Below are 144,179 nucleotides of genomic sequence, written 5' to 3'. Positions count from 1 at the left end.
GCGTGAACACCCTTCTGAGCAGCTCCCATGTCGTGAAGGGGGTGGCGGGAGGTCTCGGCTACCTGCTTTGGCTCCTCACTGTATCCCCAGATGCTGACCCAGTTCCTGGCACAGTGGGAGAGCTCAGGGTGAATCTGTACTGAAGGTCAGTGCAATGTCCAAGGGACGTCTCAGGGTACTGGGTGGGGGGAGAAGAATTAACCTTTATTGAACCCCCATGGAGCGCCATGCTAAGTGCTGGGCTTACAAAGCCAGATTGAGGACAGTTAGAAAATGTGCAGGGCCCAGTGCAAAATGAAAATCGATTCGGGGGACAAGACAAATGCATACTCGGTGATGATTTGATGCTGCGTGTTTGGTGAGGATGGCATGAGATGCTGTGAGAGCAAAGACTCATTTTGACCTCACGCACGTATTTCAATCTCTCTTTTTTCTTGTAGTCTAAAACATTTTTGGAAAGTACTTGTTTTTGGCTCTACTGTATCTCGTTGCAGCGTGTCGGCTTCTCTCTAGTTGCGGTGATTTGGCTTCTCAATGCAGTGGCTTCTCTTGTGGAGCGCAGGCACATTTGGGCTGCGATGGTTGTGGCCTGCCATCTCAGTTGCCCCGAGGTGTGTGGGATCTTCCTGAATCGGGATGGAACCTGTGTCTCTCGTGTTGGCAGGAGGATTCTTAACCACTGAACCACCAAGGAAGCCCTAGCCTGAAATATTTTAAAATGCCACCTGTTTGGGAATCCCCTGGCAGTCCAGTGGTTAGAACTCAGTACTTTCATTGCTGTGGCCCAGGTTGAGTCCCTGGTTGGGGAACTAAGTAAGATCTCACCAACTGCAGAGTGTGGACAAAAAAAATGTACCTGTGAACCGTCCTATTGTAATATAATTCACATACCATAAATTTGATTCACCCATTGAAGTACAATTCAACAGTCTTTGGTATATTGATAGGGATATGCAACCATCACCACAATCAATTTTAGAACATTTTCGTGACTCTAAAAAGAAACCCCATATCCATTAGCAGTCACTCCCCATTTTCCTCCATCTTTCCCAGCCCTAGGCAACCTAATCTGCTTATCTATTTTCCTGTTCTTAGGAGTAGAATTGCTGAGTTATATAGTAATTCTATGTTTCTGAATTTTTTTAAAGCAGCTTTATTGAGATGTAATTAACATGCCACAAAATTTACACTCTTAAAATGTACAAGTCAGTGGTTCTTAGTATATTCACAAAGTAGTGCCACCACTAATATCTAATTTTAGGACATTTTTATCACCTCCCCCTCCAAAATCTTATATTCCTTAGCAGTCTTTCCCCATATCCTCCTCCTCCAGACCCTGGCAACTATTCATCTGCTGTCTGACTCTATGGATTTGCCTGTTTGGGAAATTTCACATAAATGGAATCATAGAATATGTGGCTTTTGTCTCTAGTTTCTTTCACTTAGTATAATGTTTTCAAGGTGTATCCACACTGTAGCATGTGGATAATCTCCTTTTTACAGCTAAGGAAGCCAAGACTCTGGGAAGCTAAATCATTTGCTCAAGGCCATGTAAGTGACAAGCAGCAGGACAGTTAGGGTGGCCAAGCATTCCAGTTTGCCCAGGACTGTCCCTATTTTAGCCTCGATTGTCTCCTGTCTCCGGAAATCCCTTAGTCTTGAGCAAGCTAGAACAGTTGGTTGCGCTAGAAGGATTCAGCCTAGTTTGCCTGTGATACAACTGAAATGGTTCTAAGTGATAAAGACGTCTAATATCCTTCAAGTGGAGGGAGACCAGCATCTCCTAAGATAATATAGAAAACTCAGACATTATCTCAATATCACTTAAATCAATCTCTAGTCTCCTTTCACTTATTTAAGTCTCTTAAAAAAGATGTTTATTTGGCTGTGGCAGCTCTTAGTTGCATCACAGGGCTCTTCAATCTTCATTGCAGCATGTAGGGTCTTTCTAGTGTCCTGACCAGGGACAGAACCTGGGCCCCCTGCATGAGGAGCACAGAGTCCTAACCACTGGACTCCCAGGGAAGTCCTCTCTCTCCCTCTCTCTCTTTTTTTTTTTTTTGAAAAGTTTTAAGTTTCCAATTAAGTTAAAAGAAAGAATAGTTCAATAAACTTCCTAAATTCTTTACATGCATGCATGCTAAGTCACTTCAGTAGTGTTCAACTCTGTCTAACTCTATGGACTGTATGTAGCCCACCAGACTCCTATGTCCATGGGGTTCTCTAGGCAAGAATACTGGAGTGGGTTGCCACGTCCACGTCCAAGGAATCTTCCTGACTCAGGGATTGAACCTGCGTCTCTTACGTCTCCAGCATTGGTAGGACAGTTCTTTAACGCTAGTGCCACCTGGGAAGTCCAAATCGTTTACATAGATTTACCAGTTATTAACATCTTGCCACATTTGCCTCTGCACACAGAAACACACACACACACACACACCGTATTTCGTTAAAAAGTAGGATGCAGCTATTGTGACACTTTATCCTTAAATATCTCAATATGTATCTCCTAGAAAAAGAATATTCTACCAAATAACCATAGTACTCCTACTATCACACATAAAGAAATTAACATTAATTCAATAATGTACTTTAATATTCTACCTATATTCAGATTTCTCCAACGGTCTATGAAATTTCTTTTATAGTCAAATTTGCCCCTTCAATCCAGAATCTAAGCAAATTTTGCTCTGTGTGCTCAGCTACTAAGTCATGTCAGATTCTTTGCGACCCCATGGACTGTAGCCCACCAGGCTCCACTGCCCATGGGATTTCCCAGGTGAGAACAGTGGCATGGGTTGCCATGCTCTCCTCCAGAGGATATTCCTGACCCAGGAATCGAACCCACATCTCCTATGTCTCTTGCATTACAGGAGGATTCTTTACCACTGGGCCACCAGGGAGGCCCTACTCACTGCAATTGGTCATCTCCTTAGTTTCTCTTAGTCTAGAAAAGTCCCCACCTTTTGGGTTTTCCATGACATTGAATGTTTTAAAGAATCCTAGCCAGTTGTCTTGCAGGTTTTTCTGAATTCTGGATTTGCCTAATTGCTACCTTATGTTTAGATTCAGGTTAAACATTCCCAAAAGAATTCTGCATAGAGGGTATTGGGTACCTCTTGGTGCACAAGATAAGAAGGCTGTCTACTGTCTTGTCATTGGTGATGTCAAGTTTTAGCTCTTGCTTGAGATGGTGTTTGACCGATCTTTCCATGGTGAAGAGATATTTTCCTTTTGGAATTATTAATTAATGTAGAGGATGCTACTTTGAAATCATATGCTTATGATTATCTTGCTCCCCTACATTCCTTCACTCAAAGGCTTTAGCATTCATTAATGATCCTACCCTGAGCCAATACTGGCAATTGCAACTCTCATTCTATCATTTATCTACATTTATTAGCTGACATGCTTGTGAATCTCTATGGACTCACAATTTTCTTTTTACTTTTCTGTTGATGTGTTACAATCTATATCATCATTCTTTTTTTTTTTTTCAGTGCTGAAATTGTCCAAAACTTGGCAACTGGGAGCTTTTAAAAAACAAAATTTGAGAGATCTTTATAATAACCTAATGTATAGGTCACAAAATCTGATAGCTTTAGGGGCCATGAAACTTTAAAATGTTTAGAATATGCTCATATATTTTTAACTACTTTTGGGATAGTTTGTTAACATAAAATATTTGCTACTTAACTAGTTCAAAAAGGATCTGTCAACAGTACCTTTGATTTTCTTAGAAGCTGTATTGTAGAACATTTTCTTTGAATTTGATGTTGATGTATTATAATAGGACTTCCTAAGAAAACCAATGAATTTTGATATTTACACATTATTTGGGTTTGTAGCAAGATTTTGAATGTCCTTAGCCCAACTCTTTAAAGCGGCACAGGAAGAGTTGGAGAATTGATATGTCTACATTGGATGCCAGAAATTTCATTTCCTGAGCAATTAGAAGCAACCTCTAAATAGCCCCAAATAGATAGGATTGGGTTGGGTTGCAAGAAATAGAAAACCAGGTAATAATGGCTTTGCCTCTCAGGGAATTATTGTTTTCCCCCTATGTAATAAGAAACCCAAAGGTGGTAAGTTATGAGCTAGTGAAACTGGGGCTTCCCTGGTGGTCCAGTGTTTAGGACCCTGAGCTTCCATTGCAGGGAAACTAAGATCCCAAACACTCCTCAGTGAAGCCAAAACAACAGCAACAAATGGCCAGTGCTAGCTGCTCAGTGATATCATTAAACCTTCCTTTTTCTTTACACTCCACCATTCTGTCTCTTGCTTTTGCCCCCATGGTTTTGAAATGCTGCGGAACTGCTAAGGTATTGTGTCTATGTTCTGGGTTAGGAAGAAAAGAGAAGGGATATGAGGTCAGACTGAATCAGTGCCTGTTAGGAAATATTCTTTGAAGCCCCCAGCAGGCACTTGGGTTTATATCTTGTCGGTCAGAATTGGGACATATGGCCCCCTTACCAGCAAGGGAGTCTATGGTAGGAGAAAGAGGCTATAAAAGCTTCAGTAACCAATACACGGGCTTCCCAAGTGGCGCTAGTGGTAAAGTGCCCTCCTGCCAGTGCAGGAGATGTGGGTTTGATCCCCGGGTCGGGAAGATCTCCTGGAGAAGGGCATGGCAACCCATTACAATATTCTTGCCTGGAGAATCCCATGAACAAAGAAGTCAGACAGGCTACAGTACATAGGGTCACAAAGAGTTGGACACAACCGAAGTGACTCAGTACGCACACACACACAACAAATACCCAGTATCTACAGCCATACAAATAGCTAGGCATCTTTAGTTGACAGTTCATAAACATGAAAGAGTCAGACACGACTGAGTGACTAATCACTTTCAAACATACATCGGAAGAAATTAACATGGACATAATGCCTCCTATTCATAAAGCAAAAAAATTTTGAGCATCTTCTATTTACTAGTATCTCATTGAGAATAAAAGGATGAAAGTGATATATTGCTTCATTTGTCCTCTTTAGAACACATTTATGAAAGTTCCAAGTAGTAAAGCCTAGGACTCAGGAAACAAACAGGTGTGTTCAGTTTTATGTTGTCTCTTTACAACAGATTCAAATGCCAACAAACAACCATTTAATCACTTTATTGAGATAACTGCCTCAGTCAATGGTTTCCTGTATAAATAGTTCTCTTTGTGAAAAAATTTTCCTACATTAAATTCATATGCAGACAGCCTTGCCAAACTAACTTCAGTAGCTAGAATTATTTCCAATGTTTATAGGAACTCGTTTATGTTTACTGGGCTTCCCTGATAGCTCAGTTGGTAAAGAATCGGCCTGCAACGCAGTTCGACTCCTGGGTTGGGAAGATCCGCTGGAGAGGGGAAAGGCTACCCACTCCAGCATTCTGGGCTGGAGAATTCCATGGACTCTATCGTCCATGGGGTCGCAAAGAGTTGGACACGACTGGGCGACTTTGGCGGCTCAGACGCTAAAGAGTCTGCCTGCAGTGTGGGAGACCTGGGTTTGATCCCTGGGCCGGGAAGATCCCCTGGAGAAAGAAATGGCAACCTACTCCAGTACTCTTGCCTGGAAAATTCCATGGACGGAGAAGCCTGGTAGGTTACAGTCCATGGGATCGCAAAGGGTCGGACACACCTGAGCAACTTCACTTTGCTTGTGTTTACAGAATAGTTATGATCGTTTGTATTCTGCTAAATGATAATAGAGAGCTATGTGGAGCATCTCACAAAAATATCTTTAAAATCATATTGATAATACCCTAAACCCTGGTCTTAAAAAGTAAAGCATAAGCAAGTCAGACTCCTTAAAGAAAACTGTTAGGATTTCCTTGATGGTCCAGTGGTTAAGACTTTGCCCTGTAATGCAGGGGGCACAGGTTTGATCCCTGATCAGGAAGCTAAGATGCCACATGGTGCAACTGAAAGATTTTAAGAAAGAGAAAAGAAAGAAAACTGTTGCCTTAGGCTACAAGTTCTCAGATACTCTAGATCAAGGATTGGCAAACTATGGACTATGGGCCAACTGCTGCCTGTTGTCAATAAAGTTTCTGTTGTTTTTTTAAGAACAACCACACCCATTTGTTTATATACAGTCTAAGGCTGCTTTGTGACTGTAACTGGCAGAGTTGAATAATTTTGTGGGAGACCATACAGCCCTCAAAGTCTAAAATATTTATTCTCTAGCCCCTCACAGAAACAGTTTTATCATTACTTAGCACATATTAAGTGCTCAACAAATGCTTCCTGGTTTATTGAACGAATACATTCAAGACTTTTCAGCTGGATCTGAAAAATTAACAGATGAACAAAGTCTAAAAACAAAGCATTTTATACTTCCCCAATTTATCTGGTATTTGCTTGTTTGCTATTGTTGACAAAAGACCACATGCCTTGACAGCATCATGTTAGTGCTTTGAGGTTCCAGAATGCAAATTTCTCTGGGTCCAGCTTTTCTCACCAACATGTTTTATTTGGCCCACACAATGCTGCTGTTTGTTTTCAAAGCAGCATTAGCTGCCAACATTTAAAATAAGGGGACTTCACACAATAATTCAAATTTCCAGCTTCTCTTTAAAATTGGAAAGATCAGGCATTACAGGTACACGTTTTGGTTAGGCCATAACCACTTGTGGCTGAGTGGATTCCCTTCTCGGATGGGGTAAGTGCCCTCCAGTTACCACAGTCCCCACTGTTCCTTATAGCCTGACCCCCAGGCTGGCATCATCCAGGTGCTTCATCTTCCTAGCCCTTCTGCAACATTTGCATCTAGGATCCTTACTGCTGAGGAATATCATTTGCTACAAAGTTCCCTGAATTACAACACTAGCTATACATTTACTTCATTGTCCTGGCTTGAAAACAGACTGGTGCATCTGAAGACAAAACAGAAGAGAACAGCAATGCTCTCAAGACCATTACCTTCGTTCCAGCTAGAAGGCAGCTTCATTCTCCCACTCCCCCTTTCCTTTTTCAAACCAGCCTGAAGACTCAACCTGCTTTCCCTTCAGCTCTTGGGCCCCATCCACCCCCTCCATCCCCTGGAGCTGTTTACCTCAAACCCTGGAGGGCAGTCTCCCCAGTTCCCTGCTTCCTCTCTGCCCTGGAAAACAAACACTGTGGCCCTTTTTTGTTTTTAGAGTTTTACTGCTAATCGCTACAGGGAAACACAGGAAATAACAACAAGGAGGAAATTACAAAGCTTAAAAAGCCCTCACAGTTCTTACAGTCAGTTCTTGATTCCCTGAATGAGGTGGCACCTGGCAGTACTCTATTTTTATTCTCTCTTCTTACACTCTCATAGATGAAGGATTGTAAGGGCCTAAAGACTACAGCAAACAAATGGTTTACTTTCCTGATGCTTGAAGGCGGGAGGAGAAGGGGATGACAGAGGATGAGATGGTTGGGTGGCATCACCGACTCAATGGACATGAGTCTGAGTAAGCTCTGGGAGTTGGTGATGGACAGGGAGGCCAGACATGCTGCAGTCCATGGGGTCACAAAGAGTCGGACTCGACTGAGTGACTGAACTGAACTGAACTGAAACAAATGGTGCTGAGGTATCACCTTGATAGCAGCTGAACCGTTAGGTGGCAGCACAGGGCATGTCTTTCCAGTCTTCCCACAACAGGCTGGCAGATGCGAGGCACCCAGTTGTAGGATGGGGCAACTTAGCACCATATCAGGGCAAGCCTTTGGGCTGAGATCAGGCAGCGGTTAAGAGCCAGGAGGCGCCCAGTCACGCTCTGCTCTCAAAAAGCCAGGTGTGGAATTCTTGTCTCCTTCTGTGCCTTCCCCTGACATGTTGATTAGAATTACACACTTTACGGAATGGTAAGATTCTTCCCGGCTTCCCAGGTGGTGCTAGTGGTAGAGGACCTGCCTGCCAATGCAGGAGACATAAGAGATGCAGAGATGCAGGTTCGATCCCTGTGTCGGGAAGATCCCCTGGAGAAGGAAATGGCAACCCACTCCAGGATTCCTGCCTGGAGAATCCCATGGACAGAGAAGCCTGGCAGGCAACAGTCCACGGGGCCGCAAAGAGTCGGACACTGAAGCAGCTTAGCAGCAGCAGCAAGAATCTTCCAGACCAACAGCTTGATTTTATGACAAGTAAATCGAGGTCTCAAGAGAGTTGACTTGTCCTAGCTGTCTTTGCAGTTTCAGTGGTGTCAGCTTATCCTTCTGATCTGTCCCTCTGGTTAAAAAGCATTTATTGAGTTCTGCTTAGAAATAAAGACTGATTTTCCTCATTTCAAAGGTGAAATGAAAAGGGGCATTTTGCCTGTAACAGAGCAAGACTTTATATAGGAAACAGAGACTTACTGGATACAGGTAAACACAAGTGAGCTTTGTTTCTGCTTCTGCTGACCTAAGCCATCAGGGAGAAAAGTGAGGGCCCCTATCCCAGAAGGGGAGTTGCAGTTCTCAGCACTCTGGGCGGGCAGGCATGTGCTCCCTTCCATGGGACCAGATAGCGTCACTGTGACTCTTATCAAGAGTGGCCTAGGGAGACTTTTCTGCCAGTTCAGTGGTTAACACTTCACCTTCCAACGCAGGGGGTGTGTATTCGACTCCTGATGGGGTAAGCTAAGATCCCACATGCCAAAAAACCAAAACATAAAACAGAAACAGTGTTGTAACAAATTTAATAAGGACATTAAAACATGATCCACATTAAAAAAAAAAAAGTGGCCTAGGGACTTCCCTGGTGGTCCAGTGGCTAAGATGCCACACTCCCAGTGAAGGGGGCCCAGGTTCAGTCCGTGGTCAGGGAACTAGATCCCGCAAGCCACAACTAAGAGTTTGCATCCGGCAACCGAAGAGCCGGTATGCTGCAATAAGACCTAGTGCAGCCAGACTTACTAAGTAAATATTTTTTTAAAAAGGGATTTTGCTTAAATGAAAAAAAGAGTGGCCTACATGGCAGGGCTGGGCCATGTACACCCAACGCTCGCCAATGCTCTCAAATTACTTCATTAAAACTACCCATATTCCTAGAGTTTAAACACAAATCCAAACTGCACTGTAATAAAAGCATGTCCTCAGGCTCTAATTGGTTTAGAGAAAAGCTTAGTGATCAAAGGATAAGGCCTTATTGGGAGGTAACTTTTGCTTGAAGGGGTCAGGCCTCAGTAAAGGAATTTTCCCAAAACTACACCTAATAGAAAGTTGAACTTGTTTATTTTGAAACATCTTACTGAGTGTTATAGGGCTTTGCCACTCAAAGTGTGGTCTTCCAACCAGAGGCAACACCTGGAAAAATGGTTGAAAATAGAGACTATCAGGTCCAATCCATTCCTGCTGAATTAGCATCTCCATTTTAGCAAGATCCCCTGTTGATTCCCATGAGTGTTCAGGGGTGAAAAGGGCAGCTTTAGAGCACTCTAGAAGAAAGACCAAAACCACTAACACCTCTTTCTACCCTAATAGTCCCTACCTCAAGGAGATTATAGATGGGTGTAAGAGCTCAAACCACACATACAAAAAATGTAATGAAAATGACCATTTACGAATGTGTTATTAACACCATATGGGCTGCCCTGAGACCCACAGGGCACATATTGAGAGGGTGCAAGACAATGATTGTCTTCCCAGGTGGTTCAGTGGTGGATAATCCGCCTGCAATGTACAGAACTCAGGTTCGATCCCTGGGTCAGGAGGATCTTCTAGAGAAGGAAACAGCAACCCACTCCAGTATTCTTGACTGGGAAATCTCATGGACAGAGGAGGTTGGTGGGCTACAGTCCATGGAGTCACAGAGTTGGACACAACTTAGAGACTAAACAACCAAAAGAATGATTACAGGTGAGAGCGGTCACCCTGGGCAGTCTTCCCCAGAGTGGTGTAATTTTGTTAAGTATGTATGATTGGAGAGGAAAAGGACAGGGAAAGACCTTCTAGAGGAGAGGGCAGGGGCAAATTGTAAATTCTAGGCAGTGGCCTCCAGATACTTCATTATCTTATGCAGGTCTCCTGACTCTCCCTGGGTCCTTCCAGCCCGTCACATGTCGCTGCGGATGCACACACAGTTAATCTTATCTCATGTTACAAATTTTGGCTTAATTAACAGTTTTCATGGGAATTCTTCAAGGGTTCTCACCAACAGGCAAACATTTTTTCCTTCAGATTCAAAAAGGCAACAGGTCCTCACCCCTTTCTAGGATAGTTGGCTGTGATTTCTAACTCTACTTTTATAATCGGGTAAAAGGAAATTCCTTACATGTACACTCTCCCAAATTGCTGGAGCCTCTAACGTGGTGCAAATCTTCCCCGTAAAGCTCTTAATCAGATCTCATAAACGATTAGCCCAGTGTGTTTACAGTTTCTCGATAAAGTTAATCATCCTCGAAAGCCAGGAATTAACAGGAAAATGGGGAACTTAGTGGTTTCCCTGCCTTAACATCTAGATTTACTTTGCAAAGCAAAAGTGATGGCACCAAAGATGAAATCCAGAGTTTCAGTGTTTATTTTCCGAATAAGCTGGTGTGATTGTAACCCTCTCCTTGTCACATGCAGCGTATTCAGCAAACCAGAATTGTTCCAAGAATTAAATAACTCTTTGCGACCCCATGGAGTATACACAGTCCATGGAATTCTCCAGGCCACAATACTGGAGTGGGTAGCCTTTCCCTTCTCCAGGGGATCTTCCCAACCCAGGGATCGAATCCGAGTATCCTGCATTGGCAGGCAGATTCTTTACCACTGAGCCGCCAGGGAAGCTTATGAGGAGATCAACTTTCAATAATTCTTTAGATAATTAAATAATTCTTTAAACCCTTTAAATAATTTTTTAGAATAGTTCCACCATAAGCTCAAGAGCCCGTCGCCTTGTCTGAGCCCCGTTACAGGTCCCTGAAATCAGGATGGAGCTGAGTCTGTCGGGTGGGTGTCTGCCTCTTGGCTTCAGGGCTGCAAACTCAGGGCTGACTGTTCATCTCTGTCAGAGCCTATCAGCAAAGCGCTTGTCACCAGCTGCCCAGCACACTGGGGAAAAAATGCTTCCTATACTCACAGAGATAATTTGGGCTGATAGGAATAGCATCGGGGAAGAAAATGGCGTCACCAAATCAATACTTGAGCTTTACGAATTAATATCTTTCTTGGCTCTGGCTCTCCGTTTATATCCAGGAGGCCATTGCTCCCAGACAGAGATGCTAAATGGAACAGACGTTTCGCTCCAAACAACAGCAAATTCCCTTTCCTTAATGAGGAGTTGACTCGAGGCTTGACATATTAAAGAAAATTCACTTAGACCATCCAATAGCTGTGAATTTTATCATGTTCCTTGAGGCACACTACTAGGAAATAATGTGAATAAGCTGGGAAAATAGGGAGCTGTACGCTTGGCATGAATGCTGGTCACAGAATGAATCTTTCTACAGCCACGTTCATAGCAACACTACTCACCACAGCGAAAACACGGGAGAAACCCAAATGTTCACTGATGGATAAATGGGAAACAAAATACAACATATACACAGAATGGAATATTACTTAGCCTTAAAAAGGGAGGGGACTCTTTTTTATATAATTTTTTAAAATTCATTTATTTGGGTGCATCAGATCTTAGTTGCAGAGACCTTAGTTGCAGAGATCTTAGACAGCAAGCAGCTCTCTAGTTGCAGATTTAAGTTGCCCCATGGGCATGTGGGACCTTAGTTCCCTGACCAGGGATCAAACCTACAACCACTGTATTGGAAGCTGATTCTTGGCCAGGGAAGTTCCCCAAATGAAGGAGATTCTGATACAAACTACAGCATGGATGAACCTTGATGACATTATGCTAAGCAGAAAAAGCCAATCACAAAAGCAAAATATTGGATTTCACTCATAGGAATCTAATTTCCTGGCCTCAGCACTTACCTAAGCCTTGGTTCATCTCTAGGCTCAATTCTAGACAGATGTTTCTAACAGTCCATGGGACTTGCCCACCTGAAGGTCATGTGTGTATCTTGAAGGTAGTATGTCTTATCTTTCCTTTCAAACCTGTTCTTCTATTACCTATTGTAGTTAATGGAACCCTCATTTCCCTGGTGGCCCTGGCAATGGGAGTTATTGTTTAGTGGATACAGAGTTTCAGTTTGGAAAGATGAAAATGTTCTAGAGATAGATGGGTGTGATGGTTGTACAACAATGTAAGTGGACTTATTGCTACTGAATTGTACACTTAAAAATAGTTAAAATGGTAAATGTATATTATGTATATTTTGTCCCAATGGCACAAAAACAATGAACCTTTCACCCATCAGCCAGAGAGCAAGCCCTCCATCTCAAGGGATCTCAACCTCACTGGCTCTAAGGAGATTTCTTGGAAATGTTTAGTAAAGTACAAACAGTTTAACCCCTGACTGAGTTTACTTTTGGACATAAATCAGACTCATAGGGGCTGATAAATGTATTACATATCAATTAGCCATGCAAAAAAACTTAAGATTGCAACATGGTAACAGGATTTACCAGTTAAGCAGTTTTCCTATCTTTAAATCGGGGCTTTTCAAACTTGCATGTACATGGGAATCACCGGGGCATCTGGTTAATAATGCAGATTCTGACTCAGGTTTGAGGTGGAGCTTGAAATTCTATTTGTCTAACCGGCTCCCAGGAGATGTTGATTCTGCTAGGCCAGGAGTCTCATTTAAGCAACAAGAGTGTAGACCTCTCTTCAGTGAAGATTCCTGTCCACACCTTGGAGGTAACAGTCTCTCTGATAAGAATTATTTCTGGAATCCTGTCAATCTTTTGCCAACAAAGGTTCAGGCATCTCCAATTCCTTGTCCTCTAGCCCGAGCATGGACAAATCATAAATTGTGCCCTTATCCTTTAGATACAGGCCAGATCAGCCGCAATGTCCAAAAGCAGGCTTGTGGGAAGGACTGAAGGAAGAAGGACGGAAGGGCGAGAGGGAGGGAACAAGGGAGAGAGGAGGGAAGGAGGAGAGAAGAGAGGAAGGGGGTGAGGACAGAAAGAGAAGTAAGAAAAATGTCAAAAGCAAAAGACTTGCTTTGAAGTCCTCTATAAGGAAAAAAAAAAAGTCCTCTATAAGAATCCTTCGGTGGCTCTGTTGCTTTCAAGCTAAAAGTCCAGACTCCTTAGAAGGGCTTCTAGTGGCCTAATGACGTCTTTGTCCACCTCTCCCAGCTCATTCCTTACCATTGCCTCCGTGTAGTCTATGTCCAACCGTAATGAATTCTGTTCTTCCTTGCCTTTATTTCCCTGATAGCTCAGGTGGTAAAGGATTACCTGCAGTGCAGGAGACCCTGGTTCGATCCCTGGTTGGGAAGATCCCCTGGAGAAGGGAAAGGCTACCCACTCCAGTATTTTGGCCTGGAGAATTCCATGGACTGTATAGTCTATGGGGTCACAAAGAGTTGGACACGACTGAGCGACTCTCACTTTCACTTGCCTTTACAGTTGATCTCCCCTTGATCTGGAACCTTACCCTCTCCTTATATCACCTAGCCCAGGTGTTATCTCTTCTGGAGAGATTTCTGTCACCATTTCGCCACCCTCATTTCCCACCCTCTGAGTGAGGTAGTCCTTCTCTGCTTTAATTGCATACAGTGCTATCAGAGCACTTCCCAGTATATTTGAATTGTATTCCCTTCTCTACATCCTCCTACCCCCAAGTCCACTAGACTGTGAGCTCTTTGAGGGATGGGAAGATGTCTTTTGTCCCTAACACGGTGTCTAGGGCGTACAAAGTACTCAAACAGTGTTTGTTGAAAGAATGAGCAAATGCAGAACTGTAACATTGTGTGACATTTGATGAAGACATTGCTTAGTTCCTCAAACACCATGAAGCTGCCCTCAGAATGACTTTGCTGAAGGTCAAACACATTGACACCAATTTCTGTGTTCCAGCAACTGCTACTGAACTCCCCTATTCTGATAAATTATACTTCCCCAGCTTCTTCATTTTATAGTATTAACCCTGTATCTTCTCTGCAAGACCAAATGCCAAGATATACTACACAGGGTGATAATAGAAGTTTTAATGGAATTGGGGGGGAAAGCTAGTATCTCTTTGAACATTAGTATGCTAGTTGTACTCTTTTTTTAAATTGAAATACAGTCGATTTACAATATTATATTAGTTTCAGGTGTACAACACAGTGATTCAACATTTTTATAGATTATACTCCATTTAAAGTTATTATAAAATAATGGCTTTATTTCCCTGTGCTGTACAATATATCCTTGTTGTTTATTTATTTTATATATAGTAGTTTGTTAGCTGTACTCTTCTTATTGCCCATTTGACCCTAAAATAAGCCTTCAAAATTACAGTGACTTCAAACTTGAGGTCTCCGGGCAGCTAGTTATTACTAGCAATTTCCAAACTGGTGTATCTTTGTATGTTTCTGTAGATTTTTACTTAGATACTGCTTGCTTTATGCAAAGTACTATGCTAGGGGTTTGAGGGACTATCAAGCTACTAATGTCAAAAACTTTGCCAGTCAGTGGTCTGATCTATGCCATCTAATACCATAGCCTCAGCACCTATCTAAACCTTAATCCATCTCTAGGCTAAACTCTGGACAGATATTTCCAACAGCGCATGGGGCTTGCCCATCTGAATGTCGTGTGGGCATCTTAAAGACAGTATGTCATTTGTCTTCCCAACCTGTTCTTCTTTTACCTACTGCACTTAATGGAACTCTCATTTCCTCAGCTCTCCTGGCTCCTGACTCAACTTCTTAAGTCATCCTTAACGTCTTCCTTCCCCACATCATCTCCCATCAGTCAATTATCAGGTCTTGTTGGTTGCATCAATCTCTCCCTTCTTCCCTGAACCCATTCTGTTTCCTTTGTTTCAGCTATCAAGACCTTGTCACTTCTCACCTCCCTGTTATTTACCTCCTGTTGATTTAGGTGTTGAAATACCTCCCTGTTTTCTTTGCCTCCAAACCCTCCCCATAATAACTCTTCCTTCAGACTGCTGACAGAACGTCTCTTTAAAGCCCAAACCTAATATTGTCCTTCTTTTACGTAAAGCCCTTCAACAAATTCCTTTTATCTGTAAAAGTAAAGTCCAATGCCTACAGCAAGATCTATGTATGACACTCTTGTGACTTATCTCTTACCCTCCCCTTCTGACACTCTGCCTACATACTTCAAGATCTGTCCATACCAAACTATTTACCATTTCCTCACATACCATGCTGGCTCCTTCCTTAACGGACATTCCAGATAACGTGCAATTTCAGCCTAGAAAACTCCTGTTATCTTCAAGATCAAATGTCACCTCCTTTCTAAAGACCTCACCTCCAAGCACTCAGTACATGATTCTGTTACGGCACCTTTCATGTTATCATTATTCTTTTTATATGCCTCTGCCCTGAGCTCCCAGAAGGTAGGGACCGTGTCTCACTCTGCTTTGTATCCTGGTCTTCGACACTGTACTTGATGCGTAACAAGCCTTCTGTAAATCTTCAGTGAGAGACTGACCAAAGAATTGAATGAATAAATAATTGACTGTGACAGATTCAGAATAAGAACGATAAGAAAAGTGCAAATAAACTGTTGCTGTTTAGTGTTCAAAGGACTGAGTCACATTCATTTGGGAGACCAAAAAAGACTTTCATTGATTACAATCTTTCAACATAACTCTATAATTTGTTTCTATCTTAAACCAAGATTCACTTAAATCTGGCCATGGCCCCCTCTGTCTCCAACATCTGACCCCAAATGAAATTAATTTTACTGTGATCTGTCTCTGGTATAAAAGTAGGTCTTTAATTCATTTTATGCAGCACATAGTAATCTGGTTTCTTATAATAATTTACCTATGTACAAATGGAGATTACTTCTTTTTTCCCAAAAAAAAAGATTGAAGTGGCAGCCTTGGTTATGTGTTCTTACTGTGGCTTCTTGTATAGAAAGTACCCATTAAATACTTGTTGAATGAAGAGGTGAAGGATTGCTCAGGGCTGCTGGTACTCTTGAGTTACTTGGCAAGTACTGTGACCTCTTGAGAAGTAGCTGGGTACTTAGTAATCTTCCTACCCTGCATGTCTGATGGCATTTCTGTCTGTTTTCAGCTCATTTGGGTTACACATTCTTTTATACAGATCTTTTGAACCTTGCACATTGACAAATGTGCTTCCCAGGTGGCGGTAATGGTAAAGACCAAGTCTGCTGGTGCAGAAGACATGAGACTCGGGTTCGATCCCTGGGTCAGGAAGATCCCCTGGAGGAGGGTATGGCAACCCACTCTAGTTTTCTTGCCTGGAGAATCCCATGGACCGAGGAGCCTGGCGGGCTACAGTCCATGGGGTTGCAAAGAGTCGGACACGACTTTAGTGACTTCGCACGCACGCACAGGCACATTAACAAACAACGCTGAAGGCCTGTGTATCTTCAGGGCTCATGTCTCCTGGGGTGCTAGTCTGCCCTAGGGTGGCTAATGTTTAACCCCTAACTGCTGGCCGGATGTCCATAAATCAGAAAGAATAGCAAACACAGGCGAACTCAGCTTAGGTTTATTTAGCGACAGGCGCTCTGCGGCTCTCACCTTGGTCCTCTCAAGCACCTTAGCCTCCTTTCCAGAAAGAAAGAAGGGATCACAGGGCAGAAGAACCCGACGGAAGGGGCAGCTCCTGAGGGGCCAGACCAAGAAGCACAGTCTACTAACCTCCCGCTGTGCAAAGGAGCCCTGCCCAGAACTGGAAATCCAGATCTCCGATTCCGAGGCTTCTGCTCCACTGGCCAGGTGAAAATGGGATATCTGTTTCCTGTGAGCTGAAGTGTTCCCTCGGAGCAGAATTACTTTATTAATGGCCTTTCCCTTCTATCATGGACAGTTATTGGTTGCTGCCTCTCCTCTCTTCCTAAGAGGCCCGTCCCCCCAATTTTTCTTTCTTTTTCAGTTTTCTTTTTATCTTTACACCCACAGCTGGAGGGAGGGAGGGCACAAAGCCTAAAGCTCTCCCTAGGGCTGTTCCCTCCCACACTGCCTCCAGGAAGGGCCTGGGCCCATCCCATCTGTAGGTGGGCCCTCCCACCCCTCCAGAGGCCCAAGGGGCTCCTGAGACCTTGCCTCCGGGAACCCCCAAAGCCACACTCACAAGACTGTGGGGGGTGCTCTGCTCCCAGCTGCCTGGACACCCACTATGCCCCACACCCCACAGTTCTTCACCCTGGGTGCCCAGCTGCACTGAGGGTCCCTGAATTTCAGTGAGTTTAAGCCCATTGGTACATAAATGCATCCATTACACTGAGCCCCAGTCATTGTTTTAGGAATGGCCTGCTCCCCAGTTGGCACTAGTGGTAAAGAACCCGCCAGCCAATGCAGGAGATATAAGAGACCAGGGTTTGATCCCTGGGTTGGGGTTGGGAAGATCTCCTGGAGGAGGGCATAGCAACCCACTCCACTACTCTTGCCTGGAGAATCCCATGGACAGAGGAGCCTGGTGGGCTACAGTCTACAGGGTCATAAAGAGTCTGACACAACTGAAATGACTTAGCATGCATGCACATGACCTAGAAAGGTCTCATCAGAGTGGACCTCCAGAGTGTGTAGGGAAGTTGGAAACTTGGACTCTTCTTAGCCCAAATGGTAAATGGTATGTCTTATTTCCACTGCAGCCATTGTGGAAGCTGCCAGGAGAGAGGAAGGGTGGACCGTGTGGCCACAAATGAATGGATCCCTCCCAGGGAAAGCAGAACCAAGCAATGGAACCTGTTGTTTGAGTCCTGGATCAAATTGTGCCTGCCTCCCCAGTGAGCCAATAAATTTCCTTTATTGCTTAAGCTTTTCTGAGGTTGTTTTGTTTTTTTTTTTTTAACAAGGAACTGACACAAGAACAGTTTTATTGAAATCACTGAACACTTGTGCAGTACTCAATATTAGGATTTTGAGATGTTTTAGACAAAATCTGTTTCCCTTTAAACAGATGAAGAAACCGGATCCTAATTGGTGGAAGTTAATGCTTGTATCACACAGCTAATGGGAGGTAGAATCCTAAAATTTGCTTCCAACTTCCACCTGTACCTGACCATGCCAGCTAAAGTGTTTATTTTTGTGTTGCCTAAGTTTAAGGACCATATAATCTGGATTAACTTTACAACAATAATTTAAAAGATAGAGAAGGATCCCATATTACAGAAAATTTTAAATCGACTATTTTACCATTTATACAATGAAGAAAACTGACAACAGGACAGGCCAGTGGTCAGCCAACACACAACACAATGTGTTAACAAACAGCCGAGAGATTGATGGGTGTCACTTATTTCCTTCCATATTACATCTTGCCTTTTTTGGAGGGAGGAAGGAATAAAAAGGCAGATTCATTCAAACCAGCCCTATTAAATATACCAATTAAGTTTATACTTTCTTTTCTGAAATTAATATTTGAGTGGAACATGTATTAATTATTCACATAACACTAGTTTTCTACTGCAGTTTAAGAATCCAGTAGATGATGCTAAGGTTTAGGCAAATCCTAGAAGTCATTGCACTGAATGGTAACTACTCAATTATGAACTGGAAAATAATACTGGGTAATTATTTCAAAGTATAAACTACAGATATAATATTAAAAAAACATAGATAGTAGAAAACTTTTCTAACTTAAAAGTATAAATGGTTAAGTCAACAGTACCTACTTACAAATTTCACAAAATCAGAATAAACACTCAACTTTTAGGAGGGGACATTTCAGTCCTGCCTTTACCACTTAATAGGAGAAAGATCTTATATAGGTGGGTCCTTTCGTTCAAGGGTGATTTCAAAACCAACTTACAATGTTAATATTATATCTTGGATCCCTGCTAAGAAGACTCTTCAAGGATCTTTCATACTAACTTGAAGTTGAGGAACATACAATTTGAGAAACTAAATGATACAGCCCCTCCCACACACCCAGGTAACCTACAGAGCCTGGATCTGAACTTTAGTTCCTAGAGATCTCTCATCTCTTATCCTGAGATACTCAACCTGGGCTCTACAACAGGACACAACTTGTGTTCCAGGGGGCACCACCTGGCTGATACTAATACCTAGGCGTGCACAGGATTGAGTCAAAAAAGCACTTCAATTCAATTCATTCAAGGAAAGAAGAAAACTAACATGCTTAGTTTACATAGGTTTAACCTACTCTGGTCACCCAGTAAACCTTGAATTGGTTCCCACTATTGGTAAATAGAATACTTTTGTATTTGGTACAGAAACCAAAAAATTTAGGTAAAATCAAGCCTTTACCCTGACAGTTCAAGCTATGTTTATTTGTGTGTAAAGTGCCAGTTTTATATACAAATCATAAGTAAATTTTAAAATCTGCTCAGAAGCAGTGAGTCTGATGTCTTCCTACAGTCTTGTGGCAGTTACTCTTTAATCTTTCCGGATCAAACTTGCTGGAGTCCCTACACTTGGAGGCCAAGAAAGCGGCTGTTAAGAGCCAAAGCAAGTCCTGTTCAGCTAGCCTGCTTGCAAAACCCAAACACGGACAAGATCTTTCAAGAACCTGAGTAGCTTTTGACTACTTTCCATCTAGGTGACCCCACTAGCATTAACAGGATTGATTTTGAGGTAGCTACACAGTGCTAAAGATGCCATTAGTGAACATGATGGACAATTCATGGTGTAGCTCGTTGATATGGTTCAAGTAGCTGATTTTTTTCTTTTTTGATGAGAAGGAAAAAAAAAAATCAGCAAGGTAAGAGCACATCTTCAGGTCACTTAGAAGTTGGCATCCAACGTAAAGGAATTCTCTGTCGGACTTGACATCACTCCCATCCTCTGATACTCGCCTACTCTCTTCTCAAAGAAATTAGTCTTCCCCTCCAGTGAAATATTTTCCATAAAGTCAAATGGATTTTCTACTCTGAAAACCTTGCTAAAGCCCAGCTCCAGCATAAGTCTATCTGCCACGAACTCGATGTACTGCTTCATCAAAGTGCAATTCATCCCAATGAGCTTCACAGGCAGGGCCTCTGTGAGGAACTCCTGTTCTATCCTAACTGCATTGACGATTATTTCTTTTACTCTCTGTTCCGAAGGTTTGTGCAACAGGTGTTTGAACATAAGGCAGGCAAAGTCACAGTGCAAACCCTCATCTCTGCTAATAAGTTCATTGGAAAACGTGAGGGCAGGCATCAGTCCTCGTTTCTTGAGCCAGAATATTGACGCAAAAGAACTGGAAAAGAAGATGCCTTCCACTGCGGCAAAGGCTACCACACGTTCTCCATATGTAGCTTCTTTGTCCCCAATCCAGCGCAAGGCCCAATCTGCCTTCTTCTTCACACAAGGCATCGTCTCAATGGCGTTGAAGAGAAATTCCCTTTCTTTGGAATCTTTAATGTAAGTGTCAATAAGGAGACTATACATTTCAGAATGTATGTTTTCCATGGCAATTTGGAAGCCATAGAAACAACAGGCTTCGGTAATCTGAACTTCTTGGCTAAACCGCTCCACCAAATTTTCATTTACTATGCCATCACTTGCTGCAAAGAAAGCCAGCACATGGGAAATAAAATATCTCTCCTCAGGCTTCAGGGCTTCCCAGTGCTGAATGTCCTTGGAAAGGTCCACCTCCTCAGCTGTCCAAAAGGAAGCCTCAGCTTTCTTATACATCTGCCAAATATCATGGTATTCGATAGGAAAGATGACAAAGCGGCGGGGATTTTCTCTCAGAAGTGGTTCGTCCTCCACACTGGGGGCAGATAGCTTAGGGTTCGGCTCTGAGGGCTCCTGGAAGATCCTCCTCGCGGTCTTGCTGGCCAGCACGCGGGTCCCGCTGAAGGAAGGGGGAGTGTTCTCCTTGTCCGCTAGGCTGAGCCCCTTCAGTGGCGAGAGCTGCTGCTGCTGCGGGTCAGCGATGGTGGCGAGCGGGACGCGGACGGAGAGCATGGTGACGAGAAGGCCAGTGCGGTGGGGTTGCGCGCCAGTCCCGAGAGCCCTCTGAGGTTGTTTTATTTCACTTGGAACATTAAATTTTCTGATACACGCTAGCTAGATTATAAATTGTGTGACAACAGATGGTCCATGTTGATCGCCCTTGGCACATAGTAGGCATTCTATGAACAAGTTCTGAATGGATCCATTTCAACTCCAAGGAACACCTGTAAACTCTCCTTTACTCATTTGACAGCTAAGGAATTCAGGATGTGGATCTAAATGCCAGGATCTCACCCCAACACAAAGCTTTTTCTAACCACCAGGAGGTCTCCAGTCAATGTTGAGGTCTTTGAGAAGGCTCCCAAGAGGCAGTCATCCCCTTTTCTCTGCAAATTTTAAACTAAGTCAGAGATAAGACAGCAGTAAGCTAGATAAGAAAGAAAGAAAACTGAGCGCCGTAGAATTGATGCCTTTGAACTGTGGTGTTGGAGAAGACTCTTGAGAGTCCCTTGGACTGCAAGGAGATCCAACCAGTCCATCCTAAAGGAAATCAGTCCTGAATGTTCATTGGAAGGACTGATGTTGAAGCTGAAACTCTTATACTTTGGCCACCTGATGTGAAGAACTGACTCATTTGAAAAGACCCTGATACTGGGAAAGATTGAGGGCAGGAGGAGAAGGGGACGACAGAGGATGAGATGGTATGATGGCATCACAGACTCAATGGACATGAGTTTGGGTGAAGTCTGGGAGTTGGTGATGGACAGGGAGGCCTGGCGTGCTGCAGTCCATGGGGTCACAAAGAGTCGGACACTACTGAGCTACTGAACTGAACTGAACTGAATTGAAGCTAGACAAGGACCAACAATGCCCTTTATCACTAGTACAGCTGATATTCAGAGAAAAGTGTTAGTCGCTCAGTCCCGTCCTACTCTTTGCAACCCCATGGACTGTAGCCCACCAGGCTCCTCCGTCCATGGAATTCTCCAGGCAAGAATACTGGAGTGGGCTGCCATTCCCTTCTCTAAGGGATCTTCCTGACCCAGGGATTGAACTCAGATCTCCTGCATCACAGGCAGATTCTTTGCTGTCTGAGCCACCAGGGAAGACTTATATTGTCAGGCCAGTGAGCATCGGAAAAGCAAGAGGGTTCCAGAAAAACATCTACTTCTGCTATATTGACTGTGCCAAAGCCTTTGACTGTGTGAATCACAACAAACTGTGGAAAATTCTTTAAGAGATGGGAATACCAGATCACCTGACCTGCCTCTTGAGAAATGTGTATGCAGGAAGAAGCAACAGTTAGAACCAGACATGTAACAACAGACTGGTTCCAAATTGGGAAAGGAGTACGTCAAGGCTGTATATTGTCACCCTGCTTATTTAACTTATATGCAGAGTACATCATGAGAAATGCTGGGCTGGATGAAGCACAAGCTGGAATCAAGATTGCCGGGAAAAATATCAATAAGCTCAGATAAGCAGATGACACCGCCCTTATGGCAGAAAGCGAAGAAGAACTAAAGAGCCTCTTGATGAAAGTGAAAGAAGAGAGTGAAAAAGTTGGCTTAAAGCTCAACATTCAGAAAACTAAGATCATGGCATCTGGTCCCATCACTTCATGGCAAATAGATGGGAAAACAATGGAAACAGTGAGAGACTATCCTTTTGGGCTCCAAAATCACTGCAGATAGTGATTGCGGCCATGAAATTAAAAGACGCTTACTCCTTGGAAGAAAAGTTATGACCAACCTAGATGGCACATTAAAAAGCAGAGACATTACTTTGCTAACAAAGGCCCATCTAGTCAAAGCTATGGTTTTTCCAGTAGTCATGTGTGGATGTGAGAGTTGGACTTTATAGTCCAACTGAGCTGAGCATAGAAAGCTGAGCACTTGAAGAATTGATGCTTTTGAACTGCGGTGTTGTAGAAGACTCTTGAGAGTCCCTTGGACTGCAAGGAGATCCAACCAGTCCATCCTAAAGGAGATCAGTCCTGAATATTCATTGGAAGGACTGATGTTGAAGCTGAAACTCCTATCCTTTGGCCACCTGATGTGAAGAACTGACTCATTTGAAAAGACCCTGATGCTGGGAAAGATTGAAGGTGGGAGGAGAAGGGGATGACAGAGGATGAGATGGTTGGATGGCATCACCGACTGAATGGACATGAGTCTGAGTGAACTCTGGGAGTTGGTGATGGTCAGGGAGGCCTGGCATGCTGCAGTCCATGGGGTTGCAGAGTCAGATACGACTAAGCGGCTAAACTTAACTGAACTGAATGAGCATGAGCTACCCAGTACTCAAACTCAGAATCTGAGAATCTGGCCACTTAGCAATGGACAGGTGGGCCAGAACAGGCCTCCCCTTCCCACCATGCAGGAGCAGTGTGAACTCTCAAGAGGAAAGGAAGACTTTCCTGGGAAAGGCAACAGTCCTATTAAACCACTATTCCTTTCCAGGTAAGCAAGAGAGAGTGAGTGTTGTGTTAATTAGGCTTCTTTCACCGGGAAGCAAACAGCAAGAGGGGAAAGACGATGTCCCCCCACCCCCAGCACACATCAAGTGTGATTTGATAAGGTCAGTTGATTCTGCTTTGTTTTCAATCAAAATGGGTTCTTTTTCAAAGTGATGGAATTCGTTTGCTGTTTAAAACATCCTTCTGCATGGGAGTGACACACACCACCGTAACATCAGGCCCCCAAAGGAGTTGGAGATCTTCATTAAAAATCATGCAAAGTTCAGAGGAAGAACCAAGAATTGATGATTAAAGGACGCAGTTGAGGGCACTCGACGGCAATCCTCCTCATGCCCGCACACCATGCCCCTCAAAGGTGTTGCAAGAACCCTGAAATCACACGCTTCCCACGCCGACTGTCAGTTTCTTTCTCACTGAGCTCAGAGCCACACGGTGCCTATTAGTCACCGGAGAGCAGAGCCAAGGTTTAACTCCTTGGAGGTGTAGGGGAAACGGCGCTTCAAACTGGATTCCAGGAAATCTAGGGAAGTATTAGACAGGAAGTCTGGTACAGTGTTCCCAATTTGCCCAACGTCAAGGCTGGAGCTGGAAGCGTTTTTTGAAACAATTAGTCAGTTTAGCAATGTGACTGTCTGCACATGGTTTTCATTTTATTCACCAGGGCACTCTTTCCAGATCCAGGTTTTTTGGGGGGTTTTTTGTGTTTGTTTCTTTACAGTAAACATTTACCATTCACGCTTCAGGAGGCTTTCCCCAGAAAACCATTGTTTATAATTTTGAAGTTTGGTAGACAAATTACCACATCAACTGGACAATAATAATTCCCCACATTAGCTAATCATACATGTCAAATTCATCAGGCTTCACTAAAAGCTGTGGGGTTGGCTCTTTAATGTGACCCATCACAGTGAGGACCAGAATGCCCTGAACCCAGCGTGGATGTCCTCTGGTCTGGCTGCTAAGACAAAGCTTTGATCTCATCCTGAGAGGCTCCAGGGCAGACTTCTTGCTGGAGGTCAGGAAATAGGCTTCACTGGCCAGTCCTGGGAGAGAACCCAAGCTGACAGTGGAAACCCAGATTGAAACAATATGTTCCCAACCTCTCTCCTCAAATGCAAAGCTCTTTTCTCATCTATTGTCTGCCCCTATTTTTACCATGAAAAGCTCTCCAATGTCGTTTTAGCTATCAATAATTGGCAGTGAGTTTTTGCAATTAACAGCTGCTGAGAATCAATTTCAAGGAGCTGCACAGAAAAACCATTGCCAAAAAAGCACATTTGGGGATTACTCAGCTGCTTACCTGTTCCTCAGTCCTTTTCTTACCCCACACATCATCTCCAGGAAGAACCTGAAACTTGAGCCATGTGCCTAAAGGCCCAGTTCTGAGTATGTGGTAGATATTTGAGAAATTCTCTGATCAATGTGTACCTGGAGGAAAGGAATGGACAGTTCCACAAGGAGGTGCTTTGTAATTCATAACAAAGAGCTGACTCATAACTCCTGTCTAATTTCAGATGAAAGACCCCAGGAAAAGATTTGCGTAAATAAGTTGGCCTCAAAGAAAGCCACTGAAGTTTATTTGTTCCTTCAAAGCAAAGCAATAGAGAATTGCCAACTGTGATGGGCACATCTCAAGCTTTGCTGGTTTATCTCACTCATCAATAATACCAACGAGGGTCTTCTGGGAAGCCGAACTCCCCACCCACCACACCCAAGCCAGCTGGAGACATAACTCAAAGCCTTGGTGAGTTTCTCAGCTTCGGAGGGAGCCAACCCTCTAAATGATACTTTCCAATGCTGAAGACCGCGGGGCTGCCAATCACTTGAGAACTAGGAGGCATATATATTTTTAGAGACCTTCCGTCATCTGGGCAGCCTCAAGTGGATTTTGTTTTTTTTCTCTCTCTCCTCAGTTCCTTACCTGGTGGGCTTGGGGCAAGAAACCCTCCAACGGCAGCAACCTGGGAGGACGTGCTTGCTAAGGCAAGAGAGGGAGCCCCGAGGTGCACAAGCTCCCGAACCCTCAGCCATTCAAAGACTCTCCCACCTGACTCCACCTCAAGCTTCTTTAAATCAGCCTTCGGCCCAGGAGTTATCCTGGGGCCTGGTATTTACAGCCGAGCCCCAGATAACAGAACCATGGAGATGCCACCCGGGTTTCTATACTGACCCAGTGGTCAAGGATCAGCCCCTGGGCCCAAGGACAACCTGTATTGTTTCCTCACTGCAAACGCCAGAATGCCTTCGCCTCCAGGACGTCGACCCTATTGTGGGAAAAAAAACAGCCGCCGTTGCTATTTACACCCTGAACTGCAAGCTGGGTAAAAATAGCTCTAGCAACTTGGTCCAGCTTTAAACCCCACTGCAGAAAGACATTATTTTTGGAAGAGAAGATTTTCCTCCCCACCCACAGATCTGAAAGCGGTCACCTCCCCGGAGGAGAAGAGGACAGACAAGCCCACGCAAAGGTGAAACGTACCCCCTTCTCCACCCCTCCTGCTGGGGACAGCGAGAGCCAGATTAGAAATTCTCTTCCTCCCCTAGCAGCCAAGTCAGGCCCCGGCACAGACCTGCGGGTGACCTAGTTCAAAGTACAGTGGGAATTAATTAACTTTGACTACAGTGAGAGGAGGCGGCTGTCTGAACCTGGGTGCTGACACCATCTTGCTGACTCTTAGGGCTGGTAGGCTACTTGCTTGCCTTTCCAAAAAAGGAAGAAAACAGAATTGACTGACAGAGTCTATAAGGCTTCCCCAGTGGCTCCGTGGGAAAGAATCTTCTTGTCAATGCAGGAGACATGGGTTTGATCCCTGAGCCAGGAAGATCCCCCATGCCAAGGAGCAACAAAGCGTGCACCACAACGACTGAACCTGTGCTCTAAAGCCCGGGAGTGACAACTACTGCGCCCGCATGCTGCAGCTTCTGAAGCCCGCGTGCCCTAAAGCCCATGCTCTGGAACAAGAAAAACCGCCGTAAAGAGAAACCTATGCACTGCAACTTGAGAAACCAGTGCAGCAACAAAAACCCAGCACAGCCAAAAATAAATAAAATTTAAAAAAAAAAGAGAGAGTACATAAAACCTCAAAACAATAGCTCAGATGATCTACTGCTTGAGAGCTTGAAAATTATCAGGCTTGGTCTGGTCCCACCTCTGTATTTGGGGCCCCTGACAGCTGGAGGCTGAAACTCTTCCCTCATGTATTTGCAAGAGCTTAGTGCCTGGTGTTTGGGATCCTGGAATTTCCTTCAGGTTCAGGAAGTAGTCTATATGACAATCAGTGGAAGGAAAGTCACTTCTCTCTTTTCTGTGAAAAGGTATTTGGTAGATGCACGTAAGTGTGTAGATTATGACACCTTTGTAACTCTCAAGAGATATCCATATATGGATAGTTTCTAGGATACGTGAAAAACAGCAGAGAAAAACACCAGATCCATGATGTCATTCAATTGTCCCATCATTTGAAAGTACCCAGAGCTGAGCTCAATAAGTGCTTAATAAATATTTTTAGGAAGGAAGGGAAAGAAATCTTCCACATCCTATCTCCATCTGAACCTCCTTCTTCAGAGATCCAGGAACCAAAACAAATCTTCTACTTTGAAACATGCCTAGGCATGCCTAGCCAACTAAAAGCAAGGTGACAAGATTATAACACATCAGTCCCCCACTTCTCAGCACCTCCCAGCAACACACATACAGACCTCTACCACCTTGACCTCAGTGTCAGTACTGGGGTAGCTATAGGGGTAGGGGGATGGCTGGATCAAGGTAGAAGAAGCTGAAAGGATGGGGGTATGCTTTGGGCACAGAGGCAGGAAGCCTGGCTCTCCCCCTGGCCTCAGACAGACCCAAGTTTTAGTACTATCTTTTTCACCCACTGTGTGATCAAGTCACTTACCTTTCTGAATCTCACTTTCCCCTCTGAGAAGAGGGGTGATAATACCCCCTGTGGGGGTTGGTGCAGACCAAATGTGGCAGCATACGCAGAACATGTGCGCGTTTGGTGCCTGGTTCAGAGTGAGAGATACGCCAAACCAGCATCCATGGCATGCCATGGCTAGATTGGTTTTTTGGTTTTTGTTTTTTTTGGCTGTGCCATGCGGCATGCAGGAGTTCTAGTTACCTGAGCAAGGATGGAACCCGTGTTCCCTGCTATGGAAGCTTAGAATCTGGACCGCCGGGGAAGTGCCCATGGCCAGATTTTGGAATGTATCCTGTTTTCAGCATCAGGAGGTTTGACTAAATGTCAAAAATCTTAACTCCCTGAAAAAGGCATTCCATCGACAGAAGTTTCCAAAAACTTTCTTCCTCATTATTAGGCCCTTTTTGCACCATGCCCTTCATTCTCTCCTTGCACCTTTCTTTAACACCCACTTCCCCAAGCCTTATCAAGCAGCCAGAAATAGAATCTCCCTACTCTGACGTCTCTGCCAGTGGGAAGGGCTGGCCAGCCAAGTGGCTGGGTCAGCACCGGCTTGTCAGTTGAGGAAGACCACAGAAATATAGCCCCAGCACCTTTCCAAGTGGTGCTGACTGATGCCGTAGCTATTTAAGCTATGCGTTCTCAGGGCTCCAAGGCTCTCCAAGGACCTGGGAAAGATGGCTGGATATCCTTTTGATCGGGACCGCTTCGGGTTTCTATTTCCAAAGTTGAAAAAGCCAGATAGTGCTGACTGCGGCCCAGGAATGAAAAGAGCTCAGGCCTCTCTCTCGCTCTCTCTGACCTGTGTCCGGGGACTGAGGGCCAAGGTGGCCAGGCTCTCCCCTCCAGTCTAAGTCTGCTCCCTCCTTAGTCAGCTGTCCTTGCTCCCTATTAATAGCCAGAGCTTTGGCTGGCTCCTCTGGCAGTCTGATTACAGTTTAATAAGACATCTCGAATAAGAAAGCAGCAGACTTCCTGGAGCGGGGCTGCTGAGGGCTGGGAGGGTTCAGGTTCCCTCCCAGAAGGTAGAGGCGAGGTGTTGCCTTTTACAGAAGGACAGAGGCCCAGGTGACCGAGGCACTGGTCCCAGAGACAAGACACTGCTTTGGGGTTTCTGTCTTGCTGGACTGCCCCTGGTTTAGGGCAGGAGACAATAATCCAGGCTACCTTGCATTTTATTGAAGTCTTTATTCTCGCAGATATTCCTGGGCAGGACTGAAAAAGTGTGGCTCTTATTCATTGATGCAGTAGCTCTATGCATGTAACTCTACTGCAGTGATGCAGTACTCTATGAAGAGTAGGTGGAAAGCTAACTTTGGACCAAGTTAGCATTGTGGTTTGGTTTAGTCGCTCAGTCGTGTCTGACTATTGCAACCCCAACTGAAGCCCACCAGGCTTCTCTGTTCATGGGATTTCCCAGGCAAAAATACTGGAACGGAGTGCCATTTCCTTCTCTAGGAGACCTTTCTTACCCAGGGATCAAACCTGGGTCTCCCAAATCCAAAGGTGGATTCTTTACCGACTGAGCCAGCAGGGAAGCTAAGTTAGCATTAGTCCCTACCAAGTCCTCTTTTCTCTGACACTACAGAAGCAAGGTAGCATACTTGGAGAGGTTCGGGTTATCTGTATGGGACAGGGTGCTGAGAACAGATTGAATCCCAGCAAAAAAATATTTTCAGGCCCCGCTCCTCCCCCTCCTCTGTCTCTCCACAGTAAATGCAGACATGCTTAACAATCTTTAGTGTTAGATTCATGCTGATAAGTAATGTATTTGGGTTACCGTGTAATTTATTCCAGCATTCTTGTTCTTCCTGGGCCCTGGAGGGGAAGAACACACAAATTTAAGAGCAAGGCAACCTGAGTTCACATTCTGACTCAGTCCCTCAGCTGAGGGGCTCAGCATCTTTACTCTATTTTTCTGAGCCTACATATTCTCATTTATATAAAAAAAATAATAATCTATCCTGAAATGGTTTTATACAAATGAAATGAGAAAACTTTGGAAAATTGGCCTAGTGCCTGGAATATAGTAGGTAGTCAATAAACAGTCTTAATTTTCTTTTCTTCTTTATTTATATTTTTAATAGTTTCATTTCCATTTTATTTTTTAATTTTTTTTTTTTTTTTTTTTTTTTGACCGTATCAAGTCTCAGTTGCTGCAGCAGGATCTTCAGCTGGGGCATGTGTGACCTAGTTCCCCAACTAGGGATTGAACCTGGGTTCCCTGCGTTGGTATCTTATCCAGTGGTCTAACTTTTCTTTTCAGAAAATAAAAAGGAAGGGAAATGTGAGGGCAAAACAAGCTTATCCAAGTCCCTCAAACCAATGGGGAAAATGACCAGCCTTAAGACCATCTCCGCTATAAAATCTCATAAGAACAAGTAAAACTTTTTTCCCTTCTCTAGATTCATACCATTCAGAAGTCCCAAAGAGAGGCCCAATCTGGACTGTGATGCATCTTGCTGAGGCCATAGTGAGGAGTCTCCCAGCTCCATTCATCACCCCTCAGGACATTTATCGGAGATCTCACAGCTGATAAAGGAAGGATGACATCAGGAAGAATGGGTTGACTGTACCCTTAGCTACATTTTAAGGCCCCCTTAGAAGAACCAGGTCAACCTGACCTCATGGGTGAACCCTGCTATTGGCAAGGCCAAAGGAGAAACAAAACATCACGCTTGCCCTGGTTTTCAACCTGCTGAGAAATAATCTGATCCTCAAACACCTGCTTATGAGATGGCAAATAATGGTCTCCTTAACCCAGGACCAGCTGACTTCCCTCGGCAACTACTTCAAGTTCTGGGAGAGTGAGAGGCTTTGTTCCTGCTGCAGCTTGCTTCCTTCCCGCTTGCCAACAGCCGGCATATATCTGATGGGAGCCAGCCAGAGCTCCTGGCAGCACAAAGTGAGGCAAGCCCCAGCATGACCTGCCCCCCAACTGGGTGCTGAGTGGGGGCTGGTGTGGGGAGGAGAAGTGGGAGACTTTCATTTTCATCAAAGAGCCCAGGATTCCCTGCACCTCAGTAGGCAGAGGGCAGGACTTCCCAGACACCTCTTGGGGAGCAGTCTTTATTTCTCCTTTGGACCTATGCTTGGTATGAACCCTAATATGATTTTATCTATACACTGATGTTGAGGGGATGAGCACACTGTAATCTATTTACATGCCACCGATACCATCCCGTTTGAGAATCAACCACCCATACATCATTCACACCTTTGGTCATGCAACAGATACTTATGGACATTACCTTCCCACCAGCCCTGTTCTGGCTTCTGAACACACATGGTAAATTAAACAATGATGGTCTCTGCCCTAGCGGGTGAACCAGACTCAGGATGTGAAAATTAACAAGCACATCATTCAAGTCGTAAGACATGCTGGTAAGAGACGTGCTCAGCTGCAGTGATAGAGAAGGATGTGCTATGCTCAGTCGCTTCAGTCGTGTCCAACTCTTTGAGACCCCATGGACTGTGGCCCGCTAGGCTCCTCTGTCCTTGGGGATTCTCTAGGCAAGGATACTGAGTGGGTTGTCATGCCCTCCTCCAGGGGATCTTCCCAACCCAGGAATCGAACCCATATCTCTGGTGTCTCCTGCATTGTAGGCAGTTTCTTTACCCACTTAGCCACCTGGGAAGCCCATTAGCACACTGAGACCCCCTAAACCTTATTCCTATTAGCTCATGGTATCAGAATGTGGAGAAGCAAACCTACAGATCTCTCTCCTGACTACCTTCATAAGGCATGTAACCGGTCTGTTATCAACTGCACACATCCCTCCTGAATGCATGGTTTCTCCAGCCCTGCAGAGCCCCTTAAACTGCTGCCGTAAGGACATACGCAGTAAGCAAGGGCACCAGGATAAAGACAAATGCTAATTAAATAGCATCGGAGCAACATGTCACATACTCCCATCAAGTATAGGATATCAAGTGAAGGACAGAACCAGGAGAAATCACGTCCTAGAGCAGGACTGGTGGGCACTGTGAGGGGGCTGTGCAGTGGAGAATGGTGTGTGGAGATAACAGAGAGAGATAGAGAGGGAATGTCCTGGCAGCCCAGTGGTTAGGACCCCAAGCTTTCACTGCCAAGAGCCCAGGTTCAGTCTCTGGTCAGGGAACTAAGATCCTTGTAGGATCCATTAAAAACAAAAACCGAAAGCCAAGAAGCAAAAGAGAGAGAAGAGAGAAAGAGAGCTGGTAGGGGTGAGGGGTGACTGATTCATGACCTTAGATGAGAAGGTCAGGGGCGGCCACTCTGGGGAAGTTAAGAACTTGATGGGATTTCATTGGAAATTGACTAGGAAGGTCACACCCACCCACCACCCACCCCCGCCTCAGTGTTCAGCCAAGTTCCCTTCTCTCTGAGTGAAACACTCTAAGCGGAGCAAAAGGGGACCTCAGCCAGGGATTCAGTGAAGACCACCCTGGGAGAAGGAAGGGGGCTCCCAGACTCCCCTTCCCAATCTCCTGCCGTGGGCACGTCTACACCTCTTCCCTCTCCTGAATCCCAACCCCAGCATCCGTCTGTCCTCTGTCCAGGGCCTTTCTGATGCCACTGGTCTCCCTCTCCTCTTGTTTCTGTCACCCAGCAGGGTCTCATCACGGGGAGGACCCATCACAGGCTCTCTGTCATTGACAGCGCCTGCCCTCGAAGCTCCAGAAGCCAAATAGCTCTGACCTGCAATAGATAAAAACTCGTCATTCCCGCTAGGCCAGCAAGCTCATTACAGTCTTCTTGCTCTAACTCTTTATCTCAGGGTTGTTTTCCTAAATTAGCATCAGCTAGGTTGACATCAGTGCCATCTACCACCTGCATTAAGGAGTTGGCCCTCTAGAATGCTGGGGAACCAGCCCAGACATCAGAGCCAGACAGACATGTGTCTGAACCCCAGCTCCCCCACTTTAACCAGCTCTCTGACCTTGGGCAATTATGCTCTCTGGGCTTCGGGTTCTTTATATGCAAGACGAGGAGGAGGGAAATGCTTACTCTGCAGAGTGGGTGTAAGAATGAGCCAAGACGGAGGCAAGGTGGATTGAATGTAGCAGGTACACTGCAAATGGGAGCCTTTGTTATTTCATGACTTCAGCTAAAAAATAACCTCAGTAAAGTCTGGCAGTGCCTCTTTGAGGAAGGTGACTGATTGCTCTCTTAAGAGTGGCGGCCAGGTCTCCGTTTCACCAACCATTCGGCCACAGCAGGTCTTTAATCTGAGTATTACTAAAAACCAGGTGAAAAGAGGACACTTCAGGACACAGTAAAAGGCACGGATCCCAGAATCTTGGATTGGAAGGAATTCTGAGGAAATTCTAATCCAAGTTCTTGCTACCAGGCAGGACTGAATTTCAATTTCAGACAGATGGAAGTCTTTTCCAGTACATAGTTGAGGAGGCATTACCCCGCCGCCCTAGCTGTACTGCTCTTGTGATCACACAGACTTTATTATCTTTAATTCAAAAAATATTTTTGGAGCAGATACTATGGGCCGCGTCTTATTCAAGGCACATGGATATGGAGGCAAGAAGACAAAGTCCTGCCCCTCATGGAGACCAGTTATACGTAGAGATTTTAAAAAGTGGGATGGAAGGACTTCCCTGGTGGCTCAGTGGTTTAGACTCTGCTCCACTGCAGGAGACACAGACGGGTTCAAACCCTGGTCAGGGAACTAAGATCCCACATGTGTGTCCAAATATAAAATTAAATTAAAAAGGAGGGAGAGAGGGAGGGAGAGAGAGAGAAGAAAAAGTGATATCAAAAAAATAAAATAAGGTAATGGATTAGAATGATGGGGGTGGAGTGGGGTTGGAAGCGGGTAATGGGGTGGGGCCAATGCAGTTGGGGGGCCTCCTCTCTGAAGAGAAGACATCTGAGCAGAGACCTAGTGGGTGAGGAGGAGGCATGTATGGGAGGATGGGTAAGGGCTTCATGTGTTCAAGGCACAGAAAGATTTTCTGTGCAGCTGTGGTTAGTGAGACTGCAGGTGCATGAGCCAGTAAGGCTTTGAAGGTTGAATTTTATTTTAACTTTAGGGCTTTAAGCAGAGGACCTACAACATCTGATTTACACTTTGAAAAGATCCTTGTGGCTCTTCTTGGAAAATGTGCTATAAGGTGCTTGAGTGAAAGTAAGGAGACCAGTTAAAGAGCTCATTGCTGGAGTCCAAATAAGGGAAGATGGTGAAAACTGGCCTGTTTTGAAATATCTTTTGAGGACAGAGCTAACAGGACTTACCTGTGGATTAGATATGGGGACTGGGTGCAGGGGAAGGGAGCAGTAGTAAGAAAGGAATCAATGATGACCCTTTGATTTTGAACCTGATAAACTGGGAGAATAGTAGCTGTTTAATGAGATGGGATTATTTGGGAGAAATTACTAATTCCATGTCTTTCTCCTCCTCCAGACTATATACTCCATGAAGACAGGGCCCCAAACTCTTGTTCACAGCTGTGTGTTCTGTGACTGGCACAGCGTCTGGTTTGTGGAATAACTGTCACTTAAAGGCAAAAAGATGGGGAAAAATGGAAACAGTGTCGTATTTCACATTCTTGGGCTCCAAAATCAATGCAGATTTTGTGACTGCAGCCACAACATTAAAAGGCGCTCATTCCTTGGAAGAAAAACTATAATAAATCTAGACAGTGTATTAAAAAGCAGAGACATCACTTTGCTGACAAACATCTGTCTAGCCAAAGCTATGGTTTTTCCAGTAGTCATGTATAGATGTGAGAGTTGGACCATAAAGAAGGCTGAGCACTGAAGAATGGATACTTTCAAACTGTAATGCTGGAGAAGACTCTTGAGAGTCCCTTGGACTGCAAGATCAAACCAGTCAATCCTAAAGGAAATCAACCCTGAGTATTCATTGGAAGAACAGATGCTCCAATACTTTGGCCGCCTGATGTGAAGAGCCAACTCAATGGAAAAGACCCTGATGCTGGGAAAGATTGAGGGCAGGAGGAGAAGAGAGTGACAGAGGATGAGATGGTTGGATGGCATCACCGACTCAATGGACATGAGTTTGAGCAAACTCATGTGAAGGACATGGGAAGCCTGGTGTGCTGCAATTCATGGGGTTGCAAAGAATTGGACATGACTTAGTGACTGAACAACAACAAAAAACAACCACATACCAATATTGAGTATGTAGTCAGTGCCTAGAACTGTGCTCCATGCTCTATAGTCATTCTAATTTAATCCTTACAAGAGAAATGTGAGGAGATACTTGTTTGAATCCTCATTTTACAAACAAGGAGCTGGGTTCAGGGAGGTTACATGACAGCCTCAAGGTCATAGGTACTAAATGGTAAAGCTTTATAGTGGTAGGTCTGGCTCCAAACTCTAGACTCTTCACCAGTGTACCACACAGTCAAAGAGTCTGCGTGGGTAGATGGATGGGTAGGTTGGTGGATGAATGGATCCAAGGATGTATGAATGGACGGATGGGTAGAAAGCAACACCATGTGCTGGAAATCATTTGTACCAAAGTGTCCCTCTGAAAGTAAAAGAGAGTCAAACTGGAAGGATCTATTCCTACAAGCAAGAAGTTGAGGAACCAAGCATGAATTCCCACTAAAGTTATTCCCAGGAATTCAGAGGTAGAATTCATTTGGGGGGGAAGGGGCACAGAAAGTTCTAGAATGCTTTGTTAAGCTAAAAAAAAAAAATCTAGAAATTTGAAGAAGTAATCTTTTTCAGGGAGTATTTCCTAGTACTTTTTTCAATGATCTGGGATTACTTTAAGAGCATTAGAATCACATGAAATACTTTTGATACTTGAAAAATATCTTCTAAGAACAAAGGCAGAAAATCTTGCTTGCATCAGGCAGCCCAGATCCTGGAGCTACTCAGGAGTGTCACTCATTACTTACATGGCTCAACAAGTATATCAAATCTTAGTTGTGGCCCATTAGGATCAGCTTCACAGTGTTTTTCCAGTAAGTGCTCTTTTGCTTTGCTTAGTCGCTCACTTGTGTCCTATCCTTTGTGATTCCATGGGACTGTGTCCATGGGGATTCTCCAGGCAAGAATACTGGAGTGGGTTGCCATGCCCTCCTCCAGGGGATCTTCCCCACCCAGTGATCGAACCCAAGTCTCCCGCTATTGCAGGCAGATTCTTTACCATCTGACCCACCAGGGAAGCCCAAGTGCTCTATGAGATTACAAGCTTTTCAGGGAAAGTAGCCTGCACGTAGTCCACATTGACACAATGACCCTGGTCAGGAACCTGGAATCTAGCATAGATATCTCCCCTTGTCACACTAAAATTACGTAAACAGAAAATTTGTTGAGCACTTACTCCTCTTTTTTTAATTTATTTTTGGCTGAGCTGGTCTTCATTGCTTTGTGAGGGCTTTCTCTAGATACAGTGAGCGTGGGCTGCTCTCTAGGTGTGGCTCATGGGCTTCTCATTGTGATGGCCTCTCTTGCTGTGGATCACGGGCTCTAGGCTTGTAGATCTGTAGCTGTGGCCCACGGGCGTAGGTACTCTGAAGCACGTGGAATCTTCACGGACCAGGGACTGAACCCTGTCCCCTGCATTCGCAGGTGAAGTCTTAACCACTACACCGCCGGGGAAGTCCAGCACTCACTGTTCTTGACGCATGGATCTCATTTGACTTTTGCAACAATCCTTTGCTGTAAGTACTATTGTGTCCTCATGTTATGGATGAGGAGACCAAGGCGGATGGTTTAAGTACCTTGCTGGAGTCACACAGCTATGAAATGTATGGAATCAATGCAATGTGGAGCCACATGCAGTTAACCACTGCAATACCTCATGGTGAAGCAATCCTCAGTCTCAGAGATCCCACCTTCTTAATCTCCTTGTTTGTCTGTTCCTCCCTATCCCTTTGGGCACTGCCCCAGGTTAAGCATTTCATCTTTCCTCATCTTTGAAATTATCCCATCCTCCTAGATTTTCTGTTTCCATGTCTTCTTTCGTAACTGACCATGTTGGATCTGATATCTATCTTTTTTTTTTTCCCCCTTTGACTGAACCACTCACCTTTCCCACCATAGTGAAAGCTCAGAGTCCTAACCACTAGACTGCCAGAGAATTCCCTTGACACACATCTGATCATGTCACACTTCTGCTCAAAATCCTTTAATGGTTTCTTGTTGCCTGTGAGTTGAAGGCCCTTATAAGGCCTTTCAAAGACCTGGTCCCAACCTCCTTGTGCAGCCTTATCCTCCTCTCCCACTGTTTCCACTGAAGCCCCTGTTCCAGGTACACCAAACATGTGCTCTCAAATATGAATACCATGCTTCTTCCTTTTCTCCTCTGTGCAACACCCACCCCATATACACAAGCACCTCTGCATGTACACAAACACACAGACGCACACACCCTATTTATTGCCTGACTCCTCTTTATTCTTTGAGCCTACTTGCTAAGTTGCTTCAGTCATGTCCAACTCTTTGCGACCCCATGGACTGTAGCCCGCCAGGTTCCTCTGTCCATGGGATTTTCCAGGCAAGAATACTGGAGTGGGTTGCCATTTCCTTCTCCAGGAGATTTGCTTGACCAGGGATCAACCTTGAGTCTCTTATGTCTCCTTCATTGGCATTGGTAGGCAGGTCCTTTACTACTAGCATCATCTGTGCTGTGTTTAGTCACTCAGTTGTGTGACCCCATGGACTGTAGCCCACCAGGCTCCTCTGTCCATGGGGATTCTCCAGGCAAGAATACTGAGTGGGTTGCCATGCAGAGGCTCTTTCTCCCTTGCCTCCAGGGGATCTGTAAGCCCCTATTCTTTGAGACTCAGTTGCTAAAATGTCTTCTCCAGGAAGCCTTTTCTCACACTCATAGTCAGGTCTAGGTACCTCTTCCTTCTCCTTGGCATTGCACCTTCATAGGTCTGATAAAATACATCAATTTTTACTGTAACTTTCCCTTTACAAACTGTTTCTCTTTAGGATTGTAAGATTCACGAGGGCAGGAACCATAGTTATAACTAGTGTATGCTCAACATCTGTATATGCTCATACATTTTTTGTTAAATGAATAAATGAATGACTTATTGAAGTGATTTTCGAAGTAGATTTCAAAATCTGGGCAATTTTGATCTTTACATTTTCCCACTGTCAGACTTATCTACCCATGGATTTTTGCTGCAATGGAGCTCTAGTTGAGACAGGATGTAGCAGCTTTTTGTTTTGTTTTTGTTCTTTTCAAAACAATTTATTTATTTATTTATGCTGTACTGGGTCTTAGTTGTGGCACACAGGATCTACTAGTTGTGGTGTGTGAACTCTTAGTTGCAGTCTGTGGGATCTAGTTCCCTTACCAGGGATTGAACCTAGGCCTCCTGCATTGGGAACATGGAGTCTTAGCCACTGGACTACCACGGAAGTCCCCTGAGAATATAGTAGTTGTTAAGAATGAAGACTCACATCATCTATTAATATTAGCTCTACTAATTATAATTAAAACTTAGCTCTACTATCTGCTCTGTAGAAGGACATGGCAGCCCACTCCAGTGTTCTTGCCTGGAGAATTCCATGGACAGAGGAGCCTGACAGGTTACAGTCCATGGGGTCTCAAAGAGTCGGACACGACTGAGTGGCTAACACGCACACACATAAACACACTACTATCTGCTAACACTGGACCCTTAGGTAAAGTCACTCTCTCACTGAACTTCAGTTTTCTTTACTGTAAAACTGAATTAATACTAGGATCTATCATAGGGTTCATGTGAGGTCTAGTAAGGAAACAAACATGTGGCAATTCCCTGGCTGTCCAGTGGTTAGGACTCGGCGTCTCACTGCCAGGGCCTCAGGTTTGATCCCTGGTTGGGGAGCTAAAATCCCATAAGCCGTGCAGCATGGCAAAAACAAAAAGAACATGTGGAGCATGCGGTGGTTGGTGCAGAGCTAGGGCTCAATACATATGAGCTATTCTTAGGAGCTATTTTCCTGACAGCTTCTCTTGACCCCATTGTGTCACCATCACATTTTGAACCAAAAGTCTGGAGTCTGGCTCTCAAATATGAACAGTCAATGTCAGCACACTCTTCGTTTGCCAAACTATTGGGTCACCCTGGATACAGGGCCGTGGGGAATATGGATGCAGATGACGGCTGAAGACAAGAGTAGCCTTTTGCTTATAAATTACGACTTATCACCTAGAAATGAAAAGTAAGCCTTGTCAACCAGTCAGCAGATTACCCGAATTCTTCAAAATGCCGACCCTTCTGCCTGCTTGCTCTCCCTTGCATTTGGTAAAAGAGAGGTGACTGGTGCAGGCAAGTATGTCTACAAGCAGCAGTTTCTCCTTGGAGGAAAGGAAGCGGGACATAGACTGTCAGGGTAGGATGTGGGGTCCTTTGTTCTTTTCGTTGGCTGCACGGACGTGTTTGAAGCATCCCTGGGTACACAAAGCCCCCGTGTGTGTCCCAAACACAGCTGGAAGAAATGCCTTCCTTTCCAATCTCATGCATAAGAAGGGGGTGGCAGTCTCTATTTCACACCTGAGGTTTCTGGATCTTGATTCAAGCAGCCTCTTTTAGAGGTCATAATAGTCTCAGTGGAGCCTGGAAATAAATGGCCAAAAGATAAATTGCAAGATTATCCTGCAAATGTGTGTGTTGATGAAGTGAATGAGGAGTGACAAGGAAAAGTACAAGATGAGTCTTCAGAAGAATTCAAAGACTCTTTATGTCAAACTACCTTCTTAAGAACTGAAAAATAACATAACTTTGGGCCAAGGGTGAGGTATTCCTTTGAATGTGCAATCTTTTATAATAATTTTACATGTGGCTATTTTAGCAAGGCTATTGTCTCACCTGTCTCTGTGAGCGCTGACATTTCCGGTTTAAAGGAGACTAAGTTAGAAAACAGGAGTTAACAAAAAGTGGTTGGTTGTATAACCAATGCTGAGAGAAAAGTAGATTTTTCCAAATGGATTAGTCAGAAAATTTGGCCAAAGGTATGTGCCCTGTCTGAGTCCCTTGGACGGCAAGGAGATCAAACCAGTCAATCCTAAAGGTAATCAACCCTGAATATTCACTGAAAGGACTGATGCTGAAGCTCCAATACTTTGGCCACCTGATGCAAAAAGCAGACTTATTGGAAAAGACCCTGATGCTCTCAAAGATTGAGGGCAGGAGGAGGAGGCAAGAGAGGATAAGGTGGTTGGATGGCATCACCGACTCAATGGACATGAGTTTGAGCAAGCTCTGGGAGATGGTGAAGGACAGGGAAGCCTGGAGAACAGTTCATGGGGTCGCAAAGAGTCAGACACAACTTTGCCACTAACCAACAACAGCATTGTGTCCTGTATAAACGGATGACAGAAAAGAACTATACTGGAAAGGTTATGAGACCACATACCTAGGTCCCACTTCCCAACATTGCTCCTCACTTCTTTAGTTTTTCCTTCTTACCTTTATGTTTTCTTATGAAATGATACATTTTTGCTTATTATGTTGTAAAGTTACTCTTAAATTTCCTCTTGGCTTTATTTGTCAAATAGTATTTTCTGCACATTTATCCCAAAGAAAAAAATAAGTGAGCATCTACATCTATCAGAAGGACTAAACTGAAAAATAAACAAACAGACAATTCTGAGTGCTGGCAACAATGTGGAGCAACCAGAACTCTCATGAACTGCTGGTGGGAATGCAAAACAGCACAGACTCTTTGGAAAAAGTTCGATAGTTTCTTCTAAATTTAAAACATTCATTTGCCATATGATCTAGCAATTTCATATCTAAGAAACCCAAGAGAAGTGAAAGTATATACAAAATACATACCAAAACTTGTTCACAAACATTAAGAGCAGTTTCTCCAATAATAGCCAGAAACTGGAAACAAAACAAACATTTATCAACTGGTGAACATACTGTGGTATATCCATACAATGAAATACTATTAAGTAGTAAAAAGGAATGACTTACTGATCTATTCAACATTGTGGATGAACCTTTAAAGCATTATGAAAGAAAGACTTTCTATATAATATATATTATATTATATATATTTTCTATATAATATATATTATATAGGTTTTCTATATTATATAGATTTTCTAGAAAAGGAAACAGAAAAGAGATCAGTTGTTTTCAAGGGGCTAAGGATGGGAGAAGTAGGTTCATTATAGAAAAGAAGGATGTGAAGGAATGTTTGAGATGATAGAAATGAATTATATATGATTATTTTGGGGGGGGGCATACTATGTCATGTGGGATCTTAGTTCCCCAACCAGGGATCAAACCTGTGCCCCCTGCAGTGAAGTACAGAGTCTTAGCCACTGCACTGCCAGGGAAGTTCCAAGTTATTTCTGATTTGAAAAAATATTTGTATTTCTTTAGCTTTTGAGTTTCAAAATCCTAGGTCAACAAGGGTAAGAAAAGAGGAATTTACACAAGAACAAACCATGTGGGAGAAAACACCATGAATAAAAGCAAGATTTCTCCACTTCTATCCTTCACTTGAAAGGGGTTCCCTAGATCCTAAGAGATGAGGGAAGAAAGAGGATGAGCAAAGGATAAACGGGGCAAGAGATGTCTGCTCCTCCAAGACGTTGCCAGTGCTTTGTCGAGCTTACTCCCCGTGGAGACAGCCTCCTTCTTGCTATTACATGAGTGACTGCCAGCCACCTCGTTCTCCTACCACTTGTGAAACTGTTTGCCTCAGACTGGGACTTGAACCCATGTGGTGGGAACTCAAACCCAGCCAAAACCCTGCTTGGGACTTGAACCTACATGACTGAGACTCAAGCCCAGCCAAAGCCCATGATATATGCTATGGACCTAATGAAGCTCAGTTTCTTGATGTCTCATTGCAGAAAGAATACAGTGAGAGACAGAGACAGGTAAGAAGTGGATTTATCCAGATTCAGAAAGAAGCAGATTCAGATTCAGGCAGAGTGTGGGCCATCACAGAGGGCGAGTGTGGCTGTGAAATGTGGCATGGTTAGTCTTTATAGGCTGGGTAATTTCATATTTTATAGGCTGGGTAATTTCATGTGGCCATAAGCAGTGACCAAAGGACTGAAAAGGTCAGTTTTCATTCCAATCCCAAAGAAAGGCAATGCCAAAGAATGTTCAAACTACTGCACAATTGCACTTATCTCACATGCTAGCAAAGTAATGCTCAAAATTCTCCAAGCCAGGCTTCAACAGTATGTGAACTGTGAAATTCCAGATGTTCAAGCTGGATTTAGAAAAGGCAGAGCAACCAGAGATCAAATTGCCAACATCCATTGGATCATTGAAAAAGAAAAGAGTTCCAGAAAAATATCTACTTCTGCTTAATTGACTACGCCAAAGCCTTTGACTATGTGGATCACAATGAACTGTGGAAAATTCTTCAAGAGATGGGAATGCCAGACCACCTGACCTGTCTCCTGAGAAATCTGTATGTAGGCCAAGAAGCAACAGCTAGAACCAAACAAGGAACAGCAGACTGGTTCCAAATTGGGAAAGGATTATGTCAAGGTTGTATATTATCAGCCTGCTTATTTAATTTAAATGCAGAGTACATCATGAGAAATGCTGGGCTGGATGAAGCATAAGTTGGAATCAAGATTGCAGGAGAAGTATCAAAGAGTAACCTCAGATACACAGATGACACCGCCCTTATGGCAGAAAGCAAAGAAGAACTAAAGAGCCTCTTGATGAAAGTGAAAGAGGAGAGTGAAAAAGCTGGCTTAAAACTCAGCATTCAAAAAACTAAGATCATGGCATCCGGTCCCATCACTTCATGGCATATAGATGGGGAAACAATGGAAACAGAGACTTTATTTTTTGGGGCTCCAAAATCATTGCAGATGGTGACTACAGCCATGAAATTAAAAGATGCTTCCTCCTTAGAAGAAAAGCTATGACCAACCTAGATAGCATATTAAAAGGCAGAGATACTACTTTGATGACAAAGGTTTGTCTAGTCAAAGCCATGATTTTTCCAGTAGTCATGTATGGATATGAGAGTTGGACTATAAAGAAAGCTGAGAGCCGAAGCGTTCATGCTTTTGAACTGTGGTGTTGGAGAAGACTCTTGAGAGTCCCTTGGACTGCAAGGAGATCCAATCAATCCATCCTAAAGGAAGTCAGTCCTGAATATTCATTGGAAGGACTGATGCTGAAGCTGAAACTCCATTATTTTGGCCAACTGATGTGAAGAACTGACTCATTTGAAAAGACCCTGATGCTGGGAAAAATTGAAGGCAGGAGGAGAAGAGGACAACAGAGGATGAGATGTTTGGATGGCATCACTGACTTGATGGCCATGAATTTGAGCAAGTTCCAGGAGTTGGTGATGGACAGGGAAGCCTGGCATGCTGCAGTCCATGGGATTGCAAAGAATCAGTGAATGACTGAGCTGCTGAAATCCATATGCTAATGAGTGGGAGGATCATTCTAACTATTTTGGGGAAAGTGTTAAGTTGTTCAGTCATGTTTGATTCTTTGGACTGTATGTAGCCTGCCTGGCTCCTCTAGCCATGGAATTCTCCAGGTCAGAATACTGGAGTGGGTAGCTGTTCCTTCTCCAGGGGCTCTTCCCAAACCAGGAATGGAACCCAGGTCTCCCGCATTGCAGGTGGATTCTTTTGTCTGAGCCACCAGGGAAACCCATTTTGGGGAAGCGGTGGAGATTTGCAGGAACTGGGCCACTGTGTACTCCTTGGTCTTTTGATAGTGTCTTGGAACTGTTACTGGAGATGGAAATGGCAACCCATTCCAGGATTCTTGCCTGGAGAATTTCATGGACAGAGGAGCCTGGCAGGCTGCAGTCCATGTGGTTGTAAAGAATCAGACATGACTGAGTGACTTTCACTTTACTTGGAACTGTCATGGCGCCTCTGGGTGCGTCATTTAGCTTGCTGATTGGGGATCAAGGTCTAATTAAAATCGACTTGGACCCATTTGATTCTAATTGGTTTATGTTGTGTCCTTGGGCTATGTGTTTCTTTCAAAAGTTGTGCCCTGCCCCCTTCGCTCCTGTTACACTTGTACTTGGTTAGACTGCAAGAAACCATATGACAGGCTTCACTCCCACCAAGGGATGTAAAATATGCCCACTTTAGTTACCTTACCTGTCAACCTTCTCTTGGGGACTTCCCTGGCGGTCCAGTGGTCAGGATTTGACAATTCCACTTCCAAGGGCCTAGGTCCAGTCCCTGGTCAGAGAGCTAAGATCCCATAAGCCATGTGGCATGGCCAAAAATAAATGAAAAATAAACCAACTTCTCTCATTTCCCTTATTGTGTCAAATGGAATGAAGGTAAATGCTAAAGCAATCTTTCCTTTCTCCACATGCATTCAATAAATACCACATTTCCTTTTGGGTTGGGGTTGAAAGGAATGATTCTTTTGTTAACTGACCATCCCTTACATCCACACTTTTTTTTTTTTTTGGCCACGCAGCTTACGGTATCTCAGTTCCCTAACCAGGGATTGAACCCAAGCCACATCAGTGAGAGCCTGGAATCCTAACCACTAAACAACCAGGGAACTCCCCACGATTATTTGTTCATCAAACTTTCACTAGTCGGCTATAAGGAGTTCTGGGCTTCCCTGGTGGTCCAGTTGTTAAGACTCCACACTTTCAATGTAGGGGGCGTGGGTTCAATCCCTGGTCAGGAAACGAAGATCCCACATGCTGAGCAAGCCAAAGAAAAAAAAGAGAGAACCTGGGTCCCTGTCCAGGAGGAAGTCCTCTGGAAGGAGTCAGACAACAAACCTGGTAAGGACCGTAGAGGAGGCCTGAGTCAAGCGCTACAAGGACCCAGCGGGAGAAAGGCAGCAAGGGGGTCTCTGGGAAGCCTTTCTAGAACTCTCCTTTCTAGTCCAAACCAGTCATTGTTGTGGTAACGCTGACCTTTTTTTTCACTGGGCAACCCCTTCTCCCCCTTGTAACACAAGCACTCCCTAAAGAGATTGAGAAAACTCCCCCAAGGGCAGGGGAATTATCCCTAAGCCTGGCTCAAAAAGACTTACTGAAAGAATGGGTAAATTACTGTCCTTGGGTAGAATTGCCCAAATATACAGACATTAACAATTGCCAAATATACAGAAATGAAGAAAAATAAAATATGTTCAGAAAGTGCATGCAAAGGAAAAGGAAAATTATAAACCAGCCTACAAATCCTTGTCATTTGGCCATTGGTGCACATGCATTTTTCCACTTTGAATAACACACATCCATGCTCTGCCTTTACTACTATTCAAGCAACAATAACCATCACACCAGCTTTCCTGGTGGCTCAGTCAGTAAAGAATCCACCTGCATTGCAGGAGACCTGAGTTTGATCCCTGGCTCAGGAAGATCCCCTGGAGAAGGAAACAGCAACCCACTATAGTATTCTTGCCTGGAACATTCCAAGGACAGGAGCCTGGTGGGCTACATTCCAAGGGGTAGCAAAAGTCAGACATGACTTAGGGACTAAACCACCCATCCAACCAACATTTCTTTAGCTTTAGGGGTGCCAGGCACTTCAGACACATTATCTCACTTGGTCCTTACAACAATCTCCTTTTACAGATAAGTCAACTCAGCCTCAAAAGGTAACCAATACAAGGTCACACAGCTAATTAGAGCCTGGAAGCCTGCGTTTTAATCCCCAACTGCCTGGTAGTCTCATGCCCACAGGCAGAAAAGATCTTTACAGGCTTTCTAATGTTGAGTTCTTATCTCTCCTGGCTATTCTTTGGAGCTCCGCATTCAAATGGGAATATCTTCCCTTTTCTCCTTGGCTTTTTGCTTTCCTTCTTTTCACAGCTATTTGTAAGGCCTCCTCAGACAACCATTTTGCCTTTTTGCATTTTTTTTCCATGGGGATGGTCTTGATCCCTGTCTCCTGTACAAGAAAACAACAGAATGGAAAAGACTATTAGAGATACCAAGGGAACATTTCATGCAAAAATGGGCTCAATAAAGGACAGAAATGGTATGGACCTAACAGAAGCAGAAGATATTAAGAAGAGGTGGCAAGAATACACAGAAGAACTGTACAAAAAAGTTCTTCATGACCCAGATAATCACAGTGGTGTGATCACTCACCTAGAGCCAGACATCCTGGAATGTGAAGTCAAGTGGGCCTTAGAAAGCATCACTACGAACAAAGCTAGTGGATGTGATGGAATTCCAGTTGAGCTATTTCAAATCTTGAAAGATGACGCTGTGGAAGTGTTGCACTCAATATGCCAGCAAATTTGGAAAACTCAGCAGTGGCCACAGGACTGGAAAAGGTCAGCTTTCATTCCAATCCCTAAGAAAGGCAATCCCAAAGAATGCTCAAACTACCACATAATTGCGCTCATCTCACACGCTAGTAAAGTAATGCTCAAAATTCTCCAAGCCAGGCTTCAGCAATACGTGAACCGAGAACTTCCAGATGTTCAAGCTGGTTTTAGAAAAGGCAGAGCAATAAGAGATCAAGTTACCAATATCCGCTGGATCATCGAAAAAGCAAGAGAGTTTCAGAAAAACATCTATTTCTGCTTTATTGACTACTCCAAAGCCTTCAACTGTGTGGATCACAATAAACTGTGGAAAATTCTGAAGGAGATGAGAATACCAGACCACCTGACCTGCCTCTTGAGACCTGTATGCAGGTCAGGAAGCGACAGTTAGAACTGGACATGGAACAACAAACTGGTTCTAAATAGGAAAAGGAGTACGTCAAGGCTGTATATTGTCATCGTGCTTATTTAACTTATATGCAGAGTACATCATGAGAAATGCTGGGCTGGCAGAAGCACAAGCTGGAATTAAGATTGCCGGGAGAAATATCAATAACCTCAGATATGCAGATGATACCACCCTTATGGCAGAAAGTGAAGAGGAACTAAAAAGCCTCTTGATGAAAGTGAAAGAGGAGAGTGAAAAAGTTGGCTTAAAGCTCAACATTCAGAAAACTAAGATCATGGCATCTGGTCCCATCACCTCATGGGAAATAGATGGGGAGACAGTGGAAACAGTGTCAGACTTTATTTTTTGGGGCTCCAAAATCACTGCAGATGGTGACTGCAGCCATGAAATTAAAAGACGCTTACTCCTTGGAAGGAAAGTTATGACCAACCTAGATAGCATATTAAAAAGCAGACATTACTTTCTCAACAAAGGTCCGTCTGGTCAAGGCTATGGTTTTTCCAGTGGTCATGTATGGATGTGAGAGTTGGACTGTGAAGAAAGCTGAGACCGAAAAATTGATGCTTTTGAACTGTGGTGTTGGAGAAGACTCTTGAGAGTCCCTTGGACTGCAAGGAGATCCAACCAGTCCATCCTGAAGGAGATCAGTCCTGGGTGTTCATTGGAAGGACTGATGCTGAAGCTGAAACTCCAATACTTTGGCCACCTGATGGAAAGAGCTGACTCATTGGAAAAGACCCTGATGCTTGGAGGGATTGGGGGCAGGAGGAGAAGAGGACAACAGAGGATGAGATGGCTGGATGGCATCACCAACTCGATAGGCATGAGTTTGAGTAAACTCTGGGAGTTTGTGATGGACAGGGAGGCCTGACGTGCTGCGATTCGTGGGGTCGCAAAGAGTCAGAAAGGACAGAGCGACTGAACTGAACTAAACTGAAAGTTGAGTTCTGCCTGCTTTATCTGCTTTTCCAATTAAGTCTCCCTCAGGCTAAATCTAGCTCTACCCAAGGTAAGATGAAATACCTGATGTATGGGACACAACAGATCCAAACCAGTTAACACAGTGATAACTCTAACTTTTTCTTTGCAAGCCTTGGGCCTGTCCTCAAGTCACTCAGTATCTCTTTGTAGCCCGCCAGGCTCCTCTGTCCATGGAATTTTCTAAGCAAGATTACTGGAGTGGGGTGCCATTTCCTACTCCAGGGGATTTTCCCGAGATGACTCCCTAACTCCCTCTGGTAAAACAGAAACTTCCAGAGTTCCCTCCCATAGCCAGGGCCCCAGAAGGTCAGTGATGCTTCCTTTTTTCAACTTCTCTCCTTCATGTGGTTAATATTCTCTCTGGTACTATTTCTTTATAATGTCATTGAGAAATAAGAACAGAATGAAACCTGAGCCCTGGGCATGTCTCATCACCATGGAAACAACTTCAAGCCTGAATGCCTCCATGAGATGTGGGTACTGTTCGTCCAATGGATGTGGAAATAAGGCTCTGGGATCTAGACAAAGTTAAAACAAGCCCCTATTGGCCTAGTGGCAGTTTTGGTAATAAACACTATGTTCAATGTAGGACTGCATCAGAAGCCACATTATCAACCTATATCCTCCATTCCTGACACTGTGCCGGTTTGGTACAGAACATACCAGCCAAATGAACATCAGTTCAAATTATCCTTCTTTTGTGAAGGGATGTTTGAAACTCTATTAAGGTGACTCAAAGACTGTGGTAGGAGGAAAAAAAATGTAAACAGCAAAAAATTTCAAGAACATTCTGTAGATGATTTTTCACTTCTGGGAATGGAAAAACCAAAGTTTTCCCAAGAGACTCCATTATTAAAGTCATAAATAAAACATCCCTGATTCAACTGCTCGGTCGGTGGCTGTGCTCTGGAAAAGTGGCTCAAAATCAGAGGCGGGCAGTCCCGGGGAGGCTGGGGAGGTGAGCCTGTCTGAGAACATCTTGCTTCCTCCACAAGCTGACCGCACATCAGTCTTGGGTATAAGGATAATGAGCAAATTTTGCTGTATGGAAGATGACCAAACATGGGTACATTTCAAACAGGATTCTAAAATGCAAGGATGCTTTCCTAGCTGACACCCTTTCTTTTTTAAAGGTATACACTCTCCTCTCGAAGTAAAAGTGTGGTGTAGGGACTCCTAGTCTGATTGCCTAGGTGTTCTGGGTTCCAGTTCCAGTTCTGGCTGCATACCAGGCCCACAATCAAGTGTAGGTTACTTAACCTCCCTGAGTGCCAGCCTCCTTGGTAGAGATGGGGTGGAAGGATGACTGTTAAACCTTAAGTATCCTATGTGCTGGGACTTTCCAGGCAGTCCAATGGTGAAGACTTGGCCCTTGCAATGCAGGGGGCACGGGTTCAAACCCTGGTTGAGGAATGATGATCTTGAATGCTGAGATAATATCTGGGCCAAAAAAAAATAATAATAATAATAATAATCCTATCTGCTAGTGGTGCCTACCACAGTGAGTTTCAATTACTCAGCAAATAAAGGACAAGTGACACCTGCTAAGGTCTACTTGGTCTGGGCAAAGCACTGAGCACTTTCTGGCTGTTATTGATCCCTACAATAACTTATGCATGGTTTCTGGTAACCCCAATTTACAAACGATGGAAACTAGTCCTGAGAATTTCAGTGACTCCCTCAAAGTGATCAATGCGTGTCCAACTCTTGAGACCCCATGGACTGTAGCCTGCCAGGCTCCTTTGTCCATGGAATTTTCCAAGTAAGAATACTGAAGTGGGTTGCCATTTCCTTCTCCAGGGGATCTTCCCGACCCAGGGATTGAACCTAGGCCTCCAGGATTGCAGTCGAATTCTTTAACAAGTGAGCCATCGGCGAAGCTATAAGCATGCAGTTAGGCTTCAAACCCCCATCTGTCCAACTCCAAAGTAACCTTTCTACTTGACCTTGCTAATACCTCAGCTTGGGAGAAATCATTAATATGATTTTAATTCAAAATAAATATAACTCAACAATTTGGTCATAGTTTTCAAATAATTTGCTCAGGCCTTGAAAAAGTCAGCTTCTCTAGCTATCCTGTCTCTCATTAAAATGATCCCACATCACTTGGGAATGAGAAGAATCTTCATGCAACATGAACTTTTAATCTTTGGCTTGTTCAAACAGGCCCGGAGCATCGCCCCCTATGGCTCCAAAGAAATGTCATGTATTAGGACACTTTAGTCACATCCAGATGGGTAAGTTTTGGGGTTTCTATCTTTCAGTCTGAACTGAAAGTAATACTTTTTTTTTTCCCCCTCGAAAGAAATAAGAAGTTATAGTACTGAAATAAATATTCATGAAATCCTGTAAAATAAAGGTTTAACAAATTATGCTTCCTCGGTTCTATGCTCTTGGCTTCTAACAGAAAAGCCAGGGTTTCCATTTCATGAAAAAAGAATAAAATATAAGAGAACAAAATAGCATGACATTTTGGGTGTGTGCTTAGTCAGACCTGCCAGAGAGTTTCCGATTTGGTAGTTATTCCTTTTTCCTGAATGGCAGGCTGGACCAGATATGGTGTGGACTTCAGAATCAGAACAACAGTTCAGAGCTCTTCCATGTATATATTTATGCTCACTGAACCTCAGTTTTTCCCTCTGTAAAAGAGGGAAGCTTCATGGGATTGTTGTGAAATTAAACAAAAAATATACATACAGAGCAAAATACAGTAGTCCTTTTTTCCCACGCCAAATTCAAAACAGACTTGAGCAGTCTGTGATGATAACAGTTATTTTAATATCATTGACTCCTCCCTGGCGCTGGCCTAACACTTTCCATAGATTCCTTTTTTTATGAAGGGAAACCAGTATTTGAAACCAGGTGCTTTAATTCCAGTGCTTGCCCTGTGCCCTGCTCTAGGACACGAGCCATTTACTGGGTTCAGATTAAAGGATTTATGAGCAATTGCTTCTGCAGGAAACAGCTGCCTGAGGGTCGTGGTCCCTGTGGCTAGGTATTTGTCCAACGGTAGGGAAAGCCATGCATAATCCTTTGTTCTCCCTCAACACAATTAGTATCCCTGCTCTTCTCCTCCGTGGGGTTAGTTTCCTGACCAGACTAGGTACATAATAGATGCCCCCAAAGTGCTTGCTGAATAAATAAACTCAAGTTAATAAACTGATTGCTCATGGTGTAACAATTTATGGAACATTTAATGCTAACCTCTTCTCCATTCTTCTCTTAGGGAAACTAACATGTTAAAGAGATTAAGGGGGAAAAAAAACCTGTTAATGCTACACATTAATTCAGTGTTCACCAAGCACTTATTAAGGACCTCCTATTAATCAAAGGGCCAAGGATTACATATGTAATTCATTACAGAGTATTAAAGAAGCAACAAAGCTCAGTTTAGACTCAGCTATGAAATACACAATACTTTTCAGGTAGAATTGAGCTTTGTGGCTTTGTTTGCACCACTTTTCTAATTTGCATTCCTCAATCCTTATTTATTAAACAGTCATGGTGGGCAGACTGGGCAAGTGTCCCGTGAACCACGCTAAAATGAGGGCAGGAGAAGACAGAGGCTAACATGTGGGACACGGTGTAGGGAACCAACAGCATAAGGTCAGATGGGCTATAATTCCTCACCCTGTCATGAGCAAACCTTGGTTTCCTCATCTACAAAATAAGAATGATCGTCTGCCCTGCTCTCCAACGAACCCCTAGGATGATATGAGGAAACACTTCCTTGTGAACATCCTACATGAGGTCATGTAAGCAAAGAGCCCAACACAGGCTCTCACGCAAACCAGGCACTCCATGAATATCCCTACTTTCCTCTCCGTTTCTTCAGGAGGCATCCCCGGCGACTCGGCGGTAAACAGTCCTGCCAATGCGGGAGATGCAGGTTCAGATCCCTGGGTCAGGAAGATCCCCTGGAGAAGGAAATGGCAACCCACTCCAGTATTCTTGCCTGGAGAATCCCATGGACAGAGGAGCCTGGCGGGCTACAGTCTATGGGGTTGCAAAGAGTTGGACATGACTTAGCGACTAAACCACAATCCCTTCTTCCAGCCTGATCTCCTGGACAGCTGCCGTGGTTTGAGTCTGGTCCTGTCCTGCACATGTTATCTCTTCCCCCCTCAGCGGCTGCCAAAGGCAAACACAAATGAAATGGTAACAGGGTAGCCACTGAAGCAAAACAGGTCACAGGAAGGAGATAATGCATTCAAGGACAAATAAAAGTCAACTGTAGCTGGGGCCAGAATGGGTAAGTAAAAAGTCCAGGAAAATAGAGATGGTATCTCCTATTTTAACAGGGAGTAGTCTTTTAAAATATTATTACCAACGTGAAAACATACAACACATATACTTGTGTGGCTTTAATATCCTCTCTGCTGTTTAGGTTGCTTGCACAAGGCAGGAACTCTGTAAGTTGTGGATGCAACCTTCTGAAAAAATGCTTTAAAATACAGAATAAACTGATGATGTTTAGGTAAAAGTAGCCTTGTTAAAACTGTACTCATAATGACTGGCTATGCAAGGCTGTGTGTGCATATAGACAAGACTAGAGGGAAAGGTATTTGGGAAATAAAGAGCTGCAATGTTAGGATGGTTGAATTGCCTTACCCAGTCCCTAGAACTGAATGTGAAAGTGAAGTTGCTCAGTCGTGTCCGACTCTTCGATCCCATGGACTGAAGCCTGCAAGGCTCCTCAGTCCATGGGATTCTCCAGGCAAGAATACCGGAGTGGGCTGCCATTTCCTTTTCCAGGGGATCGTCCCGACCCAGGTATCAAACCCCGGTCTCCAGGGAGACACTTTTACAGTCTGAGCCACCAAGGAAGCCACCTAGAACTGAATAGATGTTTATTATTTGTTCAGTGAGTGAGAAGACTTGCTTTTCCATATATTGTAACTATGCTTATTTCCCTTTGTTAGTCAACCATTCAGAGGTAATGTTGGCTCTTTTTGACATTATTTTATTGATTCACCTGTTTTTTTTCCCCTTTGCCTAATGTAATTCTATCTCCAAAGAAAATTGGTGTAAACAGAAAATGTTGCAGAGACTAACATGGGGCTTAGTAGACAGAAATGATAAAGGTCATTCCTGCATTTCTGATCTCCAAAACCAGGAGAAGTGTTTATAGAGAAGCAGGAGACCTGATTTTTATTCATTAATCAGCCAAGTGTCCTTACAGAAAATAACCCCCTAGGGCCTCAGTTGACAGATCTGTGAATGGGCTTAGACAGACGACCTCCTTCTCACCTTTCAGTTACTTTTATGTGTTAAATGTCGAGATAAAACATGTTGGGTCAATTAAGACAGAGGAGCCCTGCAAAGAATTCATATTTGAAAACTTTATTTTCTCAAATGAGCACCAACACAGATTGGAAATATGACAGAAACAATGCACTTTTCTCTAATACTGAATCACTATGTACAAATACAGGAAATGGTGAAGACAAATCACTTGAAAATAATTTTCTTTGTTATTGAAGCAAAGTGACCTGAAAATGCCACTAAAAAAAAAAAAAAAAGATAAAAGAAAAACAAAACCCAACAAATACAATTTGTAAACACAAGCATAAATAGGCAGAGTCTGTACTGAAAGATAGTCTCTGCAGGCTGGAAAAGGGAACTGACTCTCACTTTCACCCAAATGTTATACAAAAACATACGGGCAGGTAGAATTTGATAATATGAGAACGGCTTGTTTCTTCTTGGCTTTATCTTTCACTGCTGGCTGATTTCATGACGTTATCTTAATTTTAAATATTAAATATTAATACATCTCTTTCCTTGACCTAGACCACTAGCATGTTTTCTTATTTGAGGCAGACTCATTTTTTAAAAAAATATCTAAGTTGATTGTGTTCAATATTTGATTTCCCAGCCTCTTCCTGAACCTGAGGCAATGTGACCTTAAAAAAAAAAAAAAAAAAAAGCTATTTACCTACAAAATATGTGTATTATTTTATTGACATTCTTTTCAACCCAAACCAGTTTAATGTTTAACATGATGTGGTTTCCACAACAACTGGAGCCCTGGGTCCATGATGAGTGCACCCTCACATCTCAGTGAGGAACACAGCTGTGACTCTGCTGGGTCTTCACAAACAACAGATTTCCTTTACAGTCTGGAAAAGCTGAGCACACACAGACAGAGGAGCAAACACGCAACAGCTCCGAGCTCGGGAAAACAAACTCCTCGAGGGTTGTGCTGTTGGTCCACTCAGAAACAAAACCAGCAGAGAGAAAGGGAAGAAGAATCTCATGTGCCCGAGGTGTAAACTGTAGGTATAGTGTCCCCCAAAAAACGAAAACCAGAGGCACAATTCAGTGCTTTACACACATACGCACACATATACACACATACACGCACGCACGCACACACACACAAACACTTACACAAACAATTAAAAACAAGACTCCCATCTGTTGGAAATTCTTCCAACAAGAGGAATCACTCTAAGTTGTTACTAAACTTATTTGATTCTATTTATTTTCTTTTCTGGCCAATAGTGGTGCAAGAAAATATTTCAATTCTCAACCTGGTAATGTACTGCAGAGTCAGTTCCACTGGGAAGAAATACAGAGGCATTGCTTCATTTATTGCCTCTGTCCAGACTAAAGTGATGGAGATCTTTTTTTTTTTTCCTTTCCTTTTCTTTTGCAAGAGTATATTGGTGATCACTGTTTCCCTTAAGATATACTTCAAGAAATGCAGAGGAAACTAGAGAATTTAAAAATGAAAATAAAAAGTGCTCTCAGGGGATCTGAGAAAACAGCACCAAATATATTATTTAAAAAATTAAATATTATTTACAAAAGTATATTTCACAAGCAACTGTTTCTTATATATCCTCTTAAAAATCTTTTTATAAAGGGGACACCTGTCTTTCACACACTGATCCACCAGTAAAGATTGACTCTATCCTATCTCCGTCATCCTGTTGTCCGGGGAACTGGGCAGGCCCAGCTGATGTTCCGTGGACACTGAGCTCGGCTGGGTTGGATACACATCAAATCAACCCATCAGCGGCCTGAGACTAATATCCCAGCGGGCTGGGTGTAATCCAGGGCCGCCCACGCCATATGACCTGGGGAGGCACAAGGGAGATGGAACTAGAATCTGCTGGCTGGACTTCAGCTGAAAAGGAAGGCAGCTGCTGGCTGAGGTCTAGCACGTCATGCCTTTTTCTTTTCCCCCTCTCCCTTTCCCTATTCTGGGCTCCCCACTTAAGCTTTACCATCGAACTCCAGTTCCCCAAACCCACCAGGGGTGAACGGATGAGGTCTTTGGTTATGCTCTGAGTCCATAATTTGGTGAGGAAATTAAAAAATGAACCGACTGAGGCATCTCCCTCGCTCAGCTGCGGTCTCTCCGATGCTGCCAGACACTAGTAGACAAGCCATGAATGGAGCTCAAGTCATAAGAAGCACTTTTGGTTTTTCTTAGGGAAAGCCTAATGAGTTGGTTTTTTTTTACCCTTGTCATTACGGAAAAACCAGCATTTTGTTCAGCTCTCTCACACCATGTGCCCACTGGATGTTCAATGGATCGTAATTTAAATTAAAGCAAAACAAAACACCAGAACCCGGGTCTAACTGGAGCTTGCTCTGATCCATGCAAGAGTCAGAGGCCCCATCCCCAAGGGTGAACAGTGGCACTTCGGTCTCCTCTGCCCCTTGAACATTCTAGGGCACCTCACGTCCAGTTTCTATATGACCACGCTTGATTTTTACACACCTACATGTTCCCCCCACCCTGACCCTGTCTGTTTTCTTTTCCTGGAAAGGATTATCAATAGCCAGGACATTCCCTGAGTAAAGGGGCTAATCAAAACACAGAAATGAGAGCAGGGACGCAGAGGGGAATTTATGATTTCTGGGCTGGCAAACCAGCTTAGGAATGTGGAAGCTGAAAATGATTTTTTTTTTTTTAATTGAGATCTTGGGCCTGGGAGCCAGAGGAACTGTGTCTCTGGGATTGGAAATGAAAGACTTCTGAATCTCGGTCTGCTTTTTAGTAACAGTGGAGAGAACAACTTAATCTCCCAGGGTCGCTAAAGCACCGAATGATGTGGGCCAAGAAGCTTTTGGGAACCAAATTTGGTTTTGCAGAACTCTCTTTGTCTCACAGAGGCTGCCTGCTGCTAAACGCGGGGCTACCTGGCTTCCCGTTAGCTCTTCGCCCAGCACTACCCGGGCAGGACCGTGCCCAGCTCAGGCCCTGCGTCACACCAGCAGCCCCCAGAGACACAAGAAGGCATTTCCACGACAGACTCACCCTCTCTGGGAATCTCGTTCCATTCTGAAACATCCCGGGTTGGCTGCTTTAATCTTGCTTAACAATTTTACAGGTTCTCCTTCAACTCACTCTTTTGTGACTTTTAAGGTGAATTTTCCTTTAGGATCAGCCTACTGGGAGAATGAGATGCTGAGAATTACCTAACATAACCTACACATATCTTAGCAATGATAATATTTTCAGTCTAAGCAATGAAATTATCTCAGTTAAATGAGTTTCGGTCATGCACTGCATACTGGCTAAGTTGCTGTAGAACAGACTTCACAGTGTTGATTAAATGCAACAAACTCCTCTCTCATGAGCCTCACAGGGATGCGTTCCCCCACTTCCCTAATATAATGAACTTTGGATGGGGAGGTCGGGGGTGGGGTGTAACACTGGAATTTATAACTTGCCGTCTGACATCAAATCGAAGCCCTTCCCATTGCTGGATCACATGGACAGATTTCTCTCCACACAAAAACATTCAAGTACAAAGAGAACAAGTTAGGGGCATGAGGAATCTACCGGCCAGGGTATCACTAAACTCGAAGCCTTGGGACTTCGTTTTCCGCAACTACAATGATAGAACTGGAGGAAAACACCCAAAAACTCATACGCATAAAGAACTGCTGCTTTCAGTGAAGCCAATGCATACCAAAAAAAAAAAAAAGATGCATCTAACCTGTAACAGTTCAAGCCTAAACTATTCCAGGCTCTGCCCCACCCCACCCCCACTTCCTTGCCACAGTGCTCTTCTCTTATGAAGGTTCAGAAAAAAAGGTCAGTCAGAATTGCTAACTGGTTCTACTTTTTTATTTTCTCTGGCCCAAGATCAAGGCCATTTCTGCAAGAGCTCCCCAACTGCACCCCCCACCCCCCGCTTTGTTCCCTGTAATCCTCAATCACTGATTTTTTTACTTGATTGCTGGTCAAAGCCTTTGGGATATTTGCATCTCGCGCACATTGCAAATGACAGTCCCCTCTCCTGTCACCTACAGGGGCTGAAGAGGCAGAGATCACCCAGAGGAGCAGTGAGGCATCAGAGTCGTCAAAACCTTCTGGGCTTTTCCCAAGTCATCCCCTGCTGCCAGGACACACCACCCCCCACCAGCTCGGCCCGGGAGAACCAGGCTGGCCCCCTGCCCCGCCAGTGACGATTAGGGGCCATCCTTCTTGTGCTCTCATTTGCTAACCTGGCACATTTGGTGTCAGGAACAGAAGCTTCTGATCAGAGAGAATGCAGTCATGAGGTATTTTTTTTTCCTCTTTGTCCTCTTAGACAAGTTGATTATTTCAAGCCTAAGTTCCCAGGTCTCCAGGAGCAGCACAAGTCTGTTCCTACCTGTCCCCTCCCGTCCCCTGCCCACCCGGGACCCTCACACCCCCAGGCCGGGCCACTGTGCTCCCGACCCAGCGGCCTTCGGGCAGCTCTTCAAGGGCCCTGGGGCCTTCGTCAAAGTGGGCTGCCGCCATGCGGGCAGGCGTCTGTTCCTTTTCGTTGTTTTGTTTTTTCAGCCAACACTAGAACAGAGAGAGAAGCCAGGATCAACTCACAAACAGATACAAAGCAAAGAGACAGAGAGACAGCAGTTTAGAGGCCGGTCACCAGAAAGATGGCGTCAGGGTGGGAGAATGCCCCAGATGGCAAGGCCTCTAAATGGATGGAACCAAGTGTTCAGTCACTCTCTCACGCTTGGGTAGAATGTTCGGTTGGATGGCATTCACGTGGACGCTGGGTTGGCTGGATGCTCTCCCCTCAGTCCCAGCCATTGTCCTTGATCATGTGTGCTAGCTCAATGATGTATTTGCCTTCTTTATATTTCTGGCTGCTTTCAAAGGCGTGTTCCTACAGAAACACAAAGGAAGAGAAGACATCCAATGACCAAAGATGCGCAGGTGACTTCTGGCTACAGGAGCAAAGGCAGGGCCAGTGACGGGCCTCGGGGCCTCTGAAGTCTGGCCCAGCCTCACCCAGACTCACGGAGAAGGCCCACCAGTCACGCACGCCATGTCCCCTTGGCTTAACTGCAGGACTGAGGCATCACCAGCGCTTTCTCCGTATTTGCAGTAGAATTTAAATATTTTTAAATTTAAGTATCCTAAATAGTGTCTCAGTATTTGCAGTAGAGTTCCTCTAGCATCTTTGCTCAAACATCATCATCACAGTAAGGTCTTTATTGAAAACCACAACCTCCCCTCCAGCCATCCCCTTTGCCCCGGTCTTTTCCTGCTTTACTTTTCTCCACAGCACCTAACCACATTCAAACATACAGCATAACTTGTATCTATTTTGTGCCTGTCTGTCTTGGTCATTATGTATCTACTTTGTGTTTTGTCTGCCTTGTAAAATCTTCTGGGCACTTAGCTTTTTATGTCAACCACAAATCCGTCCTATGGAGGTATCCACAGAGTTTCTGTGTCATATTTTTATTATTTTGGGGGGCTGTGCCAAGCAGCTTCTGGAATCTTAGTTCCCCGACCAGGGATTGAACCTGGGCCCTTAGCAGTGAGACCACGGAATTCTAACCCCTGGACCGCCAGGGAATGCCCACTGTGCCATTATTTTAAACCATGCTTGTTAGGCTTAGAGAAAAGACATTCGGGGAAAGGAACAAAGTGTACTGTATTGCCAAACAGGTCTCTCTTTTATTTCTTATCTTGCTATTTCCATGTCAGATGGCTTAAGTTTGTTTTTCCGTCACTGCCTTTCTCCAGGGAGCAAGGAGCTCTATGAACTGCAAGCTGAAGGACCTGCCAGCCCGTGAGCCCCACTCGGCTGCGAGGCCTCCAGAGGGCAAACCCATTACAAACCAGCTGGGAGGTGTCCATCTGAAACAGCGCCGCAGGCTCTCCCAGCTAACAAGCCCCACGGAAATAAGTCCTGCGTCGGTGTGGCATCATGATGATATTCTATTTGCAGAAACAGATACAGAAAGTCATCTTGGCGTGGCATCTAAAAACCAGTGCATGTCAGGGTCATCAGATGGTGAAGCTCGATGGGCAGAACAGTGGACAAACTCTCCCTTCTGAGCCCCCCAAATCGGGAAGGAGCTGAATCCTACTGCTGATAGGTGCTAGGCAGCAGTATGAACTGTATCTTCTCTTCTAGGGTGCAGGGGCTCTGGGCCTCAACACGAGTTCAGACTTGAGTCTCTCGTTCAGAGAGGAGTCATTCCACGTAGCAGAGAGGGGAGGGGCGCCGAGAGAAAATGCAAACACACCACACACACACACACACACACAAGAGCTGTGGGCGCAGCAGTAATTTCCCTGACACCTCCTTATTCCCCAGTTCCATCTGCCTGAGTGTGATGTGTACACAACAGAGGAATATGGTTTAGGAATAAGACCTGTTGTTCTGTGGTAAGGTGTTCAGAATGCAGGGGGAGGAAAGAAATAAAACTAGGAAAGTGACAGTGTGTCCCTATTTTAAAGAAAAAAAGAGAGAGAGGGAAAAGAAAGTCAATACGCCCACCCCTCAAGCCTCGAGACACTTGCAAAATGTCACAAGTGGACTCCAGGGGACAGAGCACTGGATCTGGAATTGACACAAACATCGCAGATTAAACCCCACTCCTACTGCTTCCCAGCATCAAAAGCATTATCTAAGCATCTGACTTCCATTAATAGTTTGCAGAATTATAAACTTTCCACTTACAAAGTTGGGATAATTGCAAGTACTTCACAGGGTCATCGTAAGGGTCAGAAGGAATAATAGAATGAAAGGTTGGAGCACTGGGCCTGGTATGTGAGAGGGGATCAGGGAATGTTTGGGGAGATGGATGTTTCTCTGTTGTCCTGTCCAGCTGTTTTATCGTCACCTGCGGCTTTCTTCCCAAGTATCATGACTGTAAGCATCCTGAGAGCAAGGACTGGATCTCACTCACTTTTGTATCCAACACAAAGGCTCTTAATAAATAAAGCTTTGTCAAAGGACTGGATTTTTTTTTTTTTTTTTTTTGGTCACTCTGTGCAGGCATGTGGGATCTTAGTTCCCCAAGCAGAGATCCAACCTGGGTCCCCTGCATTGCAGGGTGCATTCTTAACCGCTGGTCTGCCAGGGAAGTCCCCAGGACTTAATCATTTTACCCAAGGTAAGGAGACAAGCCGGCCAACTCAGGATTATTTTCTGTCTATATCCAGCACATCTTCAAGGAATAAGATAATCAAGAAGTTGGGAAACAAAGAAGGGGCAGAACGTTTCTGGATAATCAAAACCAGAACTGTGGCCCCCAGACCACAGAGGGGGCCAGTGGCCACACAGGGGTATCAGATCGGCCAAGGCCCTTTCTCCCAGATGAACCTGTGGCTGAAACTTCTCAGCATCGTGACACACGGTGCCTAGGTTTTTCCGTTCTCATTCTGAACATTCCAAGGAAGACATGAAAGACAGAATCTAAAGGCTGTGCTCCTTCCCTGGAGACTCTACCTGCTGCAGTTTTTATGATCTGAGTATTTTTAAACTTTATTTCAACGGAATCATACTTTCATGGCTGGCTTCTCTTGCTCAACATATTTTTTTTCACACAGACTCATATTTTTAGAGCAGTTTTAGACTCATCGAAAAAAGGAGCAGGAGACACAGAGACGCAGAGATTTCCCCTATGCTCCCTGCTCCCACATATGCAGAAGCTCCTCCACCAGCAAAGTCCTGCAGAGTGGTGTCTTTGCTGCCATCAACAAACCTACATGACACATCCTTATCACTCTCCAGGAGGTCCTGACTGCTCCTTGAGGCTCCTTCCCAAGCAGGTCCTACGAGCCAGCCCCACACCAACCCTCTGCGACAACATGGAATAAAGTTCTCTCCCAGAAACAGGAAGACTGACTTTTAGCATCCCCACAATGACAGAGAGGAGAGAGAAAAGCACTGTGAAAAGATCTACCGATAATAATAGCAGCAACAACAATAATAATACAAGTTGACTTTCACAGAATACACAAACCTCCTCTCACCCTGGCAAGGCTCTGCACGCTCTCCTAGCTGCCAAGGAGACATTACAACTATCTGTCGAGGGACTCCCCTGGCAGTCTAGTGGTTAAGACTGCACTTCCAGTGCAAGGAGTGTGGGTTCAATCCCTGGTCAGGGAACTAAGATTCCACATGCTGCATGGCATGGTCAAAAAATTAAAATGTTCTGGGGATATTTACTGGAGCAAAGAGCTCTGCAGTCAGAACACTACCTGCTCTCCCATTTTTCTTTGGCCACCTAATGACTAGACAATACGGGACATACTATCACCCCGCCTAGGCCTCAGTTTCCTCATCTGTAAACTAGGGATGAAAATATGGCCCACACTCTAAGGATCTGGGGAGAGTAAATAAAATAATGTCAGGAGATGTTATGTGCATTGTTATTACCACTACTCTTACTACTGGGCTTCCCCGGTGGCTCAGAGGGTAAAGCATCTGTCTGCAATGCGGAACACCCAGGTTCGATCCCTGGGTTGGGAAGATCCCCTGGAGAAGGAAATGGCAACCCACTCCAGTACTCTTGCCTGGAAAATTCCATGGACTGTGGAGCCTGGTGGGCTACAGTCCATGGGGTCGCAAAGAGTTGGACACGACTGAGCAACTTCACTTTTCACTATTACTACACTGAGAGGGTGTGTGACTGTGTGTCTGTGTGTGTCAGGAGCAGGTGAAGGAAGAGTGGACTATCAATGAGAAGAGGATGCATGTGCGCCAGGAACTGCTCTTGAAACTCAGTTTCCCATCCTCGTTGAAGACAATCCCACAAGGCCAGGGGAAGCAAGTGGGAGACTGCATTCCAGTGTTCGACTCTCAGTTCGTTTCTTTATGGCACGCTATCCACCAACCAGACCCCTCGGTACTTACATATTTCCAGCCCAGGGTGGTTTTGCAGTTTTCACAGTAAATGTCTGCGACGGCATGCAGTCCTGTTAGCAACACGCGCTCTTCCGCCGGCCCGCAGCCCACGTTAACTCTGTGCCAAGGGTGGGGAGAGAGAAAGAGGGGAGTCAGGCAAATGCCCATCAGTTGTTGAAGCTGAACTTCCAGCAAAAGATTAACTGAATATGGCTGCCCGAAGGGAAGCCAACACTAAGAGCATCACCTCTAACCGAAACTAGTAGCAACCTCCAAAAGGTAGCCACGTTAAAATACCTCCACTGAGTTGTCTGTCAGATCTGAAAGTTCTGATTCAGTGAGTCGACTCAAAACAGTCTTTATGGTTGAGACCTTGCTTGGAATTTTTCTTTCTTCAGAGCTGTTCTTAACAAGTGCTTTTAGGCTTGTGATTTAAGGGGGCAAAAGGACAACCACACTGAAGCCCACAGCCATGAGCACAGCTTCCTGAGGACGGACCATGGCTGGAGATGTCAATCATGAGAGCAGAGTCCTGTCCTCATCAGGGACCAGTGAGCCCCATCTATCAGCTACCTAAACTCCTTCAAGGAGCACCTATTATTTCAAGCTGAACATGCTAGGTTTCCATTTTCACAGTTCATCAGGCTTGCTTTCCCAGAGAAAGCTGTAAATGATGCTGAGGGCTGTGGCAGACCGTATGAGGGGACAGAGGCTCTTGGCTAACTCCACTTTACAAAGCCTCCTCCAGCCTCAGTCCTCCAGCGGATCCCGGGGTCTTCTGTTCATCCTCCTCTCTTCCTTGGAGACACGTCTCAGGTCTAGTTCTGAGACCTTCATGGTCAGGCTTCAGAAGAAGCACGCCAGCTTCTCTGCTAAGAGACTACAGCCCTCTCTGCTTACTGGAATACTGCCTACATTATTTTTAGCCCAAGATGATGCCCCCCCACCCACCAAATTCCCCAAGGATGACTGGCTAACATGTGTGGTTAAATAATGTTCCACAGGGTTGTGTGTATGTGTGCGTGTGTCAGAGAGGACAGGTTCCATTGTGTCATCATTATGGAGTGTTGCTTTTCCCCATCCCTCAAAATTTGCATCGAACAATGGATGTACCATTCAGAGACACTCACACTGAGTTAAAGAGGTATGCTCGTCCTTGACTTCCTTGGAACGACTGAAATGCAAGAAGACAAATCGATGGTTAGAGATCCATTTCACCCACCCAGGGGGGGAACCAGCCCCAAAGCACAACAATCATGACCTTGCAGGACTGACAGAGCTAAAAGGGAGCAGTGAGGCAGCTAACTGTCCAGCTGGCAGATGGCAGGGTGGGAGGAGGAGAAGGCAGAACAAACAGAGCTACGGAACCCGGGTCAGCCCACACTTGGACTGGCAAGAAGACAGCATTAATCCACACTGGCCTTTCCTGGATCCATTTGCTTTTGACCATCTGTGCTGTCCACAGCTTTCCTCGAGGCGGCCAGGGTATGGCAAGAGGCACGAATACCTCTCCCTGCCCTCTTGTACAACCCCCAGGAGACAGCAAAGAATTCCCAAGGTAAGACTGAACCACCAAACCCACACTTCTCACTGGTCTTACTTTCCTGGAGACCCTAATTGCTCTAACAGTCACTGTCTTCCTAAATGGCAGCACGGAGGACTTTCCTGGTGGCCCGGTGGTTAAGAATCCACCTTCCAATGCAGGGCACACAGGTTCAGTCCCTGGTTGGGGAACTAAGATTCCATACGCTATGCAGCCAAACCAACCAACCAACCAACCCGCACTGCAGGAGTTCTCTCTTTTTGAGGTGTAAGCAACTTGATCTCCAGGTCATAGGAATGCCCACTAAAGGGTAATCCCACTTAACTTCTAGCTTAAATAGGAGCTAGACTGCACGGAGATCAAACCAGTCATTCCTAAAGGAAATTCACTCTGAATATTCATTGGAAAGACTGATCCTGGGAAAGATTGAGGGCAGGAGAAGAGGGGGAGACAGAGGATGAGATGGTTGGACAGCATCACTGACTCAACAGACATGAGTTTAAGCAAACTCTAGGCGATAGTGAAGGACATGGAAGCCTGGCAGGCTGCAGTCCATGGGGTCACAAAGAGTTGGACACAACTTAGTAACTGAACAAAAACAACAATAGGAGCTTCTTTCTTCTGGCTGGAGGATGGCAGGGACTGGGAGAAACCAGAGCCTGAAAGCTCACCCTGCAATACTTCCTCTAACACGGGCCCTGTCCATGTTCTCTTCCTCTGGTTACACTGGAATGTCTGGCTGACATGAGCCAGCCATGTCCCACACTGCCGCCTGCATTTTTAATGTGGCTTGACAACTGTACCCTGAATTAAACATCCTCGTCTGCTCTGAAGACCACTCGGAAAGAAACAACCAAACAAAATAAGGGACTTTCCCATGACCTCTGTTATTCAGTGGCTGGAGAGATCCAGGGCTGACTGGTTAACAGATGACCAGAGGGTAGGAGAGAACCAGACAGGACACAGATCACTGCGTCCAAGACAACTGCCGTCAGAAGCAATGGACTTTAGGGATCGGGGCCCGCCAGCCACAGAGAAGGGTTAAAATCTGTCTTTGGGGCAGCTGGATGATTGGCTGTCTCCAATGTGCAAATGCGCCAGAAGCCTTGGCTCCCAGGTGCAGCTCCGAGGAGCAAGCAGGTGTTCCCCAGCTGCTGCTCAGGCAAAACCAGCTCTTTCCTTTGGGTCCTGAAGCATCTCCGGGGAACATATGAGCTCCAGGCTAGAATTGAGCATGAATACAAGTGTTACAGCCTCGAGACCTGGAACCTGGAAGTCCATGCCACGTGTTCAGATGAGACAATGTCTCAGCGAAACAGACCATACATTTGGCCAACCAGTTAGTTCAGTCTTGCAGCACACAGACACCCAAGCGCCACCAGGACAGCAAAAGTTTCACCATCTGGGCCCACCACCCCCCGCAGTCTCTTCTCTTGTTCCTCTGCCACTGTGTCTTTTGCTCTAGTCAGGCCGAACCATGTGCAATTCCTGGAACTTGCATTTCACCAACTTTGCCCACGATCTTCCCTAAGACGGGGGGGTTCCTTCACTTGACCAGTCTCAAGCCTCAGCTCAGCCTCTTCTCTTTCGTAAGGTTTTCTCTGACCTCCCCAAGAAGAGGCACCCCCTGGTACCCATGGACGGGACTCGTTTTGCTCACTGCCTGTTCCTTTTTTCTTAGCTCTCAGCATACTTGATTTCAACTGCCTGTCTAACTAACTCCCTCACTAGACTGTGAGCTCCCTGAAGACATGAACCGTGTCTTCACTGTCTCTCTGAACCCGCAACACATAGCATGAAAAATCTGGCATCATTTACAAAATATTTATCCCATGAGTCAATTGCCTCTAACTTCCTTTAAAAAAAAAAAATTGCTGCTTCTGTGCTTTAAGATGTCAATAATGAGACTGATGTTATAAAAATAGGATCTTTAAACAGTAGGATCCTTGTAATGTTTTATAATGGGATAGAGTAGCCCAAAGAGGTTCATTTACACCCAAGTACTTAATAATGTAAAGATAAAGTTACGCATTTTTCCTTTGCAAAAAACATTCCAAACTATCTTAACGAAAAGTTGCTGACAAAATACTGACTTGGCAATATTTTTTTTAAAAACACACACACTAAATCTGCCCCTTCAAAGTAAAGGCAACATTTTGACAGGGAATGGAAACGTAACACCTTTTCCAAAGAAACTTGTACTACAGAGAGAACTGGCATTTAGCAATGCTTTCATTTTATATGATCTTTGTAGTTCAAAATTGAAATGCCTGTTCAAAAAAACTAATTCAAAATGGAGGCTATTAAGCAAAAAAAAATGCAGGAGAAAATCTTTGACTTTGCATTAGAAAAGACTTCTTAGATACTACATCAGCAATACAATTTATAAAGGAAAAAAACTGCTAGATTTCATCAAAATTTTAAACTTGTGCTCTGAAAAACACTGTGAAGAAACAAATCATAGACTGGGAGAAAATATCTACATATTGCTTTTTTAACAAAGGATTTGTATCTAAAATATATAAAGAACTCTCAAAATTCAATAATAAAATAAGAAATCCAATTTTAAAATGGGCAAAAGATTTGAAGAGATTTCACCAAAGATAAGCAGATAGGACAGGCCCATGAAAAGATGCTGGACATCACTAGCCACTAGGGCAATGCAAACGAAAAACAACTGACATACCCCTATGAGAAAGGTCCAAAAAAATTTTTTTAACTGACAAAACTAAGTGCTCTCAAGGACACTGCAAAATGGCCAAGTCTGGACAAGAATTTGGCAGTTTCAATTACCCAAATGTAATGAAAACCTATGTTAATACACATAACAACATGGATGAGCTTGAAATGCTTTAGGCTAAAAAGATCAGTGGTTGCCAGAGGTTATGGGTAAGGGGTGAGTTTGACTACAAAGGAGTAACATGGAAGATGGAATTATTTTCTCATCTTGATTTTGGTGGTGCGTAAGACTATGCATGTGTCAAAACTCATTGGATTTTTTAAAAATTATTTTTATCTACAGTAAAATATACTCTTGCTAGTGAAATCCAATAGAATCTTCCCCAATCAGGATTTGAACCCAGGCCCCTAGCAGTGAAAGCGCCAAGTCCTAACCACTGAACCACCAGGGAATTCCCACAAATATTCCATTTGAATCTACCTTTCTCTGTAAAGAAGTTTTCAGCCAGGGCAATAGTTAGAATGAAGTACTGGAGGGCACTGTCTTTGGACACACCTCTGAATTACTGAGGCCTTCCCTGGTGGCTCACATGGTAAAGAATCTGCCTGCAATGCACGAGACCCGGGTTTGATTCCTGGTTTAGGAAGATGCTTGGAGAAGGGAACGGCTACCCATTCCAGTATTCTGGCCTGCAGAATTCCACGGACAGAGGAGCCTGGCGGGTCCCAGTCCATGGGGTCAGAGTCAGAAACGACTGAGCGACTAACACTTTCACTTTCTGAATTACTGAATCAGAAAGTGATAAACGAAGATTTTTTTCCCTTGAAAAGAGAGCATATTCAATCATATATACCTTCAATAAAATAAGATTAAAAAGTTATAATTGTGTTACTTTTTCTTCCATCCTTTTAAATTGCATAAATTATTAAAAATTTATAATAAATGTTTATAATGTACAAATTAGCAACCCCTGTAAACCATTTATAAATAGACACATTAGGAGTACATGCTCAAAACACTTTCCTGGTAGGGGTATGTGACTTTAAATGCTCAGAGGTGACTGTTCTTGGGGTTCTAAGGCAGGGCCTAAGAGTGGCTTTCTCTCATCAGTGTTTTATAGTTTTCTATATATATAGGTCTTTAGTTTCTTTAGGTAGACTTATTCCTAAGTATTTTATTCTTTTTGTTGCAATGGTGAATGGAATTGTTTCCTTAATTTCTTTCTGTTTTCTCATTGTTAGTGTATAGGAATGCAAGAATAAATCAATTTTAAAAGGTCGTATGAAAAGTAAAAAAAAAAAAAAAAAAAGAGTGGCTTTCTCTAGCCTGACACACATTCGAATTCCTAGAGAGTGGGGTGGGGGAGGGCACATGAAGAAGAGTCTTCCATCAGGCCCAGAGGCGCCTCCCAGGGCGACCCCGGCTCCTCCAGGCGTCTTCTCCGAGGCTGTGCTGGCAGAGGCCCACGCTCTGCGAAGGGTGCTGAACCCATCAGGTGGCGATACCTACAGTGGCACCCCACTAGTGACAGCATCGCTGAGCCTGTCTCCCCAGCTCTGCACCCGGGACCAGCTGAGTCTCTGAGGACAAGGGAGATTCTGCAAGCTTTTCCGCCATGGCTGTCACGCTGGGCCGCTGCCAAGCCAACATTTATGATGAGAAAAACATTCACGGAGAACAACAGGCATCTTGCAAATAGACACAGACAAGAATAGCCCGGCTGGGTCGCTGTATCCTGTGGGGCCCGGCCCAGCCTGGCACGACCAGGCGCGGCCCGGCGCTCCCTTGAGGGAGGGTGGTACGGAAGGTGGGGAGACAGAAAGCCAGAGCAGGGAGCAATTAGAACGGAGCAAACAGGATTTCAGACCAGGAGCGCCCAAACAGACGGGCAGACACATTTGTTTGCTATCATGACTGCCAGGCAACAAGGCAGCTCTTTTCCATGTTGTATATCAACCAAGGCTGGTATTCAGGACTCCAGGAAAGGGTTTTTTTAAGTTGTTGTTTTTTTAAAAAATTACCCCAAACTTTTCTTCTGTCCTTTAAAGGAAAGTTATAGTTTCAGCCCAGCCCTTCCAGCCAGCTCAAAGGAACGGAAAGGCTTTGAGTTTCCTGTTTGGTAGCCAAAACCACTGATTTCTGGCCCCTTTGAAAGTCTGGAAGGCAGCAATTCCTTTCAAAAGCAGGAGAACCATTGAAAAACGAATATTTGTCGGGGGAGGTGGCAACATAGCAAACATGCGGATTCCTCCTTCTCTCCAACAGGCTCAGGTATGAAGTCCTCCTCGCATAAAGAGGGCCTCTCAGTCTCCTTTCTCTGGGAAGGTCACTCATCATCAACCGAGTTCATGCCCCAGGAGGTGGCCAGGGATGAGGCAGGCAGAGGCCCACCTGATTACTCAGCTCTAACAACTGGGAGCTAGTCCTGGGGTGTCTGCACATGATAAGAGGATCTCATCTTGGGTCAGAAATTCAGGATAAAATCCTGGCTTTACAACTTCAACTTACTAGCTCTACTTGACTTTGGGAGAATTATCTACCCTCTGGGCTTCCGCATCTTTTACACCTGTGGATGGAAAACATGCCCACGTCCTAAGTTGTTGAGAACAAGAAGTAAAACAAGGTAAACCAAGTGTAGAGGGAAAAGGAGATCAGTTCTCCACCTTCCCTCTTTGGCCTTTTCAGGAGCCTGCAGAAGAGACAAGAAAAAGTTGACTCTGTCTGGTTCTTCAAAATCCGTAAAAATAGAGGGACGGCCCTGCAGCTGCCGATGACCCTTACCAGTTACAATGATACGAACCTTTTAAAGCACCATCCATAAGCACAATGTCCATCACATGGACTTTGAGATATGGGACTGCCAGAGTTGGAGCCTTGGCGTGGCCATATACTCATGATGCTACTAACTCGGTCAAGCCAATTTACTTCTCTGAGTAAACTTCCTCATCTATAAAATGTGCACAGTAAAATTGTATTCACACTCACACCAGATTTGTATAAGAAATAAATAATACTGTGTACACTTCATGGCATGATAGCTAGAACCTTACCATAAAAGTCACCATGAACATATACAATTCAGGGGCTCTTTGTATATTCACAAGGTTATGCAATCATCACCACTATCTAATTCCAGAACATCTTCACACCCCACAAGAAAATCTTGCATCATTACCAGCCACCTCCCATTTCCTTTGTCCCTGGCAACCACAAACCTACTTTCTGTCTTTACGGATTTGCTCATGGTATTATATGCTGTACTCTGTACCTTGTCAGGGAGAAGGTAACAGAGGTATTAGATAGAGACACAATAAAGGATAAGTAAAACTCCTCCCTTGGGGTGTGGGCTGAACACCCCACCTCAAGATTCTCCTGGGGAAGGTCAGGTCAGTCCTTTTTCCTTTCTCATTCCTTCCTGCATCCAAGCCTGGTGGAGTTTGCTATTCAGGGTCAAAGTATACCACAGGCTCCATTCCAAAGAGCTGAAACTCAAGCAAAATAACCTTGTCTGAATTTCACCCTTGAGGAAGCATATGGAGAAAGTGGGAAGGGTGATAATAAAGAACAATGAAAATGATGAAAACTTCCACAATTAGAACCCGAGTGCAGTTTAAAGACTCTGAGCAATTAGCTAAGAGGAAAGACAATCAAAGGGGATTTCTTCCATTTTCTTTGCAAATAAGGAGGAAGTGGACTGATACGGAAACAAGAGAGACTTGGGTTCATTATAAGGGAAGAATTTCCTGACTGTGTAGGACTTCCACACTGGGACACAGGTCACCAGGAAAGATTAGGAAAGCATAAAGCCATTTGTATGTGTTTATGGTTTACAGAAAGTTTTCACACATCTGTCTGGAGGTCTGCATGGGGTAAAAAGCCACGTGTGTGCTGCCTAGGGGCAGAAGCTTGGCTGCCTCTAAGCTCTGGGATGTTAAAGTACCACTCACCCTCCCGTTCCTGAACCAGATGAAGGGAGGGGCAGGGAAGGGACTGGCTCTAGAGGAGGAAATATCTGCAGTGTGGAGTCATGAAATTCCAAGGGCATGGGAGCATACACGATACAACTGAATGGCAAAAACTAAAGGTGGTGTGCGGCCTGGGTGCCACATTTTATTGCTGAAATGTGGAGGCTTCAGGATCTAGGTTACTTAATGATCAGACCTTCCAAATTCAGCAGATGCTGGCAGCTCCTTACAACTTGTTCTCCTCCTTTCTCTCCACAGAGAAGTCCTGGGACACTTGCATTCTCCACAAGGATACAGAGGAGGGGGTTTCTATGATCAGACAAGCCCCTATCCTCTACAGAAGAAAGCCTATATGTCTGCTGGGTGGGGGGGATGGCTTCTGAGACAGAGAGTGAACAGGTGGAATCAGGATGCAAAGGCAGCCAGAGCCATCAGGGGAGTCTCATTAAAGCTGGGCCCTTTGCAATTCAAATATAAAATTGAAACTTCTGGAGGAGGGACTTCCCTGGCAGTCCAGTGTTTAAGACTCTGCACCGCCCATTCGATCCCGGGTTGGGGAACTAAGATTCCACACGCTACACAGTGTCACCTAAAAAATAAATAAATAAAAATAAAATTTCTAAGGGGGCTTAAATAATGGAGCTCAAATTTCTCTCAAAACCATCAGGCCCTTCCACTCTTGAGTGTATATCTGAAAAATAAAACACTAATTCAAAAAGATATGTGCACACCCCTCCCTACCCGCAGTGTTCACAGCAGCATTATTTATAATTGTCAATGTACAGAAGCAACCTAAATGTCCATCAACAAATGAATGGATAAAGAAGATGTTTTATATATATATATATATATATATATGGAATACTACTCAGCCAGAAAAAATGATGAAATTTTGCCATTTGCAGAAAGATGGGTGGACTTTTATTCTAAGTGAAGTAAGTCAGACAAAGAAAGACAGATACTGTATGATCTCATTTATATGTGGAATCAAACTAGTGAATACAACAGAAGAAGCAAATTCACAGACATAGAGAACAAACCAGTGGTTACTGGTGGGGAGAGGAACACAGAGAAGGGCGGTATAGGGGAGAGGGATTTTTTTTTAAAAAAGGTTTGTTTTGAGATCATATGAAATCATGTGTGTGAAACTTTTCCAGGCCTTTAAAAACAATTTACTACACGCCCCTGAAGTTAAAAAGAAAGCAAATTAATATATCTAGAAAGAACATGATCAGTTTCTTGGATTTAGGTTTCAGTATACCCTTCAGTTCCCAAAGCCAACTGGGTGTTGGCAAACGAAAATGTCCTGACACTACAAAGGATTTCTGGAAAGTCAGTGGGCAAAACTTACAGACTCTCAAGGCAAGACTTCCCCTGCAACCAGTCCAGACAGAAACGGTTCCCTGCAAGACTGAAGCCACATGCTATGGGGGTGGGGAGTTGATTTCTAAATATCTTCTACCAAGCAATCATGATAGTGAAATTGGAGACAGTTTATAGGTGTGAAGTGAAAGTCGATCAAACGTATCTGACTTTGTTTGACCCCATACAGTTCATGGAATTCTCCAGGCCAGACTACTGGAGTGGGTAGCCATTCCCTTCTTCAGGGGATCATCCCAACCCAGGGATCGAATCTGTGTCTTCTACATTGCAGGCAGATTCTTTACCACTGAGCCACCGGGGAAGCCCAAATTGAGATGCTCATTAAAATAAACTGGAAATGGTGAGATAATAATAGTCATGGCTCATATTTATATGGTGCTTACCATATGCTATACAGGGCTTCCCTGGTGGCTCAGCCGGTAAAGAATCCGCTTGCAATGCAGGAGACCTGGGTTCGATCCCTGGGTTGGCAAGATCTCCTGGAGAAGGGGACAGCTACCCACTCCAGTGTTGTGGCCTGGAGAATTCCATGGACCATACAGTCCATGGGGTTGCAAGGAGTTGGACATGACTAAGCGACTTTCACTGGAGAAGGGAACGGCAATCCACTCCAGTATTCTTGCCTGGAGGATTCCGTGGACAGAGGGGCCTGGTAACCTACAGTCCGTGGGGTCGCAGAGAGTTGGACAGGACTGAGCAACTAAGCCAACACATTCCAGACAGGATTCAAACTGTTTTACATAAGCCAGGTAATTTAATCCTGTCAACAATCTAATGAGGGAGGTACTTTCATCCATCCTGTTTTACAGATGAGGAGAGCAAGACAAAGAAAGGTTAAGACATATGCCAACACAGGGTCAAATACCAACATATGCCAGTGACCCCAGGCAGTGTGGCTCCAAAATCTAAGGAAGAATGAAGATGGGATGACAAGGGTGCTGTCCACGTGACTTCCTAAAAGAAAGGAGCTCAACAGAACTAGACTAATACTGACATGTTTAAAGATCTTTCACATATGTTAATTGATTTACCTCCAAAACAACAGAGGAGGAATCTGAGGTCCAGAACTGTTCAAGTGACTTACCCAGTTTCCCAAAGCTTGTAAGTCAAGGTCAATACATAAACCTACAGCTTCTGACTCCAGGTCCCAAGATTTTTCTAGAATGTGTTCACTTGGAAAATCTGTCTCTTTGAAGAAGAAGGATGGATCAAGCTGTCAAAGCTGATGAAAGTCTCTTAAGCTATTCACCCTCCTCTGCTCTGATTCCATATTTACTCAGCAACTGCCTAAATTTAATTCACTTGCTCAGTGGGTTTACCTTCAAGGAAGATAACACACATCTAAAGCTTTCAGGATTATCTGTTCCACTGTAAATTAATTAGAATTCTGGTCTACCAATTAGCTTCCTGTGAGTTACGTTAGGATGAATCACTTCACCAGGGCTTGGTCACTCTTGGGAGAATGGATAAAATTTAATTTGTAAACTTAACAATGCTTAAGGCTGATTAAGGGCCACCAAGAGAATGCTCTCTGCAACCTAGCCTGAAACCAGCCCTCCCAGGTAACAACTGAATGAATGATTCTCATTTTACAACCCATGGAAAAAGAAAAGCAATGAAGCCCTTAAAAATCCACTCCCCTCTTTTTGGGTACATGGACTTCATGATGCAGAATGAGCAGAGCAGCTGAAAGAATGCTTTGGGGAGCTTTCAAAAAGAGAAATAACAAATTACAGTCCGTAGGAATCTCATGAAGTGGACTGCAGGTTAGGTATAGTGGCAAACGGCCTCCACAGTCATGGAGGATCTCCAAACAAAACAAAATATATGTATGACTTTATCCAGTTTTAGTTTCAGAGACCACTGGGCTTGGAGGCACCCCGGAGTCAACCACTCACCTGATGCATGGCCCTTGTCCACGCTTCCACCAAAGATTGAAGTGTGCTCAGTCGTGCCCGACTCTCTGCGACCCCATGGACTGTATCCCGCCAGGCTCCTCTGTCCATGGGATTTCCCAGCAAGAATACTGGAGTGGGCTGCCGTTTCCTCCTCCAGGGGACCTTCGTGACCCAGGGATTGAGACCTGCCTGCGTCTCTTCTTGTCTCCTTGCATTGACCCGCAGACTCAACCACTGCACTACCTGCGAAGCCCTATTTCCACCAAACTTCTGCCTAAATACTTTCAGGGATAGTGAAAGTATTTCACCCTGCCTCCCGAGAAAGCCCATTCTGCTGCCAGTCGCTCTGATAATCCTTCATCTTTACATCCTTTGGTGCCAAAAAATACTTGTGGTTAGAGCTTTACATCGCGGTTTCCTTCCACGGGCTCAGCTTCTTCCAGTTTAGCAGATGAACTAGATTCAAACCCCATTTCTGGCGTTTTCTCTATTGTGTGTTCTTGAAGATGCTCCCCTTTCTGGTCTCGAGTTCCTCACCTGTCAAGTGGGGTAACAGTACCCACCTCGCAGAGAGTACAGTGACTGGCATAAGCCAGGCCCTTGAAAAGTGGTAGCATCCTTCGATTGTCCTGTACGCTTTTACTCTCACAGAGTCTCTCACTGTCTTCTTAACCTGATTTTTTCATTTCATCTTAGGGGTTCCTGAACACCCCTTTCCTATCCTGGAAATGCTAATCAAAGCACAAGGACTTGCTTCACCAGTCAGGTTGTTCACACAAACTAAAGCAGGCTGAGTAATGGTCTTCCCTGCCAGGCCACAGGTCCCTTACTAGACTTTCCTCCCATGAGCGTATTAGCATCTATCTACATTTAACCTCCAAATTCATGCATCCCCAGGGACTGGGCTTAGTCAGGAGCAGAGTTAAATGAAATAGTTATGAAGGAAGAGACAATGTTATTTAAAAGGGCTTGAAGAAATCACAGCCAGCGAGCTCTCCTGAAAAAGACTCAAGGATACAAATATTAGAAAGATCTGTGCATTACGTGCTTGCCAAAGTGCAAAAGCTGGGCAGTGGAGATTCTCAGTATTCTGTCTAGAGACAGAACACGAGCGGGTCAGAACAACCAGCCGGCCCGCTCCCAGCCCCAGCCAGGCAAGGCTTCATCATCTGCCTCCAACCCCATGCCTTCCTCACGCAGAGCCCTGCCCTTCTGCACTGGGAGTTGCATCATCTGTGAAATGAGGGGGTTGACTGAGGTTTCTTACAAGGGTGAATATTCCATGAGTCCATATTCTCCAGAGAGTAGACGCCTTGCACAGTAAATGAATATTTCTGAGTCAGAACCTCTTTTCTAGTGTTCTTTCAACTTCCTGTTTATCTGGATAAAAGGTCTTTTCTGCTCATCAGCTGGTCTATCTTATCTAATTCCTCCATAAGACTCATCCTCAAGACTTAGAGACTTAAATCCCTGCCACATATTCTGGTGCTCAACCTTCTTCCCTGGCCAACAGAAAAACCTAAGGCATGCTGAAATATCAGGCGCTGGAAAATCATCTCCTGGGCAAAGAGATTTTCCCACAGTAACACAGTCTATGATATTTTAAAAATAGGAGACGTGGGGTGGGGTGAGAGCTAACTGTTCAATAATATAGATATGGCTGAGGGCTTCCCTGGTGGCTCACTGGTAAAGAAGCTGCCTGCAAAAAAAAAAAAAGAATCTGCCTGCCAATGCAGGAGACATAGGTTCGATCCCTGGTCCAGGAAGATCCCACATGCCGCAGAGCAACTAAGGCCACGTGCCACAGCTACTGAGCCTGTGCTCCAGAGCAGGTATCACAACTACTGAGCCCACGGGCCGCAGATACTGAAGCTCTTGTGCCCTACGGCCCACGATCTGCAGCAACAGAAGCCTTGGCAAATGAGAAACCAGTGCACTGTAGCTGGAGAGTAGGCTCAGCTCGCCGCAACTTGAGAAAAGCCTGTGCAGCAATGAAGACCCAGCACAGCCATAAAGAAAGAATGCTGTTCCTCCATAATTTTAAATCAACAAATACTTAATGTCCCAGACCTTGCGTAGCCCCAGAGGGTATAAATAGTCTGTCCCAAAGATGCTTAAATTCCAGCAGAGAGCTTTCCTCCAAGGTGAAGAGGACTGGAAACAGCCGCGGCACAGCCTGCCTATATGCGCACCTCTTTCCCAGGGAAGGATAATAACTCAGTGAGCAGCGGTCCCCAGATGCTCGCTAGATAATAAGAAAAACAACAATATCTTGTATCTCCCCTAGTTTGATACCACCTCAGGGCATTGTCTGAGGTATTATGCCTGTTTTATAAGACAGCTGATGGGGACTTCCCTTGTGGTTCAGGGGTAAAGAATCTGCCTACTCACGCAGGGACCATGAGCCACCCCAATGAGAAGCCTGTGCGCAGCAACGAAGACCTAGTGCAGCCATAAATAAATAATTTTTAAAAAGATAAACTGATGAGGACAGAGCCACACCCAGAAGTTAAACTCAAAAAAGCACCCCCCACGCCGGGGGCAGCTCCTTTGTTTGGAAGTGTGGGTGAGCCTTGTCTATTGTATACACATCACTACCCTGCCCACTGATCTTTCCTGTTGATGGGGGCGGAGAGAGGGTCTGGGATCCATAACAGCACTGGACAGCAACTTTGAAAGCAGAACTTGTTAGTTTTTAAACAAGGACCAGCCAGTTGGACCACTGAGTGGGTGTTTCCATGCAAATTCCAGGGCTTTCAAGTTGCTCCATGAACAGAGCCTACCCAGGACAGCAAGCCGAGTTGTTCTGCAACCAGCTCTTTGATTAGGTCTAGTGAGGGACTCAGTTAGCATCATGGAAACACAGAGCAGATTTCAGAAAGGAAAGGTCAGCTGCAAGCCCTAGCATTTGCTATCAGCCATCTGCCAAGCAGGAAGTGCTGCTCAGATCTATTTTTAATCATATTCCCTAGGCAAAGGCTCCTGGGAGAATGCACAGGCCAGGCTTATTCCAAGAGAAACATTAAATTGCTACCTTTCTGAACACATTTTTAAACCTGTCTCTGGATACTTGGGATATCATTTTAAATATATTCTGGACACCAACTTATGTACAGAGGCCCAGGTCTTGGGTTCTCTCACACTGACACCTACCTCCAAGGAGGCCATGGTTGGCCTGTATTCTCCCTTCTTGGGAAAATTCCCTGGGACTGTTCGGAGGATGGACTAATTCCACATACCATAGCAATCCCTACAACCAGGTTCCAGGTATTTGATTTGGCTGCAAATGAAGGGGGAAGGGAAGACAAAAGAGGTGGTAGTTTACGTACAGCGTCCACATCCATTTCCCAGAGCAACGAGACTGGAGAAGCTAACAGGGCAGACCTCCCGGTCCCTCTCATTTTTAAGTCCATCTATCACTTCAGAAAGCTGAACTAACACCAGTTCCTCTGGCAGGGACTCGACTGTGACTCAAGATATGGCCTGGCTACAGAAAGGAGCAAGGTTTCAGCTCGCCTCCCAGGGAACCCGGCCTGTGCCGTGGCTGGCTGGTCCGCCCAGGAGCAGGAACATTCTGTCCACTGGCTTCTTCCCCGTCTCGACCCGCAGCAGCACTCGTGTCTCAGTTCCATCCAGCCCGAGGGACGAGACGTTTCTGTGAGGCCTGGACAGGGAGTCTGGCACAGCCGTGGCAGAGGAGGTGCAAATAGGCCGGGCTTCTCCCAGCCTGCGCGCTCATGGAACACAGAGTTTCCTTGTCTCTGGACGCTTACAGACTCTCTGCCTCCGATTTCCAGCCGAAGGTAAAACCTAAGTGTATGTATGACTGTGCCTCAGCCAAGTCCAGTTCCACTTGCCAACGAAGGACGGGGGCCCCCACCCAGGGCTCACCCCATCATCAAGCCCCACAGTGGCGCTGCCGGACCCAGTGGGCCTCACAGCAAAGGGCGCAGCGGGGTCTGCCCGCTGGTTTTACCCACCTCTCCACCCCACCCCGCCCTCCTCTTAGGAGCTTATCTGTCAGTGAGCAGCCGATGGGAAAGCTAAGCTGAAAGGGCACCTTGGCTGTGGGATCTTTGCCTGAGAATGTGAAATAAGAGACTGGGTATTTGGGGCAACTTAACACCGGGAGGCGCCCGGCCAGAGGGCTGGGGAGGAAGGGACTGAATAGGCAGACAAGAGCTTCGCAGGAGATCTAACTCCCCCCGGCTGGGGGGGTGGAGAGGGGGGAGACAGCCGGGCTGGAATGCCTTCCCTCATGGCAGGGAACCCTGCCCCAGTGAGCCTCAGCAGACATGTCCTTGGGAAAAAAAAAAAAAAGGCCACTGCCCAGGGTCACTCCCCCTGACCCAGTTGGACCACAAATTAATTAGGGCTTCTGAGCCCTGCTGACTCTCGAGTTCTTCTTTCTGGTTTCAGGAGCAAAGGGAGTTAATCGGTAAACAGCTTAAGAAAGAAGAACTCTTCTTGGGCCCGGATCACCGGTGCCCCTCCTCTGCCCCTTCCCCAATGAGCCTCAGCTGTGTATGTGCCCGGAAACCCAGTAACAAGTGAAAAAGGAAATATGGGGTGTTGGGTTTGGTCCAAGTGCTAAACCCCAGGAACAGGAAGTTACCTGGAGATTTCAGAGCCAGGCAGACAGCCAGGGAGGGACCAAGAGAGAAGGCTGGGCTCTCAGTTGCTCTGCTAATTCAGAGCAAGAAACAGGCCTCGAGGTAGAGCTCTTAGGGGAGTGGGCTGCGGAATGAATGGGGGCAGGGGGCGGGGCGCGCATCACACCTGAATTCCAGCTCTGGTTCTACCACTTCCATTTCCTAGCTGAGTCCCCTTAGGTCGACTCAGTTAGCCCAAGCCTCACTTTCTTTTTTTTTTTTTGAAGCCTCACTTTCTTCACCTGAAAATGGGAACAAGAGGAGAAAAGGGAACCCCCCTACACTGTTGATGGGAATGTAAATTGGAGGAGCCACTGTGGAAAGCAGTACGGAGGCTCCTTTAAAAACTAAAAAGAGATTTGCCATATGACCCAACAATCCCAGTCCTGGGTATATATCTGGAGAAAATTCTGATCCGAAAAAATACACGCACCCCAAAGTTCATGTGCGTGCTAAGTCACTTCCGTCAACCTGACTTCCGCCAGGCTCCTCCATCCATGGGATTTCCAGGCAAGGATACTGGAGTGGGCTGCCATGCCCTCCCTCCTCCAGAGATCTTCCCAAACCCAGAGATTGAACCCAAGTCTCTTATGACTCCTGGACAGCTGGTAAAGAATCTTATGACTCCTGCACCGGCAGGCAGATTCTTTATCACTAGCACCACCTGGGAAGCCCATATTTACAATTTGAGCCAAGACATGGACTCAACCGAAGTGTCCATGCCAAATGAATGAAGAAGACGTGGTTCAATGGAATACCACTCAGTCATTAAAATATAAGGAAATCACACCTCGTACAGCAACCTGGGTGGACTTGAAGGGCACTACGCTAACTGAAGCAGGTCAGAGAAAGACAAGTGCCATGCTAATCACTTATATGTGGAATCTAAACACAGGATACAAATAAACTATTTACAAAACAGAAACAGACTCACAGACATAGAAAACAAAGGTAAGGTTACTAAAGGGTACAGTGGGTGGTGGTGAGGGAGCAGCAAGAGATAAGCTAGGAATCTGGGATTAACAGACACATACTACTTATGGATAAAATAGGTGAACAATAAGGACTTATGGTACAGCACAGAGAACTGTACTCAACATCTTACAATAACCTATCATGAGGGCTTCCCTCATTCATAGCTCAGTTGGTAAAGAATCTGCCTGCAATGCAGGAGACTCCAGTTCGATTCCTGGGTCGGGAAGATCCCCTGGAGAAGGAAATGGCAACCCACTCCAGTATCCTTGTCTGGAAAATCCCATGGACAGAGGAGCCTGGCAGACTACAGTCCATGGGATCACAAGAGTCGGACATGACTGAGTGACTAAACCACCACCACCAATAACAAGGACTTACTGTATAGCACAGGGAACTATACTCAATATCTTACAATAACCTATAATGGAGTGAAAGTGTTAGTTGCTCAGTCGTGTCCGACTCTTTATGACCCCGTGGACTGTAGCCCGCCAGGCTCCTCTGTCCATGGAATTCTCCAGGCAAGAATACTGGAGTGGGTGGCCATTTCCTTCTCCAGGGGATCTTCCTGACCCAGGGATCTAACTTGGGTCTCCCGCATTGCAGGCAGATTCTTTACTGTCTGGGCCCCCGAGGAAGCCCAAATAGAGTGCCTCCTTGAAGCTGCTGTCCTAGGAGACTTGTTTCCTCCCCCTAGTAGGGGCTTCCCAGTGACAGTCAGACCTACAGAATAGGAATCCCTGGGACCTGGAGACCAGCCATTTTATCCCACGTTATTCTGATGTACTCTCCGCCCTGGGAATCACTGCCCAAGAATCTCCATTTTCCAAAGCCAGTTTCAACTACTCTCAGGCCCTAAAAGACATGAAGGCTGTAGAAGCCACTTAATCTCCTCCTTCACTTTTCCCTGGCCTAAGCCTCAAAAGGACATACACCAAAGTTATCTACATTCTGCAACTCAGTTCTCCCTTGAACGTAATAGGAAAAAATCCATACGTGCAGGCTGCAATGGCCTGCTTATGATGACTCAGTGAGTGAGCTCAAGAAGCTAGGAATTCATAGGAGAGGGAGCATCTTACCCAGTGAACCAGATAACCCAGGTCCCAGAGTACTTTGAAAGGCCTTCATCTCAGAGTCACGGGTGCTGGGTGTTGGCCAGTAATTTATCTGGCTGCCATTTAGCTGACAGCATCACCAGGAATGGACTGGCCTGGTTATTAATTACAGCCACTGGCTTAATTATCAGCATTTATTAACTTTATACAATATCAACATTCCTCTTCACACAAAGCTCATAGGCATACAGTTTAGAGCAGTTAAGAGAGAAGCTGAGTGGAACCAAAGGCTATTATTCCCTTGCTCGGAAACTATTCATGGCTCCCCAGAGCATGCAGCATACAGAATTGTGTCTAAACTCCTTCCCTGGCCTTCTGGGCCCATGTGATCCACCCATGCTGACCTTCTGCTTCCCTCTACCTGCCCTCTCCATCTCTTACCTGCGGTCCTTTAGGCTGGATCTCCGCTACGACGTTTCTACACCTCTGCTTGGAATGGACTCCCCTTTCGAGTTCACTTAGTAAACACTCATCTTGCTCTCTGACCCTGTAAGCAGCCTAAATAATCACCTATTCAAAGCCTGAGTTTCACTTCAGCCTGTAATAGTTAACTTGTTCTTTTGCCCACTAGATCATGAGCTGCTTCAGGGCAAGAATTTTATCGTGTCCATTTCTGTATCCCCAGTGCCTCATACACTAGTACTCAGGACACGCTGAATGGTCAGAGAGGCCATGTGCCTTATCCAAGGCCACACTCAACATTCAGTGGCAAAGCCAGGCGCTAGGGCAGAGATGGCCTGACTCCATTCAGGGCTCCTAAGGTGGTGCCTATGACTCGCCACTCACAGGGCGCCACACTGTTTTCCCACGGAAGTGATGAGATTGTTTGAAACCACGGGCACTGTCTGGCTCGCTCACCGTGTAACCTTTGGTGGGAACCAGTGCACTAGATGGCTGAGGATGCAGTTTGGCCCGGGCAGAGGATTTCCCTGGCGCCAGTCAGACCATGACATTGAACAGCGTCCATCAACTCCTGTACTATCCCTACCAAATGGAGCCCCCCTGTTGATCTGGGACACCTCCTGAAATCACATTGACCCATTTTTCCAACACCGATCTCTTAATGGTCATTCCAATCATCGACTCAGGGGTCAGCAAACAATCCTCTAGGGCCAAATGGGGCCTCTCACCTGTCTTGTGAATAAAGTGCTACCAGAACATAATCAGGCTGACTCGTTTATGAATTTTCTATGACTGCAGAGTGGTAAAGAACCCGCCTGCCAATGCGGGAGATATAAGAGACATGGGTTCGATACCTGGGTTGGGAAGATCCCCTGGGGAAGAAAATGGCAAACCACTCCGGGATTCTTGCCTGGAGAATCCCATGAACAGAGGAGCCTGGTGGGTTACAGTCCAAGAGGTCGCAAAGAGTCGGACATGACTGAAGCGACTTGGCATCCACACACACAGTTGAGACCATACGGCCTACAGAGCCTTAACTATGTATTATCTGGCCTTTACAGGAAAAGTTTTGCTGACCCCTGATCTAGCTGAAGGAACAGGGAATGAAGACTCCAGACAGGCCCGCCCTGCTACCAAGGAACTGGCTGCCCCCACTCTAGAAGTCAGTGGACCAGACTGGCTTTTGCATGATGTCATTGCTTTTTTTAGCTCTGGTTCCCGGCCTGGGATCCAGGAGGAGATTTTCCCTATCAGAGACACACACACAGGGGCCTGGGGCACCCGAGCACATGACTTGGCTTGGTTTAATGGTACTCAAGCAATGCTTATTAAATAAACAGACAAACAAGGTCCAGTCTGGGCCCGAACCTCGAACAAAGGTCCACCCTCCCTCCAAGGTGACTAGTCACACAGGTGTCTGGCAGCAGCCTGGTGACCTAGATTTGTCAGACCTTATCTTATCAGCTTTCCTTCCTCCCTGCTTACCCGACACCTGCCCCCACGGCGCCCAGGGCAGCCTGGCCTGGTGTTTTTATAGAGGAGGAGAGAGACTGGGAGGACCTCTCCTTCCCCACAGATATACTTTGTTTTGTTTTTCTTTCTCCTGCAAAGGGGAGGATCAAGATATACGGAGACTTGGGGCTTAGAGGAGCTCCGGGAAGTCTGGTTTTTCTCACTTCCTCTCCCCTTGGGTTTCCTGGGTGAATCTGTCTGGGATGGAGCGCAAAGGACTCCTCGGAGCCCCGCCTGCCCGGTGGCACGTCTGGCACGTAAAGGGGAGGGACCGGCTGCAGGTGAAGCGTGCAAGGCAGCCACCACCCCAGGGCGAGAGAGGCCTGATCCTAAGAGCAGACATTCCTCCAAGGACACATGAGAACCGCAGGCCTGGGTCACTGGCCAACGCACACTACCCACAGAGCCCAGGCGGCAGTTTTACACTCGGAGCCACGCTGCAGTTGGGGGGGGGGGGGGGGGCTGGGGGGGGCGGGGGCAATCGGAGGGCGAGCGGGACACATTTGGCATCTCCTGAAAACCAGGCAAACGGGAAAGAAGACGATATGGAAATGTTGGCTTCTCAGCTGCTCCAGCCAACCCTCAGGACGGAGTTCCCCACTTGTCCTGCTACCGGCTGCTTCTTCAGATGGTGGGCTTGCTAGTAACCAAAGCATTCTGCGTGCGAGCTGGGTGGAGGCAAGGCACACGTCTACACGCCACTGTCTCCCCAATATCTAACAGGTCAGAGGAGCTCGCTGAACTCCGAACCGGCAGGGCTTAGCACAGGAGGTTTCACACTGAGACCTTTTGCTTTTGTGTGTGTGCTCGGGCGTGTCCGACTCTTTGCGACCCTGTGGACCATAGGCCCTCAGGCTCCTCTGTCCACCGATCCTTCAGGCAAGAACCCTGGAGTTGGCCTGCCATTTCCCCCGCCAGGGGATGTGCTTCTCCTCATTCATCTGTAAGAGCTGACACTACAGTGAAGGCTCTTGGTGGAACCAGTCCTAACAGGGAAGAAAAGGAATTTCCCAGGCCCTCCAAAGGTAGATCATTTCCCTTTTGACAACTGTAAACCGTCTCTTCAGAGACCCAAAGGTGTTAGGCGTGAGGGGTAGGGGAGAATCCGGGCCACCCGCACTGCCCCCTGTCCTCACTGTGGTCTGGAGGGGAGGGAGGTGACGGACGGATGAGATGTTGTTTTCTGCAGCAGCTGGCGGAGCCGTCTCCTCCTCTCTTCCTCCCCGCCTCCTCCTCCTCTGAGTCACTGTCCAGCCACCAGCAATAGGCAGGGAGGGGAGGGAACCCGGAGCTGAGGTTCTCCTTGGCAAGACAGCCCTGACCCCAGAGATAATACTCTGGGTCACCGGGTCAAATCCTCCCCTTGGTAGCTGGCTGAGTGCTTTGAAAACAAAGGTACCAGAGATGCTTTTTTTCTCGGTTTTGTTTTTGAAAGATAAGAAAAACAGCATCTCGCCCTACACCCACTGTGGAGCATCACAAGGTGAACCAAACTGATGAGCAATTCTGAGCTGCTGCTCCCACACTGAGGCCCCGAATTCTCTCCCAGCTGCCTGGGCTGCTGCGGCTATCATGGTAGTTCGAGGTCTCTGAAACTGTCTGATGTGTGGGTCACAGGCAAAATCACACCACCACGCAGACTGGAGGGGAAGGGGGCAGGGGCTGGTTTTTCTGTTTAAACTCCAGAGAGGCCTCCCAGCTACCTGCAGGTAAACCCCAAGAGCAGGATGGAAGCTGCTGCTGAGGCTGTCACCCCAGCACTGTGACACTTTCTGTTTGGTTTTTGCTTAGGCTTCCCTGGTGCCTCAGATGGCAAAGAATCTGCCTGCAATGCTGGAGACCTGGGTCCTATCTCTGGGTCTCGGAGTTTTTCCCTGGAGGAGGAATTGGCAACCCACTCCATTATTCTTGCCTGGGAAATCCCATGGACAGCAGAGCCTGGCGGGCTAGAGTCCACGGGATGGCAAAGAGTCGGACACCATGGAGCAACTAACACTTTCACTTTGCTTAGTGATGTGCACAGAAAACAACATTTACTGAGCATTTCCGATAGGCCAGGCACCATGAGAAGTACGTTATACTGATTACCTCACTTAACGTCCACAAAAAAAATCTTAGAGACATCTAAGATGAACATGATTCCCACTTTCCCAATGAGACAACCGAGAACAACCCAGGAGTTGCTTAGCTTACTATTTAGGTGAGGAGGCCAGGTTTGAACCTGTGTAGCCTGACTCAAATGTTATACTGTTAACCACTGGGTTATGTTGCCTCGCATCATCTCCTGCTGCTATCTTCTTAATAGAATCAGGGGATGGGGAAGGTGGAAGGAACCTTCAGTGACAGTCTGATTTAAAGTTTGGATGGATGAAGAAAAAGGAGAGCCTGAGAGAACAGTCTTGCCCAAGATCGCACGGCTTGATACTGTCCTTCTCCTGGCTGCCCGCGCTCTCCTCCAGGGCTGCCTTTAGCATTTTCGAGCACCTGTTAAGTCGACGGTGGTAGGTGGTGTGTGTGGTGGGGAGGAGGTGGCAAAGTGCAGAGTCAAGAGGCACTTGGTTTCTCCGGGCCTTGGTTTCCTAACCTGTAACATGATGAGCAGAACTAGAAACACCCCGGTTCAAAGCCTCTAATACTCGAAGAGTCTATGACTCCGGGTCATTTAGAATCTTATTAGGAAACCAGACAATTACACATAAAAGTACATGTAACCACAATCATATAGACTATATTATCACAAGACAGTCATGACTGATTGCTGAATGAACAAAACCACCAGGCGGTGAGTACTACTGATGTTCAGTGGAGGGAGAGGGCCCTGTATCCAAGAAGACATCCTAGAAAATACTTAAGCTGGTCTTCAAGAATGAGTAGACACTAGAGAAAAAGAAGGATTTTCCAGGAAAGAAAAATGACAGGAGGGGAAGAGGAATAGGATTGACCACCAATATTAACAAGACCCAGAAAACAGTGCCAAAGGAGCTACCTAGGTCAAACTATGGTTAAGAGGGCACAGACCCATCTAGACCTGTATTCCATTTCTGACTACCCCATGGTCTTAGGCAAGTCACCTAATTCCCACCTTGAAGGGCTGTTGTAAAGTAAGGAGTCCCAAGTACATGGTATATCTTCTATAAATAATAGTTAACAGCAACAATGTAGATTTTCCATCCTGTGTTTTCCAGGTCACCAATACAACCTCATCTGTAACACTCTTCTGCCCTCCCAGTGAGCCTTATGTTTCCATGTAGCCCAGAAATCACAGGCTCCCTGAATATTGTGATCTCAGTAGGCTTCTTCTCCCTATCCCTAGCACCCAGCCTAGGCCTGGCATGTCATCTGAAACACAAAAAATATTACTGAAATGAACAATCAGCGTATGATGGTGGATTCCAGTCAGGTCCCAAAATACAAACAACCAAAGACGCAATGGAGCAGCTTTACCATTCCAGAGACCTCGAGAGTGCTGGCGCTCCAACAAAAACATGGGGATGGGGTTCTGCTTCCACTGCCTGCTTCCCAGGGAGAGTGCCCTGCTGAAAAGAGTTTGGATTTTCACAAGGAACAAAGCTTGCAATCACCGGTGTCCTTGCTGAAGGCCAACACACAAATGCACAAACCAATCTTAGGATTGAAACCTTACGGGCATCTGCAAACCGCAGAGTTAATTTTCAGGGTATGCCTCATAGCTCAAGTCAACATTTCCTTTTGGTATTTAAAGCAACCACATAGAAAGGACCGCATTTGAGCAGATTTGTGCTCCAGCTGCCTGCAGTCTGCAGCAAACAACACAAGATGATTCACTCGACTTGATCTCCAGCAGCTCCTTTGATAATAAATTGGTGAGCAGTTCTGCTTATGCCCAGATCATTAATTTTCACAGAGTGTAGGACAGGTCTGCCTCCCATCCAAAGAGTGTGACTTCCTGAACTCAGTTCCTCTTGTTCGTCGCTATAAATAATAGAGCGAATTTTTCTAAGCCCTAGAATGCTTACAGCTCTTTCCCAAGAAGCGGTCAACGCTCTGCACCTGATGATCACCACGTGCATGAACCACCTGCAGACCACTGTGGCGCGTGTGCACTCGTTCCCTCAGGTCTGGTTTCTTCTTCAGTAGTTCACCTACAACACTGTGATATCTGCCATCTGAAAGCCAGGCTCTGGTCAGGGCATTACATGCTCAAAAGCCTTCAGTGGCACCCAACTGCCAGCAGAATAAAGCCCCAACTTCTTTTCTCCCAACAACCTGGCTTCAATCCTTATTCACACAGTTCCTCACTATGTGACCCAAAAGGATGGCCCCTCCCCACACACTCCGGGCCTTCACTTCTTTGCTCATGATGCTCCTTTTACAAGTCCCTCCCCATCCACTTCCCCACATCTAGGTTCTTGCTTCAAGGGACATCTCAGCGTCACTCCTATCAAGTCTTCCTAGAACTTTCGTTTCTAGAAAGATAGACCTTAAGGTTTTTCATCAAGAATCCTTTGAGAATCTAATGAAAGCTACGGAAACTTCCCTAGAAAAATATACATAAATGTAGAATTAAACATACAATTTCAGGGACCCTTTGAAGTCAGTCCAGAGACCCCAGATGTAGAGCCCCTTATTCTGTCTTTCTCTGAGAGAGCTAACAAGTTATTTGCACAGATACTCCCTGGAAATTGGCCAGTATTTAAGAGCTGTGCCAGGGGCCAGAGACACAAAGATGACATCACAATCACCTCCACGAGTAGTTCACAGGCTACTGGGAGATATGCATCATTACACTGTGATAAATGCTTTAAGATAAACATAAGGTGTGGGATTCCCTGGTGGTCCAGGGGTAACGACGTGGCACTTTCACTGCTGGTGCCCAGGTTCAACCCCTGGCCAGGGAGCTAACAGACCATAAGCCTTGAGGCACAGCCAAAAGAAAGAGAGAGACAGCACCTAAGATAAACATCAAGTGAAAGACAGTTATTCTACTGTATCTGAAGGGGATTGGTCCATCTCACAGATGAAAAAAATCCACCTCACAGATCAAAATTCAAGGCTGCTGAAGTCCCTTATATAAAATGGCATAGTATTTGCATACAAACTAGTCGATTCAAGTTGGAACCTACAGTAAGGAGTTTGGGGGCTTCTCTGGTGGTCCAGGGGTTAAGAATTTGCCTTCCAATGCAGGGGACACAGGTTCAATCCCTGGTTGGGTAGCCAAGATCCCATGTGCCTCATGGCCAAAAAAATAAAATATAAAACAGAAGCAATATTCAATAAAGAATTTTTTGAATACAATTAAAGACATAAGGTGTCTTTAATTAAATAAAAGTTAAAATAGTAAAATTAAAATAAAGACAAAAGTCAATAAAGACTTGAAAGATCTTCAGGACCCAGGAATTGAACCAGGGTCTCCTGCATTGTAGGTGGATTCTTTACCAACTGAGCTATGAGCCACCAGGGAAGCCCTCTACATATACGTGTATAATTTGTTAAATTGTTCTAAGGGAAAAAAAAGGGGGGTGGATGACTTATCTGCCTGCCAATGCAGGAGACGCTGGAGATGCAGGTTCAGTCCCTGGGTTGGGAAGACTCCCTGGAGTAGGAAATGGCAACCCATTGCAGTATTCTTGCCTGGAAAATTCCATGGACAGAGGAGCCTGGCAGGCTATAGTCCGTGAGTCCAAGAGTAGGACACGACTGAGCGTGTGCACGCATGTGCATGCATACACGCATGCACACACACACACACACCCCACAACTAGTACAGTGGGCCACCACCCCACAATGCATATCTATGCATGCAATAATAGAACACGGCCAGTGAAACAGATGACCAAGTTATAGGCACAGGCCCCACTGCCATCACCCACGTGTACCAGAGGCCTCTGATATCCAGGGAAGGTAGTCCCAACTCTGAACAATCATGCTATAAAATTATACCAGCCTGACTTGTGATTTATCTTACCCCGAACTGATTCAATCTCTGCCCCATGGGGAGAAGATACCGAAAGAGATTATATTTTATAATCTATAATCTCTTTTCACCAAGAAACACTATAACCACATTCCTTTGTTTGGAGATTTGCTGTATAGACATGATTCACCTGTCACCCCCTTCCTGGGTGGTCAACAGCTCATCTGCAGCCCCACCCCCGCCCCACGCCGCTCCCCCGCCCACCCCCCAAGAACTAACACTTTATTAGCAGGAGATTAGAGCTTTCAAAGATCAAACAGTTGAGCAAAAGAAGCTTTAGGTTGGATATGCGATTCTCTTTACAAAAGCAACATTGATTGTGTCTTTAAACTAGGGTATTGGTGTATGTTGGAACACTTCCATAATTTATCACTTCTGCCTTCACTGCACCTCAGAAATGCTCTTTAGGAAACTGACAGACATGTGACAGTGTTTTGCAAACATTGCAAAAGAAGCAAAGGCACCCGCTATTTGGCATGCGTCCCAAACTGGCGATTGTTCTCAACCTTTTGTTTCTTAAAACCCATCAATCACTCTAGTCTTGGGTCTCCAGGATTTTAGAAACAAAAACGGACACTTTTAATGAGACAGACATTTACATGTTTATATGCAATCTGCCTTTTTCCCCTCCTGCTAGAATGAAAAACTAATTTTACTGAATTTTTTTGTTTTTTTTTTTTTTGTAAAAAATAACTGTCATCACTGGATACCAAAACTGCTCAACTAATAAAATTACAATTTGACATATTTTGCAAATTAGGTAAGCTCACAGAATTATCTTCAAGACCCATGTCTTACTGCATGTGTTCGTTAGAAATTATGCCATTTAATGTGACACAGTGGTCACTAATACAACTAATACAATCCAATGCTTATTATAACATTTTCCAGGGCACTTAGAGAAAAAGAAATGTGTAGTTTTTTTTGTTTTTTTGGTTTTTAGAAATTCTGTTCCTGTATTTATTTTTCACATGAGGTTTTCAGGACAAAAATAACTGCATTAACATTTTGGAGAGATAGCTTTATTACCTGTTAAAGACAAGCTGGCGGGTGGTGGTAATGAAGACAGATACATCCTTGACAGGTAGAGTTGACAGGACTGGACGGTACCCTGATCTCTAAGTCATCATTGTGTCGGGGGAACAAGACTTTTTGGGAGCCGCTGGTGTAGAACATGATGTTGAGAAGCAGCGATGGGCAAGTGGGCCTCTCAGCAGCCACCAGGTCAATATAAGACTTCAGAGCACCTTCCTCCCTGCCACTTTTCTCACAGTGATGCTGCATTTAGTGTCTAGGCAGGAAGGAAAAACCCAAAGGCCACCACTGTGAGCCCAAAGGAACCCCACAAGGAACAAAAAGAACCTGCCTCCTAATGAGGCTGCAGCCTCACAAGGAGGCCCAGCTGCTCCCACGCTGAGCAGGGCAGGGGGGTGAGGTGGACACCGGGCTGGGTAACCTCAGCTGGGCACAGAGGTACCAGCCTCCGACACCTTCCCTCTAAGGACCCAGGGAGCTTAGAGCAACCTGTGTCCCGGAATGAAGCCAACGTGCCCAAGTGGGATCACGGTAGATTAGTCCAATTCACCGTTCTTAAGTGGCCTCCTTGCCAGCCCATCCAAGGGCTAGGAGGAAGGAGGTGAGGGAAGGACAAAAGACAGTTTTTCAGGAAAGGCTTTGTGAAGATCCAGGTTGCCGTGATAGATAGTATCCACTGAAGTGAGCATTAGATTGTTTTCACTGGGGGGGGGGGGGGGGCGGGCAACTGCTCTGATGGAAACTATTATTATTTTATAACCAAAGTGTATTTTTATACTGTGACTTGCACCATTAAGTGAGAAACAACAGCGTGAGCAATTCCTCGTGCCAACTCAAAATACCTGTGAGTGCAAACACTTCAGCATTTAGACCACAACACCCCCTAAGAAAGCAATTGTAGGAGGCCTCAGCACATTCCCTAGATAGCTCTGTCATCGATTCAAAAAGCAGCATCCCCTCCCGGCACCCCCCAATCCCCAGCATCCTACAGAGCAAATGTTGTTACCTTTCTGCCAACACACACAGCTTTGCTGTCCTCTTCTTAGCCTTGCAAATCCAACTCCTGTGCTCCACGTTCTAAAGCAAAACTATCTTGGTATAAAGCCAATTTGCTTAGTGTCAGGCAGTAACAATCCTGTCCATCCATCTCCATGTCTTTTTTTTGGGGGGGGGGGCATCAAGACCAAGAGAAGCAAAGGGATGGCTTTATATTTGCATAGAGCTTTGTGATTTGCAAACCACCCACACATCCATGATCTCATCCAGTCTCATAACAACCCAGTGAGGTAAACCTGCTCCCCGACACTCAAATAAGGTAGGGCTACCTCCTAGGGCTGTTAAGGCCATGGCACGTAGTAAGCACACAACAAGTGCTAACTACTGGCCATCGACAGCAAATATTACTCATTTTATTGGTGAGAAAGTGAGACTCAGAGGTTGGACAGCCGATTCCAGGCAACGAGGCCTCTAGGAATCTAGAGAGAGCTGGGAAGACAGAAAGCCCAGCGCAGGACTCTTTCTACCACCGTATCAAAACGGACCCTAATTGTTTAAGACCTGACAACTACACATTTCCATGGAGGCTTAGCTACGTTGATAAGAAGGAAGCCTGAAGTCCTGATTCTGTTCCCAGCTCTCTGCTGGCCCCTGAGCTTTAGTTCTCTGCACCTTTGTGTCGCCTTCTCCTTAATGAAGGCAGACTCACTTAAAACAAAACAAAAACCCAAACAATGGAATGTCAAGCTTCCAGATGAAAGGCTCTATTACAAGGACAAAGTATCATTTAATTACACTGCTGCTCCAGTTAGTTGCTTCCCAGCTCCTAACTCCCACTGGGTGGATTCTGAAACCGCATAGGAGATTATGTCAAGAGGGGAGAACAGGAGAAACATTCTCTCCCTGAACTTTCTTAAATGGAAGAGAGAAACAAAATAAAAAGAAAGGCCTGTTTTCCAGGGAGGGGGCTGGGGCAATGATCTTTCCGTTAAGCGGACTTGCATAAGAAATCTATAGATTATTTAACGCCGGGGGTGGCTGTGGAATGAAATAAAGGAATCTTTGTGCGATGCCAGCCACAGTTCCCTCGTTCTCCCCGCAGTCAGGAATTTAACCCAGCTCTTTAAATCATCAAGCCCCAATGCGCCCCATCTGTGCACCGATTGTAGCCAATGAAACTAAAGCCTGTGCTGACTTTGGCTGGACTTGTGAAGGAGGCTTTCTACCCCAAAAGGTGTAGGAAGGAGGACATCAAGTCGTTTTTTGCTCATCACTTGTCTTCTCCCCAGGCCCAACAAGAGCCATCCATCTGTTTATTTGATCATTTATTGAGCTCTTGACGTGGGCCAGGTTCTGACCCAAAGATACAAAGCTCATAGGATATGGCCCCAGGAGGAAAAGGATGTGTAAGAGCTCGGAGAGAGGAAGGAGGTAAAGAAAAATGACAGCCCAGTGATTAAAACTCTATGCTTCAGAAATGCAGGGGTTATGGGTTCGATTCCTGGTCGGGGAACTAAGATCGCATAATAGTGTGCAGCATGGCCAAAAAAAGAAAAATGGACGCTCCTAGCTGAGGCACAGAGGCCTGAGATACCCCTATCTGCAAATCCAGGGAAATGCTGCTGGATATACCAAGAGGTTAGAACATTAAGCAATGAACCCTAACTCTAAAGCTAGGCTCTGCCAGATCATCTAAGGCCATGAAAAAAGTTAGTGAGACTGCAGGTACATCAGCGAGTAAGGCTTTGAAGGTTGAATTTTATCCTAACTTCAGGATTTTAAGCAGAGGACCTGCAACATCTTTACAGTTTGAAAAGATCCTTGTGGCTCTTCTCGGAAATGTGCTGTAAGATGCATGAGTGAAAGTAAGGAGGCCAGTTAAAAAGAGCTCATTGCTGGAGTCCAGACAAGGGAAGATGGTGAAAACTGGCCAGATCTGAAATATCTTTTTTGAGGGCAGAGCTAACAGGACTTACCTGTGGATTGGATATGGGGACTGGGTGCAGGGGAAGGGGGAAAGGGGGCAGCAGTAAGAAAGGAATCAACAATGACCCTTTGGCTTAAAACAGCATTCAAAAACTAAGCTCATGGCATCTGGTCCCATCACTTCATGGCAAATCGATGGGGGAAACAATGGAAACTGACAGACTATTCTTGGGGGCTCCAAAATCACTGCAGATGGTGACTGCAGTCCAGAAATTAAAAAGACACTTGCTTCTTGGAAGAAAAGCTATGACCAACCTAGACAGCATATTAAAAAGCAAAGACATTACTTTGCCAACAAAGGTCCATCTAGTCAAAGTTGTGGTTTTTCCAGTAGTCATGTATGGATGTGAGACTTGGACTATAAAGAAAGCTGACAGCTGAAAAATTGATGCTTTTGAATGGTGTTGGAGAAGACTCTTGAGAGTCCCTTGGACTGCAAGGAGATCCAACCAGTCCATCCTAAAGGAGATCAGTCCTGAATATTCATTGGAAGGACTGATGCTGGAGCTGAAACTCCAATACTTTGGCCACCTGATGCGAAGAACTGACTCCTTGGAAAAGACCCTGATGCTGGGAAAGATTGAAAGCAGGAGAAGGGGACGACAGAGGATGAGACGGTTGGATGGCATCACCGACTCTATGGACATGAGTTTGAGTAAACTCCAGGAATTGGTGATGGACAGGGAGGCCTGGTGTGCTGCAGTCCATGGGGTTGCAAAGAGTCGGACATGACTAAGCGACTGAATTGAAGTGGAACATTAAGCAAGGAACCCTAACTCTAAAGCTAGGCTCTGCCAGATCATCTAAGGCCATGTGCACCAGGCCACAGAGGTAAGACATCACTCTGACAGCCAATACCACCCCCACATACTTCCTTCTGCTCACCTTACAAGGCCCAGCTCAAATTTCTTCCAGAAATTCTTCCCGAACACGCTCAAAGTCATTGCCCTCTCTTCTTTGAGAACTCAAGACTTGAGTTCTTGGACAACTTGTGTGCGTCTCAACTTCTCCATCCATTTAATATATGACTAGCATCACCTACCTCAAAGGCGTCTTAGGAGGGAATGGGTGAGGTACTATTTATACAGTGTTAGGCAGCAGTCCTCTGTACTCTGAAGGTACCTACACACAGTTTAGTTACCTCCATTTCTTAGGACACACAGCACCTCTCCCTTTAGTTAAAAAGACATCTTGGCTTCCGCTTTCTCTGGAGACTTCCAGGAACAGGACAACTCACATGTTTTTTCCCCTCCAAGCTTGCAGGCCCCCTTCCAAAGCAAAGAGGACTGACCACCTCTCTTTCTCACCGATACAGCCTCCCCACATCCAAACCTCCAGAGTCGGAGTTCCAGAAAGATCCAACAGCAATCTGAGACAAGATGAGTCGGCAGACAGGGGAGCAAGCTATAGACTGGCCGGAACACGAACGGCGCCGAGGAGACCTAGAGAAGGGCCGGTGGGCCCGAGGCCTGGCCTCTGAGGGCTCCGGGGCTCCAGGTCTGGGGTGACCCCCAAACCTGGGAGGGGCCTAGGAGGAGCCGCTCCAGCCGCAGCCCTGACTCTCGGGTCGCCGCCGCCAGACGAGGCTGTTGGCGCGGCTCCCCCGCTTCCTGTGAGCCCGGCCAGCTGGACGGCACTCTCTGCGACGGGGGCCCTCCCCCCTCCGGCGGCGGCTCACCGAGCCAGAGGCGGGGAGCGGGCGCCATCTTTCCTAGCGCCTCTTGTAAACAGATCAAGACCACTGGTGTTTTGTTTTTTTTTTTTACTTAGTCTGAGTTAGCATAAAAGTTTCCTTTTTTTTTTTTCTTCCAACTTTAACGATATGAAGTCTACAGTCTTCAAGTGTGAAAGTGAAAGTGTTCGTCGCTCAGTCATGTCCGACTCTCTGCGACCCCATGGACTATATAGCCCGCCAGGCTCCTCCGTCCATGGAATTCTTCAGGCAAGAGTACTGGAGTGGGTAGCCGTTCCCAAAGAACGCCTTTTTTTTTTCCCATTAGAGGATAATTGCTTTACAAAATTGTGATGATTTTTGCCACACATCAACATGCACGAGCATCAGGGGCACGTATGTCCCCTCCTCCGTCCCTGCGCACCCCACCCCTCGAGGTTGCCACAGAGCACAGGCTTTGGGGTCCCTCGGAGCCAGCTCCCACGGGCCACCTATAAAGGCACAAGTCCCCGCTGAGCTCTTCTTCCTCTTCATGCGGCCTAGCAAAGCTGTTTCTCCTCCCTCGGGAACTCAGACCCAGGAGGAAGGGGGCACCCCCGAGAGCGCTGCTTGCAGGAGCAGGGTCTGGACTGCCACTGGGACACTCGGTTGTTTGTCGTGAATAATAATCCCCCGCCCCAGCTTAGGGAGCAGTTGCCAAGGCTCCTCAGGGAAAACGGGGATCCCGTCTTTCTTCTGATTGTGATCAAATGTCATGCCATGTTACCTCATGGAGAAGCCCTGGAGGGACCCACAAGCCAGTGGGTCAGCTTTCACCAAGCCACTTGTGACTCACCCAGAGGTCACCCACTTTAGTAACTAAACCATCTGGTAATCGTCCCCGGGAGCTTAAAAAGCAATATTCCCTCTCATTTCGGCCATTAACCTTTCTCTCTCCTACCTACCACCTTTCTCAGAAGTCCTTTCCAGGCGGGCAGCCCCCGCGTTGAGTTCATCTGCCAACCCAGGCCAGGCCGGCTGGCTGCAAGGCTCCAATCACTCCTTGGCCCCTCTCCCCACGACCTGGGGATGTCAACAGGGATGACACCTACTTTCCAAAGTTGCAGATTAAACTAGTACTGTATCCCCCCCAACTCCGAGTTCTTTCTTAGTTTTGAGTGAGACAGCCATGCAGATCCGCCCTCCCTGGACAGAAGAAGGAATACAAACGTCCCAGGCCCTTTGGGAGAGCTTGTCCACGTCTGCGAACCCAGAAGCGCCCTCCCCCGAGGTCGGCAAGGAGGGCCTGCAGCGAACATGTACCTTGGAAATAAGTTCATCGTGATTGGCCAAGTGGGCTCTGCAGTGAATGCAGCTGTAGGTCCGGTGGCAAGAAGGCAGATAAGCCTGGAAAGTCTTGGATCTGGTCATCTTCACCATTGGCGCTGCTGAGCGGGGGGTGAACTCTGGGGTGGCCCACGAGGCACTCCCACAGGACGGGTCGCACGGGAAACACCGAAAGACGCAGGTAAAGGCCGTGGTTTGGCGGGGGGTGGGTGTGCGGCAGGCTCCACACACTGGTGATGTCTTCAGAGGAAGGACCCTCAAGCAGAGGTCTCGGGCTGGTTCTCAGCAGCCTGCAGGGCCAAGATAAGCGAACATCATTAGCTAGATGGAGCTGGGCTTCCTGTAAAGCCAGCAGAGTCCAACTGCCACCCGAGAGAGGGCAGCATTTACAGCACAAAAAGATCCCCCATCTGCTTTCCTGCGCTGTGCCAAGATGCCCAGCGACTAAGAAAGAAACCGCTGGAGATCCCACGGTTGCTGCACTTCTAGAGCTGGAGGTTCAGAGTCGACTCAGGGCTCTCAGGAGTTATTCTACCAACGTCCAGCAAACTGGCATGATCACCACCCCCAGAAGTTTCCTAGACGTGGTGGTTGTTTAGTCACTAAGTTGTGTCTGTCTCTTTTGCAACTCCATGGACTGTAGCCCACCAGGATCCTCTGTCCATGGGATTTCCCAGGCAAGAACACTGGAGTGGGTTGTCATTTCCTTTCTCCAGGGGATCTTCCCGACTCAGGGATCAAACTTGCATTTCCTGCATGGCAGGCAAATTTTTTGCTGCTGAGCTACGAGGGAAACTCACAGCTACAGAAAAGGCCAGGCTTAAAGATATGCCACCTACAGCACAGGGAGAGGACCCTTGGGGGTCCCATTCTCCTGATCCAGCCAAGATGAATGACTTTCCTACAGTCAACAATTCACAGATAGATGTGTATTCATCTCCAAATGCCAGGAGTCCTCCAGCAGTTGAAGTCACCATCTGAAGAGGCAACAAACCCCACGGTCCCTTGTGCGTATAAACAAAACACAGGATACAAAGGATCAAGTTCCCAACCAGGAGGACCCCTCATGGCCAGGCAGTCCTTTTGAGAAATGATTCTCTTTGTAATACCTTGTCCAGAAGGAGATGCTCAGCGCATTTGTTTTTAAGCAAGTAAAAAGAAGGCAACTAATGGCAGAATCAGACTCCTGCATCTCAAATTCACAATAACAGTGAATCTGACCAGAATTTCTCTTCAACACTCAAACTTTCCATTACTCACCCCACAGTACCAAGTATTTCTCCTACCACAGCCTCAGCTTTGTGATTCCCATGGAGAACAAGGACATGAAGAGGGGTGGCTCCCGGGGTATGTCCAGTTAAAGGTCTGAGGGCAAAACCCCAAGGGCTGAGACCCATTATGCTTCTTTATGGCTCACATACCTGAGGCTTCTGGATCTACCTATTCCCTGGGCTTCACTCTTCACTAACGGGGGTGGTGTTCCCACTTGCCTACCTCCCAGGAGAGCCAGAGTGTTAATTAACGGCTGCGTCATGCTTTGAAGATAAAATTATTTAGAGAGACGGGGGAGGAAGACAAACAAAATCAGATCTTCCTGCTGCATTATGCCTGGGATCCATCTGGATGTTCGGACAAAGCCCGCCAATCACAGTCTTTTCCCTCTAGACCTCCACTGGAAGCAAATCTTCAGCACAAAAGCTGCCCTCCTGCCTGGCATCCTTCCCACTGCTGCGCCACTGAAGGCCACTGTGCCCCTGGGGCACTCTATAGCTTCCCGAGTGGCTAACACCCCTGGCCAGCACTAGGCTCAAGGACAGCAGTGGTCATCATCTCTCACCCCGCATGTCCCTTGAGAGCTGAGCCAAAGAAGGTCCACATCCAGAGTGACCAACTGGTCACCTGAAATGTCCAACTGCTAAAGGGCTTCAGACCTAGAGGGGCCCAGGCACAGTGTCTTGGCTGCTAGAGTCTCCACCGCTAATTTTAAAAGAGGAATAATCGGGGACCTCCCTGGCGGGCCAGTGGAGGAGACTTCGCGCTCCCAATGCAGGGCGCCTACGTTCAATCCCTGGTCAGGGAACTAGGTCCTACATGCCACAACTAAAAAGAACCCATGTGCTAAGACCCGGCACAGCCAAATAAATTTTTTTTTTTTTAAAGAGTAATCAGATTAAACTGAGCATCATAGAAATACTTGAAGAATATGGGAACGGCAGGGTTAAGAGAGGCTTCCCAGGTGGCTTCAGTGGTTAAAAAAAAAAAAAAGAAAGAAAACCTGCCTGCCAACACAGGAGATGTAAGAGATGAAGGTTTGATTCCAGCATCAGGAAGATCCCCTGGAGGAGGGTATGGCAACCCACTCCAGTATTCTTGCCTGGAGAAACCCCATGGACCGAGGAGCCTGGCGGGCTATAGTCCATGGGGTCGCAAAGAGTCAGACACGACTGAAGTGACTCAGCACACGTGCATGGATGGGGGTCAGAATTCACCTGCTCAGCTTTGCCTCAGCGTGAGGCCTGGCCACAACAGGAGACAACACGACCCCTTGGATCAGAGCCCCCACATCTCACCCTAAGTTTCCTCTGCAAACGCTAAGGTGAGTGGTCCAAACCAAAGCCCATGGTAGACCAAGGCTGTTGGGTATTGAAGTGTTGCAGGTGGTAGAGAGAGCCAAGGACCCTGCTTGGGGTTTCCTGAAAGATCCGAGAACTCTGCAATACTCCTGTGCTATTCTCAGGAATGGCAGCATTTCCAGGAAAGGAAGTGGTGAAAGATCAGGGGGCAGGAACAGGAAAGACAGGGCAGGGGAAGCGGGTGGGAGGCCTGCCCCAGGCCAGGCTCTCCTGAAGGCCAGGGCCCCCGCTGCCTGGAGGGGAGCAGGAGGAGCACTGCTTCTGGCCTGTCCGCCTTTTATCCAAACTTGAGCCCTGGCTGCCAGTCTGGGTTTACAGAGCAGCCCCAGAGTCTGTTTTCTTACACACGCAGACGGCTGCTAAATTATGCATTTCCCCAGAGTAGAATTATTTCTTTTTTCACTTCTCTTCTGTAGGAAAGCCCCAAAAAAAGTTCACAGGCAGGGATTTCTGGTTATGCTCAGCTTCAAATGTGAATCTCAAAACTTACACAAACCTTTGGAGAAATCGGCATTCATAGTCTGCGTTAAACATGCATGTGTCACACACGAACACATTCATCCAGCTCAGAACTTAAGAAGAGAAAAATGGACCATGAAAGCAACATAGCAGGCTGCCTGGTGCTAGAAAAGCCCGGAACAGCCTTGGACTTTGCTCTTCAGACACTCTGCTCCTTGCAAAGTCTCCACTCGTTCCTAGGAATTGACAGGAACCCACAAAAGGTGACTCCTTCCCCAAGATGGAAGGAAAGCAAGTGGCTTGCTGAAATATGAATCTTGTTCAACTGCTGTGGGGCAGATGAGAAGGAATAAGAGGGGGAAAGTGGAAAGCAAGGTGAAGGAGGATCAAGAGAGGGGTCCTTGAGCCTGAGAAGAAAGAATGGGCTGAATCAGAGAAAAAGTGAAGAGCTGGAGACTGAAAACTAATCACCAATTACTGTCTCCTCCCCTCTTAAGGCCAAATATTAAAAAAGCTGCTTCTTTAAAAAGCAGTCAGTTTTTAAAAAGGAAGTAAAAAGAAGTCAGTTGTTAGGAAGGAAGATGAAATAGCTTTGTTTTTGTTTTTCTAAGGAAGAAGTTAAGGCTACAGGGCTGCAGAACTCACTGCATTTTAATCTCTGGACTCCGGTACCTGCTAATGGGGCCACAGGCTCTATGGGGCTTCCTGAGTCCACCTTGCTGAACACATTGTGGAGTTTAAATTGATTTCCAACAATAATCAAATGAGCTCGATATTTAAAAGCCTCAGGGCACGTGTACAAATTAAACACCATTTTAAGCGAAGTAATAATCCATCACAGTGGAAATTAAAGGGAGATTTGCTACCGCCTCCAGCTGGCCCCTGCTGGTCGGTGGGGAAAGAAAAGATGTGAACTATTATGATTAAAAACAAAGACCTCAGATACGCCATGCTGAGAGCCAAACTCACAGGGAGTGCACAGCGAACCTAGACATCCCACCTCATGGACTGGGCTTTTCCACCAGAAGCCACGACTGCAGGTGGAACTCAAAACAGAACCTTCTGCGTGTCCCTCGGATGGAGGGGAGGGAGGTACCTCAGATAAGTCATGAAGGCACTGGATAAGTGACAGCGAGCAAAGCTGCATCCGATCTCACAGAGCCCCAGAAACGGGGAGGGCGCAACTCGCCGAGGGAAGTGACCCCCGCCAGCCACAGGCCAGGACCACCCCGAGGTGTGCCTCCTTGCTGTTTTGGGGTGTTGTTCTGGAGGAGGGCGGGCAAAGACTGCCTGGAAAAGAAGTGGGCTCTGTGGAGTCAGAAACCGGTGGTAGGGGACTGCCCTGGAGGTCCAGTGGTTAAGACTCCACGCTTCCAATGAAGTGGGTGTGGGTTCGATCCCTGGTCGGGGAACTAAGATCCCACGGGCTGGCCAAAAAATATATAAATTTAATAAAATAAAAATAAAATCGTGAAAATGGTAAACTGAAAAGAGAGACTGGTTCTGCTCCACTGTAGCTGAGTGATTTTGGCAAATTATTCAACTCCTCTTACCCCCCACTCCCCCAATTCTAATAAAACCAACATACTTAGGGTGAGGAGGATCAAATGAGAGGATGTAAGTACACGCACAGTACTGGCACACAAAACACCAAAATTGTAGCAACTGCTATTTTTAGTGGTCGATGAATTAAAAAAAAAAAAGATGCTGCTGCTTCAAAAAAAAAAAAGTAGAAAGAGAAAAAGGAGGCCAGAGAGTTCAGAGACAGACATGGTTTTCCTGCTGCTTCATTAGGATTGTCTAGCTTGTTTTCAAGCAAGGTAGATGGTACCACTGGGATCACTGGGATGACATTTCTCTAAACACAGAATTCTCCTCTCAAGGTGGTGAGTGCACTGGAGGAAGCGCAGCAGTGTTCCTTCCCCGGAGGGGCAGTTTCCTGCATGGCCATGCTCTCAAAGGCCCTAAAGCACTGCCAGGAACACAGCATCTGTGATGCACACAGCCCTCTCCTTCCCCCTTAAACCCACCTTCTGCATTCAGCCAGTGTTATGTATTTAAAAAGCATGTATGTATTTAATCTCATCACTCTCATGTCCTTCAGAAAGGCAACACGAGGCAGTGGGTGAACCAGATGGATTCTGGATATTTAACTGGAAAAAAAAAAAAACCAAAACACTTAATTCAAAAAGATCTACGTACCCCTATGTCCACTGCAACACCATTTACAATAGCCAAGATATTGAAGCAACGTGTTCATTGATGGATGAATAAAGATGCGGTATATATACTATATATATATATATATTTATTTATTCATATACACACACAATGGAATATTACTCAGTCATAGAAATGAATGAAAGCTTGCCATTTGCAGCTACATGGTTGCACTTGGAGGGTACTGTGCAAGGTAAAATAAGTCAGACAGAGAAAAACAAATACCATATGATTTTACTTATATATCTAAAAACAAAGCAAATGAACCAACATAATAAAACAGAAGCAGAGTCACAGATACAGAGAACAAACTGGTGGCTGCCAGGGAGGAGAGGTGTGGGGGGACAAATAAAACAGGTGAGATACAAACTTGCAGTGATAAAATAAATGAGTCATGAGGATGAAATGTACACACAGAGAATTCAGTCAACAATACGGTAATAACTTTGTATGGTGACAGGTCTTACTGTGGTCATCATTTCATAATGTATAAAAATATTGACTCACCATGTTGTACACCTGAAATTAATATCATATTGTGCAGTATGTAATTAATTACAACTCCATTTTTAAAAAGGGTTTCTGGAAACAGACTCCGAGGATTTCAAATCTCAGTTCAATAACTTATTAGCTGTTGTGACCTGAAACAACTTAACTCTCTGGACCTTGCTCTCTTCATCAAAATCTAGGAACACTAATAATGACCTCATAAGGCTCTTGTGAGAATTAACTAAGCTAAAACCTATAAAGTACTTAAAATAGGCACCTGGCGTAAGTAAAGAAGGAAAGAAAGCAAGTGAAGTCGCTCAGTCACTCCTTCTCCAGGGGATCTTCCCAACCCAGGGACTGGACCCGGGTCTCCTGCATTGCTGGCAGACTATTTACCAATTGAGCCACCAACAGAAGCTGTCTATCTATATATAAATACATATATATATATATCTGTTGAGGTTACAGCTTAACCATTTTCCAGCTTTTCCATCTTGCACTTATTGTAGGCCCTAAAGGAGGAAATGGCAACCCACTCCAGGATTCTTGCCTGGAGAATCCCATGGACAGAGGAGCCTAGTGGGCTACAGCCCATGGGATCGCAAAGAGTCGGACACGACTGAGCACACACGCACTTATCCCAGGAACTCTCAGGAATCCTAAGGAGGATTTCATGCTGGCTTTAAGAACAGGAGGGTAGGAGCATGACTGACCAGCTTGTTCCAGGAGAAAAGAGAGAAGACCCAACTGGAGGCAATAAATAGGCTGCAGTGGAAAGGGGATAGGTGAGCCATTCTGGGACTGGAGACAGAAAAAAAAAACGAAGAGACAGAATGGCTGTGGAAAACCTCTATCCCAGGAGATACTCCTCTCTCTTCCCCTTTTTCCTGATCTCACCAGAATCCTCGACCCTGCCCAGGAAGCGGGGAGACCCAGTTTCCCTGGGGTGCCACCTAAGAGAAGTGGGTGGTGGTATCTTCCCCTGGTGAGGAGGACAGGATTAGAGAGGGACTTGGATTCTGTCTTGGTTCTTCTCACTAGCTGCATCGCCACTGGGCAAGCTGCCTGAAAGAGACTAGCAGTGCCTACCTCGTGGAGGAGACAAAAGCATCAGATGACATAATGCAAGCGAAGCATTCAGCAGAGCACCTGGCACGTGGCTGGTACTCCATAACCTTGATTAGCTGTGATCATCCTCACTAGCAAGAGAGAAGAAAACACGGGAACCTTGCCTGTTCACAAGACCCGAATGAGCGGTGCTCCTGTCTGCCAGGTTGACTCATGGTGGTTAGAGGGTTAGGCCTAAATTAATCCACTTAAAGGTATACTGTGGTTTAAGCAGGTTCTGGTGGCTTAGCTGGGGATCTGACATTACTGCAGTGTCTGTGAACAATAGACCACTCCATCACTTCATGCAATGGAAGGTACCTCTGCAGTCTGCACTGACTCTACTAATCCCAGGAGGGGGCCGCTACTGAAAACCTTATTGAAACTCTGTATTAAAACTGCCACAAGCTGATGTGCAAGGCACGTGGGGAAAAACAATGCTATCACTTCATGGTTAACCACTTTATACCTCTGAACTCAGGTGGTACTTTAAATCCATCTAGTTGATGGAAAAAAAAAAAAACCATTTGGATATTCAGGAAATCACTCTTTCATAAACAAAACCAACCATTCATCTCTATGTTGGATACAGGGTCTAGTCTTGATTTCAGGGGGATTATCTGTCAGATGATAATCCAACATGATCTCTAGGATTCCTTCAGCTCTTAAAAACCTGATTTCATGTTGTAATGATGTCTCTGCCAGCTGAACCCTGCCCCAGAGTAAAGTGCCCACCCACCAACCTTCTGTTTTGCGAGGTCACAGAAACATCCCAGCCTCGCAGTCCACTGGCTGGACAGTGCTTTGCAACATCTGTTAGCAAAACAATATATTTCCACATGGCCCTTAGTTCAGCACTCTGCCTGGGAGGCCCCCATGTGAGGTTTAAATCTGTTAGAACATCTGCATAGAGAAGAGGCACTTCCTCTTGAATATTCTGAAACTTGCAAGTAATTTACTAGTCATTACATACAAATAGCTGTTGCTAGCTGGCTAGGAAGAGATCAGATATTACTTTGGGTTGTTTCTACAATTCTAACCAAATACAACCTGTCTGAAGATTCATTACCAAGCACATTTGGCTCAAGTTCATTGATGGCTTCCTTCTTTTTCTTATACAACACCAAGATCCAAAAAGGATTTACGGGGGCTTTACAAAAGCACAAATCATACACTATTAAAATAGATTAAGAAATTAGGGTAGGAAGAATTAAAGAACAAAAAGAGAGTTAGGACACAAATGCATGCTATTAAATTGCTAAAGATTTTCTGAATTTCAACTGCAAGTTTGGCTTTGAGCTCCCCAAGAACCAAGGCAGGAAAAGAAAATACCAGCCGTTAGATGTTTTGTATTTCCTATGAAATGAAAGCATCTTGGCTGCTCGGGACACAGATTCTCAGAGACATTTCTCCTCTGGGTGGCTGCAGAAGACAGTGAGCAAGCCAGTGGACAGAGCCCCAGTGCGTCAGCCCTTCCCGCCACGGGATTCCTTTGCAAGCCTTTCTCTGAGGCCCCTCCGCGAAAATGGACAGCGCAAGGAACACTGACGATTCAGTAACTGGGATTCTACATGGGGTCAAATGAGGGCGGCCCAAGAACGTGGCTTTCGGATGGTCTGGCTGGATCCAGCGATATCGACTCTCCAGAGGAACGGGAGAGCTACACAGCCTTCTGGCAGCGCTCCACGAATATCATTTATCACAACCAGGCTTTTGAGCAACAAAAATATGGGCAGCCTCCAACATGCCAAGTCCAAACACTAATACTTTTGAATGCTAGCACTTATTTGGCCCGGGTGCTGCGTTCAGCTCTCTCGCTGGGCTGCTTTTTCCCCTGAAACTCTCCCTTACGGGCCTCCTCTTGGCTGTTTGGGTTCCTCGGTCTCTGATGGAGCCTCAGTCTCCCAGGTAGCTCTTCCATCCTCCTCCTTGGAGGAGCTTCCACCAGATGCCTGCTTGCCCTCCCCCCTCTCCCCTACACCTCCAGCATTCCCATCCACACTCACGTCTTCTAAATACCTCTCTGGATTCCTTTCTTTCTTTAAGATTTATTTATTTATTTTTTATTTGGCTGTACTGGGTCTTAGTTATGGGATCTAGTTCCCTGGCCAGGGATCGAACCCAGGCCCCCTGCATGAGAAGCGTGGAGTCTTAGCCACTGGTGCGTGGATTCCTCTCTACAGGGGGACCCCTTTCTGGCTCCCAGGAAGGCACTTCGAATTCCCAAAGCCAGCACCATCTCTCCCCCTCCCCCTGGCTCCCATCCCCTTTCCCCCTCTTCTGTTCCCTCCTCCTGGAGGCCCAGCTGCCCAGGCAGGAAACTCCCTTTATTCTCTCTCCCTTCTATGTCACACACACACACACACACACACACACACATACACACACACCCCAGCCTGTCCCCTACACAGCTGACTGCATTGACAACCCACCCTCCCACCGTCATCCTCAGTCACAGCCGGCAGCTTTGGGAGCCAGGTCCTCTCTCTCATCCTGAACTTCCTAAACTAGTCCCCCTGACTCAGCGCTTACCTCTCCAACCCAACCCCTTCTAGAATTCTATTTATACAGCACAATCTGATCACAGCTCTCGCATGTTTCAAACCTCCAGTGGTTTCCTAGCAGCCTGCAAGGCAAGGTTCAGCCCCCGTGAGGTGGCACTGAAGCCTGGGCCCAATTCTATCTTCAGCTTCCCACACTGCTGCAAACCTGTCTCCCCGTCAGACCGAGCTCCTTCATTACCTTTTCTCATTATTTCAGCCTCCTGCAAAGCCTTAACCTATCTTCTCTGCCCAGGAAATACCTCCTCATCCCTTAATACCCAGCTCCAATAAGACCCTGAGGAGGGACTTCCCTGGCAGCCCAGTGCTGCCGATGCAGGGGACGCAGGATCGATCCCTGGTTGCGGAGCTTAGGATCTCAATATCTCATAGGCCAAAAGCAAAAGAGAGCCTAAGCAGAGCTAGGGGCCCCCTTCATCCAGCATGCAAAAAAACCGTTCTCTGGAATGGTATTTTTCCACTCTCTGCCTGGAAACTTTCTGCAATCAGAGGTCCAGTCTCTATCCACCCACCCTCCTTGGTTCCCAAGGACTCCTGGTATCCAGCACACTGGAGATTCTTGATAAATGTTAATTAACTGAGTAAACTGAATGACCATCATTGGCTCTGTGCTGCCCTATAAAGCTGGTATTTTTTTATAGTCTCTTTACTTTGCCATTATCCAGTACATTTAAAATATTGAATTCCGGGCATTACATGGGACTCACACACCAGTAATGTTCCACAGACTCTTCTGATGTAAACTCACTTGGGCTGGCAGGTTGAAACTCAAGACTGCGGAGCCCTATCTCTGATAGGCCCCATCATAAAAACCTCTGATGGTTTTACCCAGCTGCTGTCTACTGGCAGAAATACTTCCCATTCAGCTTCCCCTGGCCCTTCCCACCACTGCCCACCTAGGGCAACTTCCCAAGGCACCCTCTCCAGGCAGGCAGTGGCTTCTAGACCCCTAAAGAAACCCCCAGACTTCCCACCCAGGAACCTTCTCTTCCAGGAGGGTCCCCACTAAAGCCCCAAGGCAGTCTGAGCTGCTGTTCTAGGTAAGACTGAATCAGAGAAAATGCAGTGTCAGACTTGGTTCAGGCCAAGGAGGAAAGGATCCCTTGACCTTGCCTCTGCTCCACGTTTCAAAGAAACCAGATCTACCCATTCGCCAGTCCCCAGGGACTGTCACCTTCAGTGTGAGTCCTTCATTTTCTGCTTGGCCATGCTCAGAGATGATAATCCTGGTTAAAACAAAATGAATGCATTCTTCCCGTGATCTGGGCCCCAGACAGGGATCCAGCCCATTCCTCTGTCCCAGACAAGGCTATACTCTGAACTGCTATGTAAAGCAGCCATTTAGAAGATCCGTAAAGAAAGCGTCTTGGAAAGCAGAGTATGAGATGTGGCCAGTCGTCAGGTTACTTCTCAAGGGAACCCTCACCTTAGATTCCTCCAAGCCCCACTAAGACAGACCCCCAACTCCACGTGATAGCACTTGTCACCGTTGTTATTGAGATGATTATTTGTCGTCTGTGTCTCACACACTCAAAGACCCAATATTATTTACTGAATAAATGACTGTCTTTTGGAACATGGGCACTGTGTGACCTTGATTTCTCTTTAACTGCTGCTCCCTAGGGCGCAGCTGGGGCCCCAATTAGCTACAAGCCATCCATCCCAAATCTGCCAATACCATTCTATTGTTCCCCTGTCAGCATGCCTTTGGCTTTCTCACTTTAATCTCCCAATTCAAATAAATCCAAAACTCGGCTCTGACATCTGTGGCTGGGCTCCCTGCCTTTCCACGAATGGAATTTGGAAACTGGACTTAAAACTCAGGAGGAAAAAAAACGGGCAGAGGCACTTTCAAAAGGCTGCCTGTACGTCCAAAGTCTCGGCCGTCACCACCCCGGAGATGGATGCATTTTGTTCTAAGAATTAAAGTGTCACCTAGTGTGGCCATTTATTGAAGGAATGGAAAAGGAACAGGGTGGGGGAGACAGACTGATTCTAGAGCAAATTTCTGGCTTCTTCCTGTTACGGGAATGGCAGATTTTCCTAAGAATGACAGCCGCATCTCCTTTTCAGCCTGGCACTCCGAGGTGGGCCAAGCGTGTTGCTGGTGTAGCCTTTTCACATACTGTCAGAGGCCTCCACAAAGCTAGTAGTTTATGGGTTAATCTTCCCACTAGATGCTGTGTCGTTCCTGATCACGTCAGGAACCACATCCAGTTGATCATCTGTCATAGCTAGCCCCAAGCCCCGCTGGACTAAGAGCTCAGAGAAGGAAGGTAGGAAATGAGCGAAGGACATAGGAAGAGTCACTAAGGCCTTTCAGCAACTGTCAGAAAGCCTCCAGAGCTCCACAATGGATTAATTTCTTACTGTGGGCCCGTGAGGCGTGAAGCACTCGATACATATGATCTCAATCCTCACAACAACCCAGAGAGGCAGGTACTATTATGATTACTCCTATTTGAGAGATGATGAAAAAGCCCAAGAGAAGTTAAGCAATTTGCCCAAGGTCACTCTGCTAGAAAGTACCAAAAAGTGAAGTCAAACTGTTTGTCGCCCAGTCGTGTCTGACTCTTTCTGACCCCAGCGAACACAGGACTCCAGGCTCCTCTACCCATGGGATTCTCCAGGCAAGAATACTGCAGTGGGCTGCCATTTCCTTCTCCAGGGGATCTTCCCTAAACCAGGGATCGAACCCAGGTCTCCTGCACTGCAGGCAGATTCTTTTCTGTTGAGCCACCAGTGGCTTAAATAGAAAAGTACCAGAACGGAGATTTGAATCTGGGAACCACCCCCCAACCCCACCAGGGGATCCTTCAACCAAGACAGGAAAGAAAGTGATCTGAAGAGGTGCATCCTTGGTCCTGAGCCCTCTAAGACAATACCTCCTGGAGAGAGAGACCAAGTCAATTAATGACAATGCAAAACGAAGATGTCAAGTTCTCTCAAAACATCTTCAGACTCCCAGGGTTGGCCCAGTGAATCAACTTTTAATTGCAGCAACCTGAGAAAACAAATGAGGGGAGGTAATAACTGGAACCAGAAGGTGGGACAGCAGAGTAGGCACAAGAGAAAGCTAGTTTTCAGTTCTTGTCATCTCTTCACGCTAACGGGGTATTTAGCTTTCAGGCTGCAGTCACGGGTAGAAATACGTTCCCCCCTCAAATCCTGAAGAAAACAAATTAAGAATCATGTAAGCAAAACTAACCCAAAGCCCTATCTAATATATATTTACATAACACACATGTTTATACCCTTAGCACAGCAAATACTGAAAGTGAATCCTTGCTACTTTATGGTCCCTTTGGAGGTGGGTCAGTTTAGGTAGGGACACCCCACCAAAGATGAAAGTGGTCAGAGAAAACGATTAAGGGAAAACAAATACAATGGATGACACACAGGGACTTACAAACAAAAGAAGAAAAGGAAGAGGCAGACATAGAAACTAAGGGAAAGGAGGCCAGAGGTTAAGGAGGTTTAGTAGCTGGTTTCTGCCTGGGAGAGCAACTGCCTTAGTGATTTCCAGACCTCAGACATGAGTGGGATGGGCTGCCTAGAAAAATCTGGGAAATGGGGATATGCAGGCGTATTATTTGCTTATTCTTATTAGATTCCCTATTCTGAAAATTCTGATTCTATAGGCCTTTAGCTGGGCCAGGAATTCTTAAGACAATCAAGGTAGAGAATCCCTAGGGACAGTCTCACTTTTGAGGATGCCTATTACCTATGTATGGTTTTTCTAGTAGTCACGTATGGATGTTGAGAGCTGGACCATGAAGAAGGCTGAGCACTGAAGAATTGCTTTCAAAGTGTGGTACTAGAGAACACTCTTGAGAGTCCCTTGGACAGCAAGGAGATCAAATTCAATGGAAGCACTGATGCTGAAGCTGAAGCTCCAATCCTTTGGCTACCTGATGCGAAGAGCTGAGTCGCTGGAAAAGACCCTGATGCTGGGAAAGACTGAGGGCAAGAGATGGTTGGATGGCACCCTGACTCAATGGACAGGAGCTTGAGCAAACTCAGGGAGATTGTGAAACACACGGAAGCCTGGAGTGCGGCAGTCCATGGGGTTGCAAAGAGTCAGACATGACTGAGCAACTCAACAATGATCTATGTCAGCTAGGCTGTTGTGCACAGGTCTTCATCGTCCAGAGTTCTACTGTGAATGTAAGTCACAGTCCACTTCTGTGGAGCTACTGGACAGCAAGGGCAGCCTAAGCAATTTCTCCATGCATCATACACGCCTCCTGGCACTCCTCAAACATTTCCTCCTCGTTCATACCTCCGTGGCTGTGCAAACACTGTGTCCCCCGGCGTGTTTCTTTCTGCATGTCACTTCCCAGTCCTATCTCCAAAATGCCTACCCTTCTTTTTATCGCTCTAAGGACTTTAGACTCTTTCTACCTTGTACTCTGGTTATTGACATAGATGTTAATCACTCCTATTTGAGGATATGCTCTTAGGGCCCATATCATAACTTATCTTTTTCTCCCAAAGGTCTTATCATCTGTTGAATGATGATTACCCAGGGAAATAAAATCAAGGTTGAATTTCAGCCCCAGGCCAGAGGTTCCTCTTCACTATCTCAAAAAAGGAATCGAAATTTTCCTGACTCAGGCAGGATATGTTCTGCCCCAGGTACTCCCACCCAGAACACCATGGGAAAACAAACCAACTCATTAGGTAGGTTAATATTTCGTATAACAAAATTCACATCAGCTAAAATAAAGCCACTTTCTTCTGCCCAACTGATCTCAACCACTGCTCACACCCAGGGACTCTGAGCCTCAGTGGCACGCATGTGGCTTCCCTGGGGGCTCAGGGGTAAAGAATCTACCTGCCAAGCAGGAGACACGAGTTCTATCCCTGGGTTGGGAAGATCCCCTGGAGAAGGAAATGGCCACCCACTCCAGTATTCTGGCCTGGGAAATCCCACGAAAACAGAGGAGCCTTGCGGGCAACAGCCCATGGGGTGGCAAAGAGTCAGACACGACTTAGCGAGTAAACAGCATCCGGCACCCATCTGCCATCTGGATAGCAAGCCTTCCTTTTGTGGCAAGAAAACAGCCAAGGGAACTCCAGACACTAGAGGCTAATTTCATCCTGAGCAGTGACTCTTATTTCAGCTAAAACCCACTAAGTCTGGACAGACTGCATTCCCAAGACCACGGGGAGGCCTGACTGCCCTGGAACACAGGAGACCGGAGAGGTCGGTGACCCGGCCAGGAAACAGGGATTCAGGTGACAGAGCCACACCTCACTGGCGGATGCTTAGTCCCATTCCAAGAGAGAAGGGAGGCCTGGCCTAGCACTGAGACATTATGAGTTCTTCAGAGTTTAAGTCAGGAGTTGGTACTCCTCCAGAATGCACAGGAGTTTTAAGAGCCCTGGATCAGAGAAATAAAAGATACAGTTTACAGTCTATGCTGTGCCCTACTTAGTTCTGTGGATTAATAAGCAAGTTCTTATTGCCTGTTTGAGCCTCAACATTTATGTCTCTAAAATGTAACACCTAAAATGGATTTGAATGCCCAATCCAGCAAATATCTAAATAATACAGAGTTATAAACCATTAGCTCGAAAGCAGGGAAAATAAAAGGATAAAGTTACCACTGGAAAAAATTGGGATACAGGGCCCGACAGTTATTAAAGTCAAGCCACAAATTTGTTTCTCTGCTTCCTGGCAGCCAAAGCAAAAAGAGAAATATGATCAGTTACACCCAATTGTTCACAAAGGAAAATCATGCCAGTTCCTTGGGAGAGGCAAAGCTTTTCCTGGCACCGGACTCTGAAAGAAAATTTCTCCAATTAGCAGAGACATTAAATGAGGCTGCAGCTTGAGTCTTCAACAATGTAAACTCTTACAAGAAATATAGTAGCAAGTTACATAAAGCTACTTTGGAGAGCATCAGTCCATAAAGCAAGGGGCAGGACACCCAAGTTCATCTCAGTGAAAGTAATTCTGGCGGGGCTGAGCTAACACGGCCCAAGCATGCAGCTTTCATTGGCCCAACTTAAATCAAGGATAAAACTAAGACCAGGTAGACAACTTGTTCTTCCAAACACTTCTATAAATATTACTTCTTCCACATGGATGTTTATTAAGAGTTGGATAGCAATTTCCAATTAGATGACTTCTACATTCCATTCCAGTTCTGATAAATCTAAGTGACCTTTTTGGTCTTCATTTACTTACATTAATGTAAAATTTGGTAGTTTTCCCTGTCTTACTGCACTCCCAAATCAATGGAAATTCCTGCCAGTGAGAGAGAGAGAGAATCTATTAACATTACTCTTGCTATTAATAGCTAATACCAAGAGCTCATGTACCAGGCCTGGGACCTGGGTTCCTGTACATTCTCTCATTTAATCCTCCCATCAACCTTGTGTGATAGTAACTATTATTAGTCTCATCTAACAAATAAGGAGCAGAGACTCAGAGAAAATGTCCAAGGTCACAGAGCTTTCTAGTTCCAAAGTCAAGATTCTTAGCTCTACTTATAGTGCCTAGTATTAATGAAACATGATTACTATGTTTGTCAGAACAATGAGGCCTAGAGTGAGGCTAGTAGAGCAGGCAAGAGTTATTATAACAACAAAAAAATAATCGTGGAGATTTTAGAGACTTTGGCAACCTATAAAAAGAATAAAAGGATGAAAAATTTGTGAGAAGCAGAAATCTCAGAAGAAAGTAATTCCACAGGAGCAGAAAATCTCAGGAAAAGGAAGAGAAAACTTCTTTTCCTCCTCTTCTCTTGAAAACAAAATATTATAAAATAGACAATTAATGAAAACCTACTATACGGCACAGGGAACTCTGTTCAATGCCCCGTGATGACCTCAGTGGGAAGGAAATCCAAAAAAGAGGGGAGGGATGTGTTATTTACACGCACCTGCTTCACTGTGCTGCACGGCAGAAATTAACACAACATTGTAAAGCAACTGCACTCCAGGAAAACTCACTCAAACCCATGTCCATTGAGTAGTGATGCCACCCAACCAACTCAGCCTCTGTCATCCCCTTCTCCTCCTGCCCTCAATCTTTCCCAGCATCAGGGTCTTTTCCAGTTTGTCAGTTCTTCCCATTAGGTGGCCAAAGAATTAGAGCTTCAGCTTCAGCATCAGTCCTTCCAATGAACACCCAGGACTGATCTCCTTTAGGATGGACTGGTTGGATCTCCTTGCAGTCCAAGGGACTCTCAAGAGTCTTCTCCAACACCACAGTTCAAAAGCATCAATTCTGCAGTGCTCAGCTTTCTTTATGGTCCAACTCATCACATCCATACATGACTACTGGAAAAACCATAGCTTTGACTAGATGGACTTTTGTTGGCAATGTACGTAATATCTCTGCTTTTTAATATGCTGTCTAGGTTGGTCATAACTTTTCTTCCAAGGAGCAAGTGTCTGTTAATTTCATGGCTGCAGTCACCATCTCCAGTGATTTTGGAACACCCAAAAAATAAAGTCTGTCACTGTTTCCATTGTTTCCCCATCTATTTGCAGTGAAGTGATGGGACCAGATGCCATGATCTTAGTTTTCTGAATGTTGAGTTTTAAGGCAACTTTTTCACTTTCCTGTTTCACTTTCATCAAGAGGCTCTTTAGTTCTTCTTCACTTTCTGCCATAAGGGTGGTGTCATCTGCATACCTGAGGTTATTGATATTTTTCCTGGCAATCTTGATTCATGCTTGTCCTTCATCCAGCCCAGCATTTCTCATGATGTACTCTGAATAGAAGTTAAATAAGCTGGGTGTCAACATATAGCCTTGACGTACTCCTTTCCTGATTTGGAACCAGTCTGTTGTTCCATGTCCAGTTCTAACTGTTGCTTCCTGATCTGCATACAGGTTTCTCAAGAGGCAGGTCAGGTGGTCTGGTATTCCCATCTCTTGAAGAATTTTCCACAGTTTATTGTGATCACACAGTCAAAGGCTTTGGCGTAGTCAATAAAGCAGATCTTTTTCTAGAACTCCCTTGCTTTTTCAATGATCCAGTGTATGTTGGCAATTTGATCTCTGGTTCCTCTCCCTTTTCTAAATCCAGCTTGAACATCTATCTGAAAGTTCACGGTTCACATACTGTTGAGGCCTGGCTTGGAAAATTTTGAGCATTACTTTGCTAGCATGTGAGATGAGTGCAACTGTGTGGTAGTTTGAGCATTCTTTGGCATTGCCTTTCTTTGGGATTGGAATGAAAACTGACCTTTCCAGTCCTGTGGCCACTGCTGAGTTTTCCAAAGTTGCTGGCATGTTGAGTGCAGCACTTTCACAGCATCATCTTTTAGGATTTGAAATAGCTCAACTGGAATTCCAACACCTCCACTAGCTTTGTTCACTAGCTTTGTTCACAGTTCCTACTCTTAAAAGACTCTAAACTTTGGCTCTCTTGATTATTCACATTCATTCATTCCAGCAGCACCTAGATATTTACCCTGTGCTACTCCCTGCCAGGCACTGTCAGCAGTGAGCAAGACAGAGGAGCTTCCAATCCAGCCATCAAGTAGACAATACATTTCCAGATGGTATTAAAGTGCTTTGGAGAAAAAAAAAAATTAAGGGGATTAAGAGAGGCTGAGGGGCAGGGAAGGAGGACTGTTCTAGATAACAGGTCAGGGAGGGGCTCTCTGAGAAGCAAGTGAGGGAACCCAATCATGCAAAAATTTGGAGACCGGGCACCAGCAGAAAGGCCCCATGACATAAACAAATCTTACATGTTTTAGAAACTTCTGGAAGGCCACTGCAGTAGACTGAAGCCAGCCTGAAGCAGAACAGACCAAGTGAAGGCCGGCAGGGAATGAGGTGGGAGAAGATGGAGATGGGGCTACAGGGAAAGGAGGTGGACTCCTTCTGAAGAGCAACGGGAGGGGCATAACCCTAGTGTAAAATCTCCAGGGCTGTGGTCAGAGCTCCAAGGAACATTCAGAGAGATGTAGTATCACCAAACTAAAAACTCTTAAGGGAATCCCTTTAGCCTGTAGGCCCTGGTTTTCCATTGTTTGCTATTGTTTAGTCCCTAAGTCTTCTGCAACCCCATGGACTGTAGCCTGCTAGACTCCTCTGTCCATGGCATTCTCCAGGCAAGAATACTGGAGTGGGTTGCCATTTCCTTCTCCAGGGGATCTTCCTGACCCAGGGATTGAACCGGCATCTCCTGCATTGCAGGCGAATTCTTTACCACTGAGCTGCCAGGGAAACCTGCTTTCCATCACTAGATGCTAAAAGTAAAAAAGAGAGTTCCTTTTCCAGAGCTTTATACCCCCTCATCATGAAGGGAATGCAATTGTCAGAGCAACTGGTGGTTTGGTTGACAGACTCTAGGGAAATGCCAAGATAATTTACAAAGAAAACTGATCCAGACCTCTATTTGAATCCCACCTGCTCTTCCCATCCTAGAATATCGTATCCTTGCCATCCTTTTGTTGTCTTCTTTTCTATTCCAGAGGCTCAAAACTCAACACTCTCCATGTGAGCTGCTAGACTAAACTGAATATTATTAAAGTTAATTTCAACAATCCCACTGTTAGCCTTCCCAAATAAGGCATACCCTTGGCAGGAAGGACCACAGAAGGATGAATTTGAATTCGAATCTTTTCTGAAGCTAAACTGCAGCTTTGATTAATTCAAAGAAACTTCTTTTACCAACGTGTTTGGACACAAGAATAAGAGGGAAACATCCAACATGTGGAAGCAGCAGGTGTGTGTTTCTGCTTGAAAGTAGAGACGGGTAAAGAGAACTGAAAGTGTTAGTCGCTCAGTCGTGTCTGAGTCTTAGTGATCCCATGGACTGCAGCCCACCAGGCTCCTCTGTCCATGGGATTTTCCAGGCAAGGATACTGGGGTGGTTTGCCATTTCCTTCTCTAGGATCCAACCCCAGTCTCCTGCATTGTAGGCAGATTCTTTACCTGAGCTACCAGGGAACAGGTAACAGCATCAGAAAACGGGTAACTAATCAAGATCCAACTGCACAGAGGAGCCGAGCCATCACCCAGGAAAGAAGATGGGCTGAGGTCGGCAAGGGGGCATGGAAACTTGCTGTCACTTCTTATTAACAGACAAACCCCTGGCTCCCCTCCCCACTCCCAACAAAAATAAAATCACCAGTATGCCCTTCCTCCCAGATACTAAACAAAATCAACCTTTCCTGCTGGCCAGACTGTTAATGTCCCAGGCACAATGACTGTTATCCTCAACTCAAAATCATTAAAACACTGAAAATTCACCTACATCTGGGAATAATCCAGCAGGTTCAACAGCACTACTCATGACCCCAACCCCACACACCTAGAAACATCCAGTCGTGCAGAATAGTGAACAGCAGCCCTCAAATGGACTGGAGCAGGGTGCTGTGGGGAGTAACAGGGCCCATGCCTATCTCTCAGGGCCAGTGCTTCAAGGCAGTTGAAAGCAAACACTATACCCTTAGACGTTTCAAAGCTTGGGCCTGCGACAGATCAGCAGTCCTGGGTTTGTATACAGTGTGGGTCATATAATCTGACCAAGGCTTTGCATATCATTGTTCATTGCCCCCAATTCCCACTAGTTCAGCATTTCTTATCAACCATCTGTCTCACAACCTCATGGCCCACTTATTAAAAATGTTCCTCACTGACAATAAACATCTCCGGACTGGACTTACAAACTACAGTGTTTAAACACTACCCAGGTCGTCTTTATGCACATTTAAGTCTGAGAACTTCAGCAATGTTTCTGCAAACTGTGGGCCATGAGTCATGACCAGCAGTTGATTTTTTTTTAATTAAGTAGGAAAAAATTATAAATAGAACACACTGCAGGTAGTCAGAGCAATTATTGTTTCTGGGAACTTAAGCGGTTGTGGACCTCTGTGCAGTGATGTAAAATGTATTCATCACTGTGGTTCAGTTTGAAAACCACCCTCCTAGAGGGATGAAGGAATATTTTTACGGAATATTTTATGTTATTCCTATGCATGGCGTTTATTTACCATTTTTCACCCCTAATTCCGAGCTTCTGGGTTTTAGTTCAAGCACAAGTTACCAAGACACAAAGGCTGTTATCAAATCCTAAACTGATGAGGCAATGCCAAACTGAATAGGGGGGTCAGCCCAAGGCTCCTTCCTGCCCCAGACCCTTCTCAAGGAGCTGGGGATACGGAAAGGTGCCAAAGGGAAGTTTGTACAACTCTCCCCAGGCTGGACTTGTTCCTTGGTAAAGAACTTGCACGCTCATTATCATACATTAGAAGAATTGAAATATTCCCTTATGAGGGGGTAGGACGCCAGGGGCGAGGGAGGCTCAGTCTAAGGAATAGAGAGAACTCAGGTTCAATCCATCAGTGCAGTCCTGGGGCAGTGACTAGGTCAAAGGAAAGTCAGGGAAGGGTGAATCCAGGCCCACTGACCACCAGGCCCTGAGCTCTCAGAATCAGGACAGCACTGGACAGCATCGGGCATGTGAAGTCACGTCTCACCTCAGAACCAGTGACATCGGTTGCCTTGGGCAAGTCACTTAGTTTTTCAGTCCCCTAGGTTCCTTGTATAGCCAATGTTCTGGGAGCAAGTGGAACACAAGGAATCAGACAGGGTCCCATCATGCCCAAAGCTCTAGGACAGGCAGCCCCATCTTGCCCGACCAGAAGAGAGGAACCTGTGAGGAAGAGCTAGGGGGGAGAAGGAATAGCTGGGACTTCTCTGGTAGTCCAGGGGTTAAGGCTCCAGCTGCCATTGCAAGGGGCGTGGGTTCCATCCCCGATGGGGGAACTAAGATCCCGCCTGCCAGCAGGATGTGGCCAAAAAGGAAAAAAAAAAGAGTAGCTAGCTGTCTTTTCAGCTTTTAGACTCATCAGAAGCAACGACTTACTGAAAACAGCCTGAAGATTCGAGGAGAGCCACCGACAAGGAGACCAGAGCTCAAAAACCAAACAACAACAAAAAAAAACCCCAGCGAAGCACAGGAGCGGTTTCCCCGTGCCATTCAAAGCCGCGGGACCGCGGGCAGGTCAGCTACATCACACAGAAAACCCGAAGGCGCTCACTCCCTAGGCTTTATAAGCTCTTGTAAGCCGAGAGTGAAGTCAGAGGTGGCAGGCTCCTGGGCCGGGTCCAAAAGAACAGGTGGTTCCCCTCCCCCCAACCCTCGCCAACGAGAGAAAAGTCACCACTTGGGGTAAAGATCCCCAGAGGAGGTCAGCGGCCAGGGAGGGTGCACCTGAAGCCGTGAGGGGTCGGGGATGCCCCCCAGACCCACTTCCCGAGAGATACTCGCTGGAGAGGCCCCCTGATTCCGTCGGGCAGGAGTGAACTCGCGCCCACCTCTTTGGCAAGGGCGCTGGGGAGGCGCCGGGAAGCGGCCAGGCAGGAACTCTGCGGCGGTTACCTCTGCCCAGGGCCGGCCAAGTGCTCCTCGGAGTCTTGAGGGCGGCCAGTCCCCCAAAAGGCGGGGGGCCGGGGGGGCACCGAGGGCGGCGCCCCCGGACCCAGTGTCTCCAGCGGAGACCCAGCGACATCGGGGACAGAAAACGCCTGAAACTCCCACCCTGGCCCCCCACCCACGAAGTCCCAACCCGCGGGAACTAAGCTGAGAAAGGCGCGGCCATCGGGTCTCCAGGTTCACACCCCCCGCCCCCGCCCCGCGCACCCCAGACCAGCCCCGCTCGTCGCCCGGGTCCCGGCCCCGACCCGGGGACCCGCGCCCCCTCGGCGCCCGCGGCGGGCTGCAGCCGGGGCCCGGTAGTGTTTGTAAACAAACCGATCACGTGGCCCCGGCGGCTCGCTCCCCGCCCCCTGTGCCCGCGGCCCCCCCACCCCGCCCCGGGGCGACCCCCGCGCCGGATCCCACCTCGGCCGCGCAGGCTGGAGGGTGCCGCGCGCGCTCCGAGGGAGCCGGGCCGCCGGGGCCCCGGGGCGGGGTTGTGGGGGGGACGGGGACGGGCGTCCCGCGCCCCAAGCGGGCGCCCCGCGCTGACAGCACGCCCCACGCCCACGCGCGCCGCGCTCGCGTCTCACTCACCCGGCAGCCCGCAGCCCCGTCCGGCCCGCGCCGCGCTCGGCTCCGCGGGGATGCGCAGCAGCGAAGGACCGCCCGGCCGGATCCCGGGCCCCGGGCGCGCTCTTAAAGCCACAGCCGCAGCCGCCGCCGCTCCGCATCCCTCCCGGCCGGGCCGGGGGCTGCCGGGTGACGGACGCGCCCCCGCGCCTATCCCCTCGGCGCAGCACATAGCAACACGCCGCGGGTTGGCTGCGCCCGGCCGCAGCCCATCCGCCGCAAGCCAATCAGCGAAGGACGGAACTCCGCCCCCTGCTTCCCCGACCTCCGCCCCCCACCCCCCACCACCCCTTTGGGCCCCGCCGGGCTTGGGTGCGGGGCGCGAGGCGGGCGCCGGGATCTAGCCCTGGGGAGGCTGAGCCCGCCGGGCCTGGCGAGGCGGGGAGCGGCTGGCCCGAGGAACGGGGAGGAAGGGTGATGACGATGGAGAGGCTCTCGGCGCCCGGGCGGAGACCGTTTATTTGGGTTTGGAGTTTGTCTCCAGGTCAAGGCTGGGATTTCTAGAACCCGGGGTGGCTGAGGGGGCGGGGGGGGGGGGGGCTCTTTCTAGTGCTGCTTCTGCTTAGAGGAGCTAAGACAGTAACTCACTCCTTACGCCTTAGCGGCCCCTAACTCAGTCTAAGTTACCTGGAGAGGCTCTCGGGACCCAGGGCAGTTGAATGTAATAAGACAACGCCAGCCCGAGCGCCCCCCCCCCCCCCCCAGGCCCCACTCAGCAGCAAGGCATTTCCCCTTGTCTGCTCTCCTTAAACTGGGCGCATTAAATGCAGGATAAGAGGCATTTACAGGCATTGGAAGACACCTCGCCCCTGATTGCTGCTGGTTTTCTAAGGCTTTTGAAGAGGATCGATTCACCCGGGACACTAGGATGGTCAGTGACCATAGGGGCAGTGCGCCCAGTCTGGGTCAGTGGAGCGGTGCTTTTCACGGAAGAGACGGTTAAAAAATAAGCCCACGGCTATCAGGAAATCTAGGGAGGCACCAGGTGGGCGGAGTGGGGCGGTCTCCCAGCAAGAAAACAGGTCACTTTGAGAAAGAATGCAGCCAGGGATCAGGGGCAGAGAGCAGTTCAGCCTTTTCATTTGGCCTCTGGGATTCTGCAATTGCTCAGAAAGCAGTAGGAACCCCAGGTTTCATTTAGAGCCGCTGTCAGAATGTGAGACACTTCTAGAGGTGACGCTGTCTTCAACCCCTTTCCACGCTGGTTTGCGCGAAAATGGAGAATGGTACCCAAGGTAGATCCCTAGGTGGCTCAAACTTCACCACAACTCCAGCCAGCTGTCTTTAAAATGCGTTTGATTCAGTTAATATATTTCTCACTTGGATGTATTCTAATAATATACGTTGCATGGTTGGGTGTGAATCCAGTCCTAATGTTAGTAAAAACAACAAAAAATACCAGAAACACATCGGCATCTCACATGTGTATCAGTCTCAGTGTAAGCATTTTCAGTGTAAACAAGAGCACCTTGTCACTGTTCACAGTTGATGAAAAGTTTAAAACAAAAAAAATTTCAAATACTTATCAGATAAAGAATCTAGAAAGGTTTTAGCACTTAATCCTTAATCTGTGAAGAAGTGGTAGATTCTTTAGATTATTGAGATCTTGATTTCTGCCCTAATCTGCCTCTTGGGCAAATTTCTTCCTCTCTCCAGACCTTAGTAGCCGCAGTTTGAAACAAAGAAGATGGAAATAAATTGAAATAGTCTTCTCCAGGCACTAAAATCTAAGCAGGTCCAGAAAGTCAAACTTGTTACAATGTTTCAACAACATCCTAGTGAATGTTTCTGTTGCCAGATCACCACTCCCCAGCAGCAGGCCTTACATGAGTTTAACACCCTGGAATATTGGTATGTTATGTAACAAGATTGGTGGCTACTGTTTTAAATAAAAGATAATGTTAGCTAAGGAGGACGAGCCTGGTGCTGAGCTTCAGAGGGAGATCTGAGGACCCCTGCAGGCCGGCCGTGTGTATGCCGGGGACTGGAAGAGGCATCCAGACTGCAAGACTAGAAACAATAGAACCAAGCCAGGCAGCCAACAGAAAAAGATGAAATAAGCCTGATCATGCCTCCTCCCTGTCAAAAGAGCGGAGCATTGTGAACTATTCCCAGGAGGAGGTAGAAGTGAAACAAAGTAGCAGAAACAACTTCTCTTCCTCTTTGAAAGCACCTTGAAGGGCCTCTCAGGACACATTGACTGGTGGCCTGTTCTGTGCAGACTTGCCTGATTGGCTTGAATGGTGGTTTTCCAAAGAACCTACCAAAAGAATAGAGGGCTGCGCTTATGGAGAGAGTGTGAAAATGGACAGATATCTATCCCGTAGAGCAAAGATGAGGTGGAGAAATACAGGGAGAGATGTAAATAAATTCGTTCAGATCACCCCACAGACAGGGTATCAATCAGCTTGCCTCTGTCAGTGGCCCAGGACCCTTGTCTCCTCCATGTGTGGCTGAATTCATTCATTCCCAGAGCTTTCACAGCCATTCTTTTCCAGCATCCGCTCTCTCCAATCCCACATTCCTACTGTTGCCATATTGACATCACTGCTACCGTGAAAAGGTTCACTTTTTTTTTTCTTTTGACCATGCCACTCACAGTGGGGGATCTTAGTTACCCACCCAGGGATGACCCCATGCCCCCTGGGTTGGAAGCACAGTCTTAACCATTGGGTCACCAGGGAAGTCTCAAAGGTCACTTGTATATGCTTATGGTGGGCTTCCCTAGTGGCTTAGCTGGTAAAGAATCTGCCTGCAATGCAGGAGACCTGGGTTCCATCCCTGGGTTGGGAAGATCCCCTGGCGAAGGGAAAGGCTACTCACTCCAGTATTCTGGCCTGGAGAATTCCATGGACAGAAGAGCCTGGCAAGCTGTAGTCTATGGATCACAAAGAGTCGGACACGACCAAAACTTTCACACTTTCTTCCTTTCCCTCACCCCCACAGCTGTGCATCAGTGGGTCCTGTCAGCTCTACGTCAAGAATGCATATTCTATTTCCTCTGAGCATGTCTGTCTCCACTGCCCGCTCCCTGGTCGGAGCCACAGCATCTCTTGCCTAGAGTAAGCCACAGCCTCCCAGCTGATCTCCCTGCTTCCAGTCCATTCTCTCCGCAGCAGCCGGATGGTACTTCCTCAAAACAAACCCCTTACGATGGCCACAAGGCCCTGCTAAGCAGGCCAGCCCACCTCTCTGGTCTTTCCCCTTTGCTCACACTGCTCCCGAGGAGCTGGCCACCTTTCTGTTCCTTAAATACACTGGGCCTAGTCGTCATCATCTACTTTTTTTTTTTAAATTTAATTTATTTATTTACTTTTTGGCTGTTCCACTCAGCTTGCAGGATCTTAGCCCCCACCTCCCCAGGAATCACACCCAGGGCCCTGACAATGAAAGTGGAAGTCCTAACAAGGGGTCCACACCAAGCCTAGTCTCGTTACCGAGTCAGTGCTTGCTCTTCCCTCCACCTGAAGTGCTAGAAGGCTGCCTCTCACCACTTTTCTTAGGTCTAATACTTCCTTCTTAGAGGCCCCTCAGTCGTTGCATGCTCCCCCTTCCAAGGTAGTCTCTATTCTACCTACCTCCAGCTTTTCATAACACGTATCTCTCTGAAATTACCTTGTTTATTTGTTTTCTCTCTCATCCAGCTCTAAAGTATAAACTCCATAATCGAGTCAGGGACGTCACCATCCTTCCTGTTGTCTCCCCAGTGCCTGAAAGAGCGCCTGGCACACGACCAATACTTGTGGAATAAATAACTGAACAAATGAATGAACATGCTCCCCACCTCCCACCCCAGCCCCTGCAGTTTGTTTCACTTAGCTTCATGCCCCTCCCCTCTCTGCTCCTTGCTCATCCTATCTCAAAGCCTTTCACTCGAGGACTCAGTCCGAAGATCAAATGTCACTTCTTTGGAGGAGTTTCCCCTATTCTTTCTCTTCCCGGTGCCCCCCACAGCAGTGTATTCATATCTCTATCACACCACTCCACACTTTGCACTCCCTGTTAAGAGATCTCAGTTATCCATTCCCTCTGCCAGTCCCTCCTGGGCTGGAACCTTATCAGATCATCTTTATATTTTCAGCACCTGGCATGTGACAGGCCTTCCCTCCAGGTTTATATCTGAGCTGAAACCAGTCGGGATCCAAGCAGGAATGGATAAGCTCTGTCTTCAGAGTCCACTGATCAATTATAGCGGTCTGACCTGATGGTGTGACCACATTAACCTGAAACTTCAGGATATTCCGTCATGAAAGGAGCTGCCTACATTTTAAAATCACAGCACAATGGAAACTTCCTGAACTCTAAAGGCTACAGGCTGTCACACTACCACACCACCTAGGAAAACAGCCAGGGAGGGGAGGGGGCGCTCTCCTCCCAGGCTGCACTGACCCCATCCTGCCATCTTCCCCAACATGGAAAGTCCCATGACGTTACATCACAGAGGAGGGCCTGGTGCCATCTTCCTGCAGACACATCATGGCAACAGTGCTTTGTTTCTGGACGTACAATAGATGCTTTCTCTGATCCTTGTCCAAGCCCCTCACTTTCAGTCGTGAAAGTGGCTGATTATGTGCTTTTCAGACTGTAAGTGGGTAAGGGTTATGCGTCAGCCCTCCTGAACACACGCTGAACAAAACAGCTGCTCTCATTGAGCACATGTTGTGGACAGAGCAGTTTCTATTCTATCTCATTATATTTAATCCTCAAAGCAACCTGCAAGATAGGTATTTTCCTCCATTTTCTTTTCTTTCTTTTTTTTTTTTTTTTTTTACAGAAGCTGATCCTATGGAATTAAGAACCCTGATCTATCTGGCTTCAAAGCCCATTCATTCGTTCTTCTACACCATCAAAGAGGACAAAGTCTTCGCTCCTCTTCTCTTCAAATATTCCAGTCACTTTGACAAGGAAACTCATCCAAACATCAGATTACCCTCACAAAGCAAAACTCAAAGGGTCCAGAAGCAAGAGCTGTAAGGATTTAGAACTTCCATCTTAAATGCAACATCTGATACAGACACTTTCCAAGCATTTTAATCCAATCTTCACAATAACCTTACGAGGAAGATAACACAGGTGTACTAACCTTACATACCTACCTACTATTCCACTGGGGAAAAGATCTGCAACTATGGGGAAGGGGACTTACATACCTTACCGACCGTTCCAAAATTCAACAAGCTTTAAAAAATTAAAAATTTGACACAACCTGTATGGAACAATAACAAAGCAGTGGTACTCAATAGTACATCTCTAGGGTAAAAAATATTTGGGAGGATGAAAGCAATTGCATTTTCCTTCTTTATTTTTACTCTTATTGAGTGTCTTTTCATTTCCAGCCCTTCCCGGGTGGACTAGTCTCAATATTGGTATAATTAATAGATTATGCCTCACAATCAATTACAGTACCCCTCTTCTGCATAATTTTTGCAGATGACTCTCTTCTGCATAATTTTTATTTTTTATTTTTTTTCCTGCATAATTTTTAAACTGATGTAAAAAGCCTTAAAAGATTTTTAAAATTAATTTATTTATTTGACTGTGGCAGGTCTTTGTGCTTTAGGATCTTCAATCTATGTTGTGGCGTGTGGGGATCTTTAGTTGCACATGCAAACTCTTAGTCGCGGCATGTGGGATCTAGTTCCCTGACCAGGGATTGAACCCAGGCCCCCAGCGCTGGCAGCACAGAGTCTTAGCTACTGGACCACAAAGGAAGTCCCCAAGATTTTGTTTGTAAACTTTGACATAGCTCATTTGATGGCAAGCTTCAACTGACATGAGGTTATTCATAGGCTTTATTAGTCCCATCTAGCATGTTCATATCTTTCTTACTAGAATATTAATATTTGGAAGAGCTCATACACCCCGGGGTTTTATGTAATATATAGTATATGCACTGAAAGATTCTAGAATTTAAAACACATCTATGCCAGGGTTTCAACTATAGGACTGGGGACTATAGTATTATCCCAACTTTACAGATAAGTAACTTGGGAGAAGGCAATGGCAACCCACTCCAGTACTCTTGCCTGGAAGATCCCATGGACGGAGGAGCCTGGTAGTCTGCCGTCCATGAGGTTGCTAAGAGTCGGACACGACTGAGCAACTTCACTTTCACTTTCCACTTTCAAGCATTGGAGAAGAAAATGGCAACCCACTCCAGTGTTCTTGCCTGGAGAATCCCAGGGATGGGGGAGCCTGGTGGGCTGCCATCTATGGGGTCGCACAGAGTCGGACACGACTGAAGTGACTTAGCAGCAGCCCAGATAAGTCACTTAGATTCAGAGAGGTTAAGTAACTTGCCCAGGCTGACACAGATAGTAAATAGTAGAACTACAATGAGAAATAGTCTGCAGCTGTGGGAAAAAAAATTGGAACACATGTGACAGCCTGAGGGTTAGTTTTTCTGAAGGCAAAAATAGGAAGTGACAATTCACAGTAGAAGAAGAAGAAATAACTTGTAAAGATATGAATATTCAACCATACAGATAACAAGAAAAAAGTAAATTAAAATTACAGTGAGGTATTATATTTATCTTATCAGATTGACAAGTAGTAAAAAGCTCAGCAACACTGTGTTGAATTCACTGTACAGTAGACACTAACAACATTGTTAGTGTCTATAAGCAACTATCCTCCAATAAAAACTAAAAAAAACAAAACCCAAAAATAAAATCATTGTGTTGAAGAACCCATGACAAAATACACACTCATATGTTGTTTGCAATAAGGTAAATTGGTATGATTTCTATGAAGGGCAATTTGACAACCTCTCTCAAAATAAGAAGTTAATATACTCAGAAATTTCACTTCTAGGAATTTATCCTTAAGATGGACTCACACATGTGCATGAAGATGGACATTAAAGGATTGTTAGTTTTAGCAAAAACTCTGACTCTCTGGGAAATGTAACTTTACAAATTATTAAAGCCCAGAAATTTTACGACTCTCTAAAACTGATAATGTTTTAGTTTAGTCACTAAGTCATGTCCAATTATTTTGTGACTCCATGGACTGTAGCCCACCAGGCTCCTCTGTCCTTGGGATTCTCCAGGCAAGAATACTGGAGTGGGTTGCCATTTCTTTCTCCAGGGGATCTTCCTGAACCAGGGAGCAAACCCGTATCTCCTGCACTGACAGGTGGATGCTTCACTACTGAGCCACCAGGGAATATCTTCCAAAAAACAGATAATTGGGGATGATTATTTTTTTCTGTTCAATAGTAGAGAACTTCAAATGTTATTATTTTCACCCTGTAAGACATTAGCTAGTTATCTACCATAATTGCTATTTCAGAATTTCTTTTTATCCACTGATTTTATGATTTTCAACTTGCATATTCTGTTTTGAAACAACTTTGTCATCCTGGTAGTTTCTTCACTAATGGGTTAAGCAAAACTTTAATATATGGTTTCTATGCATTTATATTGAAAATATGATTTTCATCTTTTAAAACTAATGCTTTGAAATACTCTAAATCCATCAATAAAGGACTGGGTGAATAAATTACAGTGCCTCTGCCTGAAGAAGTACTATGCAGCCATTATAAAGAGGCAGGTTTGTACATAGCTACTCCATGGGGGCAAGGGTCTTTGGTTTCCCAATGAACCTAAGCACCTAGAATAGTGCCTGGGCTCATGGTGGTCTTAGTCTGCTTCTGGCTAACAGACAGTGGGGATTCTCAGGTGACTCAGATGTTAAAGAATCTGCCTGCAATGCAGGAGACCTGGGTTCAATCCCTGGGTTGGGAAGATTCCCATGGAGGAGGGAATGGCAACCCACTCCAGTATTCTTGCCTGGAGAATCCCATGGACAGAGGAGCCTGGCGGGCTACAGTCCATGGGGCTGCAAAGAGTCAGACGTGACTGAGTATGCACATAAAAAATAATACCAAAATATCAGTAGCTTACCCATACACACAAAACACATTGATTTTTTTTCTCGTGAATCTGTCAGGCACCTGTGCTCCAGGCTGAGGGTCACAGGCTGGGTTGAAATTGGCTTCTAGTGTCTTCTCATTTAGGGATCACTGATGTATGTTTAAGAAGTATGTGGTAACATACGATGCCTCTTAAAGCCTCTCCCTTGACTGACATATTGTCACTTGGGTCTGCAACCCACTATTCAAAGAAAATGATGTGATCAAGTCCAAAGTCAAGAGAGAAGAGAAGTATACTTCACTTTTTTCGGTGAAAGAGCCTCAAAAGTCACATGGCAGAGAGCAGGATGTATAACCCTCCCTTGAGGAGTGGAGAACAATGTTTCAATCTCGCATAGTGCTCAGTAAATATTGATACATGTTGAATGAATGAATTGAGAGAACAAACTCTAAGAATTCCGGGGCAGCGGGGGTGGGAGAGAAGGCACAGGGCAGTACAACAGTACAAAGTATGCCACTGTTTATTTTTTTAAATATAAATATATGTAGGATGTATAGAAGTATGCTTGAATACACCTTTACTATCTCTAGGAGAATGCTCAAGAAACTGGTACCTGTTTTTCCTGCTGGGAAAAGAACTGGGAGCTGGGAGCGAGGAGTTGGAGGGAGCCTTCCCATTAAGTATCGTGTATATGTATCACCTATTAAAAATAAAGTTAATTTCTCTACAGAGGAAATAAAAAGAACAACCCAACACAGTCTGACTATAGAGTCCAAACTCTGTGCTATCTTTGGGAGAAAGCCATGGATCAGGAGACTTTCTTTTGTTGCTAATCCATTGCAGACAAATGTCTCAAATGCCTGCAGACTCACCTATAGCACAACACCAATTACAACGAAAATTTCATCTCAGCCAATTTTTAAATGTTCCAGAGCCATAATTTTCAAACCCAGTGGAAAGTTTCCCAGGAATGGAAGTCTCTGAAGAGAGAGAGGTAAAACTAGTTCATCCTGATCCCGTCCACCAAATTAGCTTTGCTTTGGGCTGTTTTGCTTCTGAGTTTAAATAAAACCATCCTCCTAATAGTGAAATGAGATGATGGTTCTCTCATGCTCGCTTTATGGTTCTGTGTAGAGCAGTGTATTCCTTAGGCACCCCCAAAACTTCAGATAAAAGTTCCCCTCCAGCAGTAACAATAAGGAGAATCAAACCATGATGGAAGAGACTGGACATCCACACACAAGACTCCCCTAGTCCGCAAATGGATGGAGATTTGTGTTGATGTTCAGTCATTAAGTCATGTTCGACTCTTTGTGACCCTGTGGGCCTGCCAGGCTCCTCTGTCGTGGAATTTCCCAGGCAAGATACTGGAATGTGTTGCTAGTTCCTTCTCCAGGGGATCTTCCTGAGCCAGGGATCGAACCCTTGTCTCCGGCATTGGAGGGCATATTCTTTACCACCAGGGAAGCCCTACATAGAGATCTAGGACTTTCCATATGGGGATTAGGGCACGATGTCTAAATAAGAACAATCGTATATTGTTACTGTATCCAAAGCTATAAAATATCCTAGTCTCTGAGTGAATGCATTGTGTCATATACGGTCTGAAGAATAGCTCCATTCATGACTGCGGTATCTGAGCAAAGAATGGGAATTCCACACTGGAAATGTTGACAGTGGCACCTCCCTTACTGGTTTCCTCTCAGCAGAGCCTGAGGCACCTTGCAGTTTACTGCACCCCGTTTAATGGATTTACAGGTAATCTTACACTACCGAGTTCGGTTTCCATTAAGTTAACCCTCATAAAATGGACAAGAGGTTACCAACTTTCCTGCAGAGAAACCACAAATTAAAGATAATGCTACTAATTAAGGCCCAAGCAAACAAGAAAATGATGAGGTTGACATTTCTCTTACCTTTAATATCAGCCGTCACCCACATTACTCAGGAAAAAGCAATAACTGTCTTGTTAAATCTGACAAGAAGATGATAGCAAAAAAAAAAAAAAAAAATCAAAATTATCCACAGATGATTTGGAAAACTGACTTTACTTTTTGTTGTTGTTGTTTGTTAGGAAAGTACAACCAGAAATGTTTGGAGGCCCCTGGTTTGAAAAAATGACTCCCTAACAGCAAGAATTTGTCAGCAACTGCAAGGTGGTTCAGACAGAAGGCGCCCAACCAGAGTCTGGGATATTTTATTCTGCTTAACTGTTCACCCCTGCAGAAAGGCTGAATGAATTCAGCTTGAAGACACCATCTTGTAAGATCACCTAACTCATTTCTTAATTCCATTCTTGATTTTCAAGTATAATTTCTGATTCCAACATGGCTCCGCATGTTGTCTTTCTAACAGATGGTTGAGAACGTACCATCCAGGGTCATTGCATAATTCAATGTCGGACTCTTGTGAGCTTGGTTAACGTGGGTCTACCCCCAAGAGACTCTCACCTCTCAGTTATGACAAGATGAATTATTGGGACTTCCCTGGTAGTCCATTGGTTAGAGACTCTGTTCTTCCAATGCAGGGGGCCCTGGTTGGGGAACTAAGATCCTCCATGCTGTGGAGCAGGCCCCTTCCCCAGAAAAACAAACAAAGAGCAAAATGAATTCTTGAATTTGTCAAAGTAATGCCCAGACCCTAGAAGACAGGGATCCTCAATTTCCCCAAATGACTTCATCTCAGCCCTCTCTTCTGGCATTGCAGTAACCTAAATCCTTCTCCCGAAGACCCTGAAAAAGTAGTATATGAGAACCTGGGCCTGGTCTCTAAAACACGGGAGTTTCCAGCTCTGAATTGTGTTCACTCTATAGCACGTCTAATGTTATTCCTGCTCAACAGCTTTTTCTTCTTCGGTCTCAGTTTTTGAACAGTGTTAATTCACTGACTTGAAAGCTGATTGTTGCTTTGGTCTGCCAGGCCCCAAGGCCCAGACTCCCAACAAAAAAAGCTCTTCAGACAACACAATAGCCAAGATAAACGGACCCACAGAGCTGAGTTTACACAGGCTCCGAGCAGCTTCTCTGCTCTCCTGGCCTGCTGCTGCGGCAGACGGCTGCAGGATTGCAAAGCTAGCCTCTGTAGCATTCTCCCTCCCGTGACTGGACTCTTCTTTCTTTGAATAAAACTGACATAGATCTGTTTCCTTTAGTCAAATGACAATATCATCAGCTGTCTCAGCAGCTTGGCTGACCAGACTTTTATTTTTGCCTCACTGCCTGATGGCAATGCGCCAACGCCAGCAATTTCTGGAAGAGCAGAACAGTCTACTCGGGAAGGGTAGGGTGGGCCCCATGGAACTGGGCTAACTTTAGATCAATTAGGATGGCAGTTCTCAGCCTTGGTTGCATATTTGATTGAATCACCTGGAGAGATTTCCCAACCGAGCAATGCCGCACTACGAGCAATTGTGATTTAATTGGTCTGGCATGGAACTTGGGCATGGATGCTTTTTAAAGCTCCCAAGGTGGTACATGCAGTCAGTGGTGAAGACCACAGGCTTGGGATCTTATCCTCCAAGGGAGGATTTGAGGCTGACACAGTTCTCTTCTAAGCCTTCCAGTCTAAAGCTCCCTTCCGTCAGCTCCACAAATTCCATCTGGCAATTAGCTCACAGACATCTTTGCAAAAAGCTGCATGAGTGAAAATGTGTTAAGGGTACAATGCCATGCTTCACAGGTTCCAAGACATTTTCTCATGTATTCTTTCATTTGACTCTTAAAATAACCCTGTGAAGTAAGCAAGACAGGTATTATTATCCACAATTTTCTGGTAAGGAAATTGGTATTCTGAGCCAACCGAGGATGCAGACTTCTGGTTTTTGTTCAACGCTTTTTAAATTACATAATATATACTCTACAGAGACATGAGTAACCTCGGCTGTCACATATAGGGAGGAAATACTGAACAGGAGTAAAAAGCAAAGATTGTAAAATCAGATGTAAAAAGCTGAGTTTTCGTTTTGCCACGTAATAGTTCTACGATATTAGGCAGATATATAATCTTGCTGAGATTCAATTTTCCTCAACTGGAATATATATAATCAACTTGAAAGGGGGTATCAGTGAGATATAAATAGTTGATATTCTCAGTGTATGGTCAGGGCACATTTACCTACATGTTAGTTGGGCTCCTTTATTCCATTCAAAGTTTTCTTCAGTATCAGTCTTTGCCTTTCTTACCTAATACTGCAGTAGAAAGCAATGGGCTTGATTGGTTTGTGATGGTAGCATTTCTCACTAGTCATCAAATGATTCCTTTTAGATCAGAGTTCTAGCAAATCCACCATTTTAAGATCTCCACTTATTTTACCAATGCAATGCTTGATCGGATGCTTTTTAAAAAATTGATAGACTTAATTTATAGTTTTAAAGAAAAATTAAGCAGAGTACAGAGTTCCCATATAACCTGACACCTGTATACAGTTTCCCCTACTATTAAAATTTTATATTAGTATTATCATAAGCAATGCAGGAGACCCAGGTTCCATCCCTGGCTCAGGAAGATCCCCTGGAGCAGGAAATGGCAACCCACTCCAATATTCTTGCCTGGAAAATCCCATGGGCAGAGGAGCCTGGTGGGCTAGTACTCCAGAGGAGACTGGGGTTGCAAAAAGTTGGACACGACTGAGCATCTGAGCATATGGTACTTTTGTTCTAATTAATGAACCTACCCTGACACTTTATTATTAATTAAAGTTTATAGTTAGTCAAATTTCCTCCATCTTTACCTACTGTTCTTTTTCTGTTTTAGAATCTCATCCAGGTGCCACCTTATCTTTAGTTGTCATGTCTCCCAGCTCCTCTTGGTTTTGAGTGTCTCAGACTTTTCTTGTTGTTAATGACCTTAACAGTTTTGGGTAGTCCTGGCCCGGTATTTGTAGGATGCCCTCTACTGGGATTTGTCTGCTGTTTTTTTCTCATGATTAGACTGGGGTCACAGGGTACTGGGGAGGCAGATCACAGAGGTAACGTGCCATTTCGTCATGTATGTCAAGGGTAGGTACTATCATTATGATTTATCAGTGTTGATGTTGACCTCAGTCACCTGGCTGAGGTCATGTTTGTTGAGTTTCTCCACTACAGTTACTTTCCATTCCTCTTTCTTTGACAGCAAATCAGTAATGCGCAGCCTACACTATGGGACATCACTTAGCTGACAAAGGTTCATGTAATCAAAATGCAAATGTGAGAAATGTACCACAAAGAAAGCTGAGAGCCGAAGAATCAATGCTAGTGCTGGAGAAGACTCTTGAGAATCCCTTGAACTGCAAGGAGATCAAAGCAGTCAATCCTGAGGGAAATAAACTCTGAGCGTTCACTGGAAGAACTGATGCTGAAGCTGAAACTCCAATACTTTGGCCACCTGATGCGAAGAGCTGACTCACTGCAACCGACCCTGATGCTGGGAAAGATTGAGGGCTGGAGAAGAAGGGGGTGACAGAGGATGAGATGGTTGGATGGCATCATCGACATGATTCTGAGTAAACTCCGGGAGTTGGTGATGGACAGGGAAGCCTGGTGTGCTGCGATTCATGGGGTCGCAAAGAATCGGACACGACTGAGCGACTGAATGACCGCGCTATGGGAATAAAGCTCCCTCTTTTAGAGTGAAATGTCTCCTTAATTTATTTGGAATTCTTCTGCACAGCAGATTGATCAAATGCTTTTGTTTGTAAACCTTTTGCTGTCGCCACCCACCGAATCATGATGATTAACCTATTTGGTGGCGGCCATCGCCCTGTGTGCGCCAGAATGGAACCATAATGGGGTCTAGGGAGACCTCTTGTGGTCAAAGCGGGGCATAACAGTCAGCTACTGGTTCTCACTGTGCCGCCAACATTCCCCGGGGTTGTCCAGTGCTTCTCAGTCCAGAGTGATTCTGCCCCCAGCCCCCCAGGCGACGTTTGGCAATATCTGGAGACGTCTTTAGCTGTCACACTTTTGAGCAGTGATGCTGCTGACGTCTGGTAAGGGATGCTGCTCAACATCTTACAACGCAGAGGGCACACACTGAGCCAAGATATACCTGAGCTGACATACCAGTGATGCTGAGGTTGAGAAGCCCCGTGGCCAACAGCTGCATGCAAGTGTATAAAGGGGACAACAGTCCTCAAAGGAATATTGTTATAATGGGGGTGTGGGAGGGAAGACCCTGTTTTGTGGAGGGGCAAAAAAAAGGACAAATTCTTCAATAAAACATGCAGTTCATGTGTTCCCTGGTGATCCAGTGACTGACTCCACGCTCCCAATGCAGGGGTTCCGAGTTCAATCCCTGGTCAGGGAGCTAGATCCCACAAGCTGCAACTGACAGTCTGCATGCTGCAACTAAAAAGGATTCTGCATATCACAACTAAGAGCTGACACAATCAAATAAATAAATATCTTTTAAAATAAAACAAAAATTTTTTTAAAAATGCAGCTCAACACTATTGATCACAGCAGAGATGGAAGAAATGGTGAAGTGAGTTCTGGATATACGCAGTTTTGTTCTTTTTTTGGAAATGTGTGGCTCCTATTTGGGCCAGTCTTCTGCACACGGACCTGAGTGTCAAAAGCTCATGCTGTGGAGTTCAACAGAAGCAAATGGAAACTGGGGAGCTGTTCTAAACAGAAGAGGAACAAGTAAAGAAATTGGACTGAAGCTAGCATACTGAGAAGGGGATTATGTGAGATTGTTCATTTCAGATCATTGTGTTAAAACTAAGGGAAAAATTCAGCCAATCTAATTAAACAACCTCAATCCACAACTACTTTCAATTATATTTCCTATACATACATGTTTTTATGTTGCTGCAATTAATGAATATGACCATTCATATTCTGCTGTTTTCACCAAATAGTGTATCTGAAATATTTTTTTCATACTTCCAGAGTCTCCGTGGAAGTCTATATGATATTCCATAACATAGGTGCACCATAGTACAGGTATTCTTCTATTGTTAGACAATAATAGTGTTTCAAATTTTTCTCTTTTCTAACACTACAACACAGTGTTTTTCCACAACTGAAGTGTTTTCTTAGGATTCCTTTTTTTGTTATTGTTTGTTGTTTAGTTTCCAAGCCGTGTCTGACTCTTGCTACCCCGTGGACTGCAGCATGCCAGGCTTCTCTGTCCTGAGATTTTTCAAACTCATGTCTATTGAGTCGACAATGCCATCCAATGATTTCATCCTCTGTTGCCCTCTTCTGTCCTCTGTCTTTCCCAGCATCAAGGTATTTTCCAAGTAGTTGGCTCTTCGCATCAGATGGCCAAAGTATTGGAGTTTCAGCTTCAGCATTAGTCCTTGCAATGAATATTCAGGACTGATTTCCTTTAGGATTGACTGGTTTGATCTCTTTGCAGTCCAAGGGACTCTCAAGAGTCTTCTCCAATACCAGAGTTCAAAATCATCAATTCTTCAGAGCTCAGCTTTCTTTATGGTCCAACTCTCACATCCACACATAACTACTTTTCTAGGAGTAGTAGGATATCTTTCTAGGAGTTAGAATTCAGAGGCGAAGAGTATGAATAGTATGCCAAAGTAGCAGAGTGGATAGGGACACAGAATTTGGAATTAGAACACCTGGGTAAAATTTCAGCCCTGCCTATTACCACCTGTGTGACTTGAATGCTTTGCTTAAAGCTCCCAGATCCTCTGGGGATTGAGGTTATGATCCTGTATGCTATGTATATGGCACAGAACTGGCAAGTAGACAAATTACTGCTGTAATTATTTTCCTTTTTCTTGTTTTCCTTAACTTAAAGCTCTTGATACTTATTGTCTTGTCACCTTACCACAAGATTATACCAAGTTACAATGTTGCAGAAATGCAAAAGACTGATCAAGAGAGGAAGGTGGGGGGGGGGCGGATGAGACGGTTGGATGGCATCTTCGACTCAGTGATGAGTTTGAGCAGACTCCAGGAGATGGTGGGGGACAGGGAAGCCTGGTGCCCTGCAGTCCATGGGGTCGCAAAGAGCCGAGCACGATTTGGCGACTAAGCAACAAACAGCAATAACAAAAGAAAGGCATCCTAAGGAAGCACTTCCACTGTAGAAAAACACCATGTTGTAAGAGAGGGGAAGGGGAGAGAGAGGAAAGGAGAGGGAGAGGGGAGGGAGGGAAGACAGCCACCAGATTGTATCACTCCTCCGAGAGGTTGCAGTGAGGCGAAGTAACGTAACTGCCATGCACGGCCTTCGGTGAGGACTTGCAGCTGTGGCATCATACCCTTCCTTCTGAAAATGCCTTTTCTTGCAGCTCCTCTAGGCCTGTGAAGCTTCACTCCTTGCTGGGCACCTGGGGTCACCTAAGACTGGTCACTGCGGCTTTGTGGGGTCTTAGTTCCCCACCCAGGGATTGAACCCGGCTCCGGGCAGTGGCAGAGTGGAGTCAACCCCTGGACCGCCCCCAGGGAAGTCACATGGACTGGTAATCCTGAAGTATAACTGAGCATTTCAAGTGAGAATGAATATCCTCTGTATCTCCTTGGAATCTTCTCAGTGTTTTTCTTAGTCTCTATAGTCTACGATATAAAGAAAATAAAATACTAGAGTCAAATTGACAGCCTCTACCCTTGGTTCTGTACTTAGGAACATGGGCTTGGGTCTAAATTAAGTCCTTGCCACCTTCTGCTCTAGAAATAGGCTGTATTTCAAGGGGAAAACAAGTCCCAGCTGTGTGAAGAAATGAAATAGTATAAACTGGATGCCTGTAATTCCTTTTTTTTCCCCTTCTGGTCTCTGAGACCACCGAATTTAAATATACTATGTCTCTTCTTTCTTACATTTCTAATATTTATACTTGGCAATAACTGTAGAAATTATAGAAAATAATCTATAATCTAAAATTATAGAACATAATCTAACCACTATTGACCCCATATTTACCACCAGCTTTTTTCTATAAATATATAATTATGTAAAACTATGATTTAAAAATAAAGTTTGAATCTTATGTTACACGCAGTGTTATTTGCTACCTCTGCTCACTTTTATTATATTATGAAAAGTTTATCCAGACTTTCAAAATATGATTTTTATTGGCATCATAATATTCTGCATTCTAAATATATTTCACACAATGATTTATTATTGTTATATATTCTGGTCACTTCTAAACTTGCATAATTATAAATAATTTAGTGCTAAATATCTTTGGACATATCTTTATTCATATCAATTTTTTCCCAAAGATAGTGTTTTAGATTCCTAGGGCTGGCATAAACTATTTCATACTAGATGGCTTCACACAACAGAAATGTATCGTTTCATGGTTCTGGAAAGCAGCAGTTCAAGGTGCTGGCAGGGCCACACTACCTCTAAAAACTGCAGGGGGCAATTCTTCCTTGCTTCTTTCATTCTTCTGTTGTTTGATGGCAATCCTTGGCATTGGTTTGCCTCCAGATGACATCATTCCAATCTTGGCCTTCATAGGCATTCAGCCTTCTCTCTCTTCGCCTCTGTCTTCACAGGGCGTGTGCCTTCCTGGGTGCATGCGTGCCTGCTCAGTCGTGTCTGATTCTTTGCGACCCCATGGACTGTAGCCCACCAGTCTCCTCAGTTCACAGGATTTTCCAGGCAAGAATACTGGGGTGGGTTGCCATTTCCTACTCCAAGGGATCTTCCTGACCCAGGGATCGAACTTGTCTCTCTTGTGTCTCTGGCATTGGAAGGCAGATTCTTTACCACTGTTCCACCTGGGAAGCCTCTTATGACGTACTCCTTTCTTAAAAGGACACTAATCATATTGAGGCCATAGTCCTCCTTATTCCAGTATGAATTAGTCTTTACTGATTACATCAGTGATGACCTAGTTTTAGAATATGGTTGCATTCTGAGGCACTGTGGGTTAGGACTTCAACATGCTGCTGGATGGAAACAATTCAACCGGCAACGAATAGATCACAAGATCAACATATGTAACATTTTACAACTCTCAGCACAATCTGCCAAAATACTTTCCAGAAGGTCATGTTACATTTATCCTTTACATAAGTGCCTGTTTTATGATGCATTTGTCAACATTAAACATTCTATTTTTTTAATCCAGACCAATTTATTAGTTTATTATCTCATTGATTTAAATGAGCTGATTTCATCAGCATGGCTGAACATTTTTCTCCATCTGCTTGTAGCCATTAGGCAATTTGTATTTTTTCTTCTGTAAATGTTTACATAGTTTGCCTGTTTTCTATGTTTTTCTGATTTATAAAAGCGTGTTCAAAATGCTCAACATCATTAGTTATTAGAGAAATGGAAAAAGAAAAACTACAATGAGTTATCACCACACACTTGTCATAATGGCTATTATCCAAAAGTCTACAAATAAAAAGTGCTAGAGAGGGTGTGGAAAAAATGGAACCTTCCTCCACTATTGACGGGATTGTAAATTGGTGCAGTCACTGTGGAAAACAGTACAGAGATTCCTTATAAAACTAAAAATAGAGTTGCCATTTAATCCAGCAATCCCACCCCTGGGCGTATACCCAGAAAAGATGAAAACTCTAATTTGAAAAAATACATGCACCCCAGTGTTCACAGCAGCACTATTTACAATAGTCAAGACATGGAAACACTTAAATATCCATCAAGTGTGAGTGGATGAATGAGAAGCAGTACATGTATACAATGGAATATTACTCGGCCATAAAAAAGAATAAAATAATGCCATTTGCAGCAGCATGGATGGACCTAGAGATTATTGTAGTAAGTGAAGTCAGACAAATATCATATTGTATCACTTACACATGGAATCTAAAAAAATTATACAAATGAACTTGTTTACAAAACAGAAATAAGACTCACAGACTAGGAAGCAAATTTATGGTTACCAAAGGAGATAGCAGGGGTTGGGGAAAGGGATAAATTAGAAATTTGGGATTAACAGGTACACACTACTATGTATAAAATAGGTAAACAACAGGACCTACTGTATAGCACAGTGAACTGTAATCAATATCTTGTAAGAACTAGTAATGGAAAAGAGTCCAAAAAGTAATATAGAGCAATACATACATGTATAATGGAATCACTGCTGTACACTGAAACTAAAGCAACGTTGTCAATCAACTATACTCCATTTTAAAAATTTTAATTTATTTATTGGATGTGATCGAACTTCGTTGCTGCGAGCTTATTTTCTCTAGTTGCAGAGAGTGGGGGATACCCTCCAATTGTGGTACGAGGCTTCTCACTGCAGCGGCCTCTCTTGTGGAGGATGGGCACTGGGGCGTGTGGACTCAGCAGTCGCGGCTCCCAGGCTTCAGAGCCCCACTCAGGAGCTGTGGTACACGGGCTTAGTCGCTCCGAGGCATGCGCAATCATCCTGGACCAGGGATCGAACTCATGTCCCCTGCATTGGCAGGTGGATTCTTTACCATTAAGCCACCAGGGAAGCCCCACTATACTTCAGTTTTTTTTTTAAAGTGTATTCACCCATCATCTAGTCCGTTTATCTATATCCAAGTTTTTTCTTCTTCTTAACTTTCAATTTTTGATATATTTAAGTTTATTATCTCTGGAGCAGGAACTGGCAACCCACTCCCGTATTCTTGCCTGGAGAATTTCATGGACAGAGGAGCCTCGCGGGCTACAGTCCATGGGGTTGCAAAGTCGGACTGAGCGACTAACAAGTTTATTATTTCTTTTTCCTTTTATACTTAGAAACCCATTCATTTTACGATTAATTAAATATACTCCTTCCTTTTTTTTTTTTTTTTACTGTGTTGCACAGCTTACTCAGGATCTTAGTTCCCCAACCAAGGAATGAACCCAGGCCCTCAGCAGTGAAGATGCCAAGTCCTCACCACTGGACCGCCAGGGAATTCCCCGCTCTTATTCTTAACATATACATCTTTAAGTTCTGGAAATTGTTTTCAGTATATGGTACCAACTAGGTCTTTTTATCCAATTTTCTTCACACAACTGATGATATCATTTCTTATCTACTGTGATACAACTTTAACTTAACGTCTTAAGAACCCTGAGATAGGTAGTTATTATTTTTCACATCTTAAAGCTAAGAAAACAGGCACAGAGAAGTTCAGTAACTTTTCCAAAGTCACACAGGTAGTAGATGGGAGACAGAATCCTGAACACAGGCAGTGTGGCTCCAGAGACCCATTCTTAATTAAAGTAGTTAATTTATGAATGAGTTAACCAACAAGGCCCTACTGTGTAGCACAATGTTACGTGGCAGCCTGGATGGGAGGAGAATTTGGGAGAATGGATACATGTGTATGTATGGCTGAGTCCCTTTGCTGTCCACCTGAAACTATTACAACGTTCTTAATTGGCTATATTCCAAGATCAAATAAAAAGCTTAAATGAAAATAAAGAGAAATAAATAAATGAATTCGTATATGCAAAGAATCTAGAACAATGTTTGGCACATGGTGAGCTTTGAATGAATGTTTGATTAGTAACTATGATGAAAATGTCATGGACTTATCTATCCTAAGGTGTGTTCAAGGATACCTGTTTGTATTCCATTGACCTGTCTTGGTTTCTGTTCCAGTGTTTATTAGGGAAACAGCATTCTTAAAATTTGAAAGGGCAAGCCCACACTCACATCCACTGTTTTTTGGTAACACTTTCCTTGTTGGTCTTGCTTGCTCACCCCTCCACATCCATACTAATTCTGAAAATTTTTGAAGAGAAAAAAAGATTGAAAAAATTATACAGTGAAAACCCCAAGACACTTTAATTGGTTTCAAAACTCAAATAAATACTCAAGAATATAAAAAGATCCTCTATGAGGATCTGGTGGATAAAAGTTAATTTGATAATATCAATATCTTTATGCCAATTAATATACTCCAGAAATATGGTGTATTTCTTCACTTACTCAGGTATTTCTCTTTCTCAATTAATTTGTTTATTTATTTTTGGAAGTTGTGGCTGTGCTGGGTCTTTGCTGCTCCGTGTGGGTTCTCTATTTGTGTGAGGGCTCCGGGCGGGCAGGTTTCAGGGGCTGCAGCACACAGGCTGTGGTTTTGGCACATGGGCTTAGTTGTCCTGTCTATTCCTTATCCTCTCCCTGTGTTTTCTGCAATCAACCAGAGCTTTCTAGGTCTGGAGAGACCAGCGCCACTATCCTGTTCGTTTTATGATATCACATTTCTTTTTTTTTTTCCATTTATTTTTATTAGTTGGAGGCTAATTACTTTACAATATTGTAGTGGTTTTTGCCATACACTGACATGAATCAGCCATGGATTTACATGTGTTCCCCATCCCGATCCCCCCTCCCGCCTCCCTCCCCAGATATCACATTTCTAAAGATTTGCTTTGCTAATTCTTTCTATGGGATTCCAGGGTCAAAGATCCTGATGACAGCACAACAATTTAGCTTAGGGAGACAAAGGCCTATTCTTCTTGTCTCTGTCTTCTGAGAAAATTTTACTGAACAACTCAACTATCTTGGTAGAGTAAGAAATGTGAACTGATACCCTCATTCTTCTGCTTTCTTAACTTAGAAATTAACCAACTAACATCTCTGTCAGTAAAAACTCAGCACTGTGCAGCTCAACCTAAAGACTGGCATCACTGTCCTGAAACCCATTTTTAATCTGTAATCAGTTTGTAAATTAATCGTAGTGCTGATTAGCAGTAAAGACGAGTATTTCATATGCCAGACAAAAACTGACTTGTAAGTAGATCCAGTGCTGAAGCTGTAACACAGCCACTCATTTATTTAACAGATCTTTATTGAGATTTTCTATATGCCAAGCACTGTTCTAAGCGCTGAGGTACAGCAGTAAACAGAAAATGTCCTTGCTCCCAGAGAGCTTACATCATAGTGAGAGAGACAGATATGAATAATAAATATGCAAATACATTACTATACATAAACTAGGTCAGCTGGTGGTATGTGCTACTGCATAAAAATAAAACAGCTCATAAGGGAGAGGTGAGAAGGTAGAAAGAGCTATTTTAGATAACTGAATTTGTTTCTTTCTTTTACTTTCCTTTGTTGTTGCTCATTTTTGCCTGTACTGGGTCTTAGTTATGGTGTGTGGGCTTTTCTCTAGTTGCAGCTCACCAGCTCAGTTGCCCCGTGACTTATGGGATCTTAGTTCCCTGAGCAGGTATCGAATATACATCCCTTGCATTGGAAGGCAGATTCTTAACCACTGGACCACCAGGGAAGTCCCTTACTTTTCCTCTTCTTAATCATTAAAGTATAATATACATAATATAAAGTATATAAAGTGTACAGCTATGTACAACTTGGTGACTTTTTCTGTATGTTTATATTGTAACCACAGACCAGGTCAGGATATAGAACATTTACAGCAACCCAGAAGGTTCTTTTATGCCCCTCTAGGAGTGCAGTTCAGTTCAGTTTAGTTGCTCAGTCGTGTCTGACTCTTTGTGACCCCATGAACTGCAGCACGCAAGGTCTCACTGTCCATCACCAACTCCCAGAGTTTACTCAAACTCATGTCCATCGAGTCAGTGATACCATCCAACCATCTCATCCTCTGCCGTTCCCTTCTCCTCCTGCCCTCAATCTTTCCCAGAATCAGGGTCTTTTCCAATGAGTCAACTCTTTGCATCAGATGGCCAAAGGACTGGTGTTTCAGCTTCAACATCAGTTCTTTCAATGAACACCCAGGACTGATCTCCTTTAGGATGGACTGGTTGGACCTCCTTGCAGTCCAAGGGACTCTCAAGAGTCTTCTCCAACACCACAGTTCAAAAGCATCAATTCTTCAACACTCAACTCTCTTTACAGTCCAACTCTCACATCCATACATGACTACTGGAAAAACCATAGCCTTGACTAGATGGACCTTTGTTGGCAAAGTAATGTCTCTGCTTTTTAATATGCTGTCTAGGTTGGTCATAACTTTCCTTCCAAGGAGCAAGCGTCTTTTAATTTTATGGCTGCAGTCACCATCTGCAGTGATTTTGGAGCCCCCAAAAATAAAGTCTAGGAGTGCACTACTATTCTATTATCAATGATGTTTTACTTGTTCTTGAACTTCATATAAATGGAATTCTAAAGTACATATCATTTGGATCTGGCCTCTTCCACTCAATGTAACATCTGTGAGATTAATCCATACGGTTCCCTCCCCAGATGGAAGCTAAGCCCCAATGGGTATTTGTGTTTAGATTCTCTGGGTGATGTTTAGTGCAGCACTGGAAGTTAGCTCGGCCCTTAAACCACTATCAGAGGGGATGAAATAAGACAGACAGGACTCAGAGGAAAGGAACACAATTGCTCAGTGACCCAGAATCTGGATCTTAGAAGCCTAATTATGCTTAGATGCATTGCTTCACTATTGACTTTGTTCTTTGATACATACAATCTCATGTGCACACTGTGTCTATTTCTCACCAATTCCTCCTTCCCACAAACACAGCTTATACCAAAAGACAGCAGGTGACAGAGGGCATGTATACTGGCATTTTTCTACAGCTTAAGACCCAATCAAGACTCTTGATGCCTTAAAAGAAAAACAAGTGATATTAGCTACTTCCTTCCTGATAACCACCTCCTTTAAAGGAACACTGAGATCTATATTCTCGACATATTTTATGACAGGGTCAAAAATGTCAGCCCTTGTGTAATCTTCCTTAAGTTTTGTGGTTTATTTGATGATCTGGTGAAACTTCACACTTACCTGAGGGTTGGTTGTGTGTCTTAAGGTGTCAGGGCCTGAGGAGTCCTATGTTGAGGTGAAGGAGGCTTTGTGGAATAGGCTTCCTGCCTTAAATTAGCATTAGGTCATAGACATGTATTCCCCAAGCTGGGGAAGAGCTGTGTCGTATCACCTTTCTGTAGCCCTGAGCTGGATAAACCTGTATGCTTCTGGAGAAGCCTCTGTTTATATGGCTAAGTAGTGAAAGATGGTGTTAGATAGGTCTACATTATACTGAGTGATGAATAATCATTATTGTTGTTCAATCGCTAAGTCGTGTCCGACTCTTTGTGGCCCCATGGACTGTAGCACGCCAGACTTCCCTGTCCTTCCCAGAGTTTGCTCAGCCTCACGTCTGTTGAGTTGATAATGCCATCTGACTATGTCATCCTCTCTTGCCCCCTTCTCCTCCTGCCCCCAATCTTTCCCAGCATCAGGGACTTTTCCAAAGAGTGAGCTCTTTGCATCTGGTGGCCAAAGCATTGAAGCTTCAGCTTCAGCATCAGTCCTTCTAATGAATATTCAGGGTTGATTTCCTTTAGGATTGACTGGTTTGAACCATCATTAAAGCCTATGCTAACTGATCAAAGGTCTGAGTGACTTAACAGGTGTCTTAAGGTTTTCATCGATCAAGTCCGTGGGTACAGGAAGTCGACCGATAAAATTTATCAGTCAGTTCTTCTGCACCATGCATTCCTTTCTCTGCTTGATATCAGCAAAAGTTGTGCTATAGACTAAACATTTGTGTGCTTCTATATTGATATATTGATCCCTAATCCCCAATGTGATGGTATTTGGAGGTGGGATCTAAAGAGGTAGTTTGGTTTAGATGAGGTCCCAAGGGTGGAGCCCCTATAGTGGGATTAGTGACCTCACAAGAGGAAGAGACAACTTCTCTATCCCACGAGGACACGGTGAGAAGGCAGCCAGGAAGAGAGTCCCACTAGATGCCAAATACACCAGCAACTTGATCTTGAACTTCCTAGCCTCCAGAACTATGAGAAATAAATGTTTATTGAAGTTGAAAAAAAAATCCATACTGTTGCAAGTAAAGGTAGTTATTCTCTTTATTGCTATCAAGTACTCAATTTCATGATTACACCACAATCATTTATCCATCCTCCCGTTGATAACATTTGGATTATTTCTGAGTTGGGGCTATTATAAATAAAGCTGCTATAAATATATTTATATGTCTTCTGGTGGGCATAAGTACTTATTTCTCTTGGGTATATGCCTAGAAGCAGGATCCCTGTGTCATGCAGTATGTATGTTTAGTGTTAGTAATTAATGATTAATAGTGAATGATTGAACCAGTTCATAGTCTCACCAGGAAAGTATGAGAGTTCAAACTTCTCCCATCTCTGCTAAAATGTGAATGTGTCATTCTTTTTCTTTTTTTTGGCTGTACCTTGTGCTTGAGGGGTCTCAGTGACTGAACCTGGGCCCACAGCAGTGAAAGCACCAAATCCTAACCACTAGATCACCAGGGAACTCCCTCGGGCTTCTTCATTTTAGCCATTCTATGTGTTTGTAAAAATGACTTTTAAGCAAAGATCTGAAAGAAGCATACTCTGCTGGGAACATTTGCCTCTGGAAGAGAAGTGCCAAGGCCTCAGGGCAGCAGTGTGCTGTCTGAGAAGCAAAAAATGAAGCCAGTGTGGCTGGAACTGAGTAAACAATAAGAAAAGTTAAATGACATAAGGTAAGAGAAGTGGGGCCTGGGGTGAAGGATACAGCCATCTGAGACGTTTAGGCTTATGTGCTGAGACACAGAAGAAATCATTAAAGAGTTTTAAGAACAGATATGACCTGACTCGGTGGCACAGTGGTTAAGAATCCACCTGCAATGTAGGAGACATGTAGGAGATGCTGGTTCAGTCCTTGGGTCGAGAAGATCCCCTGGAGGAGGAAATGGCAACCCACTCCAGTATTCTTGCCTGGAAAATCCCATGGACAGAGGAGCCTGGCGGGGCTACAGTCCATGGGGTTGCAAAGAGTCGGACAGAACCAAGGGACTGAGCATGCATGCATGACCTGACTTCAGTTCCTTTTCTCCTTCCAGTATCTCTGAGATATAATTGACATGCAGGCAGTTCGTGCTCAGTCACTTGATCGTGTCTGACTCCTTGTGACCCCATGAACTATAGCCCACCAGGGTCCTTTGACTACGGGATTTTTCAGGCAGGATTGCTGGAGTGGGTTGCCATTTCCTCCTCCAGGAGATCTGCCTGACCCAGGGATCGAACCAGCATCTCCTGTGTGTCTTCTATGTTGCAGGCAGATTCTTTAGAGTTGACTCACTGGGAAAGTCCTGTAACTGACATACAGCACTATATGTTTAAGGCATACAACATAACAGTTTGACTTACATGCATGGTGAGCTGATTACCACAATAAGTTTAGTGAACATCCATCATCTCAGAAAGATGCAAAATTAAAGAAATAGAAAAAAATTTTTTTTCCTTGTGATGAGAACTCTTAGAATTCACTCTTTTAACAACTTTCATATGCAACACACAGCAGTGTTAATTATATTTATCATGTGGTAACATGCCGAGTATTTATTTATCGTATAATTGGAAGTTTGTATCTTTTGACTGCCTTCATCCAACTCTTCCTCGCCCACCATAAATCTGATCTCTTTATCTAGGAGTCTCCTTGTTTTTGAAATACAACTGAGCTACAACACTATGTCAGTTCCTATGACACAACATAGTGATTCCATACTTCTATACATTTCAAAATGATCACCACAATGTCTATTATGATGTGTGTCATCATACAAAGATATTACATAATTATCAACTATATCCCCATACTGTACTTTTCATAGCTATGACCCATTTATTTCGCAACTGGGAGTTTGTACCTTTAATCTTCCTCACTTACTTACCTTCTCCTCCCGTCTCTCCCCTCTGGAAACCTCCTGTTTGTACTCTGCTTATATTGACTCTGTTTCTGTTTTGTTACATTTGTTTGTTTCCACGCATAAGTGAAATCACACAGTATTTTTCATTTCTTGTCTGATTTATTTCATTTAGCATAATATCCTCTAGGTTCACTGATGTTGTCACAAATGGCAAGACTTCATTCTTTTTTCATGGCTGAGTAATATTCATATATATATATATACACACATATATATATACATACACACACATGCATATACACACATACTGAGGCTATTGTAAATAGTGCTGCAATGAACATATATATATATATATATATACACGTGCATATACACACATACTGAGGCTATTGTAAATAGTGCTGCAATGAACATAGGGGTACATATATCTGTTCTATTTAGTGTTTTTATTTTCTTCACATAAATGAAGTGAAGTCGCTCAGTCGTGTCTGACTCTTTGTGACCCCGTGGACTATAGCTCACCAGGCTCATCCATCCATGGAATTCTCCAGGCAAGAATACTGGAGTGGGTTGCCATTTCCTTCTCCAGCGGATCTTCCTGACCCAGGGATCGAACCCAGGTCTCCTGCATTGCAGGCAGACGTTTTAACCTCTGAGCCACCAGGGAAGCATACCTAGGAGTGAAATTATTAGATTACTTGGGTGAGTCTTGACTATACCACGTCTCTGCCCCTCCTCCGGTCTCATGGTGCTTCCTCATTTATATCTTTAGTTGTAGAAGATGTTTTTTGCTAGTCTTCAGGTCTTTCTCACCAATAGCTGCTCTGTAAATAGTTATAATTTTGGTGGACCCATGGGAGGAGGTGAGCCCAGGGTCTTCCCACTCTGCCATCTTACCAGTCTGCTGATTGAGACCCTGACTTCAGTTTTAACTGGACAGTTTGGCTGCTCTGTTGAGAAAAGTCTGAAGAAGAGCAATGGAATAAGCAGAGCAGGGAAGAGGCAGGGAGAGCTTTTACAGTTACCCGGGAAGGAAAGGTTTGGGCTTGGGTCAGGATTGCAGCATACATTGTGGGAAGAAGTCAGGAGGGATCTGATTCTGAATGCATTTTGAAGGTAGATTTGACAGGGTTCTTTCATGGAATTGGGGTAGAAGAAAAAAAGAGTTATCAAGCATGATCTTCAGTTTTCAGACCTGAGCAGAATGGGACTGAACCCAGGTCTTTTGCACAATGTTTTTGGGTAATCAATGACACAGAGAATTTGACAGGAGTCAGTCCTTCAAACC

The 144,179-nt window shown here is 45.2% G+C and overlaps 1 protein-coding gene, 1 long non-coding RNA gene and 1 pseudogene across 3 annotated transcripts; 1 reads left to right on the top strand and 2 right to left on the bottom strand.

Annotated features, from left to right (window-relative positions):
• The first annotated feature begins 16,481 nt into the window (after positions 1–16,481).
• Positions 16,482–17,747, top strand: LOC139039001 (uncharacterized). Its single transcript, XR_011492099.1, has 2 exons — positions 16,482–16,707; positions 17,583–17,747. It is a non-coding gene; the product is annotated as an uncharacterized lncRNA (long non-coding RNA).
• A 342-nt stretch (positions 17,748–18,089) lies between these two features.
• LOC139039000 (ribonucleoside-diphosphate reductase subunit M2 pseudogene) lies at positions 18,090–20,905 on the bottom strand (annotated as a pseudogene).
• A 34,977-nt stretch (positions 20,906–55,882) lies between these two features.
• Positions 55,883–116,645, bottom strand: YPEL2 (yippee like 2). Of its 2 annotated transcripts, none has more exons than XM_070478561.1 (5): positions 116,472–116,645; positions 93,988–94,301; positions 62,052–62,095; positions 60,931–61,039; positions 55,883–56,937 (listed from the first exon to the last, which is right to left on the bottom strand). In XM_070478561.1, exons 2-5 carry the CDS (start codon positions 94,102–94,104, stop codon positions 56,848–56,850), a joined length of 360 nt encoding a protein of 119 aa, XP_070334662.1. In that variant the 5' UTR covers positions 94,105–94,301; positions 116,472–116,645; the 3' UTR covers positions 55,883–56,847. The 2 variants fall into 2 exon arrangements, with proteins under 2 accessions (XP_070334662.1, XP_070334663.1); XM_070478562.1 differs by lacking the exon at positions 116,472–116,645 and adding an exon at positions 116,301–116,322.
• Between the last annotated feature and the right edge of the window lie 27,534 nt (positions 116,646–144,179).

The sequence above is a fragment of the Odocoileus virginianus genome, chromosome 17, assembly GCF_023699985.2.
Source record: "Odocoileus virginianus isolate 20LAN1187 ecotype Illinois chromosome 17, Ovbor_1.2, whole genome shotgun sequence".
Lineage (NCBI taxonomy): Eukaryota > Metazoa > Chordata > Mammalia > Artiodactyla > Cervidae > Odocoileus > Odocoileus virginianus.
Note: the sequence above shows the minus strand (reverse complement) of the source record. Positions and strands in the feature narration are given on the sequence as shown.

What these genes read in the sequence shown, in the direction of transcription:
- YPEL2 (XM_070478561.1), bottom strand. Translation starts at nt 94,104, where the DNA reads ATGGTGAAGATGACCAGATCCAAGACTTTCCAGGCTTATCTGCCTTCT. An exon ending in GCATACCTCTTTAACTCAGT is followed by an intron (nt 61,040 to 62,051) that starts GTGAGTGTCTCT and finishes CCCTTGGCACAG; the next exon opens with AGTTAACGTGGGCTGCGGGC. An exon ending in CCACCCTGGGCTGGAAATAT is followed by an intron (nt 56,938 to 60,930) that starts GTAAGTACCGAG and finishes GTGTTTCTGTAG; the next exon opens with GAACACGCCTTTGAAAGCAG.